Raw genomic sequence first — 126215 nt, forward strand, 5'->3', positions numbered from 1 at the left:
GCTTTGTCATACAGGTAAAATTTAATTTGAAAATATATATACTAAAATTAAAGCAGTTATTTTAAATTTGTAATATTTCACAATTTAAATTTTTTTTAAACTAATTTTTGACTAAACGAATGTAGCCTTGGTGAACATTCTCTCAAAACTAGAAATCATAGTGACTCCAAATTTTTTAATGATTATTATGTACTTATATACTACTAAAAACAAATAGGCAGGGGTCAGCGTTTACTACACTGTATGCAATTCTTCTATCTGAACTTTTTTGCCCCTTTACTCCCACAATGTGCAGGTAAGTAAACATAGCTACTAAGTGATACATGGAGGAAAATACTGCAAGAACATGTCAAAAAAGGACAACGATATAATTTCCTTCAAACTGATTTTATTTCATAGCAGTAAAAAAAACTTCTCAAACTAAAAATGCAAGATCTTCCAGAACCTTAAGCAGTTGTACAATCAACCCTGGGAAAACAAATGCATTCATCAAAAAAAAATCCCATCTCTGTAAAATAAAACCATAGCACATTATTTTAATACATCATCTTGAACACACTCTCAGTTTCAGGTTCAAGCTTCAAACTATGTCCTATTTCAGACCATCTGTATGTTCAGGAACAAATGAACACGGATATAGTAAATGTACCCAGAGACCCACTCTGACTGGTTTGCTGAAGTCATGACAGCGCTCACTTGCTCTTCATCAGACTGTGGCCACAGGAGCAACAATACATTCAAATGTAATTTACTAAGGCAAGATCTCTGGAAAGATTTCCTCTTCATTTAGTCAAAACCTTCACCTAGCTTAGCGCTAGCATCCCAGGCCACATGATCTGCCTAATGAATATGGATTTCTGGGGAAGAGCTATCAAAGGCAATTAACTCAATTAGCTCTAGTTGCTAACCAAATCTCCCTAAAGAATAAACAGCCCAGCTGTAGAGCAACAAATTCAGATACACATGTACAATTTCAGTCTCAACTCTCCACCACAACTGCGTTAGGAACAAAAACAACAGAAAAGGCAGGAAAGAAGATAAGAGTGGATTGTCTTCTCTTTCAAAACCCCAGAACATCTGATGATCTGATCCAGAGGACACGGCGCAGTTAACTGGACAGTCGCCGTCTCGTTGGAGTTTAACAAGCAGGGAAAGTTCATGCCCTGTGATGATGCTCACAAAACGTACTTGCAATTTTTCTCCACGGGAATCCCTGACATGCATATTAATACAAACCCACCATTTCACCTTCTTCCAGTGTATCCCCACATGTCCTACTTTCCCCAACAACTTTGTTGAGAAAATAAGGACACTGTCTGGGACAAAAAATGCTTTCCACCACTCTCTCAAGGCATATGCCCTACCTTTACTGTGAAACCGTGCTGTAAAGGCAAGGTAAAGAGAAAAGAGACGACAGGCAGAGGGAAGGTGGACATGGGGTTTAGTCCTCTGAGATTCTGCAATACTGCATAGACATGTCTTAACAAAGACGCCTTTCCAGGCGCTCATCCTGTTCCTCCATCAGGCTCCAGGGGTCCCTGCTGTCCCCATAAGCGGGTCGGCCCCCTCGACGGGCTCCTGAGTGGGGGTCTGGTTGTTGGGTTGAGCTGTGATGACGATGGTGTTCTCATCCACCAGCTCGCAGGTGGGGTTGGCAAAGGCTGAGAGAGGAAGAGTGATGCGATGCATCTCACGCTCGTAAACCCGCTGCTCGTGCTGTTTCTTGAGGTCACGACCCCTACGGGACAAAAAACAAAACCGTTTCACTTCAAACACTGCCAGGTTTAGTCATGTTTTTGTCACACATCAACTGAATGAATAGAATGGGGTATAAAAGTCAGACACCACAAGTGAAATTTTTCTTTTTTTCTTTTTAACATTGTCAAATTGTAAATCTCTTTTATTTTTATTTTTTTACATTTAAAATATTTTTTTCATTACAAATTCTTCAGCATTACAAATTTGAGTGAAAAGTTTCATAAACTTTGTGATTTTCAAATGTTTCTTAGAATCACAAATAACGAAGTTTATCATGTTTGTCTGGATTTTCGTAAATAAATATATGCATATTTTCAAAATGTACACTGTATGACTTTAGTAACTTAATATTTTGAATTGGATGAAGAAAATAAAGTGACTTGGTACTAGACAGGCTTTTGACCATCGAAATAATTAAAATCGTATTTAATCAAAAGCTTGACTAAAAGTGTAATGATTCTTAAGTTTGTGACCTGAAAAACAAAAAGTGAACTGTTACACTATAATTTTATGCATTCTCACATCAAATCCTTTGTGCCTGACCCCTGTGGAAATGAATGGAAATTATGTGTTATGTTTTCATGATCTTAGATGAAAGATGATAGTACTTTAACCATAAAGACCTAGTTTGTTAAACTCAACCAAAGTCCAACGTCCCCAATTAACTGTTCCAAAGAGAGTTTTCCAAATTCATTCTTTCTGTCTCGGAAACACAGACTCGAAGAACCACTCTGAATTACATAATCAAAAAGAACATGTTTCCACTTCATTTCCTCTGAATATTCTGAATATTATTTCCATTTCTAATATATCCATTCAAGCTAGACTGTAATATTTAACAGTGACGCACTACAGACAGAAGGAGTGATTTGTCTCCAGTATTGTCTATTTTTAGCGTTGAGATATAAATGCTTAGGTGGAGAGGACCCAGCTCTAATTCGTCACTCGCTGCCAAGCAAGAAACTGATCTCGATCACTATCCTTTACCGTTTCTTGAAAATGGGAGTTGAATGCTGGAGAAATCTCATATTACTAAACATACCCCTGTCTTATCCTTCCTTTCACTCCATCCCTAGACATTCAGACTGTGCATGGCATACTTGTTATGCAATCCTCCTACACTTACCCAGCACTTTCCTGCCTGTGTGTCTGCAGTGAGCCCTGCTTTATCACAACTGAACCGAGCACTACTGCTCTTGCAAGGACTAAAGTATTTGGTTGAAAAGTTTGCGATCCATGTGCTATAACATCATAACATGCTTCCTGTGGGTGACATTGTCCTAGTATTATAGGTTAACCCTCCTCTCAGCCCAACATCCTGCCCCTGCTTATTAATACTGAGCCAATTAATCGCTAGATAAACGATGACATGCACACATTATCAGCTGACACAGGAGTACATGCTGCCCAAGGCTACTGAGTGCCCCTCTAAACTCTTTACAAGATTTTTACTGTCATCTATTATCACATAAAACATATTGTCATATCACCAGAAATGGCAACTAATCTGAGTGATTGTAAATGTACAAAACAATTGATACCTCTATTGATATCAGCTTTCAGATTCCTTCTGGTCCTCCCCAAACTCAACACCCACTTCGAAATGTCAAAACAACCTCCTAAATATAGACAGCCAAGATGCCTCCAATATCTGCACCCACTCACCATCTCTCTCTCATGTGTCTAATGGCATTAAAATGGCAGTGTTATATGAACCTGCTATGTGTTTCCAGCTAAAGCCCGCGACATCCTTTAACTCTGTTCACGCGACTCGGAGTAGATCAAAACCAGCGTCTCCACAAGTCTCCTCAATCTGAAGAACTGAAGTGCCTGGATTTTGTCTGTTGTGCTTTTCTATTGATATCCATTCTTATGTGCACACTGTAATGGGACATTGTGTTGCAGGTTGTACTGACCGTTTGTAGAAGTATCCTATTGTGATGCCACCTCCAAGTAGGATGATAATGGCCATCATGAAGACGGCCAGAACATAACCTGCCAAGGTAGCAAAGACAACCAATATACCCATGAACTTCTCGGTTCTTGGATGTGGTTTGGTGTTTTAGACAACTCAACACTTACCGAGAGTCCCAAGGTCTTTCTTCTTCTTGGGTCCACTCCTGACCTGCTGTCGGACTCCCTTCACGGGCTGCACCGCCGCACCCTCCACCTGCGAGGGGAAGGAGTCAGTGTTTTCGAAGGTCTCCACCATCCTTGGGGTGAGTCCCTGAGTGGGGACCGACTCTTCTGAAGCAGTGGCTTCTGTGGAGTTTTGGTCTGTGGGGTGACAGGATATGATTGTTTTTTTTTCTCTCAATCTGTGTGCTAATGTGAACCAGCTTTGCACTCCCATCAATTAACAAATAATTTATACTAAGCAGTTTTGCTGTGGTCTGGGAGTGAGTGCTCTGAACGGACAATTGTTTTCTTGCGGTTGTTGATTGGATGGAGGCAGATCAGAATGTGAGCTTGCAGATTATAAGAAAGGGGTGATATGTAAGTGGATTAAATGACTGGAAAAGTAAGGCATACATCACCAGAAGTCTGTGAAGTTTAAAAATTAAGATTTAAAAAATAAAAAATGAAACATTTTCATGGATGAATCATTCAAATAACTAACATGCATTTAGAAAATTGATGGGGTGAATTTTAACTCATGCTGACTTCAAACAGCTAAAAAAAAAAAAATCGATTTTTTGGTCTGAAAACATGCTCCACCCAAGTATGTGAAAAGAAACAGACATTATAATTGCTCATTACATTCTGAAATGAGTCAGAACGCAATTCGCAAAACCCAGAAATAATAGTGTACTGTTATGCTTTTCCTAAAAAAGCTTTAGCTTTTACTAGACACACTAGGCGAATACTAGATAAATGAGATAAAGTTTGGCTATTTTGACCTAATGAGGTGGACCTGATATATTTCAGAGGCCCCATAGAAAGAATTCACAGCTGAGAACATTAACATTTACTTCTCTTGCTGGGGTCCAGGCCTTTTAAATTTTTCAACCACCCTCTACTCTGAAAAAGCTGTTTACACACTCCAGCAGAGTTAAAGAACATTAGTTCACAGCTCAGCTAGCCAATCAGAAGCTGTTGCCGTGGTGCGCATCTTTCTCACGGCCAATCATAATCCCAGAGGGCGGGGCCTACACCTTCTCTTGAACAGCCGCAGAACAAGTTTCCTGTTTGTTCCTTTGTCTGTCCCAACTGAAGAAACCTCAAGGCTGATGAGTCTAGACTCGTGTTGTTGTTCAACTTTATCTGTCCTTGCAGTGTGTTGAGTCAAAAGATAGTTTTGAGGAAACTGCATCAGGTTGAATTAAAACTGATCAAGTAGATTTTTTTTTTTTAAGTAGGATACATTCTGCTGTATTGTTTTTGTTGTTAATAAACCAAATAAAAGTAAATAAAAATTATTAATGGCAAAAGTAAAGTTTGGTTCAGTTCCAGTTTTTAGAGTAGGCTCTGAGGAAACTGAAATATTTGGTGCCGACCTTTTTCACTCCCTAGAGGATGTTTTCTTAAAGCTATTTGCTTTTTCCCACAAAAAAAGTAGATTGCACATTGCACATTTCTGCAATGTGCAAAAAAACTGCACATTTCTGCTTTACGTAAATATTTTTAAATTAGCTTCCTCCATGTTCTTGGAAGAAACAGTGTGCAGCTAAACGAATGAGATGCTGGAAACAGAGTAACACGTTAGTAAGACCCAGTTGTGAAATGCCTGAGAAAGACACGAGTTAAATAAATCACTTTCATATATCAAAATCCCATTTCATGCTGGAGTGTTCATCTCTTTTCTTCCCCCAAAAGTGCTCGGTGATATTCATTTTATTACAAAGGTTTAATGTGAAGAATTTGGAAAATTAACATTTATATGCCTATAAGCTGCAACCATTTATATATATATATATATATATATATATATATATATATATATATATATATATATATATAAAAGAGTGAACATGGCTACCTTGGCATGTCCTAATATCACATGCTTCTTTTCTGGTCGCTCCATCGGACCCGGAGACATAGCACCAGGGCTTCTCTGAAGCATCTGGGTTGCGGCAGAAATTGTGATCTCCAACATCTGGCGAGAAGAAAACAAAATGATGAACCTTTAAAATTTGATTTAATGGATACCTAACAGTTTCGAACCAATATATATGTGTTATGTTTTGTTTGTGTGAGCATGTGTTTTTGAATTGTAGTGAGTGTGTCCCACATGGACGTCCCCTCATCTGGATTATGGAAGAGTGAGTGCTCAGCTTTTTGAGTTGGGCTCTTAATATAATCTAGGCAGCATGCCCATAACCATAATTTACAAAAATCTATAATCAGCAACATTGACAGTTTGGAAACTGCACTCTCTTATTAAAGGATACAATCTGTAAATATGCTTGATTGTGTGTATCCTAGCTTAATTTCCTCAAATATGCTTACATTGTTTTGGGGTGCTGTTTTGAAAGAGCTTGATTTCAAATTTTATAATAAATGTGTACAAAACCATCATGAAAAGTAGAACCATACTTCACCTGTCTGTGAGTTCAGACTCTTCCAGTTGAGGCAGATATTCCCTGTGGATGTCTTCTGTTGAATTCCCCTATAGTGCTCTCCATTAGATGTAATACACTCTGAGGGAAATAATCACCTTCATGTGATTTGGAAAATTGGTTTCCGTTCCATTAATTTAGAATAAAGTGGTTACATTATAATGACTAAACATTTACTACACTAAAACAATAGTCAATACTTTTCCAGTATAAACGTGCTTTGTTTGTTATGAACAGATATGAAAGAATCATGTACAAACACTGATGTAAAATGCAAAAGCATGAAAACAAACCCTCATAAACTCAATCACTTGAACTACATCCTACAAATGTATTATTATTTTTTAGAAAGTTATCCCAACACACAAAAGGGATCTTACCTTCAACAACAGACCAACAGTCCACCAAACCAGAGCTCAGCAGAAACACAAAGTACAGCAGTTGAAACATTTTCATTCCGTGATGTTTTCAACAAGAAGAAGAATGATGATTTTTTATATATATTACGAAACGAAACGATCTGTTTAAATGGAAAAGCCTGTGGTAAGTCGAGCCACACTGCTCTCCAAACACACCTCAGTCGTGCTCTTGTTTTGAGCTGTGAGCTGGTAAACAGCCTGAGAGCAGAGGATCCCTGCAGTGACGCCGCGTCCTTCAGGTCCTAAACACAGCCGTTTCTCTCGTAATCATGTGTGGAACATGCGATTTTGGTAGAATAAAATGTCCGCCAGGACACCGGAATGTTCCAGCAGACGACTGATTATTTTTATTTGAATAATACCATTAACCCGTTTAATCCCACCGGTCACAATAGTGACCGTAAAAAAGGTTTCCATTTATAAAGCTCTGAAAACCTTACTGACTGATGTTTTAGTGCACTTCCTGCAAATATGGAAAAAATAAAGTGTCTCAATTAAATATGTGCAGTTTCACATGATTAGTGCAAATTGTAACATGACCAGAGCAGCTTATTTCCTGTTTGCACCTTGAGAAGAGGCTAGTAAAGTATGTCATCATAAAGAAATGACAAAGATTTTTGGTACACATGATCTTTAGGGTGTCTAGTATTAATATATGCATTCACATGAATTTAGTTTTGTTGAGTGTGGTCATAGAATGAGTAAACATGTTGATGGTCACAATAGCGACCGGTGGGATAACAGTGGATTTAGGTATACAATATAAATCCAATTGCAGTTGCTAGTGAAAATGACAATAAAATGTTGCATTGACAAAATAAATTTACTAAACTAAAAATTCAAATGTTACAAAAAAAAATTACAATAATGATGTTTTTATACTCAAAGCATTAATATAAAAATTTGATATTTCACAAAAAAGTAACAATTTTGAAATGCAGTGATAGTTTAATTTTTTTTTTTTTTTTATCTCAATGTTCCTATCAATGTTGCATAAGTTTTTTTGTATGCATAATAGTATCCCTAGAATGTGATCAAACAGTTTAAAATAGCTGGGCTAAGATATATAACCATTTTTATGACTGTGGAAATATGTTCATTCAGTACTCACCTTATCCCACCGGTCACATGGGTTAATATTAATAATAATAATAGTCACTATGTATATAAAATATTTTGATAAACACACACAAATGTTTTAATTTGACATAACCAGTGTTGGGGAGCAACTAACTTACCTGTAACCGAATTACGTTATTTAATTACAAAATAAATGTAACTGTAAACTGCGAATACAAAGTTGGTTGCATAGGCCTATGCATATTTTCACACACATACAGATATGATTGATTTCTTTACCAAACTGCATTGACTGCCTTTAATATGAGACACCAATGTTTCCGGAGTTTAGGACACAGAAGAGGACACATGCTTTTTCTGTTTTATTTCCTTTTTGGGTTTATGTATATGCTTTATTTTTTAAGTTGCTAGCCTAACAAGGCATTGTTAGATTCCAGTGTTTCCTGTCATAGCTATGCAAAGATTTGATTTTAAAAAACAGCATCATAGCTATTAAAGTGTTAGTTCACCCCAAAAGGAAAATTCTATCATTAATTACTCAGCCTCATGTCGTTCCAAACCAGTAAGACCCTTTGTTCATCTTCAGAACACAAATTAAGTTATTTCTGATGGAATCTGAGAGCTCTCAGACCCTCCATAGACAGCAACGCAACTGCAATGTTCCCAGACACAGAAACATAGCAAGGACTTCAGTAAAACAGTCCATGTGACATAAGTGACTCAACTTCATTTTTGCGAAGCTACGAAGCTACGAGAACAAAAATGATGACTTTATTCAACAATTCTTCTCCCCTGAGTTACGTCTTCTGCCATTTTGAAGAGTACCCAAGAACGTAATCAGCGTTGTTTACGTTGGGGAGAAAGCGCGCATGAACGTAATCAGCGTAATCTATCTATCTATCTTAAAAATGCTACTTTGTTAATAAAAATAAACTGAATGTTATTACATAATTATGTTAAAAATTATTATACATTTTACATACCAGAATTCGTTCATTAGAATGTATCGAGCTGTATTATTATTATACAATTATCATGATGATTATTAGTTATATTATTTCTAATTTTCTAATTTTTCATTATGCCATCTATGAAAATTATTATCTGTTTTGATTTTGTTTTCAGATGACACAACCTGACCTCTTTATGAGACACAATTCCTTGGCTTGGCAAATAACAATTTAAAGAAAATTCATATTATTAGCATCTTTTCTGATGAAAGCTATGTGACTGAATGGGCTTCCATGCAATATGGGTTTGCAAGGAATGAAACGGGCCAAACCCTGCACACAAATTCATCATCACAGCACTATCGATTCACTCCCGTCATCCATTCTTGTTAAGCAAATCTGACCGAGCAGAACTTCATTAGGAGATCAAGGAACAATGAGCGCCTTTATTATTTACAAGGAAACAGAGGGTCCCCTGAGGAGACACTATTAAAAGGAAGAAAACGCAGGGTTGATTAGTGATGTGACACAATTGGTGTAAGCTGTTCAGCTCTGAAACAGCTGTCCTCTCTGGTTTGTTCATAGTCATGCTATTTTTGTCGGTTTCTCAGTGGTGCATTCTGGAAAGCTCTAAACTGACATTCCCCTTTGTTTAAAGTGCATTGGCTTTGTTAAGTACTGCACATAACTATTGTAAATCTGTTTTGCACAGGTCAGCACAGGGTCACATTTTTCTTTTAAAACTTCACCATTAATCCCTAGGTGCCATCTCTTGATGTATCTGATAGGTATGAATTTTATGACATTTTGGAAATGATGATTTTTATGACATGTTAGAGCATGGAAGCAAGCAATCAGCTTTAATGAGACTAAATTGCCTGCTTCCTTCCCATGATACTGCTGCCAGGTTAACTGACCCACTTTAATTTTCCAAGAAATTACACAAAGTTTCCAACCCCAGTTGAGTTGGCAGCATTTCTTGTGAGTTGTGCACACAGGCAGATGAGTGGGAGAGAGCTCAGGCAATCAAATCTACAGCGTTTCTTTGTTTTAAAGTTCGTTCATTATGTCGTTGCTGTTTTTGACACCCAGCTGTTACTCCTGTTTGTTCCACATATTCTACCGGTTATGAAATGCTGTTTGACTGGTTTGTTTAAAAAGTGTTATTTGGAAAAAAAAGTGAACACATACTGAAAGCTTTTAGAATACAATACACATGCATAGTCTTAAACAATATAGTGAATACACATGATAAAAACATCCTATTTAATTCAAGATATAACAAAGGACAAACAATACTATACCATTACCACAAGTAGTATAATGTCCAAAGATTCCTTAAATTTAATTTAATTTATTAGTCTATTTGTCAGGGACAATGCAGCGCACATTATTACATACATAGTTTCATAGTCCGAGCCATAACAATATGTGTAGATGTGTTGCATAAAAGGTTTTAAGCCAATAGGCTAATTTGCAACCCCAGTCCCTGGTCAGACCTTTCTAAAAGATAATCCAAATATATGGTTTTTAAAAGAACTACATAGTGTGAGTTACACAATCATGCAGCAAATACATTATATACTAACATCAGCATTTCACAGAGTTGTGACCATCTTACACAATACAGCACATCACGTAACAAAACAAGCCCCAAGCACCCAGCCGTTCGCACCCGCTCACCCATACCCACCCCAATAGTGAGGGCCTGGGCCGCTACAAGATTATCTCCCATACTCCAGACCCCACCCCGTGGGGTGATCCTTGGCAGCCATGTGCAAACAACCAGGGATCCAGTACAGTACTATTAAATGTTTTCAGTTCGGTTTGTGTTTTTATTTCAGTTGGTAAATCATTCCAAAAATGGGTCCCTATCACTGAAAAACATGACTGGCTGAAAGTGGTTTTGCGCCCCTCTGCTATGCAGTTGCCACCCACTGCTCTCCTAGTGGCCACTCTCCTTGTGCTTGTTTTTGTCACACGAGGACAGAGTACGGCTGGAGCTAGATTATTTGTGCATTTAAAAGTCAGTTTAAGAAAAGAGAACGTAATAAAACTATCAAAATCTAAAAGCTTGTATTTCTGTACAATCAAACAGTGGTGCCACAAAGTTGGTTTCTGATCCATTATTTTCAATGCCTGTTTGTATAATGATATGAGGGGTTTGACTGTTGTCTGGGAGGCTTGGCCCCATACAGTAACACAATAAGATAAGTGAGAGAGTATCATGGCATGAAAAAACAGTAAAGCTGCCTTGACAGGTATATGAGACCTTATCATTCTAAAACAGTTCAAGTTTATCCGGATAGTCTTGCAGAGTTTGTTAATGTGTTTACTGAATTTGAGCTGTGAATTCAGAATAATACCTAAAAATTTAAATTCCTCAACTTCTTCTATGGCTTCTTGATCTATTTTGATTTTGTGCATTTAGCTTTCCCTCTAATAGAGAAGCAAATAGATACAGTCTTTTTGACGTTGAGCGTTAAAGGATTATCTTTAACCTGTCCCGTATACGGGACGCCTACGTTTACTTCACTTTATTACAATTAAATCTAATCTAATCATGACAAACTATATATCGTTGGAAAGGTCTAAGACTCCAAAATAGATATTTTACCAATGTTGTTTGTTAAAAATTATGTAGGAACAATAATAGATTAATTTATGACAAGAGTGCACCCTTAAAACAATCTACATCATAACAGGAGTTCTGACCTTTGTTAAAAAAAAGTCTTCTTTGTTACCTTTTTCCTCTATCACATTTTAGAAATCATCAGAAATTATATATCAACTGAAAACTTAAAACTCAAAATTCACCCATTTTAAAATCAGACATTGCATTAATATTATGTGTACAAAATGTTTTCATTCATGAATTATAAAAATTGAAGTTTGGATCGTGCACTATAAAGTCTATGTTCAAAAATTTTGGTCAGGGTCTCTGCAACTGCATTTGATGTCCTAGCTAATGCATAAATTACCCTATCGTCAGCATACATTTGACAGTTTGCTGACTGACAGCACGTAGGTAAATCGTTTATATATAAACTAAAGAGCAGAGGCCCCAAAATGGAGCCCTGTGGGATACCCATTGTTGGTGTTGAGAGTTCTGTGTTTATTTTATCACGTTGCTCTCTATGCTCCAGATATGATGCAAACCAGCCGATAGCATGTTCAGAGAAGTTGAAGGTGGTGAATTTATTCAAGAGTATCTTGTGGTTCACATTTTTTAGGTCTATAAACACAGCTCCCACAACATTACTCTTAATGTTCTCGGTAAGGTAGCAGTTAGCCATTTCTGTAGAGTAACCTGATTTCCATATACAGTATGTGACCCTGGACCACAAAACCTTGCAGTTGTGTTGCGGTCTATGGAGGGTCTAAGAGCTCTAAGATTCCATCAAGTCTTAATTTGCTGGGGTATATTTTTAGCAATAGCCAAAAATACACTGTATGGGTTAAAATTATCGATTTTTCTTTTATGCCAAAAATCATTAGGATATTAAGTAAAGATCATGTTCCATGAAGATATTTTGTAAATTTCCTACCGTAAATATATCAAAAGGTAATTTTTGATTAGTAATATGCATTGCTAAGAATTCATTTGAACAATTTCAAAGGCAATTTTCTCAGTATTTAGATTTTTTTGCACCCTCAGATTGCAGAATTTTAAACAGTTGTATCTCTCCCAAATATTGTCACGTCATAATAAACCATACATCAATGGAACGCTTATTTATTCAGCTTTCAGATGATGTATAGATCTCAATTTCGAAAAATTGACACTTAAGACATATTTAATTTGCACAAACAGATGTCTCACATTAAACAACTCTCTTTTAAAATTGTTTGAATTAATAGAGAAACAGATATAGCCCATTTGGAAGTTATGAGCTCTTGTTTTTTTTTTTATTTTCTCCAAATGCTTTTCTCATAATACTAAACCAATGTTTTAAATATTTCTAAAATTTATATAAAATGCTATTTTTGATCACTCCTGAGTGCCATTATTTATTTATTTTTTCATATTTTATACATTTTGAAATTACATCCACCCATGAAATCCACCTGAATGTCCTCTAGACTCTAAAATAATCAATATGTCATTTGTAACAAAATTGCAGCATTCATAGAGGAGTGCGAATCATTTTCTGCGTCTCCTGTAAACTCAGACCATCTGCTCCACTGATGGCTACTAGGATACCCAGCTGCGTCCCTAACACTGTGTCCTGTGACACGCAGGAGCATTGCACCGCAACTGAGTACATATTCCAACCATGAATCACAAACTAGCCCCGTGCTGAGGGCAAAAAATGGACACTTAACCTGGGAGGACAGCCTCTAATTTGGCATAAAGCAGACACTATTCCCCTGCTGTTATCATAGGGCAACTCTACTGTTGCCGCAAAAGCCATTACATCACTGTTTGATGCATTTACCCCTGCAGTGGAAACCTGAGTAGAAGTGGCTTACGCAAAGACACAAGGAGGATGAGAAAGGGGTACAGGGTGAGAAAGAAAAAGGATAAAATGATAAAAAAAAAAAAAACATACTGTATTGGGATTATAAGAAAGGATCAAGACAGAATGAATCACAGGAAAAGAGTGAGTTAATTGTGACTGTTTGTGTGTGAATCAGAAGATGCTTTGAGGTTGGTGTGAGGCGGCTCAAACCGGTTTGGGCTTTTGTGAAGTGTTATCACAGCAAACCATGAGCCACCACTCCACATAAAACTAATGAGCTTCTGAGGTCGCAGAGACTGGCTATTAAAAAAGCAGCACTTCATTTTCTAAAGGGAACAGAATACTGAATGTTTGTTTCTGGTATCATAGATCATGGTTAGCCCAAAAATGCTACAAATTATTCAGTCTTTATTTAATAAATGTAAAAATTCATCAGTTTACAAGCATGAATCTCATTCGGTTCCAAAGAGAGATTTGGCTAAAAATACATGAACCATCCTCAGACCCTTGCTGAGTCTTAGTGACGCCTCAGTCTGTTTGTCCCCGCCTGCAGTACGCTCTACTTCAGAAATCACCACCCATCCAGAAACAATGGCATCTTTCAGCCGTTTCAGATTTAGATGTGCTACACTTACAGAGCTGTTGCTCCACAACAAAAGACTGGTATTCTTCCTTTCGAATAGTTTCCACTCAATATGGTGATGAAGAGCCTGTAACAGCAATAATGCAACCCTGATCTGTGACAGCCCTGGATTAATCTGTGTTTAGTGCATCAATGAAGACCTGAGGGAGGAAGAGTCCACTTAGGACAAACCGTCTATGAATGTCCTGAAGGTTTTTAGATGAACTCAAAGGGTCAAGTAGGGGTCGTATGGAATCACACTCCTTGAGCAGCTGGAGTAGTACAATCGCCCTAGTGAACAGGCCTGAAAGAGCACCATGGAAACGGGGTTCTATTAGCAAACTCAGCCAATCTGGATTCAGGACATCACCTAGACAACAAATGAGCGATATAATGACATAATTGGCACATCAACATAAAACAACAACAACTACATGCAAACTATAAATAACTATTACAGTTCATGTTAATTATAAGGGTTTTGATTCAATTATAAAGGAACATCAGGAAGTTAATTAGTTATAATTAATGTGATAATAAAGAAAAACTGTCATTATGGAGATCTTATATACCTAATTGTAGCTGCATACAAATTGTGAGATTGTCTTTGACAATGGCTGCACTGTTTTGAGCCCAGCGCTCGAGGTTCTTGGCGAGAGTGGAGGATTTTGGGTAATGTTTAACCAGATTCAATAGGTGTGGCAACAGGCACTCTGAGATCACAGATGGCTCTGCAAACACATTTGCTTCATCTCGCTCATACAGACTGCGACATCTGACCGACACAAGAAAACAACAACCAACAATGTGAGAGACAAAAGAAAACAGGATGGTTGCATGTGTTTCTGTTCAGCCAAAATATAATAAAGGATATTAAGATTAAAGCCTATATAAGATTTTTAAAATCTAAACTACCATTCAAAAGTTTGGGGTCGGTAAGATTTTTAAATGTTGTTAAAAGAAGTCTCTTTTGCTCATTAAGGCTGCATTTACTCGATTAAACTTGATTACAGTTAAAACAACAATACTGTGAAATATTTTTGAAATGTAAAATAACAGCTTTCTGTTTTAAAATATTTTAAAATGTAATTTATTCCTGTGATGGCAACACCGAATTTTCAGTAACAGTGTCACATGCTCTTTAAGAAATCATTCTGATAATATAACACATATGTAAAATAATAATATCATTTAAAAAATGAAAATAATTGAAGGTAACTTTACAGGCACTTTTGATTACATTAAATGCATCCATGCTGTGTAAACATTATTAATTTCTTTCTTTTTATGCCGACCCCAAAGTTTTGAAACTCTAAAACTGAATGTCATCTTAAAACAAAGTAAAACTATGATAATAGTAATAATAATAATAAAAAAAAACATGATGCATAATTTTTTAAACATGCATAGCATTTCTATAATAATATGCACAAAAAACAAGTTAACGATTGTCATTTCTGTATGTGGATTGACGTACTGTGTCTCTTTGAGCTCCTTCAGTACAGCATTCAGATCACAGTCAGGTAAGTGGCACACTAAGGCCTCCAAAGCACAGCTTGCGCCCCAGAATTCCTCTAAGAGCAGGCTGAGCAGTGAGTGCAAAGCCCGGTTCGCCTGCATGTAGAAGCATTCCTGTGGCTCTTCCGGCCGTTGGACAGAACAGCAGAGCAGAGAGGCAAAGACAGCCGCCTTCGCTCTCACCTGTGGACTCTCATCCTGAAGCAGAGAGATACCTGTGCTGATCAAGCTTAAAAAAAAAACAGAGGGATGGAAATTTAGTTATACATCAAATACTTCCTGCATAATAATCAACCAATAATAAACAACAAACCAAAGCCTGAACCAGATGAAGCATCTAACCAGACAGAAATATAAAACATCCTGACAGCTCTACGAATTTTGTTTCTAGTCCTTCTCTGTCTAGCTCACTGCCCAAATGGAGTTATCAAGGCACACCTCTTAATTATACCTGGTACTGAGCTCTTTGAGCGTGAGGCCTCCTGTCAGGCTCCTGGTCACTACGTGGACGCCGCACAGACACAGAGCTTGTGCACATGCTGCTCTGAGGGCCTCAGGAGCTTCAGGACATCTGTGTTTCTCTAATAACTTACACCAGCGCTGGAGCAAAGACAAGTCCACACTGAGAGAACAGACAGGCAAACAGAGTAAAGAGTTTGAGCCCCGGTAAACCAATGAGCCATATCTCAAGTTAGTTAGTTGACATAAAACAGCACACACAACTCATTTTAGTTGCATAATGTGTTCTCTTTCTGAGTGGAACAAAGAGAGAAATCTAGAACTGACCGGAGCAGGGCCCTGACTGTGAATGATTCTAGAGGTCTACTCTCATTCAAAAACACTGTCAGACTCAGCACCTACTTCTGAAGGTTTTTGTTTTTGTTTTTTTTTTTTAAGAAATTGGAAGTTTTATTCAACAAGGATGCATTAAATCCTTCTATTCATAAAAAACATTGAAAAATATAGAAATACAGTTAAACATGCATCATAGTTTTCACAGAAAATATTTAATACAAACAGATATAAAGAACATGAAGAATATTTAATAACATCAAGCTGAACATAGTAAGATCTGGCTGCATGACAGGTGAGTTTACCTGTGACAAAGGAGCAGGCTGACTGCACACAGAGCCGTGGAGATCAGCACAGGTCCTCCTCTATCTGACTCCAGGTCAGTAAACAGAACCTCCACACACTCCTGCAGCCATGTCTCCTCGAACCCTGAAGGACAGGGACGGGGCAGAGCAAGACTGTCTTCGTCAGGGGTCATAACCTCAACTAATGCGGTCAAGAATGCTCCTCTGTACTCCACGTTCTGGTCCAACAGCGCCTTCTTCAGGTTGGCCTGCAGGAGAAAAACACTGTTATTCAAATAAGACCCTTTCCAGACATTACCAAAAAAAAAAACACCCACCCATCTATTATTCTTGCAATCATGATCTTTTAGTTCTTATGAGAAGGGAATTAAAAGCATTATAAGATTGTGGTATATTTAATTTCTCATGACCTGTAGAGCAGTTTAGTGTTTCTCTGACCTCACATGAGGGCTGGGTGGAAATCCTGGCTGAGTACAAACCCAGTGTGTTTTTAAAGATTACTGAATACAATGACTAACATGCCTAAGATCTAAATGCTGATTTCAGGGCAGTGTATAAAATGGATCTTGATTGTTTTAATTTCCTTCAGTTGTATTTGGTTGACATTTGCGAACGGCTCAAATTACCAGCCTATGATATTTGTGAAAAGTGAAGCTTTAGCAGTAGGTCTAGAAACAAACACTTGTAATTTTAATACGTTAAATCAAGACAATTAATTGAAAAATAAATAAATAAATACAAAAAAACACTGAAATAAATGCATGTTTTCATGCCTGAGCAGCACCGAATGAGTACAGTTGCATTAACAGAAGCATTAGTAAACAACCAGATTAACAAAGTGTCTCAAAATTTGAAGGTTTTTAATTTGATGCATTTTAAACAGCACACTGCTTATTGGCAGCAAGGCATGATGCAGCAGCCAAAGATGTCCATCTACCTCACTTTATATACAATTAAGCTAGATGGATGTTTTTGGCCACTGGACTGTGTCTTGCTGAAACAGAACACAAGAACATGCCCTGAGTGAAAAAGCCCAGAGTCGACCTCAACGGCTCAAACACAAATGGTTAGGTGCTTAAAAAAACAAAAACAAACCTTATTGCCCTCAAACCTTTAAATGGTACAGCAAATGCAACTTAGTTAAACATAAAAAGCTGTTTAGTTTATCTCAGTATAATTATTGCATCTTCGCATTAAAGTGTCGTAATACAATAAAGGCAACAAAATCAACTGACCATATACAGAGGCAAAAGTGTAGTGCTATAGTAACACTCACCTGCAGCGCTCTCTCCATAACCCGCTGGAGGACAGTTCCTCTCCAGCCACGCCCCTCTGTTGCAGACTTGACCAATGAGAGACGTACTACTGCATTGCCATTGGCCAGATGCTGCCATACCTGACACGCCCACTCAGGATCCCCACACAGGAAGTTCACTGCACTTTGGTGGAATGAAGCAGAGCCAACCTAAAGCACATAAACATTCACAATCAACATTTCTCTCACTGTGTATGTTCCTGACAGCACACTCAAAAGGACAGGAATAAGCACCTCTAGTATGCTTGGAGTCCTGTGAATCTCCTGCAGCAGTTGAGAAGAGAGCTGAGTGAGGAAAGCACTAGAGCAATGGCCTCTTATCAGACTCACTATATCCACATACGCCAGCCGCACCAGCGGGCACCGCTGCCTCACAGATGCCATCCACAGTCTGGACTCAAACTCACTCACAACCTCACTGAGAGATGACCGACTGCTAAACAAACAGAGTCAGATTGCAATTTGATAACGGAGTATGACTGCTGCAGCAAAACATAATGACAAACTAATGACAAAAAGTGTCATTTCCTTCATGAGATACACTCCTCTGCTCTTACATGCTAGTTTTCAGTGCCCGGGCCAGTATGGCTCCTATCTGTAGGAGCTGGCCATGCAGTCTGTTGTGACAGCACACAACGTCCGGTGATTCCGGCAGCTTTTCCACCAACTGCAGGACAGTTGCCAGATATTCATTTGGCGGTATCATAGCAACTAGGGCTCTTGATGACATCACTCGTACGCCATAGACCGGGCTGGCAGCTAGGAGGAAGAGCGGAGGCAGGAATTCCCACAGAGCCCTGAAGAAAACACAAAGACATCAAACAGATAAGAGACAAGTGAATATTAATCATTACTAAGGGGAAAAGGCATTTGACAGATTTGAATATCCAAAATAATAAAAATCTACTTGTATAATACCAAAATCATATGATTTTATACAAAATTTTGGGTATTCAAATTTGGCATAGTATAGTATAATATAATATAATATAATATAATATAATATAATATAATATAATATAATATAATATAATATCATAAAAATTGAAAGTGCTGTCAAATAATTAATCGTATCCTTGCATCTTGCATCTGTTATAATAGTTTTTGTTTGTGTAATGTGTGTATTTGTTATGTGTATATTTATTTTTTTTTTTTTGTTTTTCACATAATATATGTGTGTGTATATATATATATATATATATATACACACACACACACACATTCAGTATACATTTAGAAAATATTTACATGTATATATTTATATTTATATAATTTATATTATATATAAATATATTTAAAATGCAAACATAACTTTTAAAAATATATACATGCGTGTGTATTTATATATACATAACAAATATACACAGTACACACACATCTATTATTGAAAACAAAAACTTTTATTTTGGATGCAGCACTAAATATAATATAATATAATATAATATAATATAATATAATATATAGACAGATTTTAATAAATCCACTGTTTTATATATATATATATATATATATATATATATATATATATATATATATATATATATATATATATATATATCATATGATCATATAGCATACTATTATATGATTTAAAAAAAAATCTAAATATACATTATATTACATATTATATGGTATTAAACTTCTAATTATATTAAAATCTGGAAAATAATACAATAAAACAACACAATAACAAAATTATATAATACAACACAATAATACTATAATATACATTAAGATTTTATTTTACCTTAAAATCATATAATTTTGTATTATATAAAAATCTAAACACTGAACATAATACAACGTAATGTAATGTAATGTAATAATATCATTATAGAAAATTGTGGACATTTAAATCAGGCAGATAATATAATAAAATACTATAAAATGTAATATACAATATAATACATTTATGTTCATGTATTTGGATGTATGCACCATCATACCGTGTCTGTTCCTCAGCACCAGGCTGTAGTTTGGCGAGCAGGGTGAGGACAGGGTAGAGGGAAGGGTGCAGGAGAAGAGTGGAATCATGAAGGTCTGTAGCTGCGCTTTCCAGCGCCCCCTGGAGGAAGGGCTGTAGGGCTGGGTAGAGGTTAAAGAAGGAAGGAGAAGACATGCCGGAATGAGTGGAGCCCTCTTCACCGGTAGGCTGCTGACCCAACATTCTGGTGCACAGAGAACCTATGAGAAGTGAAAGGTCAACACGTGACTAATCCACAAGGGTTGAAATTAGAATAATTGTGAGTGTGACCGGCTCGTACTGTAGAGCTGCAGGGCTGCGTTCCTCATAGCCCAGCATGGAGAGCTGAGGAGTGTGAGTGACAGAATGGCCATCACAGGGGTGTACTGTAGAACAGCTACACCCAGACTGGAGCCCTTCACCAGAGCTTGAAGGGTGTGAACGGCACACACCTGTGAGAGATCAGTGAACAAACATCTTTTACGAACATAGCTACTTTTTTCTTTAACATATGTTTGATGCAGCAAAACTGTAGATTTATTTAATAGGTAGATCACTGACTCTACCTGTGGTAAGTCGAGAGTTTGGTCCCAGTCCCGGGGAAGAGGTGCTTTGGCTGTGTTGTGTTGTGGTGTTTTTGTTTTTTGTGAAAAGTGTGGGAGTGTTTTTATAGTGTTCTGAGGATATGAGACACAAAATATGAGTGTGGGGACCGGCAGCACGCCTCGTTACTGAGGTACTACGGGGCGACTGGAGAACAGAAAGGCCCTAGAGGGAGAGAGAGAGCATTATATGATTTTTTTAATAAAATAAAATAAAATTAAATGGCTGCTTAAAGGGATAGTTCACTCAAAAATTTTAATTCTATCAAAATTACACACCCTCATGTAGACCTTCGTTCATCTTCGGGACACAAATTGAGATATTTTTGATGAAATCCGAGAGCTTTCTGACTCTACATAGACAGCAATGGAACTACCATGTTCAAGGCTCAGAAACATAGTAAAGACATCCTTAAAAATAACAACTTTATTCAACAATTTCCTCTCTTCTGTGTCAGATTTCAATACTTGTCCACAACAGTAACACGACACATGCGTGTGCATTCCTCTTCTTGTAAACAAGTTGTTATTTTTGTCTTCTTTGCATACAAAAAGTATTCTCGTGGCTTTATAAAATGCTGAATAACTGATGTCACATGGACTATTTTAACAATGTCCTAACTACCTTTCTGGGTATTGAACGTGTCAGATGCATTGCTGTCTATGGACAGTCAGAAAGCTCTTGGATTTCATAAAAATATCCTAACTTGTGTTCCGAAGATGAACAAAGGTCTCACGGGTTACAGAATTTTCGTTTTTGTGTGAACTTTTCCTTTAAATAAACACAGGTCTTTTAACTTGAAATTGACATTTCTATTAGAATCCCATATAAAATCACTGATTGAGAATGAATGCTTTACTCTATTCTACCTGTTTTAATATGAGAAGCGGGATCTCTCTGATCTCCGGATCAGAGCTGCTCAGTAGAGCCCTGCAGAACTTAGTAAAGCCAATACAGCAGCCCTCTACTGCCCCCTAACGGAAGATGAGAGAAAAGGAGAGAACAGGACCACAAATGTAAGATGTTACTGTGAAACAAAGTGGATGGAAAAAGTGCTGAAAGAGCAAATCTGTCTTACCCAGTGTCTACATTTCAGAATGATGTCCTTAAATACTTTGGAAGCCTTCCTGAGTTCTTCCACACTCAAAGTCAGTTCTTTACAGTGCAGCGACAAGATTCTCTCCACCAGGGAGCCCAGAAAAATACCAATTTCCTACCAGGAAAGCAGATCATCCAGTCATACATAATACTTTTTGTAAACCACAGCTTAAAATGTAGGCTGATGTTCTGTCATCCTTCTAGCAGCCTTACCTTCAAGGAAACCCAGCAGCAAGTCAGCACTAGACTATGTTCCTCAGAGAGCAGCACATTCTCCTCTCCATCCTCATCAAGTCCCGCCCCCTCAACCCCACCCTGACCAATCAGAGAACTGATTGCATTCCCCATGTCACAGAATGATGGAGGCACATCTGTGACAAAAAGAAAAGTATATTCTTATAAGAGAAGCTCTTCAGACATATTGTTTACATCTGCAGATTCAGTGTACCTTTCTCCTGTGTGTCCTGGTCCCCATACAGCACACCTAACAGCAGCAGAGTGAGCTTTTCTACTAAAGACACAATGTCTCCTGCAACACTGTGAGTTATTGACTCCACTAGGACCCCTGGCACCTCCAGCAAGCCCCTCTGCAGAGCACTTACAACACCTGAAGTAATAAAACACACTCCGTTTGTGGATTATTTTTTAGCGTATTTTCAGATATATTAGTCGTGAAAACTCCACTTAGTGGTAAACAACTGTAGCAAGATTTATAAACTCAGCTCAGTTTTATACCATGAATAGGCGCTGTACGAGCTGCAAGCAGCATGTCATTCCTGGCAGTGAGATAATGCTGCTCCAGTTTGGTGAGAAGAAACGTGATCAGTTTAACTGACTCTTTCTCCCCATGTTCAAATGCCCCATCCACCCTATAATTCAGAAATGCACACACACATACACACACACGCGCAAGCATAATAATAAATATTCAAAATAAAGAAAATATTGTTCTCGTAAAAACAAGGACCCAACACATTTTAAATAAACTCAAATTAAATTACCCCCAGGCACAAACTCTGCTTATACACTTCCGTTCAAAAGTTTGGGTCAGAACAATTGTTTTTTTAATGAAAGAAATTAAAAAACTTTAATGCTTCGAGGATTAGATTGATCAAAAGAGACAAAAGTGACAAAAGAGAAAGACTGTTTTATATAAATGCTGTGTTTTTGAACTTTCTATTTATCAAAGAATCCAAAGTTTACATGGACATTCAGCTTTGTCATCATAGGAATATATTACATTTTAAAATACATAGCAAAATAGAAAACCGTTATTTGAAATTGTAATTATGTTTCACAATATTATTGTTCTTACTTTAATATCAAACATCAAACTTTTGAAAAGCAGTGTTGTGTATGTGTATCCTTTCATACTTCAAGACTAAAAGAGACAAAAGCGATGTTTGCTCACTTGTGCAGTAGAAGTTTGATGGTCAGTGCTCCCATCTGGGCTTCCTGGACCCGTGGGCTGTGGAGCAGCCGCTCTGCCCTCCTCAACAGCACAGCTGTGACATCATCCGGGACAGACGAGGGGAAAAATCTGAGAAGTAGCTCTGCAGACAGTTCACGGATCTACAGCACGGGGACAACATATGCCAGGCAAATACATCACATTACAGACAATTGGGGCAAGGGTTTCAACTGTGCATACACTTCAGTTCAAATGTCTGGGGTTGGTCATATCTTAATGTTATTTTTTAAGAATGCTCTAACGCTCACCAAGGCTGCATTTATTTGATCAGAAATACAGTATAAACAGTAATGTTGTGAAATATCATTACAATTTAAAAGAACTGTTTTCTATTTTCTATCTATCTTTTAGATTTTTTTCCTGTGGTGGCGTTATGGCCATTACTCCAGTCTTCAGTGTCACATGATCCTTCAGAAATCATTCAAATATGCTATTCTGGTGCTCAAGAAACCTTTCTTGATAAGATTATCTTACTAAATGTCTTTACTGACACCTTTTAATGCATTCTTGGTGAATAAATGATCAGTTTCTTTAAACAAATCTTACTGACCCCACGCTTTTGAACATTATTGTTGTCAATTCATTTAGTTTTACCTCATTGGTTGAATCCTCCAAACAGCCAATCAGGACAAGCATCTTTGACTTTGAGAAGAAATCCCACTTTCCCCTCTCTTTAGCCCAGTTTATAAGAGTAGACATATTGGCTAAAAAAAATAAATAAAAAAAATCAATCTCAGATATCATTGTATTATATTAAGCAAGGAACATAAAATAATCAAATCGACAATTCATAATATGTATTTTAAGGTACTTCAAAGGATACCATGGTACTACCACAGTACATGCCTGAAAACATAACCATGGTATGCTTTTGTAAGTGTTGTTTTATTACCAGGCGGTTGTCCCTTCTTTCTGTCTGGACTCCAGGTGTCTGTACATGTTTCCAGCACTGCAGACAGCAGGAGCAGAACAGTCTTCTTCCTCTGGTAGCTGCTGTCAGGACTCAAATAGACCAATGACAGCTGGAAGAGCCAGTCAACAAACTCTGAGGGAAAGTATCATGAAAAAACCCACATGATCTTACCAATAAAGCCATTTTATTATGTTCTTCTGATTAAAATGCTTCATATATTAAAATATGTTACAAAAATTTGGATTATTATTAATACACTTCAGTGTTTCCCACAGACTTACACTCTATGTGTGGCATCACCTCCCCTGGGGGAATATGCATGTATATAATGTAAATATAAAACAGAAGACAGGCTTATTGAAGTTGCAAATTCATTGTCTGCCAGCAGGAGGCGCTATTAGAGCGGCAGAAACAGAGGTTTCCCCAGTAACGTGTCATTGCATTTTAATGCTTTTGTTAGCCTATCCAGTTATATGTGGCGCTGCTACGTTACTTATTCAATATATTGCGGAAAACGAGAGCATCAGTGTGAAGAAGATGTTGTTTACATCAAAACTGAAACCAAGCCGTTCACACAGAACACATATTTATCACATTTTCTAGAGGGACAATAAATCACATTAAATAAAATCGCACAAGAGAGAGGCATGTTTAGAAGGCCATGTAAAATTTAAAAAAAAAGTTAAACTTTTAAAAAACATGTCTCTAAACTTTATAGCGGTTTTTCCCCATCTCACTGTATCTCATGTTTTTAAATGAAGAAAGTAGCCTACTCTTTGTGATTGTTTTTTTTTTTTTTTTTTTTTTATTGTTTAAACAACTTTATTAATTATATATGGTTTATAAACATCATTTTAAACATTTTGAACTTTTTTTTGCTAAGATAATCATGTTATTTTATTACGCTTTGAAGAAACGTGCATAATATTTTGCGCAATGCGCCCTCTTGTGGTCTCAGGAGAGAAGCCAAAAGCTTTTTCCACCTAACTAAAATTATGCCTTTAAATTCAAATATATTTCAAATTTTGATAATATTTAAGTAGAAAATTCAAATTTAGTTTTTCAGTCATTTTGACAGCCCTATCAGGCATTATAGGAAAGATTAAATGAAAATGACATCAAAACTTTTCTGAAGACAATCGGTTCCCTTCAAAAAAAGATACATTTATATAAAAACACTCGTGCCGCATTTTTATTTTGAAATGTGTAGTGCATTTTATAAAATCTATTTGTGGTGATCAGTGTTGATATTTTGTGGCGGGCCGCCAGATGTAAGTCAATGTATGGGAACCCCTGCACTTACAAACTTCAACAACGGCACTAAAAACTAAAAACTTGCACCCATGCCAATAGATGCCAGCAGTCAAAGACTATCATCATATTGGTCATTAAGACAGACAAGTGAGTGCCAGCAAAACATAATAAAAATAGTACTTGTGCACCTTTTAAATAATGTTGAAATCAACTGCAAAAATATAACATGTATTTTCATCAAATTTTAATTTCAAAACTCCTCACCGACTCCTTGTTTAAGCTCCGCCTCCTCTTCCTCCGTGAGCCCTTTTTTACCATTATGGCCTTTGACGCTTGCCATGCAGCTGTCTCTTATTCTCACCAAGAACTTCCTCAGTGCTGCCTGAAGGTGCTGGCGGAAAGGTGACGATTCGCTGTTGAGATTGAGCGGGAGGAAGTCTCTCAGAGCGCAATACTCCACTTGTGATGGGGCTTCTTTGGTCTTTGGACTGCAGCAGAGGAGGTTCAGAGCTGCAAGCCGGATGCTGTCATCCAAAGAGGAGAGGGCAATATGGAGAGTCTTAAGAGCATGGGGGCTGTCAGCTATCCAGAGGGAACGTCCACTTGTGCCCCGCTGGGCGCTCATGACACAGGCCCACGCGTGAAGGTGACCGGGAACTGCGGGGTCCAGAGCTGACAACAGAGTGTTAACAGCACCTGGAAATATTCGCAGTGTTGAGGGCAGAAGATGGCTAGAGGCGTTATTCTGAAGAAGAGTTAATTCTGAAGTCAAAGCCTCTAGAAGGACTGGTTGCCACCGCCGAGCCCAATGATTGGCTGAGTCTTGTTCAGTGGGTGGAGCTTCTTGGGATGCATTTATAATAAGCTCGCGTTTCTGTTCCTGAAGGAGCGATTTGTAGACTTCTGAGGCACATGGAGAAAGGTAATTGGTGGAGAGGCATTTTAGGATGTGAGAGGGAAGAGCTGGATACAGTTCCAAAACCTTTTAGGAGGAGAAACTATATTTTATTTTACATTTATTTAAAACTACTTTTATAATGAACCGATGCTAATAAGACTCTCAAAGTAAGCTAAAATAAAGCTTTCTTTATTTCCAAATCATGTAGTATTTACATAAAAATGTATTTCTGATGTCAATTATTTTATCGTTTTAAATTATTGCTTTTATTTTTACATTTATATTAAATAAAATATATGCTCTAATTTATATTAGAATAAATGTATACATTCTTAGAATTCTTAATAAAATTCTTTATACAACAAGTGTATTTATTAGTTATGCATACAATATTATTTATAATATTCATATTATATTATAACTAATAACATAGTAGATATAACATTTATTTTATAAATACATAAAACAAAAAAAGGAGGTAGAAAGTACAGTACAAGGGTGTCTGGTCACTCCTCTTACCTTGTCTGTTCCTGCATATGGCAGAATTGCAGTAAGCGGTAAATACTTTGCTTTGGATTCCCAAGGCAGTTCGGATATTCTGTTCAATAATTCTACATAAAGTCTTTTATCGGTGTTCTCAAAGTGCAGACAATCCTTGTCATAGATCTCCATAAACAGACAGAAAGCACTGCGTGCCACCTCTGCAACACCATCCAGCTACAATAAAAGTAATGAACACAGATATCAGCTGAGTGGATGTGTTCCTATAATTAACTTCATTTTATATTTAATATGGATTTTTACATTTTCTCTTAAAAGTATGAGTGGTTCTTGCATGTACAAAACTGCTAGGGAGTTCTGAGTGGTTTTAAAACACGGCTCAAGTAGAAAGAGCCCATCTTACTCCATACTTAGTGTTCAAACCCATATACCTTAAAATAAAGTATATTCTGTTTCCTAGTGTGCAAAAGGCTTACTGGGCTCTCTGCATTGCTCCAGATGATTTGTGTAAGGTGCTGCTGGAGGTCTGAATCTAAAGGAGCACCAGTAACTTCCCAAACCTCACGGAGGCACTCTCTCAGCCTCTTCAGCCAAATAGTAAACACTACAAAACACATATGCATACAACTTTAGTCACCTCAGTCATGCACAGACCCAGCAATCTACAGAATGACGCATGAGGATAGAGAGCTTGTACCTTGAAAAACATAGTAATGACAGTCAAGCTTTTCTTCACAAAGAGCTGAGATGAAGGGGAACAACCCATTCAGGAGAAGACAAGTCTGATAAAACAAAAGATAGAGTAAGTAATTATATGTTCCACTTTGGATCATTCTTAGAAAAAGCAGTCTATGCGCTGCTTGCGTACCCCTTGGTTGCTATGGTGACTGACAAGAATGTCATTTCTGCAGCAAGTTAACAACCCCCTGCATACAGCCAGTCTGTCCACTCCGTCCTGACGTCTGGGACGACAGTCCACCTGCAGCTCACCTACCGTCAATCTCCACGGTTCTGAGACATACAAGATTCACATTTTACAAAAGACAGGCAACTATCAAAGCAAACTAGTTAGTTCACTGTACATTATAGATAAAGAAAAGAAATTTATGTTTTTACAAAAAATGTATATTTCAAATGAAAGCTTTCTATTTATCAAAAGCAACACAAACATTTTCAACACTGATAATAAGAAATGTTTTTCAGCAACAAATCAGAATTTCAGAGATAAAATGTAAAATTTAAATACAAATAAATAAAATTACAATTTAAACTTTGCCTTTACAGGAATAAATTTCATTTTAAAATATATAAATAAGCATTACAATTTAAATAAAAAATAAATAAATAAATAAATAAATAAAAATATCTTTTTTTACTGTATCTTTTATCACATAATTTTTTTTTTTAAATCTTACCAACTGCAATATTTTAAACGCTAGTCATATGCATTTAAGCGGATAGTTCACCCCAAAAATTAATTACTCAGCCTCGTGTCGTTCCAAACATAGAAGACCCTTGCTCATCTTCAGAACACAAATTAAGATATTTTTGATGAAATCTGAGAGCTTTCTGACCCTCCATAGACAGCAATACATCTGACATGTTTAAGGCCCAGAAAGGTACTAAGGGCATCATTAAAATAGCAGCATTCTTACACCTTTTTTCAAATTCAAATTCAAGCACTTTTCAAGCACTTTCAAGGAGCATATTCAAGCTTTTCCAGCACTTTAAACTGTGCTAAATAATTACATGTTTACACACACAAATACAGGATTTCACAAATAGAAAGAGTTGTATAAAGTGACAAACCTCAAATTGACCAACCTCAGCCTTTAAAATATTTTTTAAAAATAAAGAAGGAACGAGTGAAAAGTATTAAGAATTTTCAGAGGATGAATTTGCATTGTCAATAAGCCTGTCTGCTGTTTTTGTTCAGAACAAAAAGCTAATGTGCCTTCAAAAATCTAAAAGATAAAGATGTGTGTGCTATAAATTAAAATAATTCTTTGCACATTTGACTCGTCCCATTTATTATTATTTTAAAGGCTAAAATATGAGGTTCTGTCTGCCACTAGGAGGCGCTTTTGGAACTGCATGATATAGCAGTTTCTCCTGTAATGGCAGTACACAAAGCAGCGCTGGCTCACAAACGCTGCTTTATCAGACTTTTATTTGTCTATGGCAAGCCATTTTAGCTTAAAATATTCCAAGCGTTACTCGTCGTAACTGCATTTTTACTAGTACAATTAAATTCTTACTAGTAACAGTGCCAAATAGAGAGCTCTCTAAATCTATTATAACTAGTTATATATACAATAAGAGAGCTCTCTAATTTAATTCTTACTAGTAAAAAAAAAAAAAAAAAGAGCTTGAAAGAGCTGACTCTCTCATAAAAAAATTTAACTTTACAGGAGACTTTACATTTTTTAACCATAATTTGTCATTTTCAAGCCAACACTTACTAAAGTAGCAACCTCCCGACACATTTTTATCTCCCGCTCCACTCCATCAGAGCATGCGTGTCAATAAGGACAGACAGATCACACAACAGCCACACATGTAAGTCGAGGACTCGAGTGGAGCGGTTTACATTTTATGCAAAAAGCATTTTGTCTAGAAAGTGAACGTACGTTATTCAGTAATAAAGCAAATTATTAAAAAAACAAATGCAATTGCGATTTCAAGCAGTTTCAAGCACTTTATTCAAAATTAAAATCAAACACTACATTATAATTCAAGCATTTTCAAGGATTTCAAGCACACGTACGAACCCTGAAATAGTCCACGTGACATCAGTGGTTCAACAGTAATGTAACAAAACTACGAGAATACTTTTTGTGAACGCACGCCGAAGACTGACATGGAAGAGAAGAAAATTGTTGAATTCTTTGTGCACAAAAAGTATTCTCGTAGCTTCATAAAATTACGTTTGAACCACTGATGTCACACACTATTTTAACAATGCCCTTACTATCTTTTTGGGTCTTGAACGTGGTAGTTGCATTGCTGTCTTTGCAGGGTCAGAAAGCTTTCGGATTTTATCAAAAATATCTTAATTTGTGTTCCAATGATGAACAAAGGTCTTATGGGTTTGGAACGACATGAGGGTGAGTAATTAATATTTTACATAATTTTTATTTTTGGGTGAACTATCCCTTTAAGTGCAATGAAATACTGTAGCTGACCTGTGCTGGTGGTTTGCAGCAGACTCCAGGCAGCTGATCCTGCACACTGACTGTCTGTCGCTGTGGTGAGCAGCATTGCAACCGCAGTGCCAGCCAACAAACGTGTATCTCTGCTGGAAACCTGAGAAACACCATTAGATGACACAAAATTAGACTGCTAGATACAATCATTTTAGTTTTTTTTTTTTCAAAGATACAGTTGCGACCACAAGCACCAACCTCTCCTAAGATAACGCTCATCAGGAACTCCAAAATATCTCTCAAACTCATATTTGCACTTCCCTTACTGTAGACCATCAGGGCCACCTGACCAGGCAGCAGCTGAAACACCTGCAAACAAACCTGAGAACAACACAACAAGAGCTGTGAGGATGCAGATTCACGTCAGCTGGTGTTTAATCAATAACTAGATTTCCACCTTCACAGTCTGATAGCACAGTGGCCCATTTCTGGTTGCTTCATCTGACAAAACAGCAGGAATCAGCTCAGCGACTTTATTAAGCAGAGTGCTGCATTCTGCTCTGAGAACCTCTCGTCCCGTAGTGCTGTCCTCCAAGAACATACAGACTGCCAAAAGACACACACCACAACTATTACAACACAACAGACATGACTACAGATGTCTGATGCACTGATGCACACTCACCTATCTGAAGATCTTTCAATGAAAACACCTGCAAAACAACAACAACAAAAAAACTAAATTAGAATTTTTTTTTTAATTGATCAAAATTAAAACATGGCCAGAAATACATTTGTATGCTTTAATATTTGTTATATTATATATATATATATATATATATATATATATATATATATATATATATATATATATATATATATATATATATATATATATATATATATATATAATAAAAATGTTATATATTAATATTACTACTATTATATAACATACAAAAGTTACTTTTTTACCTGTTTTTGGTGCAAAAGGTTCAGCAGATTTTGTTTAATTTCCTCAAAGACTATGGAGTAGTTTATTTCAGCCAAGACCTGCAGCATCTGTACAACAGAGTTAAGAAGGTGTTGTTTTAAGGGAAACCAACAATCAGGAACAAAAAATGATGGCAATGTTCAACTAAAGGTGAAAATTACTTGGTCTAATTTGCGGCAAGTGGATGAAGAGGTCACTGCCTCTAACTGTAAGCCCAAAACAAGCTGAACAAACTGATGAAGAGTAGAAGGCTGTAAGGAACCAAGTGCTTCTTTTGGGATCTTCTGCAGGATCTGTGAAGCCTCCTCCAGTGAGCGCTCCCGGCTCCGTTTCCCTGCACTCCTGTCAATAAAACACTAGCTCTCATTCACAAACAATAGAAGACTAGAAATAACCTCTTAAAATAGTTTTCACACTCTTTCTAGATTTGTTGACACTTGACATGTCCAAAATAATGCATTGTGTTAAATTACATTTTAATCATACATGTCTTGCTAGAGTTAATTTCATAAATAGCATTTCTTGTAATAACAGTATATTGCTTGTAGTATTTTCAGTTTTCAATTTCAAGTGCATTATTGGCAAGATTGCGTTTGCAAACACAAAAGAAGTAATGATAAGAAAACGAAATATACAATATAACAAATACAAAAGAATTAAAATAAGGTATACACATAATATAAATAAAGAATACAATACATATATAATTCACAAACATCACAAATTTAGAGCTTGCACAAAGAAATTCAAAGTAAGCTTGAAGGGCTACTCATCCCGAATCAAATTAAAGTGTACTTGGAAAAAAAGAATAAGAAAACAGCATGCATCAGTAACAGTAAAACGCATCTCTCTACACACTAAGTTACCTGGCATTTTCTGTCAGCTTCTGCAAGAATTTCCTTAGCGTGTCTTTGACATCACATGATATTTGATCTTCTGAAACGACAGATTTCAGAACTGCATCAGCTTGTCCCGAACAAAAATTTAAAATGGTCATAGTTGCGAGCTTCAGACTGGTCAGCTCCATGTGTAAACTCGATCTCATTCTACAGCGACACACAGTGTCACATACATGATAAGCGCACTCCAGCGCCCCTACCGGCGCGACTGTATGGTAATCTAACGTACGTGCTGTGGCTAATGCAAGTACACCCGGCTGCAGCCTGCAGATCGAGGCGGGGCTGCACTTGGGGCGGGGTTGCACGTGTCGCCCCGCCCCTTACCTACACTGATTGGTTCGATCGTCTTTCATAGACATACAGGCTAATGGCTAATGTATCAGACTGTAAACACAACAGTCTCTGATGCTGCAATACGTTTTTAAAATGAACAATCCTTGAATCCAAATGAACAATTACGTGCCATGTTTCCCCTCTGAATTGGGCTAAAGGTGTGAGCTAGAAAGCGGCAATAGTTTATTTAATGTTGCATTAGCTTTCAAGAAGTCAGTTTCAGTGCTGGTTTAGCTAGCAGAGCATGTACCTGTTATACAATATATTTTCCGCACTTTTGTGCTTCTTGATACTGAAATGGCTGAAACGGAGAAGGCATTGCATGGATGTGAAGAGGTTAGATGGAAAAACGGTTCTTATAACTGGTAAGTGAGTACATTTGGCTTCATATATCCGACTATGTAGGAGTAGCATCTTTAGAATATCATGATTGGCAGCTGCTGACTTACAAATAATTCTGATTGATTGTGTGTTTTCATTTGTATTAATACATATTAACTTGTATATGACTACAGGGCATGTTTATTGAATTTGTCTGTGAGGTTATTCTATGTTTATTTTGGTTTTTATTGCTTATTAGTAGCTAATTTGGTTGGAAATAAATCAGACTAACTGAAATAAGCCTGGATTATTTGGTAAACTTGTTTTATGAAACAGGACTCAGGTCATACAAATAATTCTGATTGATTATATGTGTTTTTTCATTTGTATTATTACATATTTCCTAAAAGTCAAACCTTCATCTAAAGTGAAATCACATTAGTTGAATGATGAGAATCGTGTGTTGTTCTGGAGTAACCTTTATAGGAAGGTCATTGCTACTGTGTGATAGAGAAGTGTAAAGCTCCGCTGCTTTTAACAGCCTCTTTTATTCTTGTACTTGTCATGTGGCACGGCAACTGTATGTTTCAGGTGGGAACACTGGGATCGGGAAGGAGACGGCCGTGTCGCTGGCTTTGCGAGGAGCTCGTGTGATCATCGCCTGCAGGGATGAGGAGAAAGCCAGGAAAGCCGTCCGAGAGATCAAAGCCAGGAGCCACAATGTGAATGTGCTGTATATGGAGCTCGACCTGGCCAACATGAGATCTATAAGAGAGTTCTGCAAAACCTTCTTACAAAAGGAGAAGCAGCTGGATATTCTGATCAATAACGCGGGTGAGGATTAATATCCGGGTGGCAATCGATGATCTAAACATGAGGTTTTCAAACTGGGGTCCAGGGACCTTCGAGGCACTGCTAGTTTGGTAACACTTCAGCTAAAGCCTTTAGAAATAACGCAGTTTTAATGCACAAATTATAACCACAGTTATAATACATTACACTTATCATATTTATTGCTTCACCTTTAGAAAGTATAATGCATTAAAACACACGACAAGCACACTTTCAAATATTGTAATGCATTTATTTTTGATTATAATTATGAAAATATATAATGCATTACAGCACGCATTATGAATACCTTTATCATGCATTATACGTAAAGGCTTTTAAGAAAAGTGTTTGCACTGTGTTACTTTTGTGTTACTATTAGTCACCTGGGCTGGGATGTCAGTGAATAAAAAGTTCACAAACTTCTTAAATTATAATATATTTTACAATATTGCTGATTTACTGTATTTTCATCAAATATGTTTTTTTTTTCAGGCATGCCCAGCGTCCTCGACTGGACAGATGATGATTTCTCCATGTGCTTTGGCGTGAACCACCTTGGCCACTTCTTACTGACCAACCTTCTTCTCCCGCGGCTGAAAGAGAGTTCACCGAGCAGAGTGATCAATCTCACCTGCTCCAGCTACAAGTACCAGAAGCTGGACTTCCAAGATCTCAACTACAACCTGTTTCCGTTCTTCACCTACTGCCGCAGCAAGCTGGCCAACATTTACTTCACACAGGAGCTCGCTCGCATGCTGGAGGGGAAAGGAGTGACCGCGTACGCCGTTCACCCTGGTGAGATAGAAAATATAGGCAGGCTTTCTCACTTTTACAACAGTGGAAAAGGCTGCTCTGCTGTTGCTTAAGTCTGAGCAGTAATAATAGTGATCTTTACCTTAGCAAGAACCTGTGATTGTCTGAACTGATTATTGTGAAGTTCATCTCATGTCTTTTGTCTCATTCAGGTTACGTTCAGAGTAACTGGATCTGTCATTACTCGGTTTTGTTCCGGATCCTTGTGCAGGTGGTGATGTTCATGTTTTTTGTTTCGTGTGAGGCTGGGGCGCAGACGGTGGTCTACTGCGCCGTATCAGACGAGGTGCTCGAGCACAATGGAGGATATTTCACTGACTGTCAGCCGGCTCACCTTAGAGCCTTCGCTAGAGATTCTGGAGTAGCAAAAAAACTTTGGGAGGCCAGCGAGAGACTAGTTAAACTGGCCTGAGTACAGTATACAGTGCTTTTTGTTTGCATGTTCGATAAGCAGACTAATTCTTATGTTATTCATAGAAAGCCATGTTAGTTTTTGGTTTGTAAGAATGTGATTTTTATGACACTGTTAAGAGGGTGGCTATTTATAAATGCAAACTAATCAACACCTGAAAGCGCACATCTAGCAGAACAAAGATTTATTAATGTATTTGGTATATGCTTTTATCCAAAGCGATTTACTTTTGCATTCATTCATTTGATCACTCCATGTCTTGATGAAAACATCTTTTCGTAAGATTAATGTATTTTGTACATTGTCCCTGACAAATAAACGAATTAAATAAATAAATGTCAAAGGTGAAGTTTTTCACAGAAAAAAAAGAGAAAAAAGGTATTAATTTTCCCTCAAGGTAGAATTTTTCATTAAAATCTGTTTTAAATGCTAATCAAAAATAAAGATAAAAAGTGATAAAGAAAGCAATTTTCGTTTGCATTATAGTTCATTTAGTAGTGTACAAATGTTTCCTCCAAAATCCTCAATGGATAGACTTGTACCAACATACTCGCTGACATGTTGATTTTTACTCCACAACACAAAAGATCAAAGCATGATAAAAAAAAAAAAATATGATTTTACTTATTTCCACGACTTCTGCAGGCCTGTTTTTAAACTGTTTTTAAAACTGACCTTCCAGTCAGGTTAAGGAAGTAAAAATCCCATTCATTATTTAATTAATTTTTAATTTGTTAAAATAGACCTTCTGTGAGCTACGAGGTTGTTGATTGATGGTATATGGTATAAGCCATCAGCCTGCATTATTTGAAGTAATTCCCAACTCTTTAGCAATAGAAAAATGAATGAGAAAAAGTGCAACACTTTAAAAAATATATTGCTTGACAATTTTGAATGCACATGCAGACAATTCTTCAGTATTTAAATCATCTCATTTATTTATATCTTTTGAACACATTTGTTTAAGTCAGGGAATACACAGCATGTTTGAGAATAGAGCAATAACAAGAGTAAGAATCATCAGAAATCAAAGAGAATATTATCTTATACAGAAAAAACAAAACTAACAGAGGGCTACTGTGAGAAAACTCAACTTCAGAGAAACTATTACTGTTTCCAATCAGAGAAATGATATGACGAGTGAAACGGAAACAGTCCTATGCTGAAAGACGGACGGTGCTGTTGGTGCAGGTAGAAATGCTCTGGATCTACCGAGCTGTAATTGTTAAGTAAGTCATAAAAGTCAGAAACAATCCACGGTTTTATTGGCCATTCAGTTTTGGTGAATATCCGCAAAGCACAAACAGCAGAACTGTGTCACTGCCGATCCAAATTTAGCTAAAAATGATTTTGAAAAACCCATGCATATTTAGCTAATATCGCAAGTGCTTCTCTGAAGTCAAGCAGTCTCATACTAATGAGTAATCTTATAGTCGTTAATATAAATATCAGTCACCCTGCATTGACAACAATGAGCTTAATACAAAAGCATGCCGTAGAAATATCACCATTTCCATAATCTTAATATCATCGACGTTTCGTAGCTATAGTCTTCGTCATTTACACTGCCATTGTCAGCATCATTTTGGGACAAAAATATTATATATATATATATATATATATATATATATATATATATATATATATATATATGCACTTAACAAAGCTGGTAAAACAGATAAGAGAAAGGTTTAGACCAGCATTCAATAGAAAAAATGAAATCAAAAAGATAAATAACACCAAACCTAGTGTTCAAGTGACTGTCATGCAAAGAAAGTAAACTGCAGTTTCAATACTGTGTGTCCTGTTTTAATAGTGATGTGCACTTTCACTCGTTAACATGTTTATTTCCGTTGCTAAACACATAGAGAACAGTACACTTTTTACATGCTGTTTTTTTTTGTGATTTTGTCTTTTTTTTTATTTTTCTTTATTAGGGAGCGGACAGGCGTGGAACTCTGATGACTCGTATAAACACAGGTGAAGTTTTGGATGAAATAAATCATCCAAGAATGAGACGCAACTGTAACAGAAGCAGAACACCGGAGCACAAACACAAACACCTGCCTCGCGGGGTCGCTTTGTTTGAGAGAAATATTTTGATTGGATTTTAAAAGATTACTGCTTTTTATCTGTATGAGGGGTGCTTCGGACACTTTCTTTCAAAATAATAACAATAAAAGATCAGTAGTCATCATCGATATGATGTGGCTCAAAGCTAGTGTGTTCAAACATCAACTTAAGAAGCACGTAACAACTTGCAATAATATAATCAAATAAATAAATACAACCTGAGGACACAATCAATATATAAGATCGATAAAATAAGTCACATGACCCGGTGATGATGTCACGCTGAAACCAGAATAAAGTTGCACAAGGTGTGACGTATAAACTACATCTCACCATCTTCTGAAATATAAAACTATTGCTGCCGATTTTAAACCTCTTCTTTCTTCGAAAGTTTTCACACACCTTGCACTTTGCCCATCCAAAGGGTAAACACACTTTAAAAAGGATCCAGGGTAACAAATTTTTCACTCTCCTTAAAAGTCTCACACACAGACGACAAACGAAATATATATAAACTCTCAAAAATAGAATGAGTAATAGTGATAAGTCAATACCATATGGTGCGAAAATATAAGAGCGAAAAAACGCAAAAGAAATTTCGAAAAATTCCAAAAAGAACGAATTTCACAAGTTACTCCAATCAGCTGCTCTTTAACGGCCTCCGATGATTTTAAATCTCCACTATGACTAGCGTAGAGATACAATAGTTTTTTTTTTTTTCGAACTACTCTAAAATCATTGGATGTCCACATTTAGTTTGATTCAGTCAGTCCAACTGTATGGGCACTTTCCGAACATGACTGGCTCAGCTGAGGAAGTAACGAAAAAAAAAAGCGCAACACTAATATCTAATACTAACGTTGCAACTGCTGTCACATATAAAGAACGACTGTGGCTTTCCAGAACAAGTTGTTCTTCATCCAACACAAAGTTCGCCAACTGACAGAAAATCTGAGTTTTTCCCCAATCTGCACTAATGATGCGAGAACTAACAATTAAAGCTGGAAGACCCCGAATGTCACATCGTCGTTCTTACTCAGGCTCTGGTAGAATCTGCCCCAAAACAGTCACACATACCAACATATGTCCACTAACGTTTAAACACATGGACAGACGCGACGGTTGGATGTGAATCACATTGAGAAGCCTGTACATGAACGGCGGCCATTATTTCTCTACATCACCGAGGCCGCTTTGGATATACTGTACAGAAAAAAATCATGCTCTCCAAAAATGTTTGGAAAAGAAAAGGCATAAATTAAAAATCATTGGCATCCAGAACGTGAATTGTGTAAGTGACACGTACAACTGCCTTTGTATTTAATACTAATAACAACAGTAAGAACAATATTAATCATAATAATAACAATAATATTGAAAATCTACACACTGTAAGTGAGGACGGCGAATCAAGTGTTAACATTATTCACACTGGGAAGGTGCGACGGAAAGCATGGCATTTCACAGACGACTCGCTGAGGCCTTATTATCCGTAATAATCAAAGACTGTCCAACTCCACACAGCACATGTGCACAACAAAGGGAGTCTCTGCACGGGTGTAAAGATACAGGGACGGTGTCTGGGAGGGAGGGAGGGAGGGGGTAAAGTTGAAGGTAAGACAAAAGACGATGCACAAAAGTGATTGGCAGGTGAGGTGATTGACAGGCGAGGGGGCCGGGCCCAGTGTGGGAGGGTCAGGTGCTGCAGACTCACAGCCACCCATCACTGGGCTCGCTCTCCAACTTCCCCCCTCCCTCACTCTCTCTCTTTCACTCTTGCACTCTCCATTTCTGGCTGGGCGCTCTTGTTAGATGTGGCTACAATGAGCTCAACCTGAGGGAAGAAAAGATTGTTAGCTGTGTGTCATCACTTTGTACAACAACAACGACAACGTTTGTTTAAGAATGTGCAATGGGCCAAAGCTACTCTGAAAAAAAAGGGTTTAGAAACAATTTTCATTTATGATGGAAAAGCTGAATTACTTCAGACTTCAGTGTCACATGATCCTTCAGAAATAATTTTAATATGCTGAATTGGTGCTTAGGGAAGATTTCTTATAAAGAAAAAGAAAAAACAGCTGCTTAATATTTTTGTTCAGGATTCTTAGAACATCTGACCGCAAACCTTGAAGATTTGGTTAAGGCACAAGGAGCATTTGTTAAAGACTCTAGCATTAAATAACATTATATCCGTCTGTACAAGGATGTACCTTCACTGTAGAGGGGCGGCTGGAGCTCCCGAACAGTGGAAATGCACATTCTGCCATTTGGAGTCACGACGATGCCACACCCTCGTCTCTTCTGATTGGCTGCTGCGCGGCCGGCCCTGCCCATCCACATACTGCGTGAGGCGGATGTAGGCGATGCAGGCGGCCTCCTCTCCAATCAGGTGCACGTGAGGGTTGAGGATGGTGGTGTGGATGGGCTTACTGTTCTTAGACAGCACTATGACAGAGTGAGAAACGGCCACACTTTAACGAACAGACGTCATGACCGACAGGATAGAAGTGAAGAGTAATCCCACTCAACTTACAGTTCTCAAAGTAAAATCTGTGGAAGTCCATCCCCTCCACCAGGTTTCCCAAGGCCTCAGGTTCAAAGCAGGTGAGTCCAGGGTCGCAGATTTTACTGGAAAGAATTAAAGTCATTGTTTCAGTGCCATCTCGTTTACGGTCAACTGTGGGTAAAGAAAGTTAAAAATACGCAAGTGACTTACGCATAGGCTTCGAAGTCGCCATTGTTGATGGCCTCAATAAGCTGCTCAGTGATTTTGATGATCTCCTGTTTGCGTGCTGTAGAAAGAGGAGGTCAAGGGTTAAAAGGAGCCAACTTATCTTGTACTAGTATGCGCAGGAGGAGCATTATGGGTAAGCAAAGTCATCTCCTTTAAAACACCGCAAAACATTCCACAGGTTCACTCTACTTTATTCAGCAGACTCATTTTTGATGTCTTAAACAAGACAGAAAAAAACAAAACAAAAAACAGGTTGTCTGAACATCCACTAACAGATTTCAGCCACCCACTCTACTGTCCATGCTCTCTCACACAGCATTTCCTTTCCAACTATGTTAGTCACAGGTTAAATTACAACTCAGTCTCTACAGGCAACACAATGCAATAATTCTCTGTAAGACCAGGTGGTCTAATCACAAATGGTTTGTTTAGATTATTTCAATATGTAATAATTATTATGTTAGATTTACATATTTTACATATCCAATAAGAAAACTGAATTGGCTGCTGAAAATTCAGCTTTGCCAATACAGGAAAAATGACTTTTTCCATTTTAAAATATATCAAATTAGAAATATTTTTTTAAATGTAATAATATTTCACAATATTACTGTTTTTACAATAATTTTGATCTAATAAATGCAGCCTTGAAAGCTAGGGGTGGGCCATATGACCAAAATCACTATACAAATTTTATTTCACGGTAATAGTAAATTCATAATTCTTGTCACCAGTCAATACCACAAAAAAATAATACTAGCCAAAAAAATTTTTTTTTAACATTTTTTTTTAATAAATAAATCAAACACATTGAAGACAAGTAAACAGTCAGCAATTAAATAAGAATAAGAAACTAATTAAAAGCAATAGTATAATATACAAAAAAAACTACAGTTGAACAAATAAATAAAAAATGCTTATTCTTCACTGTGTAAATTAAATATATATTTCTTCTTAATAAAGATACAAGAGTAATTTAGTCAAGAGCAGTGGGAGATTTTCTGTCTTTTATTGTTTGATTAACATGAATTACAGACAGCAGGAATATTAGACTGCTGTCACTTTAAGAGCTGCCTAAATCCAATATACTGTTGCACGTTTTCTGTCTCAGATGTTTGCTTTGACTTAACACTTTAATTACTGTGGATGGGGATTACGAGGATGCTTGCAAAGACCAGCATTTTGAAACATACAAGTGTGTGTATTTATCCATTCAAGGCCTAGAAAGCAGCAAAAATAACGGTCTCTCAGACAGCGCATGCATATAGTGAAACGAGTTCTCTTTTGCTGCTGACTGCATTTCATATGACAACAAAGTCATATGAGCATGTAACCGCAATTGAAACGATAGTCCGAAATCTATACCGGTTGACGAAATTCTACCACTTAATCATGTCTACTGGTATATCGCCCATCCCTACTGGAAGCCATGAGAGATGTATATACTGTATGTAAAACCCTCAACTCTGGGAATATAATTTTTTTTGTGTGTGTATGTGCTGTTAAAGCCTGCAATATAGACACTCTCCTCTTCATAATACAAAAGTGGTCACAGATGATGCATTTGAGACACAACACATGCTACTCCCAGGTGTACACAGCAATGTGATTAAATCACCTGAGAAATCCACACTGCATGCATGTTAGCCCAGTAGCATCACCGCTGCCTTTTTATACTCCCAGGAGATCAAAAACTCATGCTGCTGTGCCAGTAATGCCAGCACAGACACTGACACCACATACTCACAATGTGCTGACGGCAGGGGGCTGGAGGACGGTTGGGCAGGGGAAGGGGAGGGGTGTGATGGGGCAGATACTGGGGCAGATACTGGGGCAGTAAAGGGTCTGCTGGCTGCTGATGGCTCACTGTCTGTATGAGGGGCTGTAGGTCTGCGCACACTGCTCACTAGGTCAGTCAAACGTGACACTGGATGCATAATTGACAAAAGGCAGATGACAGAAAAAAAAAGAGAGAAAAACAACTAACTGCTAGGAGAAAACATGGCGAATCAAATATGCAGCGAGTGACAAGTTTGTCATAAACACGGAGTCAGCAACTTCTCCTGAATGACCTCTCTGCATACTGGTCCATCAGGGACTTACTCTGTATGGGAATGCTGGGGGTCTGGGGAGTGGAGGGGGCAGAAACTACAGCTGGAGTGATAGTGCTTCCACCCTCAACATCAGATGTGGGCACCGAGCCCCGACGTACCACACCCAATAGATCAGTGAACTTAGTGGCAGCTGTGGGCCCAGACAGGGCAGGACAGAAATAACAGAGTGGAGTTGAGCTTAGAAAAGGAGCGGAACAGGAATAGCAGTGGCATTAAAGGAACAGTTAACTCAAAAATGGGTATTTTATCATTGTATACAATTCAATGATTTTGGGGCATCTGAGCTACAGTAGTAGTAAGATTAATTATTAAATAATTTTAGCCTTTTTACACAAAGCTACCATAAGAACATAGCAAATAATTAAATGGACTTATATGGTATTTTTCTAAATATATAAATGAAATCTACATTACCGTTCAAAAGTTAAGGGTTAGTTCACCCAAAAATGAAAATTCTGTCATTAAAGGTTAACTCTATCCCAAAATAAATTTTGATATTATTCACTTACCCCCATGTTGTTCCAAACCCATAAAAGCTTTGTTCATCTTCGGAACACAATTTAAGATGGGAAAGGAAAGACCTTGACAGTGTTACTTACTTGGGACAGTTTATGGGACAGTCTCAAGCCTACCGGTTTTCATCCAAAATATCTTAAATTGGGTTCCGAAGACGAACGAAGCTTTTATGGGTTTGAAACGACATGGGGGTAAGTGAATAATGACAAAATTTTCATTTTGGGATGGAGTATCCATTTAATTACTCACCCTCATGTCGTTCTAAATCCTTAAGACCTTCGTTCATCTTCGGAACACAAATTAAAATATTTTTGATGAAATACGAGAGCTTTCCGTCCCTGCATAGATAGCAACAGCGTGGTACTCTCGTGAATGCGCGGCAGAGAATGACACGGAAGAAAATAAATTGTTGAATAAAGTTATTTTTATTTTCTTTAGACACACAAAAAAGTATTCTTCTCAGAAAGCTCTCGGATTTCATCAAAAATATCTTAATTTTTGTTCTGAAGATGAACAAACATCGTGTGGGTTTGGAACGACATGAGGGTGAGTAATCAATGACAGAATTTACACTTGTGGGTGAACTTTCCCTTTAAAGGTAATTTGGAATAAACGGTTTTCTATTTTCTATTCATCAGAGAATCCAGAATAATAAATGTTTCGTGAAACACCAATTCAGCTTATCAGAATGATCTCTAAAAAGATCATGTAACACTAAAGTAAATGCTGAAAATACAGTTTTCCATCACAGGAATAAATTACATTTTTAAGTACATTCAAATAGAAGATATTTGAAGTCATTTTAAATTATAATGTTATTTCACAATATTACTTAATTTCTGAAATTTTGATTAAATAATAGTCTCAGTGGGCATGCAATACTTTTAAAAAATCTTAGTGACTCCAGAATTTTGAATGATAATTTGCACATACATATATATATATATATATATTTATAATATCTAATTTCATTTTCAGGGTACGTTTTATACTACAAAGATAAGTTAAAAATGGAAAAGCTTTTCCTGTGTTTTTTTGTGCACAGACGATTCCTGAATCCACGACAACGGCTTACAGTGCTTTATTATGCATGCCAGGCCAGTAGTTGGCAATATCACTTTTTAAAGGAACACTATTCAAACATGTAATATGCATGCCCATGACATAAATGATATTAATATGATGATAATATTCAAGACTATCACAGAATAATTTCCCAAAACTTGCACTTTGAAACTTGTATGTAAATGAATGGCCAAAACACATTAAAGGTTTTCCGTTTTTAAGTTGAAAATGGCATTTTGTGTAGACACCCTCTTATAGGAAAAGAAACTCATACACGCTTGGAAGAACATGAGAGTAAGGCGAGTAAATGATGACAATTTTAATTTTTTTTTTTTTGTTGTATTTTTAATTTGATTAGATCCGGAAAAACACCTGAAAATGGTTAAACATTTAGGACACAGAAAACGATTAGATTAGATTGGATTAAAAACATTAAGGTATCTGTTTAATAATGAGAACACAAATTACAACCACAAATTACAATTTGATGGCACAACTCTACTAATCTTAGTGCTGATCTGCATTACACACATGCAAAAGGGGATTATGGGATGATGGATGAGGTCACGGCAGTCAGAAGGCACTTACTGAAGAGAGCGGGGGAGGGGCCTGGAGGTGTGTGGGCGGAGTCAGGCTGGGTGCTGGGGTTTGACTGAACTGACCTGTTATCTACAAGCTTTCCTGTGACACGCCCCCCAGCATCGCACAGAGAGAGAGATGGGACACAGAAAGCACACTAACGTCAACAGGGTTTTTGCAGCCATTCTCAAGCATAGAAAAGGCCGGAAGAGCGAGATGTCTTCATGTGAAGTGTGGTGGTTCCAGCTAAGTGTTACTGATATGCAATCCAAAAATTCTATTTTTAAATGAAAGATCCTTAATGGAATATGCCACCCAAAACCGAAAATTCTATGCCAGTAGAGTAGGTCTGACTTCATGAAGTTTGGTTACAAGATACTTTTTCATTTTCAGATGAAGTATTTCTTTAAAACAAGACAAGTATATGAGAAGCAAAACTGGACACATTATAAAGTCGTCCTTTCAGAGAATCTATCTACAATAGAACTATTTTTTGTCTTGTTCCACTGGCAGATTTTTTCATTAGTTTTAAGCATAAACATCTCTAAATGTTTTATTTCGTAAGTTCCATCAGCTATTTTCTGCAGCGCATGAAATCTGCTTGTATTACTAACAACAAGAACGAAGCAAAACAAAGACTGAGCAAAAGATGACAACCAAAAATCAAACAGTACAGTAAATATAATGAAACATAATACAATAAAACACAACAAAATAGAATGCTTTACCAAATCAAATCAATACTAGACTATTCAAACTAAACAGGACCATAAAAATCATGTTAGCAAGTTGCAGAAATCAACGTGATTGATTCAAAAGCATATTCAAAGCTTGAAAATATTCATTTACAGTTCTTATAAACTGCCTCTATTCAAGTGTGTTACAGTCAAGCTAGCATAGATATTATAAAGCTAACCTCTCACAGCTGCGCCATAATTCATCACTCAACTATTGCAGCCAGATATTTCCCAACACCACCTAGAAGTAACACACACACACACACACACCCTTCTCACCGTCTCTTTTGTGTGATCGCGAAAACAAGACATCACGCTCCTGTCATGCACGCTGTCTGCCCAGAAATTTGGCGGCAAGTTTTCTGCTCATACACACCCTCGCACACATGCTCTGAAATAGCCAGGGTCTCTGTTTCCCACTGAGCTTAATTATAGCACAAGGTGCCCTTGCCTTGTTCTGGGGCAGAGAGAGCTGACACAGACGCCAAAAGTAGGAGTGACACCAACCCAGAACACAGTTTTGAACCCAGAAGTGAGCTCAGGATAAAAACATCTCACTAAATTTCTCAGTTTAATATTAATGGACCATGACGTGAATATAAAATGTTTATAGACTTTTGTTTATACTCTGCATACACACTACCATTTAAAAAGTTTGAGGTCGGTAAGATCTTAAGTTTTTTTTTGTTGAATTCTCTAATGCTCTCCAAGGCTGCATTTATCTGATCAAAAATACAGATAAACCAGTAATATTGTGAAATGTTATTCCAATTTAAAAGAACTGTTTTCTATTTTAATACATTTCAAAATGCAATTTATTCTTGTGATGGCAAAGCTGAATTTTTAGCAGCCATTATGTCAGTCTTCAGTGTCACACGATCCTTCAGAAATCATTCTGATAATTTCTGTTCAATTAAAAAAAAAATCTTATCATCGACATTGAAAACAAATGGGCTGCTTAATATTTTTGAGAACACTTTTTTTCATTTTTTTTCTTAATATAAAGTTCAAAAGAACAGCATTCATTTAAAATAGAAAGCTTTTGTAATACTGAAAATGTTATTACTGTCACTTTTGATCAATTTAATTCATCATTCCTTAATAAAAATATATTTCCATAAAAAAAAAAAATAGATAACTTTTTTTTGGTTGTTAGTGAAAAAATATTGTTTTTTTTTTTTAATATTATTGTTGTTATTTAGGACTGACGGTTTGCTTTGTAACTATGAAAAATCAGATTTTGACAGTGTAGTCAACATCTCTCATCAACTATATATTGCTTGCCATAAAAAAAATACTTAAAGTGACAGTACACCCAAATATGAAGACTCTTTCATTTACTTGCCCTTGTGTCTTGCCAAGACTTCTGTGCAACACAAAAGAGATCCACAAGAATATTCCGAAGATTTTTTCTTTCTTTCTTTTGTCTATGCAGTGACAGTCAGTGGGGTTCAGTGTTGTTTTGGATCCCACTGACCTTCACTGCACAGAAAAAAACAATTAAAACATCCTTTAAAATCTCTTCTTTTGTGCTTTGGAGAAGAAAGTAATCATACAATAATACAACAACACAAAGATGAGTAAATAACTATTAATTTTAATTGTTTAATACAGAATTTCCATTTTTGGGTGAACAATCTCTTTCGATTCAGCTCAATGTGAAAAGACATACTGTAAGAGAGCAGATGTCATCCTGAATGTACTGCACAAAAATCAGATGTCAAACTACAAACAGTATTATATTATCAGATTACAAACTACTATCAGATTGTTGCAGCTTGTCTGAACAAAACCTTGTGGTAAAAATGCTGATAGTTGAGTCTTACCTTTCATTTCCTCGTCCTCCACTGTGGCATTACTGCTGTCCGATGACTCCTGTGATATTCAGACAGAGCGCCAGTTAGTTAGACAATACATTAACATTTTTCAGAAAGAATTACACCAGCTAGTGCCAAAGCCCTCTCTCTCATTGTCATACACACACCATAAATGAACATGTACACAGCAGAACTCTGGGGAATCACACGCACAATTAACCATTCAATGATGCATGGCCATGTCAGCACGACTGTTAGAAGAGGCTTGTTATGTTTGCTATAATCCCACTCACATACATAATGATATTAAACACAGGCCACACCTCCACCAGGAATGAACGTTATGAACTCAATTCTCTTTCTTTATTTCACAACATACTGTGCTGAAATCTGAGAGATGAGTACAAGAATACTGCAAACGAGAGAGTAATAGAAAACAACACATTCTTGGCCTTCTTAGGTGCGTACTGGATGCACATTTATTTTGCATCATGTGAATTCATGTTCACTTTCTTAGATGTGATTTGATGGGTTTTACTATGCAGCCTTAGAACTTCGGACTGAAAAGAAAAATAAAGTGTGGATTTGAAAATTGAGGTTATGTCCAGTTGAACTTTTGAATTTATTCTGGCATTAGAAGACGATCAAATTCTAATCCTAATCTTCAAAAAACTTGAACAAAATATACAAAAGAAAAAGTCCAAGTAAATAGGCATTACACACATTAAATCAGTGTTGTTTCTGTTACCTAAAACTATTTTTTAACCAACATTATTATTACCTAAATAATTTTTGGTAATTGGAAATACAAACAACCAAAAAAAAAAAAAAAAGTGAAATTTTGTCATGGCATCTAACTTTATTTTACTAAACATTGAAATAAAAAAGCATAATGCTAGATAAAAATGTATCTATATATAATTTTTTACAATTATATTTATTTCAATTTTTGTTGTTGTTGTTATTTCGGGAGATCAAGTTACATTAATTGAAATTTAATGGCTTAAAAAGTCCATTTTATTTAATTAATTAATCTTTTAATGGTTTTGGTTTTAGTTTGCTATAATAACCCTTATTTAAACATAAAAAAAAATTGCAAAAAAAGGTCCCACAGGTCCTGTGTTGGGTCACCACTTGATGTCTAATTTAAAGCAGAGTCCTGATGCAAAACCATTGCAATAAAATTCTTACTAAAATAAAGTTTGAACAAATATTTTGGATTTTTAAATTAGCCTTGCCTTATTGAGAAATCAGTCAAAGCTGAAGGGTCTGCAACAACACCTTATAGCTGTAAGTATTTACGCACCGCAGCGCTTTCTCTTGTTCGTTATTACCCAGTTGAATTCATCGACAGAATGATGTCTCAATAGGAAATGAGGAGGAGGAGGGCATGGTCACCTGAGAAACGGGACCGTGCACCTGTCACAGTGAAACCGTAGCGATCACCAAGGACACCAGCTCCTGCTGTAAATAGGCCATCAGTATGTGGGGCGATATTATTAGGTGCTCCTGAAAAGGCTTTTGTTCTCTCATTCCATCATCTACGCTGCGCTACAGACCTTGTTACACCTGTACAAAGAAAGTGTCAAACGTGGCGAAACGGACAGCTTCCCACGCAAGGGTCTAATAGCTCATTTTCAAGGGGGAGATTAAGCCCAATTCAGAATTCACACAAAACAGCAACCGCTGGCAGAACAACTCAGCCCAGATCTACACTTCACTACTGCCGCCTGGGAGAATCGACGTGTGATGTGAGACACTGTGGCCCTGTTTGCCTCTGCAAAATCTTTCTGCAGTAACGAGATAAATTCAATACAGCAGCCAAACAGTTTTTACTTTGCTTTCGAAACACATGCATGAATCTTTAACATTTACATTTTCATTGTACTGACAGATAGTTAAATTCATGGTTCTGTGCCTATTAATTCAAGTATTTTAATGAAGACATTGTTACTCTTCTCAGAACAAATGAGCCACTTTTCAGTTCTGTTTTATTTGAAAGTTGTTTGCATATAAAATTATGCACTGTAATCAGCAGGTGCAATCCCTAGTAAATTCACCGAAAACGTTAAAAATACAAATGAATTTAAATAATATAAAAATAAAGCATATATATAATATTTTCAGTTTTATTTATTTTTCAAAGGTGCATTAAATTCTATTTCAAAGAAATATTTTTATTTGAATGTATTCCATTTAATTTCTATTCTATGTTTTATTTTTAAAGATGAATTCTGTAATTTCTCTTACACTAGAAATACAAAATGCAAAAAAAAGACATCAGGAATAATTTTTTTTAAAGTCGAGGGAGCTTGTTTCGCAAGTGGCACTTTCAGCGACCACCACAAGAGGTCTCTCTGTCACACAGTCAGAAGCAGAGAGACCCGAGACAGCAGGTTTAATATTCTTATCATGACACAGATTTCCAACTGTTGCTCTTCAGCCTCATACTGCAAACATCTGATGTGTCAAGAGTCTTTTCCCATCATAATCATTCATAAACCTCACTATTACAATTTATCTCGAAACAATTAGAAAGGAGCAGTACACAAACCACTTGATACATCGACACCACATGCGTTTCATTAGAATACTCGTTTGCATGTTTTGTTTAGGCACAGTTTGTTAATAGTAATGAGTTATTGAAACAGTTTCAACGAGCACGAGTGCAAGTACACATTAAACGTCAAAAGAGTCATGCATGCAGCCAACAGGCATGATGTCATAATCTGTAGTCACATTAGCAGAAATGCATTGTGGGGATGCAGATCAAACAGAGGACGGATGGTGGGAAAGATAGAACGAGTGGTGGTGGGGTACCTTAATCCCATCCACTGCATTATGGATGACAGTGGTCTGTGCCTCCTACAGAGCGACAGGAGAGGAGGGGGTGGAAAAACATGAGGAGAAAAAAGAACAAGAGAGAGAGAGAGAGAGAGAGGGCGTGTGGGTGGATGGGTGTTTGTGATTGCCAACCCAGTAAAAAAAAATGAACAAACAAAACATGCACAAAAACCACCAGAGGTTCAACAGCAAAGAGCTTCAGAAAACTAATGATTGCACGCTAGGCTCTAATATTTCAAAACCACCGACTATGAACGCACAGCAGCGTATCGCTGAAAGTGAAATAGAGTGATTTCGACGGACACTATGGCAGCTGCTAAACGAACATGTTTATTTTATGCCATCTCCATTGTGTACGTGTTAACCCCAGAAACCTGCTAGCTAGACGCACATCACAGCGCATTAATCTGTAATGCCCAATTCTCTCTTGCAGGAAGTAACATTCCCTCACTGGCCAATCAGCAGCCTGTGCTATTGCTCATCATTATGGGGTATTCATTGCCATGACAACCGTTGCCCCGTGCAACAGGCAGCAGTCACATACTAAGGTTACTCAGTCTATAAGAATCTGGAAATGCTGACAAAAAATTATGCACCCTCATGTTGTTCCAAACCTGTATGAATTTCTTTGTTCTGTTGAACACAGAAGATATTTTAGATGAATGTTGGTAACCAAACAGTTGACGGTAGCCATTGACTTCCATAGAATGAATAATAAATAATGACAGGATTTTCATTTTTGGATGAAATATACCTTAAATTATTTTTTATTGTCATATATATATATATATATATATATATTAGGGCTGTCAAATGATTAATCACGATTAATCACATACAAAATAAAAGGTTTTGTGTAAATAATATATGTGTGTGTGCTGTGTATATTTATTATGTATATATAAATACACACACATGCATGTATATATTTAAGAAAATATGTTATGTTTATATATTAAATGTATTTATATATAATATAAAATATAAGAATATAAATATATAAATGTATATACATGTAAAATATTTTCTAAATATATAATTTATGTGTGTGTGTATTTATATATACATAATAAATATACCCTGTACACATACATATATTATGTAAACAAAACTTTATTTTGGATGTGATTAATCGTGATTAATCATTGACAGCCCTAAAATATATATATATATATATATATATATATATATATATAAAAATTGTTTTACGACATATGCATTACGACAGATGTTTTAATGCTTTCTTTAAATAAAACAGTGTTAGCATTGATAGAATTCAAACTGTCCTGTTCAAACTCAACACTTCATTTGTCATTGTTAAATGACCATTTTTCCAAATACTAAAACATTTTAGTAAAATATTCAAAATATAGAAAATACATGTGGATAAATATTGGTGTATACTACCGTGCATTGTTATACTGGCACATGGAAATTACTTAGAGCAGTTAAAAAAGAAAAAAGAAAAAAAGATCTAATTAATTTTTTTTTTTCTTACAATATTTTAAGTATCCTTGGCTTTTTGGTTTAAATAGTGGTTCCTCTTATTGGGGAAGGCAAAGCAAATTTTAAATACAAAAACATAATATGGATATATATCAAAAATCATAATATTTGATATATATCAAATAAAGGTACAAAATAAAAATATCACCCAGTCCTACATAACCGTACAGTTAATAGTAAAGCTGGAAGGGAAGCCATGAAACAAAGCACTAAAGCACTAAGTCTTTACTGACCATAAACACCTCTTCCCTTCAATTCAAGGTTGAGTAACTATATCTGCACCATAAAACGCACCGTGTACACACACACAAACACACACACAAGCAGCAAACAAACTCCACAGTGGCAGCATTAAAGGCCAACTATGAGAGATCCTAAAATATTCTGATGTATTGGGCCACGTGTTGCAATAGCTGTGTGTTGAAACGCATGTCATGTTTCCATTAGGAGCCTCCTTCCTTAATGCTTGGAGCTCACTCTAAAGCCTCTTCACAGAGCTTTTACAGACCACAGAAATCTACAGAACTCCCCTCAGAACATAGACTATCCATCTATATCCCCCAAGCATATCATTAAACATTAAACAATCACATCATCCATGTACCCACCACCCTGGCATAATGACATTTATTAAATTCCCTGCCAACTCCAAGCAACCTTCTTCATCCACCGGATCAAAGCAGACACTGAAAGGCAAACAGGCATTATGCAATCAAATAAACAACCCCATAAATGTGTGACTAGAGTGTATTGTAATATATCAGAATGTCAGAGAGCAACTGAATAAGCAGTTGAATAAACAGCTTAACTGGGTCCATGGACAGAGATATAAAGCATAAGGCTTAATTCAAAAAACAACTGTGCCACTTTAAGACTGGGCCATTTAAAAAACCTTGTTCAAAACTTCCTACTTTGGAATAGTGCTTAAATTTAAATACTATTTTTATTTTCAGTTCAGAAAAAACTCATTTCTTTTGGTGATATTGGGTGTGATTAGAACTGAGATGTTTATATAAGAGATGCTTGCAAAATAAAAGAAACTGTGAATTCATAAAGTATGAAACCAGCAGGCACAATTCCTAGAGAATTCACAGAACTCTCCAGTATAAAATAAATAGTAAATATATACACACAAACACACACATATTTGTCAATAGGAATTTTTTTAAATAAATTGATCGCATTAATCAAAAATGAAATTAAAGTAATTTAGAATGTTACAAAAAAGAATCATTCCATTCTTCAAACTTTCTGAGACACACACACACAAACACACACACACACACACACACACACACACACACACACACACACACACACACACACAGATTATAACACACACACACACACACACACAGATAACACACCTGCACTGCTCAGGGCTGTAAACATTCAACTCAATTGACAACTACAGTACACTAGACCCAGTGGATTTAAGCGAGGAACACCATTAAGGATCTCAGTGAACCAAACAGCCTCTTCTCAGCACTGCAGCCAGGAAACTGTAAAAACAGTTTAAGGGCTGACTCTAAGAGCTCCAGGAGGAGTTTCTATCCCCAAACCAATCCAGATCTTAATGATGATGCTGCAGACGCCCTGAACACTGCTCACCGAATATACTGAAATATAACAGCCCCAAAAGTATCTGGTCACTTTAGACACTTAAAAATGCAAGAATGCCACTGCATTAGATAACTAATCATCAAACCAAGTGTCTTTGTGTTTCAGAAAAGATATCAAAAGCACTTTTTGTTAGGTTTGAAATTGACATATTGTTAAAAATTAATGCATATGGCCACATTGTGGTTCTCAAACCATAGTGGAACATGTTCATCATTAATATGATGAACAGTTACTCTTTTAAGACACCTTTGAGAACTTGAGAAATAGAGAACATCCTCTAAAATCACCTTGAGACCAGCTGGTTAAAAGTAATAGTCAAAATGGCTGCATGAAAGTTAGTCCTTAATATCAAATGCCATTGGTTTGATTATAACTTACTCACTGAACTTCATACATTTTAGGGCAGCTACAGTGCACAAATATAATTAGAGGCCACTGTATCTATATACAGTTCATCCATTTTATTATCTGCTCTAAACACCAGATCTTTGCATTTCACGTCTACATTATAATATGCATAATGTTTATATTATTTCCATTTAATAGCACTTTTTTTTTTTTCACAAGGTTTGCACTCAAATATGCAATACAAAAAGTTGGCAAAACCGCTCAAAAGAAAACAGATTGCAAGTACAGTCACAGGCAGAAGGGAAAAAAGGATGGAGTGGAAGAAAAGAAAAGGATTAGAGAGATAAATACCAGTGCAGGTGAGGGGAGGTTTCCCTTGGGACTGGTGACTATGCTGTTTTTGGTGCTGTTTGTCTGGGGCTGTGCAGGGAAACACAACATACATTCTGTTAAGAAAAGGTCAGGTTAAGAAGGAACGAGGGAGAGATCGGCATGCACATGCACACAGTCACACTCACACAAACACATGCAGTAGGGTACAGTCATTATCTGTTTTAAGGTAACTGACTGATGTAGTGCCAACTACCTATTTACATAAAAACAACATTATTCATTGAGACACGATGTTCTCTAGCAACAAGAGGGACGGGAGGGTCATTATTAAAGTCCAGAAAATGCTTTTCGCCTATTAGGCTTCCTAAACTAATCCATTATACCAATTAGCCACATTACATGCAGAGGCGGATTAGCTATGGGTGTTTATTTGTACTCAGGGTCCCTCAGCGGGGATTTCGAGGTAGCTAAAGTCCGTTTCCCCTTGTACGGCTCCGGCACTCGTGTGAGAGGAGTCGTTATTATGTGTCTATGTGCGGAAGGCACGGTCAAGGGAGATAAATGAACTGCAGATCACGACTACTGCATCCTCACAATCATGAAATGAACCCACATCACAAAATGACTTTGGCACTATGGGCACACATTCAAATACATATTGTTCCTAACTGGACCACATTATGGTTAGCAGAATTAACAATGTAAACATTAACAATTCCCAAAAACTTATTGCAGATGGTCATGGATCTCTATGGAAATCCAACTTTATCCAAGTATACAGGGATATCGTCAGGAATGGCCAAACAGCAATGCAAACCTCTTATGGGAACCACAAGAAAAAAATCTTGATCATAGAGAATATAAGTGTCAAACCTGCAAAGTACGCAAGCAGATTTGGTGCCTTAGTCAGAACCCTGGGGTGTGCATAAATAGGGAAAAACACGGTCTTATTCTGTGTGTCTTTTCCATTGCCTACCTGTGTATGAGCAGAAAGGACTCTCCTACACCTGCTTTAGGAAGCTTCTGGAGTGGTCAGTATCAACCAAAATACATCTGATTACCAGCATGCAGAATGAGACCCAGGAGGTCTGTGGTGTCAATATGGAGCTGGTCAAAATGATTCAAACAAGGTAAAGAACAGAAAGTAAGAGGAACCCAGAAAATACTAAAGAAAGCGGGACACATTTACTGGGTCCAAGTGGTCTCACAAAGCCAGATCTTTGACTGAGCTCCAAAAAGTCTAGTCCACAGTGTGTTCTGGCCAAGAACTGCCCACTTAGACATTCAGATCAAAGTGACGTGACATGTAAAGCAATCAGTCTGTTCATTTAGTTATGTGCCATGCATCTAATATACATACTTAAAACTTTATAAATCGTAATCTCTAGCTTCTGCTAACTGTCGTACGCATGTTCACGAGAGAGTGGCGTATCCGTAAATATGGATACATATGGAGATCCATAAATATGGGTACTTTTCTTACACAAATGCATCAATTTACTTCAGGAGGTCCAACCCACCCCCACCCCCCAGAGCCGTGTGGAGCAGTTTTCATGACAGATGAATGCACTTTATTGGATTTCTTTTGGACTACTGAATCTCAACACCCATTCACTGGCATTATAAAGCTTGGGAGAGCCAGGACATTTTTTTTTAATTTAACTCAGATTGTATTACTCTATATGAAGAAAGTCATATACTGTACACCTAGGATAGCTTGAGGGCAAGTGAATCATGGGGTAATTTTCATTCTTGGGTGAACTATTCCTTTAACTATATAGTTTTAGGACTTGTTCTAATTCTATGAATGTTATCTTCCATAAGTGTGGAAACTAACATAGGTACTGTTATAATTCTTGATGTGAAAAGGCCTCCACTGTGGAAAAACTAGGATAAAGTCAGTCAATCAGAAAATATGAATCAGGTGCTCAGTGGATAGTGTCTGGGTGGCCTGTGAGGCTGAGACTAAGAGCCAAGGTTAGTCGACTAGTAAAAAAAAACACACAATTTGACTGATATATTTATTTATTTAAACAGAACCAGTCTGAGTAGCTTTAATAATAGCCATCAGTTCATTAGGTCCCACCGAAATGCAGGAAGTACGACTTTAGAGGAAAGTGTTGCACAATAGGCTGATACAGTAGGTGGAGGTACAAGAAGATGAAGATGAAAGAAAACAGAAGGGTGTAAATTAAACAAGATTCTCACCATGTACTGAATGGTAGAGCTCGACTTCCGCTTCTACAGAGAGAATGAAAAGGAGACGAGTGAAAAAAAAAATGGAGGAACCTGTGAGACGATTAAATACATAAAGTAGCTGTTGGTTTTTTTAATAACCATGTTAATTTGGGGCAAAGAGCTGGAAGGAGATCTCAAATGCAGCATAGCTGTGTGTGTATCAGTCAAAGAAAATGACTGGAAGAATAATTTTAGGATGCATGTGAAGGTTTGGGTTCAGAGCAAGACAACTTGAAAGTTCTTCTGCACAAGAGGACATTTGGAGGAAGAGAAACTAGGCTAGTGGGTCAGGTGAAGGAGCCATACAAGTGGAAAAAGGAAAGAGAAACATGCTACTAGCAGAAGAATAGTTAAAGTGCACCTGAGGAATGAGCAGTGTACGCAAAGTTACCTGATCTGGGGTCAGCTGTTCGTGACACAGGACAGTTACCGTTCAGAGAAGTCTGACCCTGAACCTGGAGCAGGGAAAACAACTAGGAGCTACACTAAGTGGGGATGATGTGCAAGGACAGGCAGGGATGCTGAGAGAGGAAGCAAGCACAGTCTGTGTGGTTCAGTGATACTTTTTTGTCCTAAAAAAAAAGGGCAGCCAAGAACGAGTTATATTAAGCACAGAATGTTCTCAGAAGCGCTTTGGTTCAAAACGCAGCAGCGCAACTTCCAATCGCTGCAACTGCCGTATTAAAAAATAAATAAATAAAAACGCCTCCAATTCTAAAGCAGAATTACATAACCAGCAGTTGTGCAAAGATTTCAACACAAAGTAAGGAAGTCAGCTTCAGTTAATTTGAGAAGTAGTGATAGAGACTAAATAAAGAGCAGCTCAGCTGGAACTTTGAAGACGGAGCATAAAGGTGAAGGAAGGAGAGAGAGCACAAAGTAATCGTGAAAAGGACAGAGGAAATGTTTTGAAATGGCTGGAGAGGACGTGGGGGAGCCTGTTGCTAGGAGATGAGAGGAGCGCTGTGCTGCTATTTTCGTCTCAGAGTTTCAGACTTGCGGCTATTCTTGGATCCAGTGTCACATTCCCCCCTGAACTATTTCTCTGCTCAAACACACTCACACACACATGAAGAGAGCAGGTGGGAGTCACAGAGGTGGGTTGTGGGGTGACGACAAAGTAGAAACAGGTAGGAATGTGTTTGAGTGTGTGCTAAGTGCAGTTCATCTCTGAAAATCCCATTTTGTGAATCAGATTACTCTGGCTCTTGTGGAAGATTCCATAGATTCCTCAACGGCATCACAGCCGTCGTCGTTATATCATTCTCTTAAACGTCTCCCACATGCGCTGACGGAAATAAAACCTTCATTCCGTCTCATCTTTCAGTGCTATCGCTGGCTCTGTGACCGGATAGAGCTTGTTACAGTGTTTGGTAACACCTTATATTTCCACGCTCTTATGTCTGCTAGAGAGCCCGGCAAATTCACTGAAATACTTCACTACATAATCCAAACTCACTTTTTGCACTAATGTGTGATGGATTTAAATAAGGTGTTTAAGGTTTTATTGGTGGCTAAATAACCATATATGTGACCCTGGACCACAAAACCAGTCTTAAGTCACTGGGGTATATTTTTAGCAATAGCCAAAAAAAACATTGTATGGGTCAAAATTATCAATTTTACTTTTATGCCAAAAATCATTAGGATATTAAGTAAAGATCATGTTCCATTAAGATATTTAGTAAATTTCCTACGGTACTGTAAATATATCAAAACGTAATACTAATACGCATTGCTAAGAATTAATCTGGACAACTTTAAAGGCGATTTTCTCGGTATTTTGAAGGATTTTTTTTTTGCACCCTCAGATTCCAGATTTTCAACAAATATTGTCATATCATAACAAACAATACATCAATGGAAAGCTTATTTATTCAGCTTTCAGATGATGTATAAATCTCAATTTCGAAAAATTGACACTTAAGACTGGTTTTGTGGTCCATGGTCACATATTTCTATGCTCACTGACTGCTAGAGTCCGGAAAATTCACTGTAATGCTCATCGCGGGGTTCATATTTTTAAATTTTCACGCTCATGTGTGGAATCCTGGGAGATGGATTTAAATATGGTCTTATTGGTAGATTAATAAGGAATTTAGCAGAAGATTTTCACATGATCACGTTTTTAGACTTTCATGTCCTAAAACACACACACTCATAACCACAATATGAACTAACTACATTTATGTATAAAAACAACACCATCATGCAATAAAGAAGAGACTCTAAACACACACAGCAAGCACTGACAGATTAGCCAGGGCAGAGACACAGAGTAGTGAAAAGAGAGAAGGTACTAAGAAGCCTTAGGGTCACGTCTGGGTCACAGAGATCAGAAGTTCAACAGATCTTCTTACCTTAACGTCTGCTTTTTTGTTCAACAAGCTCTTGGCTGCTACAATGGGAGGAAATAAGAAAGAGACGTTAAATCAGCAACACCGTGATACAAAATGTCCATTAACCCACCGGACAGGCAGTTTACCCAAGGCTATATTTCCTAAAATGAAACATAACACTGTAGATAGTAATCATACCTATAATTTTGTAAACCATAACTAGGCCCAAACAGGATTCTGCACTCAATTTGGGGAAGAATTGTATGGAATGGATTTCAATGTAGTAAAATATGTTAAAGATGGTTGAGAGCTCTAGGCTCTTTCCGGTAAATAATTTAATGATCAAGAAAGCTCAAAAGAGGAAGGAGATTCAATTCAAATTAAGCAATAATATCCAGAACATGCTGCAAGGACAGATTCTGTGTTGGCCTACTTATACACATGATACAGCCAGATTACTACCAATGACACTTTATAATAAACTTCATTAATGAGTCATTGACATAATACATTATATAATACTTATTAGATCAGCAGTCAATGTAGATATGAATATAGACTACTATTCGAAATGTTGGGAGTTAGTACATTTTTTTAAATGCTGTTATTTTGAACTTTCTATACATTAAAGAATCCTGAAAAAAATATCACTTGTATGACTTCCACAAAAAATATTAAGCAGCACAACTGTTTTCAGCAGTGAAAACAGTTACTTGAGCACCAAATTAGCATATTAAGATAATATCTGAAACATCATCTGACACTAAAGACTGAAGTAATGGCTGCTCTCAACCAAGAAATAAATTACATTTTTAACAATATTACATAATTATTTAACATTTCATAATACTACTGTTTTTACTGTATTTTCAATAAATGCATCAAATAAATGCAGCATTGGTGAGCCTTAGAGACTTCTTTAAAAACCATAAAAATACTAAAAAACCAACTCTACTTTTGAATGGTAGTGTGTATGAAATTAAATATATATTTCAATGTTTCGTGATATCTAACTATTTGATTGTTCGAGAGATAATGACCTATTAGGTATTATATAAAAGTAATAATAAACATTAAGATTTATTATAAAGTGTTACTCATGGCCTCTAAGATTGAATAGTTCCTCATTGTCGAATTAAAAAATAATAAATAAATAAACAAATTAAATAAAATACAATAAAATGTCTTGTGGGAAAAATTTTCGTAAAAAACCCCACTAAGCTATAAATATTTATCTGCTTCCTTATCACAGAAACAATGTTGCCACAGATGTCTCATTACTCTGTGTACATTTTTTAAATGAAAGTGAGATTTTTTTTTTTAAAGTGAGATATCATCTACTTTTTGATTTTGTAAATGCTTGTTTTCAGGTTTAGCCAAACAGTTTCCAGACAGTGAAGCTGACCGAGGAACTTTTCAATCCAAGAAATATTAGGATTGATAATTATATAATAAATAAACAGCATTTTTTACAGCATCATGGTTATCATCACTTTTTAAATCAATATAAAACAATCATTCATGAGTAAAAAGAAGCCTCTGACACAATCACTGTCTGTCATTGTAGGTTTGTGTACCATTTTATATTCACAATGCATATGCAAACAAATGCACACACACCATCTCAAGCACCTTTGAAGCAGTTCATTCAAATACTTCTTTTTTTAGCATTAAATCACAGTAACGCCATCACATTCACATCAAACTCATTCAGCAAGTTTGTTTGCTCAAAGACTTTTACAGCCAGAGTTAGTTAGTCTATTAATAAAGCACAGAAGAGATTTTCAGCTTTATCCTTCAGGTTATACATGGAGATAGGCATTCATACTGCAAATATGACACTAAGTAATCCCAAAACAAATTTTTTATGTGTTTACAACTGTCACTGGATTTTTAATAAAAAGAGTTACAGCTGTCACCAGTAAGATGGCGTGAGCTGGCATTATGCATAAAACACACGCGCACAAACACACACACACACACACACACACACACACACACACACACACACACACACACACAGCAAGAGGTTGCACAAGAAATTAAGCCTAATACATGTGCTGTACTTATGGTCATAAACTGAAAAACAGGGTCACTCAAGGTTGGTATTTGATACAGATCCTCCTAGAACTGTATCTGGGCCACCAATCCATCCATCTGGTGGCCCAAAGAGATCAGTGAGAAGAAATGAGCATGCGTCCCTGTTGAAAGAGGAGTAGTGAAGTAACATCTAATACTCTAGAGTGAGTGGAGCTCCTTACCTTGCCATTAACACAGAGAGCAAGAGAAAGAGAGCAAGAGAGAACGGAGAGAAAAAGAGAGAGCAATGGAGAAGAGGTCAAAATACCAGAGTGCTGTCTCTATGAACGCTGAAGCTAAACGACTATCGATGGAGCTGTATATGGGGCTCAAGAACAAAAAAAAAAGTGTCAACTTTTCAGTACAGTCATCATTTTTCTCAGAGTTGATCTACTTTGCAGAGAGTCTGCACAAACAAGGTTTAGCAAAAAATAGCAGGCAAATACGTTTGTGCCAGGCTTTGTATAAGCAGTTTCACTACTCTAAAACCTAGTCCTCAATTGTTCTCTAAGGCTTTAAAAACACATTACATATGAAAATATTATTATTTACATTAAGTTAATTGCAATATATTTATATCTTGACAATTTTAATGCATCTTGTGCAATGTGTAGTAGTTGCACAAACAAAACTGAGCATTATAGTCTAATGATAATGCAGCTTTTCACTGCATGACAAAAAGTATGTGAACTCCTTACCTATTTTTACACCTTTTGAACCTTGATTTCAAAACTATGGGCAAAAGTAGGGAGTTGAATCCCCTTTTGCTGTTATAACAGCTTCCACTGTAACAGCCAAATGTAAGGGTGTCCACATACTTGTTTATAACCTAAATCATATTTTAGAAATATATTCTCTTATATGCACTATATAAAAGTCAAACATGAGGATTTGGAATGATCCAGATGTCAGTCCCATATGTAGTGTAACTGCCTATAGTGCAGTAGTCTGGTTGCTCAGGCTGGGGGTAGTAGAAGAACGACAGAGAGAGGCAGCACTACATAAATATTTGATTGCAGGCATGTGGAGGGAGCATCAAATATGAAGCACAGCCTTCACATTGAGCCTTCACAGCACATGCTCAATGTACCAGCTCAACCCTTCTACCATGATGCACTGAAAAACATTTAAACCTGAATCATTTTTGCCCTCTAAGAAAGGTAACCGACAAAACAATGCCACTAGCTTCTCCTCCAGAGCAGCTGTTAAGATAAATCAAGAAATACTAAATAATCATGTTTACTTTTAAGCTTAAATGCCAATGATGCTTTCACTGACAGAAAAACATAATTCCAAGCCATTTTAGAACAAATAAATACATATTAAGATATTAAATATAATTAAAAAGCTGAAAAATATCTACAATTTGGACCACACATTTCAGAATAAAGGCCTGTTCATATCAAGGATGATAACTATAAAGACGACTATATTTGTGTCCACACAGCAATGGACAATGATTATTATTAATATTAAACAGAATTTTAAAACTATGAAACAACTGTAAGCATGGGAATAACATAGTGACCGAGAAAATGTTCAACAAATCAAAACTGATCTTGTACTTTGTCTTCTGCTTTTCTTTTCCTATCTGGTCAAAATAAAAACAATCTGAATAAAAAAATAATAATTTGAGCAGCTTGCTTGGGCATTGATTTGTTTTGTGACAAATCAGCAAAGATTGATTTTCTTTGTATCAGCTCTGGAGGAGAAGATGCAAGAAACAAAGAGTCACTGAAGTAAGGGGCAAAAAAAGTTTTCAAATGCAATGTTCTTGATCAAACTGAAACTACAATGTTTAATTACAGGCATGTAGGCCCAAGATTAACTTTGACCAATTGCATACTTAGTGTAGTGCTCTAGGTTAAACCCTGTAAAATAAAACAAATGTACTGCAACTGTAGATTCAATAGTCTATGGAACAAAAAGAGATACTATGGAATCCAGTATCTTTAAGTACTGTTAATTCAAATTCTACAGAATTCTACATCCTGTCCATGTCCATTAAATAAGAAAAAAGTACAGTTGTCATGAAGCTTTGACCATGCACAAGTGCACCAGATCCGTTCAGCCCATCTCACCCCCAAGTTAGTGAACATGCATTAGTCCAACCTCCCATGCAGCATTCAGCACAACAGCAGGCAGACTGTTCCACCCCCAGAAAGAGGGGTGAACTTCAACTTCACAGACCATATTAAAGACAGAGTAAAGGAAGGAAGAATACAGAGGATGAAAGTGAAGATGGCTTATGGGTGTCAGATAAAAATGGCAAAGAAAAGTGATGAGGAGGAGGAGGATAAGAATAAACCACAGAAAAAGGAAGAGGCAGTGATTTATGGCACATAATGTATGAAAGAAAGAAATGATGGAGAGAACAGGACTCAAAAAAGAGAGTGGGAAGGGACAATACATTCATCATGTAGGGATCTTGGTGTAGATCCTCTGTAAAATAAATAAAAGATGAATGAAATGGTGATGACAGTGATGATGACAGACAGCTGAGGGAACCAATAAGCGAATACATATGATATCAGACATGAAGTGCAAGAGAAATGAGATGAAAAATGACAAAAAAGTTTGGAGGACAAGAAAGGAAAGGAAGAAACAGCAGGTAGAGGTAAAGGGTGAGTCATCGTGCATGCTTTAGCCCCATGCAGAGACAATCATGGACTAGTGAGAGACAGAGAGGATGATGGGAGAGGATGAAATACAAACATGTTTCTTTCATAGAAGACAGGAAAGAAACTAAAAAAAAGGTGAAAAATGAAATTAGACAGACATGAAAAAAAGGACACCAAACAGGAAATAAGAAAGGAAATTAATAGAGAAGTAAACAGGAAAATGGGAAAAGAAAAGTGGTAAGGAAAAGGAAAGAGGAAAGCAAAATGGAAAGAAAGGGGAAAAGCAAAGAAAAAATGAATAGGGAAGTAAAAGGGAAATTGCAAAGGAAAGGGAAAAGGGAAAAGAAAGAAAGGGAAAAGGGAAGAGGAAAGGACACAGAAGCAAAGAAATAGGAAAGAAAAAGGAAATGAAGAGGGAAGTAAAAGGGAAATTGCAGAGGAAAGCGAAAAGGAAATGGGGAAAGAAAGGAAAAGGGCAAAGGACGTAGAAGGGGGGAGACAGGGAAAATGGAAAGAAAGGGGAAAAGCAAAGAAATAGGAAAGAAAAAATGAATAGGGAAGTAAAAGGGAAATTGCAAAGGAAAGTAAAAAGAAAGGAAAGGGAAAAGGAAAAGGGAAAAGAAAGGAAAGGGAAAAGGGAAGAGGAAAGGAAAAAGACAGGACGTAGAAGGGGAGAGACAGGGGAAATGGAAAGATGGGGAAAAGCAAAGAAATAGGAAAGAAAAAGGAAATGAACAGGGAAGTAAAAGGAAAGGAAAGGAAAGGAAAGGAAAGGAAAGGAAAGGAAAGGAAAGGAAAGGAAAGGAAAGGAAAGGAAAGGAAAGGAAAGGAAAGGAAAGGAAAGGAAAGGGGGAAAGAAAAATGGAAAGAAATGTAAACAAAAACGAAGGAATAGGAATGGAAAGGAAAATTAATTAATTAAATGAAAAAGAAAAGAAAAGAACAAAAAGGAAAGGAAGGGGAATAGGGAAATGAAAAGAAAGGAAGAAGAAAATGGCAAAGATAATAGGAAATGGAGAAAGGAAACAGAAAAGGGCAAATGAAAAAGGAAACTATATGGGAAGTGAAAAGGGAAAAAGAGAGAAAAAGTAAAAGAACAAACTAGAATTTCAAAGGAAAACAAAGTAAATGGAAAACAGAAATGGGAACAAAAGAAAGAATGGGAGGAATATGCAGAGAGGAGAGTACAGACAGAAAGGGGCAGAGGAATTGGGCCCTATAGGGCGGTGCTACCTTGTTCCACCAGCCCTGCTGTGGTGCCTGCAGCCGCGGCTACTGCAGCCGCAGCCGCAGTGACCGAGGCGGGAGCCGTGGTCTGCCTGCTTAGCAGTAGCGTACACACACACACACACACACACACACACACACAAACAAACAAAATGAGAGGGAGGAACAAAAAGAGAGAGAGAGGGAAGAGGAAAGGGGGCAGAGTGAAAGAGAACCATTCGTTAGTCTGTGGGAGAAGAAACTGTCAGTTATAAAAACATGTCAAACCAATTTTCTTTTTTATTTCTTTGAGACAGGTGGCTTGTAACAAAACAATCCCCACTCAAACAAGAGCCATATTTTCATTACAACGAAGACAAGACTCTGACCCAGAGGGAATCATCCCTCCTAACATTCAAAAGCACACACGTTTATCAACGTTCTCTGCTGGACCACCATCTAGAGGTTACAAGCAGAGCCCTGACATCACAGATGAGATCAAAAGACAGAAAATGCTACTATAACCATTTGAATTCCCATTAAGGATGCAGTTCAATAAAGGAGAACTGACAGAGAGAGAGTGAAATTACATGTGCGGTGAGAATGTGTGTTATTTTGTATTATGCATGATATCTGTGAGGTCAGAGCATGGAAACTGCAACTGTGAGATGGAGAGGAAAAGGTTGTACGTAAGTGCTAGGCTAAGAGTAGAGTGGTCCCAGAAAGTATGTGGACACTTAAACATGTATGAACATCACAACAGGTTTTGACACAAGTGGGATTTTAGAAGTGGTCATTTGTTAAAAATTATTTAAACCACTCAAAAGTAAAATGTTAGGAATAGTTCACCCAAAAATTAAATTTCCATCATAATTTACTAACCCTTGTATTGTTGTATGTCTGAGAAACACTCTAAATGTAATTGGCAAACGTAATGGGCCATGGTTCTAAGAAACACTCTAGCCAGTTCCACAAGCTCATAATATTTATTTTCCTTCTTTTTTGTGATTTTTGCATTTAAAATGACTGATTTTTTGGCAGTTATTTCTCGCATTTTATTTTATTTTTTACGATATTTAGCATATTATGCGTGACACTACATGTACTATGTACATGACAGAAAAAAAATATTCTTATCCACTTCTGATACAAAACTTTTAGGAAAAAAAGAACAAAGAACCAAATTACAAACAATACGAATAAGACTACTTAACATTTTTCATTTACAAAATACTACAGAAATTAAATAATCAAATGTAATTTTTTTTAAACTTTACTTTTTCATTTTCATGCATTTCATGCATATTTGTTTATCACATTTCTGCATCAATAATTTTACGTAGTATTGCACTTTTTGTGATATTTTGCTTTATTTAGCTTATTTTTATTGGCTTATTTAAATGCTACATTTTATTGATGCTGCAATAATAGAAATGTGAAAAACTGAAGGGATTGTCTAGCATTATTTGTTTTTGGGTGCCATTTGGTTTGATATCTACAACTTAAGTCTCTAAATACTTATCAGGGCCACAAAATCTGTGCATAATTATATAAACCCTGTACAGCATGGAAAATCTTGCCCATGAGTTACTTTTATTTAAACACAAAACAAGTTTATCTTTGACACACGACAGACAACAAAGCACATCAAGATGGAGTGGGGATGTAAAAGACACACAGACGGTTCCCTGGAGAGTCGTAAGAACATACACAGAACAGACAGATCAGAAAACACACACACATCTGTCAACTCAGCTGTCAATCAAAACCATTCAGAAGTTTATTTCCATCTGCATCATACCCGAGTAACTTACCAGAGAAGTTCCGTGACACAAGCATGGTGGTGAGGATGGCCCCCTGTGAGGAGAGAGAGGAAATATAACCTCTGTGTGCGTATAATTAGATTTGAGTGAGTATGTGTGTGTGTGACCATGAAACACACCTTGAGTTTCCTCCTGGCGTTGAACTTCTTCAGGCATTCCACAGTCTCTTGTCTGTGCATCATGGAAGCCACAGTAGAGCGTTGCTATGGAAACAAACAGGGAAAAGATTTTTACTGTCCATCTAGACCTGTGTTTTGCTGTTTTTGTGTTTATATGTCTGCATGTGCGGGTCGCTGAATACGTACGCAGACCCATGGGTGTTTAAGAGCTTCCTGTGCGGTGATTCTCTTGGCAGGGTTTATGGTTAGCATTTGATTGATGAGATTTTTGGCTTCAGGAGTAACTGTGTCCCATTCTGGAGATGGAAACTATTAAATAAAGAATAAAAAAGATTATGATTCTACAACTATAAGTTTGCTCTGTCAACAAGCACTCCAATGCATCAAATAAAACACCTGTTGGAATTTGCAGTTTCTGTAACTTTTGATTCAAAGTCATGCCTCTCCTAGAAAAATAAAATCACCTGTCAAAGTACCAATTCCTTATTTTCCTGAACTGGTACTATGTAGATATATAAGTCAATTCTGGTTCAGCCAAAATGACGAAATTGGGCAACAGTGAGTATTAATTCACATATTTGAACCTTTTCAAACACATTTATGAACCATGTAAAATGATACCGAAATTACTTCATATATAAAATATTATCAAAATCACACACTCATGCAGCATTTATCAAATAAATCAGTCATTCTAAGAAATAACCAACTTTTGGAAAGTTTTTGTTCTATTAGACAAACAATGTCTTTAAGAGATAAAAACGCATTTTGTTATCTTGTGTTAATGTAATTCTCAATGTGATAGAACCTTTATTTGAAATACAGTATTTTAGCAACAAACAAAAAAAAACTGAAAAGATGTTAAACTCACATCATAAGCTCCTGCTTTGATCTGTTGGTAAAGTTTATGCTGATCCTCGTCCCAGAAAGGTGGATATCCAACCAGCAGAATGTACAAAATCACACCTATAAAGAGAATGGAAAAAAAATAATCAAAATAATCATTGTGTTGTTATTAACATTTTTGAGGCTGCTGCATACAGCCACCCTATGTCATCATTTATTTACAATACATTTATTTCATACCAAGCATACCATACTTCAAATCCAGTATATTTGCAATAGTTGCACTTTAGCACAATCAAATATACTGAAGTATATCTTTAGATGGACTTCAGCACTGTTTCTGCATAATTAAAGCACATTAAGCACAAAACTAATTGTTCCAATTAAGCAGACTTTAAGTAAACCAGTTTAGTATACCAAACGTACAATTACAGGGTATTTAATTAAGCACATGCATATGTAAAACCCTCTAAAAGCAGACAACCAGACCAGTTTAACCAAGGCAGGAGTCCAGCTTTAGGAGACCTTTTTTTCAGCACAGTGAAGGCGGCGGCAAGACAGCTTAGTTTTGATGGACAGCACAGAAAACTATTTCTTCGGAATGAGCATTTGCTTGTCACTGTATTTGAGTTTATTTACCGCAAGCCCAGATGTCCACAGGTTTGCCATATGCTTCCTTCCTCAGCACCTCAGGGGACAGGTAACCTGGTGTCCCTGCAAATCCTGAAAATGCACAGTGAAATATGACAATATGACAATATTAATACAATCATGTTCTAAAGTGTTTGTGATGAGTCACATGGGCATCTCTCTATATCAGCCTACAGGTTTGCAGTGTTTACATACCAAACCACGCCTGCTGGTCTCCCTGCACCTCAATGGCCAGTCCAAAGTCGGCCAGTTTCACAGCGGCGTTCTTGCACTTACTGGCCAAGAGCAGATTCTCTGGCTGAGGGAAGAATGAAGACATTTCTCCTGCCTTAACACACAACTTTACTGCCTCAAACACACACACTCACAGGAACAAACACACTGTGCATGCTGACACACACTTCACAACAAAAATATATAGTTAGATAGCTACCACATGGTCTTAACATAAAACCAGTGCATATTTAACACAGTGTATAATCAACCTCCCAAATCTGATTCTGTGATATTAGATGAAGAACTTTCTGACTGCAGATTGTTTCTAAATGAAGAATGCAGGAAAAAAAAGATGTTTGTCTTCACTGGCAATAAGAGAGTGTGCGTGTGTGTGTGTTTTCCTCCCAACTGACCCAGATTATCTAGCCTCATTATTCTCTGTCACTGATGGATGCTAATAATGTGATATCCCCTCTAGTGCCTCCCGATGCTTCCGCTAGCACACATGACACGATCTTATAAATCATAGTGCTAGCAACACTGATCTATAAGAGCTGTCTAACAAACCAAATACACACAGTCACACACACCTTAAGCACTGCACCAGTGAAATCTCGAACAGCTTTTCCTGCATTGCAGGGTCTGCTGGATCTAACATTCACATCAGCTTTTCCAACACAGGAATAAATTACACTTTAAAATAGATTAATAATATTTTAATAATTTTTCACAATATTATTATATCCTGTATTTTTTAACGAATGAATGCAGCCTTGTTGAACAGAAGAGACATTCGAAAACATTACAAAATCAGCTTTTGAAGGGTTTATATTAGAGCTGCACGATTCTGGATAAATTGAGAATTTTTTTTTTTTTTTTTAATGTTTTTGTTTTTAAATAGAGATCACGATTCTCCCACGATTCTGAACTAAGCAAAATAGCATGTAATTTACGAGAGGCCGTGACAAAATGTTAATTGCCCCATTCTATTGAAAAATGCTTAATTAATTTGAATTAATTATTTTAAAAAAAATTGATTAATAATTCAATGACTCATAAATAGTCTACTTTACTTGTTCCATTACTGAATGAATAAGCAGTGTTGAACAAATCTCTTGAATGAATGATTCAATGAATAATGCATATTTTAACAGTCACTAGTCACCACCTAGTGGTGATGCAATGTAATCAACAAATGTTATTTCTCAAAGGTTTAATAGACACAGGGATCGTCATTTAGAAATAAGATCGCATGGGTGTTTGAATCGAGATTGCGATCTTTTAACAATTAATCGTTCAGCTCTAGTTTTTTTATATATATATATATATATATATATATATATATATATATATATATATATATATATTCGTTCATATATAATTAGTTCACTGCTTTCATTAGAAATTAATAGCAAATTGACAATAGGGTTCTCTGATTATAATTAATATTTAAAAGAACATCAACCAATATTTTTTTTAGTATAAGCAGTATTATCTAACATTTATAATCATACCCTAAGTCCTTTGAAAATCATCTACATATTAATACATGCAAGTAACTATGGTTGCAGATGTAGTCAACTTGCTCTCAAGTGCTCACAGAGCAGCTTTGACCATTTCAATTTGGTAGGCGTCTTACAGCGGCCTATCGAAACGAGGCATTTACATATACATATCTATGCAGCAAATTTGGCTCCTAAATATTTCATTTTGAGCCCGGGGGTATTTACTACTTTTCTACATTCTTATCCCTGTTCCATAATTCTCATTATCGCAATCACCTCACCACCATCCCCTCATTAAAATTTCCTAGATTGGTCTCCATCCTCAGCAGCACTCATATAGCATAGCTAATGCAGAGTGCTTCCAAAAAAAAAAAAAAAAAAAAAAAAACCTGCGCTCTGCTGAGGGCTGGAACACCAGCAGCTAATCCCAGCCTTAAAGCTCAGCAGTGGGAGGAATTTTGATGAACAGCACCCTCTGAGAACAAATCTAGCAAAGAAGGTCTGCCAAAATCTCTCTCCAACGCTCCTTCACAAGCGTATAACCTCTGCAGTGAAATCCATGACTTGACTTCCTAGCAAAAATCTCATCAGCATGGGGACAGTTATGAATCAAAGTACATATACAGTACATGCATACACTGACAAACACAGCTGGATGCACTGCTTAAACTGGCTTGAGTTGGTTTAGTTTACTTGCTTCGCTCAGTAAAATCCAAAAAAGCATGGGTGTTGATAGACGTGTTGTGTGCTATTGTGTCTGTGTGTGTGTGTGTATGTGCAAGATCGCTGCTCTTTTCTGCAGTGGTATTGCTGTCATGCCCACTCAGATTTCGCTGTGGAAGAGCGCGTGCCCCAGGCTTCCATTCAAAAGGGCACTCCAGTGTGGGCAGACACTGATAGCGTGAAACCAAAGTGAGTATGGAGCTGACCGCAGCAATGCTGTTTTTAGCATTTACCTGGTTTCTTTTTCTGGATACTGCTACTGTGAAAATGAAGCTTGAATCTAAATGGATTACATCTAGCGATGCACCAAAATTTCACTAACTTTTTTGGCAGGATGGATTCTGATTGGCTGTCAATGTTTGTATTGTTCATCAGCTGAAAAAAAATCATTCTAAAAAAAAATGATTCCAACAATATAGTTTCTCTGTGCCTTTATCGTTATAGTTGTGGTGTGGACTCTGCTTTTCTTTAATACTGAGAACGATTTTAAGAACTATATTTTTATCGTTATCTTTATACCGTGCTTGGTGTGAACGGGCCTTAATGATTGTAAAGAGTGACATATTTTATCCACAAAACTTAGATAAGCTACAACAGGTAAACATTCCAGCATTATGGACACACTAAACCATGATGAAAAATTATGCTAAAATAGCAATATTCAAAAGTAGTTCAGCTGAATGATTGAGAGACGCTTGTTGCTGAAGAACTTTACTACGGCTGGTTTAAATCACCCGAGAATTTGGGGTTTGATTTCTGGTTTTGGTTTTCTAACATTAATTCTAACCTTACTTCTCTGAAAATCATCTGCTGAAGTCAATCGCAGATCTAGACATTAATACATGTAAATAACTAAGGTTGCAGCTGAACTAGGGAGGTATGTCAAGCATTCATGGTCCAATATTTGGCTAAAACAGCAAAATAATTGGTTGAAATACTGAGAGGTGACGTTCCAAAGATGATTAATTTATCATCTGAGCTTATCATGCTGTTAATTGTCATTTAACAGCATAAATGACAACTTAAATTTTGGTTTCATATTTCTATGCTAATTAAATCATATTGAAGCACCTGATTTATTGATATACATCTGGATGTAATTTTGCACTTGACATGTCAATAAAAGCCACAATCCAAAGTGCACCGTTTTCAAAAGGATCTGAGCATTTTGAAGAAATTTACCTGCAGATAAATGTGTATTTATAAAGTGACATTACATATATACAAGTCACAATCAAAGCACTTACACATGCATATGAGACAAACAAACCAGACAAACCACATTAAGGACCATTTACAAGATTGCTATCAACAGATAAACATGCGGCATGCATTCCCAAGCAGCTTCTCTTAACAGACAAACCGCAAAGCGCTAACTATGTTTTCGTAAAGAAGGCATGGGAGATTTTTGGCAGTTATGATAAGCATCCTAGGCTAATTTCTGGCTGGTTCACACTGTAATCTGTCCGCCAGGTACTGTAGCGTGACAGACTGACAGTAGTTGAATTACATCTAGGAAAAACATTTCCCAGAAGCACACTGCATTTTAAAAAAAGGTCAAAGGTCAGAAGGGAGCAGTCAAATGCCATTGCAGTGCACTCAAACCTGGACATGACGACTGGTTTGGGACTGGGACCATGATGTCTACACTGACTCTCTGGTCAATAAAAGCAATCTAGATAAGAGCTGCATTCATAGTTAATTAAATTTGGTCTATTTTTATTTCTACTTTATCACAGACATTTTAGTGGGAGTACATCTGAAGTTCAAAAGAGACCTTTATCTTGATTGATGCACTAAAATCAATGTCGCTCTTCGGGTCGGTCCAATTAGCGCAGTCCTACCTGAACATTCAGGAAAGTGAATTTATCACCAGCAGCGGCCAAACACAGCAACACACAAGCATGTACGCCATGCACTATCACTGTGTGAAATCGGACTGACCTCCCATGCATTTCTCAATCTTTTTTTCCCCCCGGTTTTCGCAGGGAGACCAAAAGTGCCTATCAGCAACTACGTCAGTCAGATCGACACAGCGGTAGGCACGGATTCTACATACCAACTTTTATGAGCACATACACAAGTTCACACACTCGAAGGACAGCGATGACATCACAACCGTCACTTACCTTCAGGTCTCGGTGCACCACGCCCATTTGATGGCAGTGAAGCACCGCCTCCAGGATCTGCTGGATGCAGTGACTGCATGCAAACAGCAGGGGGCGCATGTTAGTCTGAGCAGCGCTACAGTCCCGTGCACAGGCCAGGGGTGAGGGGTATTTGGGGCAGGTAAAAATGTAAAAAGGAAGGGGCAGGGCATCTCTCTCTAGACTCAAGCCTTGCCTCCACGTAGCTAAATATTAGCATACAATAATAGCTGAAATAAAAACCACTTAAACAGCTGAAAAACCGCCGGTGGATTTTAGCACTAATAGTTAGAAAGCAAAACTTATTTAATAAGCAAAACTTGTTTAATATAATTTGATTCAATTGCGAGATATCTAAAATCGGTTACAATAGTAACATTATGGAGGCAATGCTTTGCGTCTTTTTAGAGTTTTATTTTATTTTCTAATGTCAACATATGTAGGACCTGTCCCATATCATAGATAAAAAAATGTATAAATCAAGTGTAAATTTCCTATTGCTTTTCCACTGGCCTATTATTATGTTCTTTGAACCGCTTTAGATTTTAGTTTAAAATAATGATAATAAAAACCATAAGCCTCATATTTTATCTTCTTCTCATGAACTGCTCATGTAATGGATCGGAGGTCTTAAAAGCCAAGAATGCAACAAAACGGCATTTACATACACCACCATTCAAAAGTTTAAAGTCAGTAAGGACATTATTTACTATCTTTTGAAATAAATACTTTTATTCAGCAAGGACACATTACAAGTGACAGTGAAGACAGAAAAAGATTTCCATTTTAAATAAATTTGCCATTTGTTTACTTGCTATTCATCAAAGAATCCAGAAAGAAATGTATCTCATTTGACAACTGTTGTAAACAGATTTTTTAAGTATTATGTGGCACTGAAGACTGGATTAATGGCTGCTAAAAAAAAATCAGCTTTACATTAATGTAGAAAACAGTTATTTTTAAATTGTAACATTATTTCACAATATTGCTGATTTTACTGTATTTTGGTTCAAATAAATGAAGCACTGGTGGGATAATAAGACTTTTTCTAAAAGAAAAAAAAAAGAAAAATCTTACTGACCCCAAAAGTTTGAACAGTAGTGTATTTCACTTTCTTTTCCAAAAACGTTGATATGCACCATTATTTACAAGACCTAGACATAGGTAAATGAGCATAATCAGTGGAATATCATACATTTAAAGCTGTTTAATTCTGCACTGCAACACTGTAATATTTAAATTACAAAGACATGCCACTAGGTCCATTTCATCTACAACATTACGGCAGCTTCCTATACCCTCTGGATTCTGCTAATTGCTGCTTGCAGCTCTCCTCCTCTCCTCCTCCCTAGGGCAGTAAAAGAGGGTTTTGGAAATTAAATCTTAAAGTAATTCATACAGAGTAAGTGTGTGTGTGAAGGTCATGTGATATGGTGTAACTGTGGATGACATTAACTGTATGGAAATCTGTAAAGCTACAATCTGACTTGCACTACCATTCAAAAGCTCAGCGAGATTATCTTTTAGAAAGAAGTTAATACTTTGATTCCGCAAGGACACAAAATGTATCAAAAGTGACTGTAACAATACTGATAATGTTACAAAATAGTTCTATTTCAAATTCTGCTCTTTTGAACTTTCTATTCATCAAAGAATCCTGAAAGAAATGCATCATGGTTTTAACAGAAATATTAAGCAGCACAAGTGTTTTCATTTTTTGAGATGATTTTTGAAGAATGATTTCTGAAGGATCGTGTGACACACTGATGACTATAAAAATGGCTGCTGAATATGCAGCTTTGCATCACACAAATAAATTACATTTGAAATTGTAATATATTTCACAATATTAGTGTTTTTATAGCAGCCTTTGTGAGTAAAAGAGAATTAGTTAAAAAACAATTAAAAAATGTGACCCAAATTTTTTTGGATTGTAGTGTATTACCAAGCATCAATACATAAAACGGCAATCATTTCATTAGAATTAATAATTAAGTAAGTTTTATTCTGAACAGATTAGATTGGTTTTTAACTAAACTTTATTAATATTCTTGGGAGAAGCAAATTTAGGTAAATTATTATTATTTAGGAATAATTGCTATATTAGGATTTTGTGCCATTTGAAGACATAAAAGTTTTAAGAATAATACGCACAGGATCAATGTTTAGAATTTTATTTTTATTTTTTTTTGGATTTAAGCTTTGATTCTGACACTGTCAACCTTGAAGTCAATGTAGTAATTTCAATTAGCATTAACTTGTTATTTCCAAGACTCTTATCCAAAACGAACTGCACATCAAATTTAAAAAGACTGCATTTCATTCAAATTACATCCATTTTAATCTGAAAAAAAAAAAACCTTCTTTCACACATACTGGAGGATGATTCTGTCATTCTCTCCCTACAAAGGCAAAACGGTATAAATTATTAGATTTACATAAATCTACATAAAAGCTATTTAAAGCAATCTAGCCTTAATGACCATATTTAAGTTTTAATGAACATTACTGATAGGAACAGTGCTGCATAAATAACATTATAGCTGTGATTATTATTATCCATCTGGAGTGTGCACCGCATGAGTTTACTGCCATGTGTGTAAAGTTCTGGCATGGCAGTAAAGTTCAGGGCTGTAAATTAAAGTGCTGCTTTGCTTTCTAAATGTCTCCCATTAAAAGACCACGGAGCATGACATATGGTCACAGCAAATGTAAGACAGACCATCTCAGAATAAACCCATTTCTCTGACTGCATCTGTCTATTTACTCTGCCTTTAAATGTATGAATGCATAGAGGGATATTTAGATATTAACAGCACGTAAGGTTTTGTGCATTCATCATAGTGTATGTGTGTGTGTGTTTCTTCACACCTCCCACAGTGTCAGCTGCTGATCATGGCTGGACTGCAAGAGAAGATGCGTGTAAGGCTGTGTGATTTTGTGTGCATGTGTAGGGGTGAGACAGGAAGTGTCACTGTATTTCAGCACAAAATCTCCACTTGAAAGAATTGCTGTGGACATTAAAATGTACTGAAACTCACTGTGCTGCCTCTAATATTAGCTTTATTCCCTGTACCAACGTCACTAAATATTACAGTATTTGAGTCTCTTCTCCAACCCTTCATGAGATAGAGAGCAATTTAAGCACTAACTTTTGCAAGAATCTTCACTGAGAAGTAAAACTGCAGTTCTACTTTATTTTAAGGTGTTCTTGTTACAGTGTAACTATACATTTATGTACCGAGTAATATTTATTAACTACGTGTACTTACTATATGGTTAGGTTTTGGAATTAGGGTTTGGCTTAGGGTTACTTGCATGTCATTATGCATAATTTATTGTTATTACGATAGTAAATACATGTAACGTGTAACAAGCACAGCTTAAAATAAAGAGTTACCATAATTACAAATCTACAAATATCATAACTGCAGAAAAAAGACAGTAAAACCTACTACTGTTTAAAGCAAGAGAATGAATGGTAGTTCATAATACTGTTGATACTATTCATTCAAATACTGAAAAAAGCTAAAACTAATAAAACAAGATTATTGCTATTAAATCTCCTTTGCTGACTACCTTAGGGCCCTATGATATCCGTGATGCCGGAATCACCGAATCCAGTCATAAAAATGGAATTTACAATAAAATGCGGAATGCCACAGAGTTTGTCAATATTTGAATGAATAAATCAAAAATAGAGAAATAAATTTATTTTGATAAAAAATATTGCTAGATACACACAGGAAGTCAGAGGTCTACATTATAACCCGCCAAAATAAAAGCTTGGCTTGACTTTTAAAAATGTTGACATTATAAAATATATTACTATGGTACTTCTAATGTACTTCTCAATGTAAAAACAATAATATAGTTTATTTTTAAAGAATATCGCATAATATCACACAATTTATCTACCATGTTTTAATAAACAGTAAACCATTTTTCTGCAGCACTTTGTTTGCCAAAAAATGAGAGGACTTGTTCAAATGTCATGACATTTTAATAGATTGATTAAATTGATAAAGTTTCATGCATTCGTTTGATTACTACTGTTTTTCATAAGAAATTTGTGTTAAAACATAGAATCCAGAAAAATTTATACAGACAACACAGTTTCAGGAAATAATTAAAATTTCATAGCGCCCTATTATTGTTAAAAAAAAAAATTTGTTAAAGTTGTATGAATTAAATTTGCTTTTAGATTAAAATTGACCTCAAACAGTTTGCCCAGTATTTCTGACAAAGACAACATGATACATAATGAACACTCTAACACAAAGTAATTTAGGAATGTTTATACAAAGAACCACTGTATTCTAACCGTAAATAATTTAATTTTGATTTAAGGGATCGTTATCATTATTTTATCACCCTCATGTCATTCCAAACCTGTTTGGCTTACTTTCTTCTGTGGACATGCAAGAACATGCAAACAGCTTTGTAACAACGTGAGGATGAGTAAACGATGACAGAATTTTCATTTTTGGGTGATCTGTCCCTTTAAACATAATAGTAATAGAAAGTAAGAACTAAAAACCTCACAAGTAAAAATTCTTATAACACCTTGATAGTTCTGATCATCTGCACAATGACGTCAAGTTAAAGATCAAGCACAGGAAGTAAGGAATCGGGAATTTTGGGACGGCAGTCAATGGATTAGGGGAAGCCCATGATGCCATACAAAGACGGACAGACAGACAGATAGGCTACAGCTACAGACACACAGACAGGAGCAAGCAGGGGCAAACAGACAGGCCACAGACAGGCAGTGTGTGAGCTACATACTGACCTTCAGGTCCCTGTGCACTATGTCATGTTGGTGAATATGATGAACACTGTCTAGAATCTGATGGATACAGTGACTGTGAAGACAAAACGGAAAAAAGAAAAAGGAGGGGGAGGAAGGGAGCGAGAGGTGAAGGGGGAGATGTGAGGATGGATACAGTGAAATCAAACGATTGATGGAGTGATGGCAGTGCATTGAACGAAAGGAGCGGAGATGATCGAGAAAACAAGGTGACGGGTTGAATCGATGCACGGGAGATGTGAGGAGTGACGCAGACAGTGAGGGAAGAGAGGGAGATGGAGGGAGGGATTAAAAAAGAGAGGAAAGTGAATGGTGGAAGTGAAGAGACGGAACCATTTAGACATAAAACACACCACTGTCAACAACAAGAACAACATCAGAGAGAGAAAGAAAGAGAGAGAGTAGGTGAGGAGAAACAGGTGTAGTGAGTGTAGTTTGTGTGTTAAATCTGAGGATGTGAGAATAAAAGCTGGTGTGGTGTGGGGAGATTTACTATATACATATCAGTGGTCGACCGATATATCGCCAAGGCCGATATATCGGCCGATATTTGGCATTTTGCAAATATCGGCATCTGCCGATAAGTTTTTCTGCTTGGCCGATGTGTTCGAGTAATTGCTTTATGCATTTGTCCACTGTCATATTACCCTGGCTTTATTTGAAAAATATGATTCCCAATGCACACAAACTTCCCAAAATACTGAGTGCCCTGTTGGTTACAGTGTTTTCTTCCTTTTTAATTATATTTTTATTAAACATTCATTTATTTGTGAAAAATGCTTTGTCATCTAAAGTATAAGTATGTTTATTTTACATATTTATTTTTTAATCCATTGTCAAATAATTTCAAATTTCTTAAATATAAAAATATTAATTAATTTTTTTCATATATTTATCGGATATCGGCCCCCCTGCTTTCCAAGATATCGGCATCGGCTGTCAAAAAACCACTATCGGTCGACCACTAATACATATACTGTCTTTGAGGGGGCAATCTGTCACACACACACACACACACACACACACACACACACGACAACATGTTGTTTTATCTATATAGTTTGGGGGTGAAGATGTTTTTAAAGTAAGTCTTTAATGCTCACCAAGGCTGCATTTAAAAATACAATAAAAATAGTAATATTATTAGAATTTAAAATAACCATTTTCTGTTTTAATAGATTTCAAAATGTAATTGATTCCTGTGATGGCAAAGCTGAATTTTCAGCATCATTACTCAAGACTTCTTTGTAACACGATCCTTCAGAAATCAGAAATATGCTGATATTGCTCAAGAAACATTTTTATCTGATCAATATTTTTTTCCAGGATTCTTTGATGAATAAAAATATCAAAAGAATGGCATTTCTTTGAAACAGAAATCTTTTGTAACATTATAAATGCCTTTACTTTCACTTGTTTAATAAAAGTAAAAAAAAAAAAAAAAAAAAAAAAAAAAAAAAAAAAAAAAACTTAAAAATGACTTGAAAGTGACATAAGAATACAAACGTTCTCATTTGTTCAATAATTGATTTGTATGTTTTTGTTTACCTGCTCTATTAACTTTAACATTTCAACCTACTCTAGTAGATTTTAACATTTTGAGGCAAAACTTACCTAAAACTACGTCCTAACCAGGCACAATATGGCAAGTTTTCAGCGACTGTTTTTGTCCACACTGAATACAAAACTGCTCCATGATATGGTATTAATTTATGGTTATGACAGGACTTCAGACCAGTGAGATGTCACAGTGGGCGGGGCTAAACAGCACAAAGCTACAGAAATATATCAACAGAAAGACCTGACACTTCACCTTTCAATCACATTATGTTATCATTTATTTTTCTAAACCTTAAGGGTGTACACCTCTATGTGGTAAAACTAATAACTATAAACAAATAATAATAATAATAATAATAAGAGATTGACAAACAAAAAAAGACAGATGATTAGTAAAGTGCTTTTCACTGATTTAAATCACTGATGTTTGGGCCTGTTTCCATTCACAGTAGCGTCATACCCTGCTTCTTTCACACGTCCAACAACAAGAGCCACAACACAGCGGAGTAGGTGCCAGTGACACTATCACACACAGAATGAGAGAGCTAAAATATCTGAATAAAAGAGAGAAGGAAGACAAAGAGAGAGAGAGACAGGTGGAGAATGGGAGGAGGGGAGAAAGATGAAGCCCTAATTACGTGTGTTAATTGGAGCCCTAGTTTCTCCCTCTCTCTGAGGAGGCAGGGGGCAGCGCACGGCTGCAGGGCTTCACCAGAAGAGAGACATTTAGAGTGAAAGAGAAAACAACAGAGATGGAGAGGAGGGAGAGAGAGAGAGAGAGAGAGAGAGAGAGAGAGAGAGAGAGAGAGAGAGAGAGAGAGAGAGAGAGAGAGAGAGAGGAGGGACAAACAGCAGGTGGCTAGAAGCAGGTCAGCAGGAGAAGAGCACAAGGGAAGAAGCAGAGATGTTTCCTTGCATCTATTCCTGCAAAAGAAACGGGCGAACATTTGATTTCTCAGTCACATTTAAACTTTCTAAAGATATCAAGAAAGCAGTGTGGCTGTGGAAACCCGTTTCCACCACTGAATAAAAAAATAAAACAAGGTAATTGCGACTTTTTAACTCACAATTCTGACTTTATAACACGCAATTGCGAGAAATAAAGTCAGAATTTTGAGATATAAAGTCGCAATTACCTTGTTTTATTTTTTATTTAGTGGCGGAAACGGGCTTCCATGGTGTGGTAACTGATAATTCACTTCTAACTAATATTTCTAATATTCCCTTCTAACTAATAATTTTTATTCTGAGAGTTTTTTTCTCGCAATTGCAAGTTTATATCTCGCAATTCTGACTTTATAAGTTGCGATTCTGATTTTATAACTCACAATTGCGAGTTTATATCACGCAATTCTGACTTTATAACTCGCAATTCTGAGAAAAAAAAAGTCAGGATTGTGAGATAAAAAGTCGCAATTACCTATTTTTTTTTATTATATAGTGGCAGAAATGGGCTTCAATAGTGTGATAACTGATAATTTTTGTAAAAATCAATTTAGATTTTCCTGTAACAAATTACACTTAAAAAAAGAAAATACATATAATAAATATGTGGGATTTTTTTTTATATATAATTTTACATGATTGTCATGACTATTTTATATAATAACAACAATACTATTATTAAAATATATTATTAACAATAAAATACTATAAAATAAACTATTATCATTATTATTATGACTGTTATTATCATTTTTTATTTATCTATTATTATTGTTGTTGTGTCTGAAATGCAAGTTGCATCAAATAAATTTCAGTAACACTTTACTTAAAGCCCATAATGTGCGTTGTAATACATTATTATCTTGCCATAATAATTCTAACAAAATATAAAATGCAGTGTTACAATGAACTGATAAGTGTTATAATGTATTAACCGAGCGGCAACCTCCTGCTCATGAAGCCAACAAGGAAGTGACTAAAACTGCAATTCATCGACTGGCCGCTTGAGGCTGGCTGCAGAAGGGAGTCAGTCCCATAGACTCCCCATGTTAAAATGCTCAACTTTACAGCAGAAAAAAACATGTTTACAGCCTGGTGCAAAAAATGATTTTGGTCTATATAGTTAATTTTGCCCTTCATGACAACTGTGAGGGGGGTGAATTTTTTAATAACTCATCCATTTAAATTATATTAAGCCTTAAAGTTCTGCATAATTAAGGGCGTGGCCACTTGAGTGACAGGTGGATTGCCGCTGCTGACACTTTCGTTGAGTTAAGTGGGCGTGGCTTCAGTAACCAGCTCCCGCCTTGAGCTAGGTGAAGCTCAATATATACCTATTATAAGAGCCCCTGTGCAATATACTACATGTAATTGCAGTAATTCAGTGTAAAAGCATCTTGCAAGAGCACGACAAGATCATAAACTGCCCTTTAGCAAATGCTCGGCTAAAGTGTAACATCGTAACTAACAGCTGGGACATGAGAACAAGAGCATATTGCTCTACTTTAATAAAAACCAAGACACTGAGGCTCAGTATCTGTGGTTTATACACTTGAGATTGAACCTGCAAATCAAGATCATCATGCAATCCAATCAGACACTAGTATTAGACACGTGCACAAGTAATCGACTAGTCAAGTACTTGTTTGCACCAAACAGTTGACAAAATGCAGTACTTACATTACAAAAAGATTTCTTCTAGCTTTTACCTAAACTGTCATTTAAGTAGTTATGTTATACAATTATTTATTTATTTATTTTATTTGTGATATATTCACACCTCAATAAATAAACAGCAATTTAAAAATAATTGTATGGGGTTTTTTTAACGATGTTTACACTACCGTTCAAAATTTGGGTTCAGTTAATTTAAGAAATTAATACTTTTATTAGCAAAGATGCATTAAATTGATCAAAAATGACAAAGATTTCACACTGATGCAAAAATTACTTTAAATTTCTACTCATTTTTCAAAGAATCCTGTAAAATTTGGCTTTCTCAAAAATACTAAGCAGCAAAAATACAGTTTTCAATAATGATATTTAGTAAGAAATCTTTTTTGAGCAACAAATCCGCATATTAGAATGATTTCTGAAGGATCATGTGACACTGAAGACTGGCGTAATGATGCTGAAAATGCAACATTGGCATCATAGAAATAAACTGCACTTTTAAAAACAATTAAAAATAAAACAGTCATTTTAAATAGTAAAAATACTTCAAAATATTTCAATTTTTACATTTTTTCTTTACATCAAAGAAATGCAGCCTTGAAGAGACTATTATACACACACACACATAAAAACAATTTGATTGTATTTATTATTGATAGATATACTGAGATTTATATACTATATAGATATACTACATACTGAGATAAACTATACTTCTTATTAATTTAGCCGAATGACACACATACACTTACCTAAAAGAAAAAAATAGGTTAAATGTCAAGAGCAAAATCGTGTTTCTGGATCGTCTCATCTCTAACTTTCAGTTAGCAGACCAGACCTTTAACTACTAAACCACAGCTCCCCACACGAACGATACCACGGAACAAGCACTGGGTCAAAAAAAAACACAAGAGAGACGGTCAAAGCGAACGTGTTGCACACACCCACAGGAAGTTAGCTCGAGTCATTATGTGGAATTGCATATTTGGGCTGGACCGCGGGGTGATAATGCTTAGGACTAACACCTTCGACTGCATACTGTAAACCCTGGTAACAAGCACACAAGCACACACTCATACAATGTGAAAAGGGATCTGTACACGATGGTCAAAAAATTGCCTATAAGGAGGCTGTCTGTGTATATGAGAGGGAAAGAGACAATGCATGATAGATCAGTGGAAAAAACAAAACAAGAGAAGACATATACATAGACAGAGAGACTAAAGACACAACAGCATCACTCTAGAATTGTATATTGGTGCACAAAGCACCTAAACTACACACAACAGCATACAGTTCATTTCCTCAAACGATCTAGTGTCCAGTTCTGTCGTGCCACCTTTTTAGGCCAGGTTTCACCCTAGTGTGTGTGATGGGCGAAGGGTGAGATTTGCGTGTTGCACTGTGGGAGATCTCCAAATGCAAAACAAACTCACAGTGAACGTGTATGTGATGGTGACGGGTGCAACAAGCTAGGGCCAATGAGAGAGGAGAAGAAAGGGCAGAAGAGAGGCACGGAGAAATGTTAAACATTAGGAAAAGCATTCTTACCTGGCATCTGCTTCGCTGTAGTACTCTCTGGCTACAATGTCTTCAAACAGTTCACCTCCAGTCACCCTAAAACACAGGAAGTTCAGCCTTGCTATTTGCTAACTCAAACAGAATTCCTGTTCTAGTGCACGTCCCTTCCAAGAGCTCAGTTTCCATGGAGACGAGAATCCAACGTAAAAAAAAAAATATAATAATTATCCGGAAAGCTAGAAGTGTGAAAACCGAGGGGAAGGTTTTTAAGATGGCATGCTTCTGGGATGGCATTGAATGTTTTTGGTTACTGCCCATCTGACAGCAATGAGTTTATAATATATCATCAACATGTAATAGTTCAGTTTTTATGAATTATAACTCATGAAGCCCACGTATTCTTAAAAGGATGGTTTGGGAAAATAATTAAAATACATTACATGGCTTTTGAAGACTCTGAATGCAGCACAGCAGTGTTGGTATTCTTAGCTAAAAATAAAACTATATAAAAAAAGGCAATTAAAATTAACTTTTAAAAGGTCTAAAACTTAAATAAAAATAAGAAAAATTTAAACTAAAAAAAAAAAAATACTAAAACTAAAATTAAATTGAAAACTAAAAATATAAAAATTAAATCTAATTTAAAATATTAGTAAATAACCTAATAGCATATAATATTCACTTTCATCAGAAAACAGCAGCCTGTATGACAGCTAGATGTTTTAAAGTCATCTTGGTCATTTCCTACTTAGAGTATAAGTTTGAAAAATCCTTATTATCATGTGATGTGTGTTCAAGTAATTCTGGTCGGAATAAAATAAATGTGTTGGTCAATTTTATTATTTACATTGCTTTCTGTCAAAGATATGAGCTTTATTATCTCTAGTACAACAAAATTAAGAACAAAGGAAATGGAGCTGTAGGTGTGGAATGGACACTTTATCAGCGTATTTTATCATGCTTGTGCTGCCAAATTCAGTTTTGCTATACAAGCCTGTCACGGCATAAACAGACAGTATTTTCTGGCAAATTTGATCACTGGTCTTCATCACCAGCACACAAAACTATATTATAAAATTAACAATACCAATAACATATTATGATCAATAACAATTTGTGCACTCATAAAAACAATCATTCAAACATGACTTGAATGCAACATTACTCCTTCTGCATTTATACAGTGTTGTGAGAGTGAGCAGATGATGACAGCATTTTTTATTTTTGTGTGAACTATTCGTTTAACAGTTCAGAAAAACAGAATGCTGATAAAAGGCTTCAGAGGCACATACTGTAGCATAGGAAGGATGAATCATTTTAGGCTACGCTGTTCCTCACGTCAAAGCTAATTTGACAGAAAATGGAGGAACATTCTGACAGGAAGTTCACTGACACTTACAAATCAAACAGTAGGTAGTGGAAGCCCTCCTCTGATATACTGTCATGCAGACGAACTAAAAGAAAAACAGAGAATTGAGATAAGATTTTATTGAGGCTGTAGGGACAAAAATCACACAACATTCTCCTGAGCTGAAAGTATGAGAATAACTGAATGTGAACAATCCATTCAGAGTTTAATTACTTAAAATACACTTTACTAATATATATTATTTCTGATTATAATTGGCGGAGGTTAATAGCTCACCGATATTGGGGTGTTTCAGTAGACGACAGATTCGAGCTTCTCGTTCGAGCTTCTGATGGTCTGAGGGTCAAACACAGAAACACAGAAAGTGTTAAAAGTACAAATTATAAAACACTGAATGGTGGGATATAAGCTGCAGAAAAAAAAAAAAAAAAAACAGCCCAACAGTATGGATGGACTAATATTAAAATGCTGGCCAATATTGCTAAGCCTTCTTTTATACTTGCTTAAAAAAAAAAAAAAAAAGGAAATCAGTATTTGTAAATCATATTTTTTTTTATTTTGGTAATGTGAATTTAAGAAACACAAATTTACAATTTCAATTATGAAACACAGATAATAATTTTGAGATCTGCTAAATCTGATCTAAATATACAAACAAGCAAATATAAACATGCCTAAAATAAAATAAAATAAAATAAAATAAAATAAAATAAAATAAAATAAAATAAAATAAAATAAAATAAAATAAAATAAAATATCAGCTTTTAAATGAATTGGTAATATCAGCTTTTAATTAACAACCAGAAACACAGAAAGTGTTAAGCAAAAATTCTAAATCATTTTGTCATTTGTTACAATATAAATCATTATAAATAATAATTTTAAGATCAGCTAAATCTGATTTAAATATAAAAATAAGTAAAAAATGAACATGCATAAAATAAAATAAAATAAAATAAAATAAAATAAAATAAAATAAAATAAAATAAAATAATAAAATAAAATAAAATAAAATAAAATAAAATAAAATAAAATAAAATAAAATAAAATAAAATAAAATAAATTAAATATCGGCTTTTAAAGGAAATGGTAATATCAGCTTTTAATTAACAACAGGGCATTTCAAGTAGTGGGGAAAAAAAAGTAACAAAAGTAGTCAAAAGTAAAATTTTGGGTAGACTATGAATAAACCATGTTCAAAATAAACATCATATCACATTAGCCATCATACTGGTCATAGCTCCAGTGTAGAGTTACAGGCCTTGTTTCCATTGGCAATGACATCACAAACCTGATATCCCATTATGCCTTTTAATTACGCTATCATTATTTCCTTTGGCTAGTGTTGAGCATTTGGCACAAAAACATGAGAGGAGGCAGCAATCACAAACCATAAGCTTGTCACAGTTGCGCTAAATCAACGTCCTAGATCTCATTCAGTCTTAATAAGAGGGTCAGTGCGGCCCAGAATTAGGGGCTGGCTAGATAGAGACTCAACACAATGTTTAGATGTATACCTCCACTTTTACTCCAGATTAGATTTAAGGTTCAGATGGTGAAAACCATACTAATATCTAACCTAAATTTCTTCTGAAAAGTCATCTCAGCCTGATCTCAGCCCTCTATGTGTTTATATCTACGTCTTATACATCTATATCTACACCAACAGACCTCTCAATATACTGTAGGACATGGTTATATAAGAGCACCCAACTGGTCCATCTGGACAGAGAACACACTACCTAGGCTGTTAATTACAATAATAATGATGATGATCCTAATGATGATGAGCTACTATAAGAGTGGAATAAATGCTCCCTTCTTGAAAATCAACAGAGACAGCTCTAAAACCCCATCAAGCCCAAGATGGATTAGGGCGATACAAAACATGTTTCTTAAGCTTATGATTCATGCTCTTGAAGGGCATCTAATGTTTCATCAAACTGATAGCAACACAGATAACGCCTCAGGACGTATCAGAAAAATTAAATCCAACAGCAACACATGCAATTAAAAATCAGCTTTCATTAATGACAGACACAGCTGAAGGCGACATCAACGATTTAAGAAGAGAGCACACAATTATCAACACAACTGGAAGTTCAGCTGATGTGAGTAAATTCACTACAATCACCTAATGTAGATGCAAAAATAATCATAAACGCTGGAAAACTGCAATGCCGAACATTTAGGCTTGCAATATTTCACCACTATGTTTTGTAAGTGAACAGTGAAAGTTTGAATTCACAAGAATTCACAACACAATCCAAGCAGTAAGGATACAGTCATGAAAACATGTTCCACTGTTTGACCATTCAAATGCCATAATAATTATTCATATTTAATGTGCTCATTTTAATATCACTTTTATATATAAATATAAATATATGACCAAGTGGAAAACAAATGATGACTGAAATGATGAAATCAAATAAAATAATACCAAATAAAAAACAAATGACTTTTCCACGAATTAATTTCACTTTACTAAATCATTTTTCTGATGATGTTTCCACTGTTTGACAACCACAAATATACAGTAGCTATTGATTTATCTATACAAACTTCTTTTCGCTTGACTGTCTTTAAGGTTAATCACACTTAGTTTGATCTTTTGTTATGTAATGCAAAGACATTACAAAAATACAGTAAAGAATAAGCATAACTTAAATGTCCAAATACTTTTTTGGGGAGTCACTGTATAATGCATAACCTCCACTGCATCAGTAGTTAAACACAACACTGTACGAAAGCAAACCCAAACATAAATCGCCATCTGACCTGAGTAAAACAACATTTATTTCAGCTGACACTCAAGGTCACCAAGTCACACAGTGGAGTTCCATGTGAAGAGCCAATTAGCCTGCATTCAAAAGTTGTTGTTTTTCAATTTGATCATGTCCCACCTCTACCTACTGTTCAATATTTTATTGTCCCTATTCTCAGCCTTGCCATATTTTAAGATTTAATGGCTTGGCGCTGCTTCGTCTTACTACTACTAACCCTAACACAGAGACAGGCTTCTTGATTGGCTGTTGGCCGGGTCTGGAATCCCGCCTCGCTGACGCTGGCGTGCGTTGACCTTAAGCTCAGCTGCTGGGCATTCTCTGAGTTATACACATGCTCCTGAAGCTGTCGCAGCACTAGAGCGCCAACGAGCTCCGCTCTAGCTAATGAGTTCCCTGCCTATACCACATTTAAATAATAATACCCTTAAACCACCACACTATTCATTTCCAAGACAAGATATCGATTTCAAGTCGAAAACCATGCATTGCTAGTTAAAGGTTTTGGTGGTTTATGGTTGTCCAAATCTACATATTTTCAAAATGAACAAAAACGAATTGTTCATGAAATGGAAATTTTCTAGATGCATGTTATTGATCTTCCTTTGAATGATTTAGCCAATCATTGAGTCTGCTTAAACTCCACCCACTTTTACAATCCAGCCATTCTGCCTCCATTCAGTCAAGAACTGATGGGCTGAACTAATTCATTGTCTAATTTTTCTTTTCATAATAATTTTCAGTTTTGTACATTACAATCTGGAAGAAAATATCTGTTATTACTTGTGTCACATCGCTACTTTAAAGACCCATAGGACACGTCTGTAAGACACACTCTTGCATTAAAAAAAATTTGGACAGAGCACAGCAGAAGTACTTTTAAATAACAGCATTTTTATAATGCAATGCTAGTGCCAATATCCTAAAAATAAACAATGCGATCACAACATCTGAATTCGTAATGATGATGCTTGAAAAGACACAACTATTTCCGAGATGACTGCACAACTAAACTGTAGCATGCTAAAAAAAACATAAAAGCTGAAAATTATTAGTGCAAAAATCTAGATAAACTAGACTAATTAAAGGTCAGATGACAAGACTAGGGCCCTATGATTTCAGGGATGCAGAAAACACGGACTGAATCACGGAATCTACGGAGAATGTCACGGAATTTCTCAAAGTTTGGAAAAATTAATGAAAAGTAGGTCATTACACTTTAATCAAATTGTGATGTGGACTAATGTCTAAATATTAAGCCTCAAAAAGACTATTTAAATATAAATCCTGCATTTTCTGTAGGTCTGTGTGATGGATGGCGCAGAGTTTCATTCACTATAAATAACATAATACATGAACAACATCTCCAAAACTGTTCTGAGAGTCACTTCCTGAGCATTTTACCATTTCATTTGCGTAAAACTAGTGTCATATCATGTACACGCAGAAATTTAAAAGTATTTGCAGCAACTCGTCAAAATTAAAGTTCTGCTTGATGTTAAGACATTGTGCCAGAAATATATTACTATTCATAATCAATTATATCATAATATTAATATTATAATCACATTATACTGCATTCAAATAATTGTATGTTGAAACACAAAACACATGCTAAAACAGAGAAATTGGTAACAAAAAAACGAATTTAAAAAAAAGGTTAATTTTTTTTTTCTAATTTTGTAAAATTGTATAGGTTTCATGATTTAAATTAATTCAACTTGCTTTCTGATTAACACAATTTAAATGAACCATTAAACAAGAGCCCAGAAAAATTAAAACAGAAAAAAATTGAATGTAGCAAAATTAAAACTGAAAAAAATAAAATGGAATTCATAGGGCCCTACTAGACCAACATTGTGACACATCGCTAATGGGTTACAACCATGTGTGTCTCACACGTCCTGAAAAGTGAAGCTGCGGGCTCGTTGATCGCCCCCTGGTGGCTGGCTGCAGTACAGGTCATAAACCCCGCCCTCTACATGTAAACAAATGGGACTTTAGTCCAAATAAAAAAATTAATTACACTTCCAATACAATTTTCCGAAAGACGGTTCTGGTCATTTAAGGTAGCAGTTATTACACCGATATATGTTCAATTGTTCGTTTTTGTGATACGTTTGATTTTAGCTAGTAATTTGATGCTATAAAATATATACATCTTTATGGTTGATTGGGTCTGCGGGAGTTTGGGCGGGAGTTTGATACTGCGGCTCCACCTCACGACACTACTGCGCAGACTCGGGCTCCAAACGAATCTCTACTGCGCAGACTCGGGCTCCAAACGAATCTCTACTGCTCAGACTCGGGCTCCAAACGAATCTCTACTGCGCAGACTCGGGCTCCAAACGAATCTCTACTGCGCAGACCCTGGCTCCAAACGAATCTCTACTGCGCAGACTCGGGCTCCAAACGAATCTCTACTGTGAAGACTCGGGCTCCAAATGAATCTCTACTGCGCAGACTCAGGCTCCAAATGACATCATTTACTCAAGATGGCAGCGGCCATACTAAGATGCTTTGGCTTCATTTTTCTATAATGGAAGGAAGTGGAGACACATCGTCCATCTTTTTTTTTACATTCTATGGTTACTACAAATCACGTCTCATTAACTTATTTGTGCATTCTGCCAGGGTCAATACCATCTCTCTGGGTCAGATGAGAGTCCCGTGCTTCAGGCATGTAACTATGCTTGTTCTCTGCCTCTCTTTCACATGCATACGCACACACACACACACAGCTGCTAAGTGCCAAAGGTGCCTTCACTGTCAGCCCTCCCTTTATGTGTCTTTCTCTCAAACAGTCATTCATGTTGATTCCTTCTCTCTCTCTCTCTCTCTCTCTCTCTCTCTCTCTCTCTCTCTCTCTCCCACTCTTTCCCTTTCTGTATATCTAGGTCACATTCCCTCTCTCATGCCCACCCTCCTTCTAACCCCTTGACAGATCATATTGTTTCTCTCTCCTCAGAGTAACTCTCACCCTAAAGACAGTCACTCCTAATCTACACGACCCACCGCAACGCTAGATTGTGCCAAATAAATGTCAATTTGAACACTGTAAACATTGATCATCCTATATTTGCTTTTCATGACAAAATGGTACAATAACACAAAGCTACAATAAAAGAAAAATGCTGGGGTGAAGCTCACGAAACCCATCAAGAATGTGTCAACACTGAAAATAATTGTTTTTTAACACCAAATCAGCATATGAAAATGATTTCTGAAGGAGCATGTGACACTGAAGACTGGAGTAATGGCTGCTGAAAATTCAGCTTTGCATTACAGGAATTATTATTATTTTATATATATATATATATATATATACACATACACGCACACACACACACCCACACCCACACACATATATATATGCCTATATATTAAAATAGCTATACTATTGTACTATTGCTAATACTGTTTTTACTGTATTTTTAATCAAGTATCAGCAGCCTTCAAAAGCATTAAAAATAATCATATTAACCCTTTCGGATGGTAGTGTTTATGAATTCATGTCAAAGTGTATTTAAAAAAAAAAAAAAAGCACACACACACAAAAGAAAATCTGACCAGGACTTAATCTTTACAGGTTTTTAATGGCCAGACTTGTCTGCATCAAGGAGGTTAACAACTAAAAGACTAATCTTACAACTCTACATTCCCAACCTTAATTTGATTTCCTCTGAGCACGCAATCAGAAAGCAACGTGTCTTTCCACACAGGCTGTATTTAGAGGGCTGTTGGGCCTATTTTAAAATGGTTTTCCTGCGCCTGTGGAATCAAATACATGTCAAGTGCTTGTTCTCCACATTACACATTCTCACCACAATAACCACACAGCCGAGGGGACATGATGAGGATGACACTTTAGCAAAGCAACTGCTGGCTTCAAGTTTCAGGAGGGAGGACAGAAGGGCATAAAAAGATTTACACCCCTCAACAGCGGGATGCCGTAAAAACTGAAAATCTCTTTCTGCCATTTCATTGGTGCCATGGTGCTTGGATCTGCTATTGGCGCTGACAGTAACCATGGAAGCAGATTTAAATATAGTTATGAGCATTTTGTGGAACTTTGAGTGTTCCGTTATTGTTTTTTTAAGCATTTACAAAGGAATCCTAACATGTTTTTTGGAAATGGTACCATGGTATCCTTTGACTTAAATACTTCAGTACATGAAAATGGTCATTTTTCAGTACCATACTACATATAAAAGTACCATGTAGGCCTAGTGTTAATTTTGTAAACCATTTTTTTAATTTAGTCTTAGTTGTAGTCTTTTCAAATTAGTCTTGCGTCAAATATACGCAAGTTATCATCATGTTTAGTCGACTTTGTCCTGTTTTTGTTTGGTCAAATTTTAGTCTAGTTTTAATCAATGAAATCTTAGTTATATTCTCCTCATGCTTTATAATGTTTAAACTGATAAAAATGATTTTTGCCTAAATTGATTGTCATCATTTGAGAAATTTATTTTTGCATTTCAGTAATTGAACTTTCACCAATTAGCACAAATCAACAGAATTTTGATTCGTACACATGGTTTATTTTACCTCATCTATTGTGCTGATTTATAATAGGCTATTTATTATATAAGTTCATATCAAAGACTTATGCACTCTCTCTGTCTACATTTTGAAAACTGTTAAAACAAACAAAAATATATTATAACAGTGAAATTCCTAATAGTAATTCTAATAATTCCAAATTAAGTGCATTTATTCAGCAATCACAATTTTTTTAATCGCAATGTCACAACCAATGGATAGAACCAAGTTCCCAAAATATTTTTTTTTATTTTTAAATAATCCGTCTCACTCGGAAGTGTGTCACAATAAAGAAGAAACGATCTTTCGTTACTTCGGTAACATTGCAACATTAAATGACTATGTTTCACATGTTCACGTTGTATGAAGTTTTAAAATTGTTCCTAGAAATTAAAACCCCTCCGTTATACTGTTACGAAAAAAAAAAAAACGTTGAACGTTTCAGAACATCTTCAGGAATTGACTAACCTCTCGCGGAGAGTTTTTTGGTGTTGATGATTTTGGCGGCGTATTCTTGGCCCGTGCTCAACTTCACACATCGTCGCACCACTGAAAACGCTCCCCTGGGAAAAACACAAATTAATTGAGACTTCAAGTATAAAGTCATGATAGTATAATAGCAACATAGCCATAATAGTTCTACATGTTGACAGTGAAGCTTCTGTTGTATGGAAATTTTAATTTAAAACATTAAACACCCTGGCAGCGTGTTTGGTGTTTGTTTTTAACATTTCAGGAGGAAATCAAGAGAAGCAAAGAGAGTAAGATAATGCACCCCCCAACCATGTTAAACACAGCGTATTACTTATTCATCGCAAACATCCCTACATCACACTGTCGGACTCTTTAGCAGTAGTGGCTGTTCGACTGTGAAGGCTGATGCCACTAAAACAAGAGCTAATTCTGGAGGCCTGAATTAATAAATTATACTCAACTGGGTTTGTGTTATATGAATAAAACAGTAGAGTAGGTTTGTCATGTGTAATAGGTTTTCACAACTTATGCAGAGTCAGAAAGCCATATGGTGAGAAAGACGCCCGGGCCTAAAACAACATCTTTGCAAAATCTACTTTTACGCAATAATACAAACACTGTGATGTAGATGACGTTTGCCTGTTTTTACACTCATCTTATGTTTATCACACATGAGTTTTGATAAAACTCAAATAGGCAGTATTGCACAAATAAGCTGAAACTCTTCTATGAAGGATTTGTAAGGAATACAACTAATTGCAATTTTTTTTTTCTGATAATAACTGGGATTGCAATTTCCATATTAATAACAATAAGAATTAATAAAAAAAATAGATTACAATAATAATATTAGAATATTACAATAGTAATTTTCTTTATTTTTTTAATATTTCTTATTATTTTAAGTTAGTAAAAAATAGTAGCAGTAGTAAATTAAATATTAATTAAAATTAGAATTATTACTATTATGTTTAACGGTATAGTTAAAATCTAGTATTTAAGAAAAAAAATTATTTACAGTACTAATATTTAATGTTTATTTTCAAATGTGAAACCATCAGGCATACATTTTTGGCAGAAAACTCCATTAAAGCTTCTCTTTTGTTGACAACAGCCATTATAAGTGCTTCTCATTACAAATCAGTTTAAAGCAGCTGCAGAGAAGGAGCAGAATTTGTTGGGAAGCAAGCTGCTCTGAGACACTGAAAACACTGGATCATGGGCTGTTAGCGAGTAAATGAACACAGTGCTGCCTGCCACAGTGCTTGACTTTCTAAAAACATCCCTGTTCTTAGTGTGGACAATAGATTGGTGGCATCAAAAAATACCTAAATCAACAAAACCACTGCCAATCATGGCAAGGGTCGTCTCTAGGCAGTATTTAACAAAACACAGTCAACCGTAAGTGCTCTTCAATAGGGCCTATTTTTTGTCAGGCCAGTTAAAGCCCCTGATGTCTATTAAAATGATTTATAAGAACCGTGTGCGTGTGTGTGTGTGTGTGTGTGTGTGTAAGAGAGAGACACAAAGACTCCAGCTCCTCCTCTAAAACCACCTCTCCCTGCATTACTGGGACGACTGGAGCTACTGGCTAAAAGAGACACAAACACACAGGTCACATGCGATTCTGGACTACAATGTGCTGTCACAGGTCACATAATATCTGCATATTTCTGCTGGTTTGAGCAGCAATGTGCAATTTGTATGATTCTGCTAGACCTAAGGCCTGAGGGGTGATGAGACTCCTGCCCTGCTGCCCTTTTAGATCCGTGAAAGCATCACTATGTTTCCTCACCCAAATCCTTGCTCTTCATTTCTCTTCTGCATTGTCTCACCATTCACTCATTGCCAGAGGGAATTTACATGACCTCTACATTTAATCCCAGTTCTAAAAACTTAAACTAAAGAGATGGTCAAAACCAGACAGCTATGCACTTACATGCATATAAAGCACTGACTAAACAAACTCAGATTAAATGTCTCATGGTTATCAAGGCATTAATTTGGTTGTTACAAATAATTATTTTCTGGGTAAATGTTATATGCGATAATAATTAAGAATATGAAATAGGCCATCATAATAGTAGAAGTTTTTATAGTAGTAGTCTTTTTCGACTCCTTTACACGAATATTTTTTTTCCAAACAGTTCATTTCAAAGAACCGATTCAAAATAACAATTCAATGATTCAATTAGGCCATGACAGAGCAAAATATTAAGAGCTCGAAAACGTTTAACATCTCACCACTTCCTAAAATCAAAGTGTTTTATCTCTTAAAAATTACTTAAAGCCTAAATATTATTTGCATTTGCAATACAAAAATTTAAATTCATTTACACCACAACTTTTTTCCCTCCCATTTGAATCAAATGCAGTTTTCCAATCTGAGATAAACCTGTCTTACAGTCAAGACGCAAGCATAGTTCCAGTACGTCTTATTTGCTAATATCCCTGCTACTCAAATAAAGTTATCCTAAAAATTGCAAATATTTTATCGGTTCAGCCCAAATGCATACAACATTTGAGAGTTCATTCGAGAGCCTCTCGCACCGATTCAGACTCGTGAACAAACAGTACGGAAGGGTTTTGTGAACCGGATCAACCGAGTCCGTTAAAGGATCCGAATCAACGATTAGTTCACATTTCGGACATCGCTATATCATACGTGACATCCTGGAGCACAAAACCAGTCATAAGTAGCTGGGGTATATTTGTAGCAAAAGCCAAAAATACATAGTATGTGTCAAAATGATTGATTTTTCTTTTATGCCAAAAATCATTAGGATATTAAGTAAAGATCATGTTCCATGAAAACATGTTGTACATTTCCTACCTTAAATTTTTGATTTGTAATTTGCTAAAAACTTAATTTGGACAACTTTAAAGGCGATTTTCTCAATATTTAGATTTTTTTGCACTTTCAGATTGCAGATTTTCAAATTATTGTATCTGGGCCAAATATTGTCCTAACAAACCATATACCAATGGAAAGCTTATTTTTTCAGCATTCAGATAATGTATACATCTCACTATCCAAAAATTGCCCCTTATGACTAGTTTTGTGAAAATGCCAAACGCACACTGAATTTTGCACGTGCATGTTTACGTTTACATCCGAGCATGAAATAGCAGCTCAAGGGGCGTTGCACTGATCAATATTTGTTGCATCTGCGGTAAGTGGGTTGTTTTGAAATCATATTAGCAGGACTGAGTGCTGGTCAGCGGATCTTGGCAGGACTTGAGCGTGTCTATCTCCTCCCTCAGTGACAGCACGCTTATCGGGGCACCACCACACCTCGCGGTGGCTGTCAGTTCGCTTCCCCTGCCCAAATATCATCATGCAATCTCCATGCAGGACAGTTCCACACATGCACAACCGACAACCTCGTGATACTCACTTGCCCAGCTCCTCGTACAGCTGATATTCGTCCGTGAAGCGCGTACATGTAGTCGTGGCCATGTCTTCCCCTCTCGGACTCGGACTCGGACACCCTTCTTTAAGAATTAAAAATCGTCCTCAGTTCGGCGAGCAAGAGCGTCCTGGATATTCACCTCGATTTTGCGCTCAAAAAAGCCTGCTATGTCTTGAAATGACAGGTTAATGGTTGAGTAGGGCAGCGTGTATGCTGACGGCGGGCGTCCTCACCCCCGCGCTGTGCTCCAATAGCCTGCCTTCAAAATAGACTGCGCGAGCGCCACCTATCGGCGGCAGGCGTGCGTGCGTGGGCGCGCTGCTGGGGTACTGTTATTGTAACTCCAAATAGGGACAAACCACGAGGGGGGCTATTTGTATTTCGATGAGCTCTTATTTCGTAATCGTGATAGAGTCGTGTAAACCAAAAGAAATATAAATAAAGCATCGATGGTAGATGGACATAAAATATTTTGAATGCATGCATAACAAACATCGTGAGTTTAGCATTTCGAAAACTATACAATATACTTTTTACGTTTTAATTGTATTCATTTTATTCCATTTTAAGTGCGTATTTCTGTTTTTTATTTATTCTGTTTTATGCTCCCTTATGCACTTTGTGCTCCATTATAAGCAAGGCTCCATACAAATAAAGTGTTATTATATGCATGACAGGAACATAATGTTGTCTTTTGCATTCACAAGGATACATGGTAATATGGTTTTTTCCACGGAGGGGACTGATGACTGACATGGCTTTTGTTGGCTTCCACTGACCTTTCACAAGCATATGCAATACACAAAGTGTTACCTTGTGAAAACAAGTATGAGAAAACTGGTTATTTTTTATTTTTAAATTGATTTTTTTTTTAGGTAATAGGTTCCATCATGTTTACATTGCTAATTTAGTTCTGTGTGTGTGTGTGTGTGTGTGTGTGTGTGTGGGTGGGTGTTTTCAACCATTATATAATGAACATAGACGCCCACTCGGATATTTCATATTCAGCTCAATGTCAACATCATTAACCCCAATTACACTAATTAGACTTGGTATGACTCATTAGGAGTGTTTCTCGCTGTCTTTCGGTTCTCTCTGGAGCAGGGGCAGAAATTCACAAGAACATACATTGGAAAGAAGATCAACGCTAAAGAGATTCGGCCGAGAAGGATTCAGAGCCAGTCACACGTTTACAGTTATTTATTCATTATTTTGGAGAGAAAAGTATCTTCTTCATACAAAAGAAATGTTATGTAAGTGATTAAAACCGTAAAGTGTTAGGTCCACATCCTGATGGCCCTTTGAAAAATATCTGGGGTTTTATCAAGACATTAAATATTGAGGTGTAATGAGACCGAAAAATCAATGAATATATTATTGCTTGAAAAATATTAACATGCACACTCGAACTCACCACTGCCAGTTGGGCAAATTCATGAATTCAATTCAGAGTCCAATATTCATGACACAAGAGCAAATGTTAAATCAAACCCGTGTCTAGACCCACCCACCCACACACACACACACACACACACACACACACACACACACACACACAAACACACTTCAAATAGAGAATCATTAATCACTGAGTCTTTGATGGGAGTTCAAACAGTATTCAGTCATTCTGAGCCCTTGAAAATTAAAGGACTGATCTTAGTATTCAGCATGGCTCTTAAAACAAGCTGGTCACATCGAGTTTGCATTTACTTAAGTTGTAAAATGTAAAAATTTCAGAGGTAAATGTATGGTAAATCCAGACAGAATTCTTTTTCCTCATAGATTTAAGAACAGCAGCAATGGGAATCGAGGAAACCAAAGGTAAACTACACTGGGACTATCACAAAGGACTTTACAAATATTCCACAGCCTTGTCAATGAGAAGTGACTGTCACACGACAAGACGCAATGCATTGACATGAAGGTGAAAAAGGAAGTCAGCGTATGAAGCTCCACCGTTAGGACTCTTGTCCTCCACCAAGAGGCGCTGCAGAGACTCCTCACAGCTGTCACCCTCCCGCACCAGTTTTAACTGAACAAAAAGAAACACACATTCAAATTACTTTTCAAATTAAACTATTAAACATGTTTTCCTGCCACAACTGAGTTTGAAAGGAAACCTGTCAAATCTAATACTGTGGTTTGATTCTGTGTCCACATCCTGTCAGTTCCTAAATTAAACATTGTGCAAATGAAGGGTATGAGTCATTCACCTGGAGAGTAACAGCTGCTGAGGACTGCAGAGAGCATATGAGAGCTCTGGTGCCGATGGAGAGGGAGTTCTCAAGCACTGGGAGTTTGATCTACAGAGAACATACAACACACATGATATGAACGAGGCTAAAGAGAAGTCAAATCACTAAAATACAAGAAGTGCAAAACACATTATGAAGAAAATGCCTTGAATGGGAACTTCGACATGAAAAGTGTTTCTCTCTCTCTCTCTCTCTCTCTCTCTCTCTCTCACACACACACACACACACACACACACACATTTATAATGTTACAAAAAAATTACTATTTCAAATAAATGCTGTTTCTATTTATTAAAACTTTCTATTTACCAAAGAATCCTAGATAAAAAAAAGGTATCAATTTCCACAAAAATATTAAGCAGCAACTGTTTTCAACATTGATAGTAAAAAGTAATGTTTTTAAGCACTAAATAATCATATCAGAATGATTTCTGAAGGATCATATGACATCAGTGGAGTAATGACTGCCGGAAATTCAGCTTTCCCTTTATAGAAACAAATGACACTTTAAAATACATCGCACAGTTATTTCAAAGTGTAACATTATTTTACAATATTACTATATTTTTGATCAAATAAATGCAGCCTTAGTGAGTTTAACTTCTTAATAAAGAAGTGTAATTAATATACAATACTGAAATAGTGTTTTGATCATCAAATTAGATGGATGATTAAATAACCAATAACAGACAAATCAGATTGGATTCAGAATCCCAGTAAAAGAGATTCATCTGAAAGGTAAATTTATTCTATGACTATCTATATCTAATCCTATATATAGTTCATGAACCCACTATTTCTCAATTACCCATTATCTAGTAGTCTATTATGGTAGAAATCTGCAGATTAAATTGTATATGTATACGCCCCTCAGATTCTCTCTTAGATGAACTGCTTCTATGAAATGTTCTCGTTTGTCAGTCACTTCAGATAAAGTCTGCTAAATGCTAATGTAAACGCCAACTCAGTGTGTCCCCGTCTCACCTCTCCAGATGTGAGGTAGGAGAAGGAGTTGGTGTTGAAAAGCTGTAGAAGAGTGTGAGGAGGCACACAGCTGCCCACCCAAAGGAGCAGTGCCAGTGGGCAGTAGATCAGATACAGACCCCCTGGATCCAGACTGGAGACAGTACAGCGCACGGCTTCCCCTAATGATGGCATGTTGGCATTATCAGCAGAGACAGACTGCAGGGGTGAGAAGGGTAAATACAGAGACAGTGGCGTCATCATCCAGTCAGGAGAGAAAGCATCAATATTTTAGGGAGTTTGCATTGTATTAAAATGCGACATGGATTTTTCTTGCTCTTTTTTTTAGTTTGGTGTGCTTCCATTGCTTTAAGCTCCCATTCAAGTCAAAAAAGACACAAAAAGCTACTTTTAAAAGTACTGTACTGTAGTACCTTAAAGGTACAGTTTTTATCAGTTTTGACACTATAGGTTTCAATTTTGTCTATTTTAAGACACTTTTTGGATTTATTTCTTTTAATTATTATTATTTTTTATTATTTTTTTTTATATATAATTACCAGCCAATTAGCTTTTTTTTATTTTTGCTATGGTCAATAAATGGCTAAATAAACGAGGAATACAACATTAAAGCTAAAATCAACTATTTTAAATGCTGTTAATTTAAATGAAAGCTTGATTAACTTTAGGTAATAATGACAATAAAAAGGAAAAAAAATATTGATCACACATTGATAAATTAAAAAAGAAAGGACTTTCTAATATCAGCCAGCATTCAATGTGGTAATAATATACTGTGCATTCCTAATTATAACCGTCTTTGGTGCCAAAAATCTTGAAATAGTAAGTAAAAAACACAATGCTATAAATAGAGAGTGAGAGTACAGTAGATGCATTTATTGCTAGAGTAGTGAAGAATGTGGCATCTCTAAATTCTGCCATGTGCATAACAATCCAACTGAGAATTATGAATTCTTACAGACAAGGAAACTGTCTCGTTTCAGTGACTAATTTGGATGAACAGAATGTTCTAGATGTCTGTCTCTCACCAGAGGCAGAATAAGTGGGTAGAACTGAGAAGCAGTGCTCAGCGTGTCCATGGAGACAATGAGGCTACGCAGCTGTAGACGCTGATGTACAGAGCTCCGCAGCCCAGGCAGCAGCACTTCGCTTTTGCGCAGGCTGTTAATGTAGACAGGCACGGCTTTCAGAAACTGAGGCAGCACCAGCTGACAACACCAAGAAAGAGACAAAGAGGAGAATGACATTCAAGACTCTATTATCCAAATGAAATAGGAATCTCTTAGAATGGCTTCTTAGTATTGTTATCTGTGCCTGCATCATTAATAGGCTAACGAATCGTAAAATTAATTGAGTGTATTAGACTGTATGTCATCTCCTAAAAATACTTTTTCCCCTAAATACTAGAAGACTTCACGGGCCTAAAATATCTGATTACGCTCTAATTACACAATTTGCTAATAACTGTCTAGGGCTTTTTGCACAAAAAAAGGCAATGTGACAAAAAGGTGACTATTTATTTAAGCAATTAAAAATTAATTGGACTGAAAATGGTAGGACCTTACTTTTTAATTGGTATCAGCAAATCATGGTTTAATATTTCTAAATTATAACGTCATCTGAAACTGTATGATACAACTCTAGAGTATCCGAATATTCAAAAGCGTGTGCTGGTCCAGTACCTTATGAAGCTTAAGAGAGAGATCTATATGAAGAACGCACCTGTCCTGGGGACACAGAGGTAGTGCAGCTTTGTTTCCTGAAGCAAGCCAACATCTCAGTAACCTCCGTCTGTAAGTCCTCACGCAGGGACTGCAGCGGACTCTCCAGTGCTAATGAATACACTGACTCACACACACACACACACACACACACACACAGATAAAATAAAGTTAAAAATATTATAACGGCAAAATAGTCAAACTGAAGTAAAACAAGGAAGACTGGGCTCAGTGCAATAAAACAACTGATTATGCACTGCTAATTATGATAAGTTATTACATAAGCAAATTCCTGTAAAAATATTATTGTATTTATATTACATATTATATGTACACTACCGTTCAAAAGTTTGGGGTTCACCAAGGCTGTATCCATTTGATCAAAAATTCAATAAAAACAGTAATATTGTGAAATATAACCACAATTTTCAAAAATGTTTTGCATATTAATATATTTTAAAATGCAATTTATTCCTATGATGGCAAAGCTGAATTTTCAGTGTCACATGATCCTTCAGAAATCATTCTGATATCCTGATTTGGTGCTCAACATTTTTTTTAATCAATATCAGTGTTGCAATATCAGTGTTGCTTAATATTTTTATAGAAACTTTTAAACAAGTCAGTGCATCCTTACTGAATAAAAGTAATATTTCTCTAAAAAATGACCCGGAACTTTTAAACAGTAGTGAATATATTACATATTTTATATAAAGAAATAAATAAGGTCAAATTTGATTTCATATTGGTATTTGATTCATATTTTTGAATACATTTCTTGCAGTAGAATGTGAGGAGCGTCTCGGCCTGGCTGCTTCTAAAGGTGTCTAGTGGATGCCGGGAAGCGGACAGAATAACAGTGTGTATCCGTGTCCTGTTCTCTCCGGAGGAGCTACTGTATGACAGCACAAACTACACAAGCAGATGAGAAGACAATCAAACCAATATATTAAATGAACAACACATCAAATTATTTATAATATCCATTAATCTCAGACAAGTGTCATTTATCAAAATTTGAGACTGACTAATATGATAATTTATGATTTTATATCATCACATCAATACTACCTGTATGGCTACACCCCTCGTTTCATCCAAAGACTTGTTGTGAGTGAACTCAAATGCCAGAGCTGTGCGCCAATCAAGCGCTGCCATGGCAACACAGCAGGAGTCAGGACCGGCGATGAAGGAGCCATAGCAACCAGATATGTGCATCTCTGCAGAAACACAGCGATTGAGCTGTTAATATACCCACCAGCTATTTACAAATAACATCTGGCACTCGTGCATCCAATTCAAGTTACAAACAAGTGACTATTCATTCAAGTACTCAAATGATTTGATACTTGACTGATTGTTTTATATAGACTTTGACCTATATATGTACACTCTGTGTCTAATTTGATTACATTTCAAAAAACGAATTCAAAGCTAAACTACAGTCTTAACATTTAGTTGGTAATAACCTTTAAGATTCTTTTATACGCCCCTTTGATTACCTTTACTGACAAAAACTCTGAGCTGAACTTTGAAGGCCATCTGCATATTCACACATCTGCTCAGATCAGCTCGGAAGCGTTCCTGTTCCATCTCCGACTGCAAAGAAAAGTACATGGAAAGATTTAGTATGAAATGACATTAAATACGGTTGTCAATCTTCGAGTGCTTAATCCGGTTCTCTTCACACAGCAGGAAGTGCACAGAATAAAGTGTGTATCTGTGTCCAAGTTTAGTTATTTATAGAAGTGACAACCACATTCTGAAAACATCACTCCTGAAAAATTCATTCTGATTCCAATAAATCCACATAGTGTACAGAACCAAGCTAAATGACTAGTTGCTAATGCTGTAATGTCGCTTTCTTTAAGACATTGACAGTTTGTTACTAGAAAGTCAATGAAAAACCTAAAAATTATGATTGCTTATGAGAAAAAAGAAAAACATAAACAAAGATAGAAATAAAAGAATATGTGACAATCGCATTACACAAAACAAGACATCTGACAGGTCGCTAGTCGTATTATACTGAACATGAGAGTATAATACTTAGGGCCCTATGAAATCTGTTTTATTTTTGCCAAAATTCTGTTTTATTATTTTCCAAATTCCATTTTTTCCGTTTACATTTTTCTGGATTCCATTTTTTGTTTTTGTTTCGGTTTAATTTACCTAGACTCTGTTTAAATAATAAAAAATTTTTAATAATAAAATAGCATGTGTAATAAATTGAAATCATGATTTACATAAGTTCAGTAATTTATTAAACATTCAACGAAAAATTATTTTTAAGGCCCTGTTTTTTTTCAAATTCAGTTTTATTTTTACCAAATTCTGTTTTTCATTTGTTTTGCTGGATTCCATTTTCATTAAATTTTAATAATCAAAAGTATCCCTAATTAATTAATTTTATTTTAAGAAATATTATTTTATTTATTTATTTTCCAGAAATACCTGTATTTGAATTCATTTAAATTCTGGTAAATTTTCCTGGAAAACATTCCTTAAAAAATAATGTTTTAATAATAATTGTATTATTTGTAGTAGCACTATCATTTAATTAATTAATATATTTCTGTTACAGTTTCTTCAAGTTAAACTGAACTTTTATTTTGACAGGTTGCAGTGAAGACCTTTAGTTTCTGTTAGTATATGATATGACAATAGTTTTTTCTCAAAAGAAATGGTAAAATGATCATAAAGTGACTCTCAGAGCAGTTCTAGAGATAAAGTTATGTGTTCATGTATGTGTTCATGTACTCATACTCATATCAGAGGTTGGAAAATCATACTTCAGTATGTAGTAAATTAACCTGCATGTCTACGCCGTTCTTTCACACAAACACGCAGAGCAAGCAGGATTCATATTTAAACAGTCTTTTGCAGGTTTATATTCACAGACCTTAGTCTATATTGCGTTTTGATTTAAGTTTACTGACTTACTTTTTATCTATTCGTCCAAAATTTGGCAAATTCCATGACATTCCGTGTTACACAGTAAATTCCATTTTTATGGAAATTATGTCCACGTTTAGGGCCCTAAATATACTACACACTACATATAGTACAACATGAAAAATATAATAAAAGAATGCCACCATGGCAACACAGCAGAAATCAGGACCGGCGATGAAGGAGCCATAGCAACCAGATAAACAGCTTGATTCTACACATTTCCAGTAAATCTGAGTCTTTGTTATCTCGTTACATGGTATCATGGTCATGTTATCATTTAACAGACATTTTTCATCCATTACTTCAGTGCTCTAATTGCAGGGACGGTCCTCTTTGAAAAGGCAAGTGGCTTGCTCAGGGGGACTATGATGATAGAGCAGGAAGACAACCTTTGTAACACTTCTGGTTAACAGGATGTCTACAAAAGCCTTGTATTAGCAGCAGAGATTTTTAACAAGTACAAACCATTATGACATTCCAGGCTAATTCTCGAGACCGCCATAGGGTTGTTTTGAATTTTCAAATTTGTGCAGCAGTTTTAAAGTAATTGGGTTCTAAGGTTTTCTTCGTCTGACATAATAGGACATGAGGGTGTAACTGATGTCGACTGAGTGCAGATGGCATTTATTACCTGTAGACTGTTATAGCAGATGACCCCACCCCCTGTGAGAAAGGGGATGTGCCCTGGCCAAGCCCCGCCTACTTCTTGATGGCAGAACACAAAGATGTGCACGCTGCAGCCTTGACTGACACATTCTTTAGCCAATGAGATCGAAGAATCTGGTCCTTGGAAGATGGACTAATATGAAACCAAGAGGAAGCAGATAAATAAAACACTTTTAGATAATTAAAATGATGGACAATATTGTGGAAAAACTGCATGTTCTTTAATTCACCTTCACTTTGCTAGAGCCGAAGAAACCTGAGGCGCTTTTCTGATTTGAGCCTTCAGAAACAGGTGAGGAATGGAATATCAATAATTTTCCTGGAGATGCTGCATCCTTGAAATGAGACGCAGGAGATTTATAAATCAACATTTGCAGCACACACACTGAATTTTTCAGCAAGTACATGCGCATGTTTAAGACTCATATTAACGCTCTTGCCTGAAGAATCTTCAGCCCTGCAGAAACAGAAAGCTCTTGTGAGCCAGATCTATCCGGCTCAGGGTTGAAAAGTGAAATTTCCTGTAGAACTCTGCCCAAGAAGAAAGGAATAGTTAACAATATTGTTGACTATTTTGCTCGTTTTAAATAATTATATTAGCAGAACAAACGCAGTTTCAAAACCTCTCAAGAATGTGTCTGCAGTCTTTCAGTGGCACCAGAAGGCCCTCCACCACAGGAAGTTCCAGCTCCTCACAGTCAGTGATGACCATCATGTGAGGGCGGGACAGAGCTGGACTCAGGTTATACAGATGGATCCGGCTGTCATAGGTCATCAAACCCACTCGAAGATCTGATCGGTCAGTTTCTCCAGGCCTAAAACAAAGAAAGAAGCCATTCACAAGTCAAGATTTCAAACATTAGGAATGGACATGATTGTGAAAATAATTGTAAACGTTAACGTCCCTTACCCATTTAAAGCTTGCAGTTGAGAACTAATCTGCTTACAGATGTGGTCTAGCTGCCCCGCTCTCATCGCACTGGCAGACACATCTATCGCCAGCAGCAACACAGCAGCTTTACCCTGTTAAGTAGATCATAGTGGAAGTCAGGGCTATTCAACAATTTAGATAAAACTGGGATCAGTATAAAAGCTGACTACTGTATGCACATTACTATTCAAAAGTTTAGAGTCTGTAAGATATTTTACGAATATTTTTAAATAAGTCTCCTATGCTCACACAGGCTGCACTTATTTCATTAAGAATTACAGTAAAACAGTAATATTGTTAAACGTTATTACAATTTAAAATAACTGCTTTCTCTTTTAATGTACGTTAAAATGAAATTATTCCTGTGATGCAAAGCTGAATTTCCAGTCATCAGTGTCACACATTCCTTCAGAAATCATTCTGATATGCTGATTTGATGCACATTTATTATTATTATCAGTGTTGAAAATGATTGTGCTGCTTAATATTTTCGTGAAAACCATGATACTTTCTTTTCTGGATTAACGAATACAAAATTCAAAACAACGGCATTTATGTGAAATAGAAATCTTTTGTAATAATATTCTAAATGTTTTACTATCACTTTTCAACTGAATGTGTCCTTGCCAATAAAAAATAAGTAAATAAATAAAACCTTACTGACCTCAACATTTTGAATGGTAGTGTATATTTAAAAAAAAACATGATCATGCTTTGAACTAGCTGTTTATATTAACCCTACAGTCAATTTTTTATTAAATACTGATGTATAATCAAATTTAATACAGTTACATACAGTATAAAAAAAGAGAAAAATTAAGTTCAAAACCGTCTGTTTTTCCAGGATCTCATATGAGCCAAGACTGAGCTCAGGTTTTTTTTCGCAGTCGACACGGCGTCCCTGATTAGTGGGCTGATAGGACTGCCATGGCACTATGAAAAACAAATACATACTTGAGTAAAGATGGAAGGACATATGTGCACAGCTTTAACCGAAAATTGAGAATGACTGCAGGCCGAGCAACACTTACCTTCATTGAGTTTGTGGCAGAAAGGGCAGTAGAATCTTTGCCCGCAGTCCTGCCAGCTCATAGCAGGGCTCATGAAGGCCCCGCAGTGTGCACAGCCCTTAACACAATCTCCCGCCTCACAAACTGGCACATCACACTGTGGAAAACATTCACATAGCATGTTTACAAGAGCAGGCCACAGTGAAACACTGAAGAGTACGTGAAGGTGATTGAGATTTCTCAAGATGACAGAATGACTCACAAATAACATCCTAGCAAAGAAGACAAATAAAAGTGACGTTTTTGAGGATATCGTAATCATTCTAAACTTTACTGTTTTTTCCAAACATACTTCTCCTTTTTCCGGCCTGGCCAGCGGACACACGATTGCACCCAGCGGGAGATGACTCTTCTGAGCTGACTGAGCCTCCACAGGGAAGCTGTAGGACGTGCAGCGGATAAAACGAGGTGTTGCATTACCTGTGAAGCACAGGGAACAACAAAAAAAAGTGATTATGCATTGTGTCGCACAATATTATAATCTTGTTTTCACTTATAACAACCGAAGGTTTTGCTAGATTCCGCAACTAACTACAACATCTCAGACCAGAAAGCAACACTCTCTAATGACTGGTGATTAAAAAGTAAGAATTAGAAAAAGAAAACCATAAGGACCAAACTGCACTAAATGTTTTAAATTTAAAGAGGTGATAAGATTGGCTTTTAATAAAACTTGGCTGCAGAAATTATGCAGTAGAAAGACAAATTTATTTTTTAAATTGCTACGTGACTAGAAAAAATTGAAAAAATAAACTGTGGTGTTACCTTTTCCAAAAAGGTAGGGAAACTTCAACACCCATAATGCACTGGGTTCGATCTGACTATTTATGGTTAGAGATACAAAAATGCAGAAGTAAGATCTGTAGTTTTACATTTTGATGATAAACAAGGATATTTGTACACGTTGTTCTTTTTCAAATACTACTGACATTATAACAATACAAAAGCATTAAAATGTTAACCTTTAAATTATTATTATTAATTTTTAATGCTCATCAATTGATAATTATGTTTTTGGTGCCAGGTCATGTTGTATTTGGCCAAAGAGCATTTAAATCATAATTATTAGCTGTAGTAGTAATAATAGTATTTATTATATTATTATTATTAATAATAAAAAATATCATATTATTACTTTAAAAACAGCCTAATTAAAGAAAGAACGGTAACACTTTAGAATAAGGTTCCATTAGTTAATATTAGTTGATGTATTAATTAACATGAGCAATACATTTATTACTGTATTTATTAATCTTTGTTAATGTTAGTTATTCATTGTTAGTTCATGCTAATTCACAGTGCATTAACTAATGTTAACAAGCACAACTTTTGATTTGAATAATGCATTAGTAAATGTTGAAATTAACATTAACTACGATTTATAAATGCTGTAGAAGGATTGTTCTTGCTTAGTTCATGTTAACTAAAGTAGTTAACTAACATAACTAATGGACCTTGTTACCGAAAGAACATTGAAGCTGTAATGGAAATGCAAAGCATACTGTGTGTTTGTCCTAGTGTCAGCAGGACTCCACCGCTAATGTGCTGCTGTATTTATGAGACTGAAAAACAGCAGCTGTGTTTGAGGTTATCATGATGTCTCATTATAAGAACAACACCTGCCAATATTTCATTACCTTTGTGTGTCTGGCTCCATCACTGTCTGAAAGTCAGTTAAGCTCAAAATAATTTCAACAAAAGTACAACAAACGCTGTTGTGATAAGAAAACCAGGTGCATCACATTTATTTTTCATGTGAATTTGGGAACGAAGTCAAAAGATAACGCGGGCTGAACCAGGCCGCAGAGACAGTACCTCTGTCCTCCAGGGTGCATTGTGTTGAGGAGAGAGGGGGAACTGAAGATCTGCATTCTGAAACAAACACTTTCCCCTCCCACTGGATCCTGTCCTCTTTAATCACCTGGACCTGAACAGTTAAGAGACATTTAGACACTGAGAAACCATACAGATACCTGAGCTGTCCTGATGGAAACATTACAGAATAAGAGGGCCGGTTCATTTACCACACTGGGTAGAATCTGAGGATCCAGGCCGTACCGAGACTCTGTCTTAGAATTTGACACTGGACTCGTCTGACAAAAGAGAGGAAAAGAAAGTGATCCTTCAGTAAATTTAGTACAGATCATGTGGGCCACATGCTTGTATAAGACTGCAAATGTAACACTAAATTTCTATCACATCCTAGCTTTTCATCAATTACATTCAAGCCATACTGATGACACTTAAAGAGAGCACTTACTATTAAAGTTCACTCTGTCTGGGAAAAAGAAGTGTGATTGTTACAACTTTTTAATTGAGATATTTCTGAATTCCCAGAACTTTTCTTATGTTATGTCTTTAATTGTTTTATATAATGACTATTTTGTTTTATTTTTTTTTAGTTTTTATTAAATCACTAAATTAGTGATAAAAGTTCACCATAATGACAGATGCTTACACTGTCACTAGTAGAAACTATTTTTTTTTCTTATTTTAAAATATATTTTATTGTATTTTACTTTAAAAAAGATTTAATAATTTTTTGTTATAATGTAGTATTACAGTGAGAATTTTGGTTTCAATGCATATTAATCTGGGACAGCTAAATGATTTAATATCAGATAAAGGTGAGAAAAATGTCATATATAAAATATAATATTTATAAAATTTTATGAGAATAGGATTTTAATTAGTTTGGAAAAAAAGAAAATGTACCCTGAAATACGACTTAAAAAAGAAAAAAAAAAGCTGGTACAATATCCCCCGATCTCCCCTGCACTGTCATGCACTCACTGGTAATGACAAGCTCCTTTGTGGCATTCCTTGATTCGTCATATTTGTCATCTCAGGAACGGGCTTTAACACTCCTGCGACAAGACAGGATCAAAAACATTAGCATTTTCTTCCATAAGACAGCAATAGATTGAGATGTTCAAAGATCTTACCCTGGTAGCTTTGCTGTGAGGGGTCCCAGGACAGTGACTGAGGCCGATGGCCTGCTGTGGTTTCCGTCGTGTGGGTCATGGGGGTCACACTCTGCTGATCTGGGTTCAGGTTTGGATAGTGATGTGAAGGAAATGGACAGCTGGGTGGAGGCATGGTCTGGGTCCTGGGACTCTGTCCGGCCCATGGCTGTGGTGGTGGATGTGTATAGCTGTGGTTTACTGCAGGAAACTCCATTCTATGACCAATTCAATCTACCTTTATAAAAGACAACATTACAGAGAAAAGTCATTCCTTTTCATTTGTCACCCTGGAGCACAAAACCAGTCATAAGTAGCATGGGTATATTTGTAGCAATAGCCAAAAATTTAAGAAAAATATAATATATAAAACTATAATATTTATAAAATTGTATAAGATTAAATATAATGAGAATAGGATTTTAATTAAGTTAGAAAAAAGAAAATTTACCCTAAAATACGATCAAGGAATGCCACAGAGAAGCTTCTCATTACCAGTGAGTGCATGACAGTGCAGGGGAGATATTGTACCAGCTTTTTTTTATTTTTTTTTAAATGTCGTATTGTAGGGTAAATTTTCTTTTTTTCTAACTTAATAAAAATGCTATTCTCATTATATTTAATCTTATAAAATTTTATAAATATTATAGTTTTATATTTACATTTACATTTAATATAATATTTTTCTTAAATTTTTGGCTATTGCTACAAATATACCCATGCTACTTATGACTGGATGTGTAAAAATTATTAAAAAAATAATTATGCCAAGAATCATTGAAATAGTAAAGATATGTTCCATGAAGATATTTTGTAAATTTCCTATCGTAAATAGATCAAAACTTAATTTTTTATTAGTAATATGCATGGCTAAGAACTTCATTTGGACAAGTTTAAAGGCGATTTTCTCTATATTTTGCACCCTCAGATTACAGATTTTTTTAAAAAGGCTAGTTGTATCTCAGCCAAATATTGTCCTATCCTAACAAACCATACATCAATGGAAAGCTTATTTATTCAGCTTTCAGATGATGTTTAAATATCAATTAAAAAATCACCCTTATGACTGGTTTTGTGGTCCAGGGACCAGGGTCATATTTCATAAAACGGAACGATAATCCCAGATTAAGCCCAAAATACCAGTATGTAAACTGTAACCTTTCTGGCATGCATGATGTAATTCAAATTTGTATTAAAAAGCTTCTTTATATACATAAATATTCGGTCTATTTATATGTCAGTCATACTGTCAGACAGTGATCAGCTGATCGTGCATCACGTCACTCCGGTATAAATGCGCGCATCCGTCTCAATGTATTTGATTCCACGGTACTGAGAAAATGAATTTTTACCATGCGATGCTTCATGTTAGGAGATTTCAGCACGAGTCGCCCTGAAATTGAGAGAGATAGCTGGTATTAGTGCGGAAATACGGGTGTTGATGCAGAAAGCGGTCGCCTGGTTACCGTCAGATCACATTTTTAATGTGTCAGTCTTCAGCTCCGTCACTGCTCAGATGGTACAAACCTCAAAACGCATAGAAAAACCATATATATTTTTTTCAAAAGCCCTCCGTCTTCCGGACTAAAAGCGAAGTCTGTACGGTGCGCACAGTGAATACGTCTCACCCAAATTGTAGTTGCAATATCATCATTATGACCTCAAGGTGGCAGAACTGCGTCACCAAACACTTCCGCCCTACACGGGCCAGTGACAAATAAGGACTCAAAATACGTATGAATAGGTGTGTACGCTATGTAAAATGTATTGTATATGTTACAAAATATTTGCTAAAATGAATTTGACCAACATCAATTCAATTTACCATTGAATTTAAATTGAGTTTTGTTGTTTATTTATTTAGAAACACCCAGTGCTCAGTTCAGTTACAAACATAGGCTTACAAACGTTTTATATATTTTTTTATTTTAAATCTCATGCATGGGTAAATACTTCCAGATTAATTTAAATCCTCTAAATCTTACACTACACAATCACTGTGCTTAGATGATACCTTATTTATTTAGGATAAATACACTTCTTAATACAGCATATTTTATGCACAAATACTGTATTAAACCTTAAGTGAATACCACACTTTATCTCATCCACTTTTTTTTTTTTTTTTTTTGGCCCTACCACTTAAGCTTTCCATAACTTTTCTATGATGAATTGTCTAAGAAGAAATTCTGAAAATTGTATAAATAACATTGATCGTGTCATGTTAGTGTGCAAGTAAACCAATGACTGGTGCAAAATAAGTGAACCATGTGCAATTTCCTATGTACAGCATTCTTCTATGTAGCCACCTTATTTTTCGTGCAAGAATGGCAGCAGTCATTTGTAAATTTAATGTGTCTGGCTTGCAAAACATGCATGCTTTTAAGGGTTAATGTGCACATAAAAGCCAGCTATTTACACAGTGGTTCATCATAGTAAGAACAAACACTTGCCTAAAACAAGAATGGAGGTGGAAGTGGTAGTAAATATTTCATCTACTCTTCTGCATGCCCTCAGTCCACTGATGTAATATTCATGAGGTCAAGAGGGCTGAAGACTACACTCTAAAAAAAAAAGGTGCTAAATAGCACTAAAGGTGGTTCTTTGGCTCGTAATCATAGGGGAACCACTTTAAGTGCCATATAGCACTTATCTTTTAAGGTGCTGTACAGCGCCTTTGTCAAATGGTGCTATGTAGAACCATAAGAGGTGCCATAAAGCACCTTGATTGTTTACAATTTCTTCAACAAAAATGGTGCTCAACAGTGATTCTTTGGCTCGTTATAGGGGAACCTCTTTTGGCATTAATGGGACTTAAGCTTTATAGCACATTTGTCAAATGGTGCTTTATAGAACCTTTTTTTTTAGGTAGTAGGCCATTATCATGCCATATACTACAATGTTTGAGTCAATATGCTTCTAAATGACGCTTTTATACCAAATCGTGGATTGAAAGATTCAAAATCCTGTACTAAAAGCTTACTGATAAACAAAATACATTAAACTTTTAAAATAGTTTAATTCATTTCTTTTAGTTGCAAATATAATCCGTGCTTTTTAACATTAACAACACTGGCTAAAGGAGTTAGAAAAAAATAGAAGGAAAAAAAATAGAAATTGGAATAGGCCCCAGAAAGAGAAAAAGAGAGAGAGAGAGAGAGAGAGAGGGAGAGAGAGAGAGAGAGAGAGAGAGAGACTCTATGAACAGATTGAGTTGTACACTCTTTTAATTGTGACAGGAAGTCCGGCTGCATCCTTCATTTTTAAGACAACGCACTCCAGGAAAATCAGTGTCTTTTTCAGTCCTTTAGGATATTGGATCCCAAACAGAAAATATATACAAAGGATGAGGCCCAGTGCCACTGAGATGTCCTCACTCTCCTCAGTAATGAACCTCAACTTCAAACAGCAACCCCGGGTCCTCCTTAAACAGTGCAGGCAAGAGCAGAATAGCTGCTTCCAACTGTAGTCCTTTAAACAAAACAAGAATTAGGTTAACATAACATGGTGGATGCTTTTATCTAATAAGTTTTCTTTGTTTTTCAATTAATTACTAAGACAGTAATTATTACTACCTTTAATAAACTAGAAATTAGTCTTTATTATTACACAAGACAGATACATGCAGAAATGTATGATCTCAGGCAGATATGGGTGTCAGTCAGTGATACACAGAAAATCTAAGTAGTGCAGATTTAATTACCTTTTTTCAGTCTGCCATCTTCACAGTCATCAACCACACGACTGAACTTCTCCATCAGGGGACTCTGTGAAACTTGAAGGACTTTAGATGCCATTACCGAGAGCTGAGAGAGAATCTGTTGGTCCACATCAACGTTGGTACGGTCTCTCAGATCCCAAAGGAGTTATGTTAAGATGAAGGAAAAGTAAAAAAGACATAGTCATAACTCGTTAGTCATAAGTCATAACTAAGGAGGCAATTAATACACTACTGTACTTACCATTTTGGCCAGTCTGAAACATGGAAACTCAGAGATAATCTCCTCTGTGCTGTGGTTAGACACAAAATTTCTCTGGTAGATTTTTATCATCGCCATCCTTTCACAGAATTCCCCCAAGTCAATATCTTTCAACCACTGGCAAACTTGGACAGAAGTCCAACCCGTGAAGTCTGTCATAACCTGAAGAAAGAAAGAAAATAACAAAACAAACAAATTACAACACTAGGATGAATGTAAGCTTATAGAGTAACTTATAGACCTATCAACAGCAGCCTAGTGATGACAAACATTAATTATTTAAATATTTTGTGCATGTTGACAGTATTTTATGATTTGACACGGACATTTGAACCTTATTTGAACATTGGGATAGTTGGTTGCCATTAAAGTCTGAATGTGTATCCCTCAATTTTTTTTTTATTTGTTTTGCACTGAAGAAATAAAGACATGGATATCTTGAATGACATCGGGGTTAGTAAATTATCAGGACATTTTCATTTTGAGGTGAACTAACTTAATCCTTTAAATGTACTCAACACTAGCAGGCGAGACACTAACGTTACATGTGAATAGGGTAAGACTACACAGTATCCATGGTAACGATGCAGCTAGCTATAAAGCCCGCCACTGGGGGAATTAGACCATCGCTATTAAGTTAGTGATTTGAAAAGATATTAAACGGTAGTGTTATATCTGGAGAAAGTCAAGAAAAGTACGACCCCAGTTAACTTACACTTAAGTTACTTAACATACAGTCCAGTGTTTGTGAAACAACATATTTATTAGCCAACACGGTTGGTCAGGCTCCTCAGTCAGCTAACATTAGATTGATACTAAACTTAGCATTAATGTCACAAAACACGGTAAAACTTTTGCAAAATACAATGAAAAGTTTCCCCTGACAAGTAACGTAACGTTAATTGTATATTTCAGTCGCAGTATGCGCTATGACACTCACCTCGAAAGATATCTTCTGTCTCTTTTTAGAAATGTGTTCGTCACGTTCGTCGTCGTCCTGGTTTTGATTGACGTCGAGTCCAACGGTCCAGTTTGAGGAATGCGGCGCTCGCCCTCGCTCACGTGCACCTGAACTGCACAGTGCACACTATTCGGCGCATACTCGCATAGGTTTATATACAGTCTTATGGTTTATATTATATATTATATACAGTTTATGGTTTATATTATATATGATTTTTTATTATTTCTTTTATTGAACTTAAAAAATTCTTGACACATTTTCACATTTTGTAAGTAGAAATTGAAACACGTTTTTAAACATAACTTCTCTCCTCACTCATAACAAAAAGCAATTGATGAATATGAATATACGTTTTATTGAAGTTTGTGACATAATTTCGGTATATATCTGACTTCACATCCACACCAAAAAAATTTCTGTGGTCAAAAAGTCTTGTGTGGAGGCCTTGGATATGTGCCTTGTGTTCAGGAAAATCACTGTATTTTAATGTCATTTTTCTAATCCTATCACTAAAGCTAAGACACTTAGGATATTAGAGAACTAATATCACTTAGAATTAGGGGCTTAACAGGTTATTTGCATGGCAGTGGTGCCATATAGCACCATATCCACCGCAAAGAACCCCTGAAGAACCGCTGAAGAACCAAACTGGGCTTAACAGGTTCTTTAAATGGTAGTGGTGCTATATAGCACCATATCCACCGTAAAGAACCCCTGAAGAACCGCTGAAGAACCATTATTTTTTAGTGTGTAATCCCTGGATATCCGCTGTATAGCACTTTTTTATATGCGCTGAAGAACAATTATTTACACGTGCATATGAAATTACACCATTAAGCATAAATATATACACTTTTTACAGGGGCTGGCTTATACTTTAAACATTTGGCTAATAACAGCCTTGAGTTGTCTTTCTTCTGTGAAATTATACACCCAGTGGTAAATGCTGAAGCCTGGCAGCACACAACAAAAAGGCCACAAGAAGAGTGACCGCCATGGTCCTTGTAGTTTTATTATAGCACTTAACCTCCCACCTGCTATTAGAGGACACATGTCTCAGAGTAAAGCTATTGACTCCGTGCTGTCCTCTTCACACACACTCTTTAGAGAGAAGAGGAGGACTCAGGCATAAATGGCACATGATTTACAGCCATTATAAAAATAAATGGTGTACAGTAATACCTTGGCCATTACTCCTGAATCTTTCAACAACTGTAAATCTTTGTAGTATACCAGGCCATATCCTTAAAAGGAATGAGCAATTGACTTGCGTACTCGGAGCTCTCTTCCTGTCTTCATCATCTTACTATTTCTATATTAGCACTAAAATTGTTTTCAGTGTTACAACAAAAAATGATAGCAGAGGTGACACGGTCAGTCTTATGTTCACCTCTACAAAATCCAAAGGCTTTAGCTCTCTTTAGGTTTCGATACCTTGTTTACTACTGTCTACATAGGCAGCTATCTAAGTTAGCATCCTTATCATGCAAGGATTTCATCAGTTACTAAAACAAAATAAAATTTTAGGTTAAAAAATGTAACCTAAAAAAATTATTAAAATGAAAGATGTTGCTTTGGCAGTTAAGTGAAATATAATAAGTGCCAAAATTACTAAAACTAAAATTGAAATAAAAATACATTTTAGCTAAATAGGAATACTAAAAATTATAAAAACATGTAAATAATAATAATAATAATAATAATAATAATAATAATAATAATAATAATAATAAAACACTAAAATTCATAAGGGAAACTGACAACCTAAAAGTATGTAGTCTGAAAACACTACTCATTTAGCCCAATGCAACTTTGACTAAAACAAGGTATCTTTATAGGCAGCATTATTACGTATAAATCCTCCTTTGCTCTATATGGAAAATCATACTGCAAATATGCAAAGCTATTCATACGATTCCTAGTATTCTTACAAAATAAAGAGGGACAAAATGGACGGAGAACAATGAAAAGCCACTTCACATCAAACCATTATGGTAAATCTCTCAAATGAAACTGAATAATTCATTAGTGTGCGTTTAGGTACAAAGGGAGTTCTAAACAAAGGCCACCACAGATTTCCTGCAGTAACACCAGGCGATAATGCTGCTTTTGGGATGACAGTGTTCTCAAAACACTTTTGCAGCATTAACCGTGAACTGAAGTGATTAGGCTTTTATAAAATGATTAAAGTGCGCTAGTCTAGAAAACTAGGTTTCAAGTACACACTATGTGACTAAGAACCCACTTCACAATTAGTGTCAAGGGTGTCTTCTTTTTTTAAAAGCCGAGGTCATCAAATGTTAAACTACACAGCGTTCAAACATTTGCGGTCAATAACTTTTTTATGTATTTATTTATTTAAAGCCTCTTATTCTCACCAAGACTCCATTTGATCAAAAGTAAAACAGCATTGTGAAATATAACTACAATTTTAAATAACTGTTTTCTATTTAAATATATTTCAATAAATTCCTGTGATGGCAAAGCTGAATTTCCAGAAGCCATTATTTCAGTCATCTGATCCTTCAAAAATCATTCTAATATGCTCCAGAAACATTTCTTATTATTGTCAATGTTGAAAACAGCCTGCTGCTTAATATATTTGTGGAAATCATGTTACACGTTTTAGGATTCTAAAGAAAATTCAACAGAACAGCACTTATTTGGAATAGAAATCTTAATAAAAATACCTTGCTAAATCGACGTATTAATAAAAATGTACACCAAGCTTTTGAATTTCTATTAATATTTATATTGTATGTTGTGAAAAGAAATGATGTTTAAACTGAAATGTAAACAATAATTACATGATATAATATTATAATATAGGCTAACTAATACCCTTTCAAAAGCACAGTGAATTACAATTTTTATAGTGATGCTACTTCTATATCATTTACTGTATATATATTCTTGCAGCAGGTGGTTTCAGAAGTGGTGGAACAAAATCAGCCATATGGAAAAAAGTGAGAACCGCATGATGTTATGACGTCAGATGAAATAATGGTCTTTAACTGTATAGAGGATAGAGTTTGTCACTCTGAAGCTGCACTGTTTGTTTGAAGGTAACCGAGAGCTATCGAGTTGTGAGAGTTGTCTGGAGAGACATACTGTACAGCACGACAGATGCACCAAGCAAACAACAGCTTTTACCACGAGGGACCAGGCCACCATCCAGGACCTGACAATTAGATGAACCGGAAAACAGACACAAAGCATGATGACACACACACAGTGACGTGCACTTTCAGTTAGATCACATATAAACGCACAGAAAACACAAACAGAATATGCAAATGGAAATGTATAACACACAGAGGTGCACACAAGCATAATCAAACACAAACATGCAAACACATTGTCAAACGGTTCATGCTCCACACATGTACATATGATGACAGAGACAGACTCCCTGCTGAATGGGGCACCTGACAACGGCTCCAAGCTCAATCCCAGAAGACTTTAATCTGCATGTAACCTGCTGCTCTCTGAACTCACTCTTTACTCTAACAGAGCAGGGGAGCACACCGGTCTAATAGCTCAGCTGAGAGCCTCTACCCTAAATAAGCCCTAAAAAGAGCTTTAAGAGAGTAACATGCCCTCTTGGTTGCTTTTAGTAAGCAAAACATGTCAAATGAGCAATATTGGCAGTATTTTAGTAATGTGCTTGTTCACTAGCTAATGGCATATTCCAAATCATAGTGAAGTTATTGATTGAAATTAATTTAATTAGTAAATATTCAACAAAGTAGATGACAAATATTGGCAGTTCCTTTCAGGAGCCTCATAAACAATGATTCTCTGCAGGATAATGGTATGAGGGGTGAGTGAGGTAAACCCCTTTCATGACTAAATATTAAAAACTTTTTTTTACAAAATGTAATATAAGTCTCATGTGTCCCCAGAATGTGTCTGTGAAATTTAAACTCAAAATACCCCACAGATCATTTATAATATCGTTTTGAAAATGGCTATTTTGAGTGGAAGCAGAAAAATGCTGTTTTTGTGCATGTCTCTTTAAATGCAATGAGCTGCCTCTCCCCACCCCCTTTTCAAGAATAGAGCTGTACCTTTACAGCTCGTACCTCAGGTACTCTGACAAAAAACATCTGTTTGGTTTTGATTATCATGTCTATCATGCTGAAATCATGAGTTTTAAACCATATTAGTTTAAACTTTCCGAAGCACACACACAGAAAGCGGCTGTCACATGGCATGAGAGTACTAAACTAAGTTCTGTGCTTGTCAGTGCAGCCAAAGACAGAGCAGTTAGCATGCTTTGCCCAAACTTTCACCATAGCGTTAAAACTGGTACACCGTTGTTGCCTGCGTGGTGCTGTGGGTGGAAACTCGCAGATTACGGGGGCAGTAATATTATAATAAGATCCCCTTTGATGTCATGGGGGGAACATAATCTGAGCTGCTCTTTTTTTTCACATGATTAAAGAGAACAGCATACCAAAAAAATGACTGGGTTGTTCTTTTTCACATTTTCTGGGTTGGTAGATGCACCAGGGACCCGATTATAGCACTTAAACATGGAACAGTCCAGATTTTCAAGGTATGTCGCATTTAAGAAAATCCTATACCACTGCCTGTGACTGAGAGATACACATGAGAAAAGTGATTTTGTGCTAAAAACTTATGTCAAACAAAAATTCCAGGTCTAGATATGTATTGGAGGGGTCATATGATGCTGCTAAAAAGAACATTATTTTGTGTGTTTGGTGTAATGAAATGTGTTTATGCGGTTTAAGGTTAAAAAAAACACATTATTTTTCACATACTGTACATTATTGTTTCTCCTCTATGCCCCGCCTTCTGAAACGCATCGATTTTCACAAGGCTCATCTCTCTGAAATGCGAGGTGTGCTGTGATTGGTCAGCTATCCAGCGCGTTGAGATTGGCTGAATGCCTCAAGCGTATGACAGAAATGTTACGCCTCTTAACATATTGTGATGCCTTGTCCGGCCGGAGCGGCGAGACAAAAACATAAAAAACCCATTATAAACGTGATATATACATGATTTCTAGTCGTGTTTTCTTTTGGAAGGCCAAACAAAGTAGTTTGACTTTCTTAACAAAACAGCGTCACACACCGCAGCCTTGAGTGAGCAGAGGCCGGAGGCCTAGAGTGAACCGCAACCAGCTTGAGTGAGCAGAGGCGGGCGGCTTGAGGTGGATTCTACGTTGCTTGTGGCAACTACACGTGACGACCCCGGGCTGGACTCCATTCTGCAATCTACAGTGCAAAGTTGATGTATTTCCTCAGCGACCAGCACGGAACAGCTCCAGGCATGACGAAGTGGATATCGTCCTCTTTTGGAAGGCCAAACAAAGTAGTTTTGCTTTCACAGTGAAACACACAGCGTCTATACGACATGGCGGCAGTGGTAACAACAATACTACAACGAGAATAAAAGGTACGCCTTCTTTCTTTGCGTGAACATCTGGGCAGTGTTATGCAAATCTTCCCACATACTGACGTAGAGATGTGGGGGCGTGTTAGAACGAGCCGTTTCAGGGGGGCGTGGATGAGTCTCAACTTTTATAAAGAATATCTCTTTGGATTTGAGACTTTATTCTTTGCAACTTTACAGATCTTCTTTATTCACCAAGAGCTTGTAACACTCCAAAGAGAAAGGAAATAAAAATTTTGGAATGAGATGGAAAAATTATCTGGATGCCATTAGGTAAAAAATCAGATTAACTGGTACTGATATTGTATTTAAGTAAAACATATTTATTGAATTACATTAGGGTACAACAAAGTCATTTTTGAGTGTCAGCTCACAGCACTTTCACAGTGTTAAAACCCAGGCACAAAGTTTTAGTTTCAGTCACTCAACTATGAACAGGTGAAAATGCAATGTGAAATATGGTGGAGTTAGTAACCGCTTTCCAAAATGAATGAATGAGTCATTGTGCCAGTTCCCACAGAGACAGTGTTGTGAAATGCACGCTTGAGACGTGCACACTGGCTAATCCAGGCTGAAATATCCATTTTTTGATGCTATTTGAGCAAAGAAACAACATTTACAGGACAGATTATGTCAAATTTTGTTGCTGATTTGAAATATGTTGCTTAAATATGAGTTTTGAAATGATTTCCTCATCCAAGTAGATACTGTGGGTATTGCTACTTGGAGGTGTTGAAAATATGGCCGCCAAGTGAACTGACTTTCCTTGAAAGGGACAAATAAACACTTTGACTTAGCTTGACTGCCCTAAATCACTAGACTGTGACATGTGAGAGTTTTACATTAAATGGATGTATGGTTTCACCTGTGGGGAGATTTGAGTAATGGCACATCTAGGCCAAGGACAAATCTATTGTTCTAAAAGTGAGCACTTCAGCAGTACATTTGTTCTCCCTCTTTCTCTCCTCCAGAGAACACAGGCACCTGTATACTGGTCTACACAATGCAATTCTTGGTTAGTTCATGCAGAGTCCCTATGAATCACTCAAGGTCAAGAACTCAATCCTAGAGTGTTTGCCAGAAGACTGATATATGGTTGCTAACATTCTGAGACATTGTAAGCACATAGCTATGCATTTGTTAGCATGTTCTAGATGGTTGCTACTGGTACACAGGTGACTGTGTACCAGAGCAAACCCCAAAGTCTCTATTCTGGCCCCTATATGGAAGCGCTATTTTATTATTATCCACCCTAATTTTTAACATAAGTGTGGATGACCATTATGCTGCTTGATATTGCAAAGCGGTTTTTCTTATAATGTTATTTAAATTTCTTATCGTAACCATAAACACACTGGTTTGTAGCACAAATAGTTTTACCGTTTTTATTTATTTACCTAGAGCAGCTTATGGAAATAGTTTACTTCCACTTTGCGACTGTTAAGTGTTATTAATGAAGGGATTCTTAGGTCAGTCGTAGCGTCTGTCTCATTCCGAATCTGGGACTCTCTCTCTCTTTCATTCCCTGTAAAGTCTCATGTTGAAAAAATGCATGGCTTACACCCCGTGCCCCTAATCTTCAAGGGAAGGGTGGTGTATGTGACACATGCCTATGTTCCCTTATCAAAAGCAGACTCTCTCTCATTCTCTCTCTCTCTTCATCTGTCTGTCTGTCTGTCTTTATTATACACATGCATAACCACACACATCCACACAAGCTGTGGGTTGTTTATGTGGTTGCCAGGGATTTCTGAAAACCTTTGATGGTTGGGAGAGAGAATTTATGATTCAGTGACTTGGGGATTGCATTAGCATTTATTGCTACAACAACAGTTGTTTTGAGCAGTTGTGTAGCTTCTTCTCAATAATAATAAAAAAAGATCCAATACTATATGGTAAATGGACATGCAGTGTGCTGTATTGAAATGCCTCATAAATACACATGCACAAATATATACACACACACGGACAACCTGAACCTTCTAACCGGATTGTAATATGATGGAACTAATCCCGCCTTTTCCACTGCACACACACACACACACACACACACACACAGATACACATTCACACAGACACACACACGGCCTGTTCCAGTGTGGGCCCATGTCCTTGTAGGGGCTCCAAAATGACGTCCATGAGAGGTCTAGAGGCTTCAGTGTGAAGAAACCAGAGAAACAGAGGAGGACTGAGAACACAAACACTCACAGTCTCCTTATCAAATCTCCTAAATGAAGCAATAAATGAGATGATTGATGAAAACTCATTAGATATCAGCTGTAAGGGGAACCGTGCCCATTAGCATTAAACAGTGATGCTCTTGACAATTCTCTCGCTTTCATTATTCCTCTCGCACGGTTTCTTTTTCCACATGCACAACAACTCACACTTCCTTTCTCTTTCTTTCTTACAAAGGCACTGTGACATTATAGTTTGTTGTCATCAGTGTTGTTACTGTTAACTAAAACCTTTTTCTTTAATTGAAAAAAATCAAAAAATAATATAAATATTAGATGAAAATTGAAACTGAAAAAATGTTGCCTTGGTGATAATATTAAATAAAAAGTACTAGTTTAAGTACTAAAACTCTAAAAGTAACTATACATAAATAGAAATATTAAACACTGGGGGGGGGGGGGTCTCCTATACCATGATGCTAAATGAACAACACATACAAGTTCAATTACATTTATGTGTTATTTTAAAGAAATTCAATGTGCTACCCTGATACACTTCCAAACAACGATGGAACATTTTAGCACTTCTATGCTTTTGCTTTCTGCACATATATGTATCTGGCAGAAAAGATGTAACTGATAGGACGTTGCATGTATCACCTATTACTGCACCATCCCAGAAATAGAGCCACGGGAAAGTGCGCCGCTCCAGGCCACTTCTGATTGAGGTGATGCCGTGTGACTTGTGGTAATTGTCCAGCGCCCCTGCAGTGCCCCTCGCACCGGCCCCACACGCGCTTCTCATCGTCCAAATGGCTTTTTTTCTCCTGAGGAAGAAACCACAGACTCTCACACATACAAGGTAATTAGTCACATCTGCACACAGGTGTGCAAGTCTGCCCCCTTCCCTCAGCACAACCTGTTCATTTCTAAACATAAATGTCCACCGATGTGTAGCAGCATGTGTCTGGTACAGATGGGAAAAGCTACACTGCAACAAAACTTCTATAACATTTTCACTTCTTTAACCGTAAACAAAACCCTTGCTATTTGATGTCTTTAGGCAGAAACTATTAGCCTAGTGCTATTAGCTTCCTATTATCTTATTGTCCATTGATTGCCCTGGGGCTTGTTCATCTGAGGACTAGCCCTGGGCACTTGTCTGCAACTTGATGCAATAACAAGCTCAGCATGTCGTTCTCCAGAGAAGAGATCATTTTAGGTTTACAAACACTGCCACAGTCTTCCTCACCATATATATATATATATATATATATATATATATATATGAATTTCTTACTATTATCAATGCTGAAAACAGATGTGCTGCTTTAAGATTTGTGTGGAAACATTATTTCTTACTATTATCAATGCTGAAAATATATGTGTTTATTTATGTTTATATATATAGTTAATGAAAACTCACTCAACTGGCATGAAACAATTATACTTGGATGCTAAAACATGTAAACTGGAATGGAATCAAAATTAAAATGTCAACGTAGCTATAGACATAGAGATTTAATTTATCAGTCCCTCAGGGGAAATTGTGCAAAAATACATTGTGCAAGAAACAACACATTACACCAGTTGAAAAATCAGTGCTGAACACAATTTGTGGTCAGTTCCCTGTCATGCAGGTCATTTATAAGTGCTTGTTTGTTCAGGATGCAGCAGACTATCCTGATCTGTACTGTACAGCGTCACTGCACCTCTGCAGCCCAGACACCTGAATCAGCTCTTTGATACACCAAAACGTCCGCTTGTCTACACTGTGTGCCTGGTTATGAAACTCTTCCATCTTTTGATGAATTGCTGCTGCTATGATCAATAGAAAGCATACACAGACACCTCTTTGAAATGAAATTAGGTTTACTGCCTGTTTTCCATAGCCAGTATTAGTGGATGGTTAATTGCATCATGTAAATTGTGCAATAGTGCTGACTTTTTATAGAGAAAGAATACATATTTAAAATCAAAGATTATTTACAAACACTCAGCTTTTTACTTCACAAGACATTAACTGACAGTGGTGTGGACTCTTATTCTGATGGCACCCATTCACTGTATAGGATCCTCCGGTGAGCAAGTGATATAAAGCTAAAATCTGTTCCGATGAAGAAGCAAACTCACCTACATCTTGGATGTCCTACTATAAAAAATTAGTGCAATTTTAACTGTAAACTGTGTGAACTATTCCTTTAACAGAACCGAACATAAACTGCATAACCTAATTAAACTACATTTAAAGTGCTGAATCCAGCTTATATCAAAAGAACAGTATTTTATTCGGTATATTATCACAATAAATAACTACATGCATTAATGTTTGCTGTTTAACCCCTCTGAATGAATTAGTCAAATGCCGGGGGATTATTTGAGGAACAATGTAGCATTAGCTAGCTTTTACATTATAGAACATTTTTAGCAAATCCTTTTAGAAAGTCTTATAATACCACATTGTTGTGTTAGTGTGTGCCTATGTTATGCTAATATTACATTACTGGCATCCACTGGTCCCTTTGGAACAATCAGTGCACTAGAGTGAGCAGAAATGGTCCTTACTGAGTCAGCGATGCAGACATTATTGTCCCATTTCTGATACTTCCTTTGAAAAAGAAATTTAAGCACGTCTGCAAGTTTGTTCAGTCATGTTATTTATGAGGCCCACTGTCTCGGAGGAAAGTAAACCGTACCGCATTGAGATTTTTTTTTTTTTTTTTTTTTTTTTTTTATTGTTGGCCTGCACATTTGGTCTGCAGTGCAATGCAAGCAGAGATTTTACGACTGTCTTGCTAATGCACATACAGCAGGCTGTAAAAAAGCAGCACATCCTTTTAAAAACAAGCAGATACCAGAAATCTCAGAGTGCTTTGCTATGTATAATGTATGTATGGTAATCATCACAATGCAAGAGTGAAGAAATACCTTTTTACTGTTCCCTTTTGAAGCTTTTATTTTCATATGCCATAAATTGATGTTTTCTTGACACTGAAAGGAATCATACATCTCAAAGAGCTGCTCAACAACACATTAACCATTCATCACACATTCACAATGACACCGTGAACTTCAAAACAGTTGATTTTTATTGATACAAAAAATGCCTCATGTGTAAAATGTGATTTTCTTTTATAACTTTTTTTTCTTGCATGCCACCTTAATATCTAGATAATTAATTTATACCATAAACACCTCTAATGCCTTTAAGAAGAAAAAAAAAAAAAACAGCACCTATTCAGCTCCTCCTTAAATATGTGCTTATATATCTGCTCTTAAAAGCTTAAAAGCTACAAGCTGGATGCAAACATATTTCCATTTCACTTCCATTATGTATTTAAAAAATTGTCATTATGAGATGTTCTTTTTAAAAAGAAAAAAGAAAAAAAAATGTTATGTTTTTCAGGATCTTATTATTTGATAGTCCATGTCTTAAAGCATTTAATGGTAACACATGGACTTGTGAGGTTTTATCTGTGTTTGAATGGTGAACTTGTAGTACTTTTCTTGGTTATGTGGGCGATGAAGAAGACATGTTGTCTGGAGGTTGTATCCTGACTTGCATTATTAATTGCTTATTTTCTTACAGGCAACCTGATGTTGACACTTCTACACTGTCTGGGACCTTGAAATTACATTCATGCCTATTTAAATATGAAACGTCAAGAGGTATCATACCAGATCTGACGTCATTTTTATACAAAAAAAAGAGATTCTCATGTTCTCATCATGTGCCACAACAGGCCAAAATTCAATAAACAACAACTTAAGTCTTGAAATTTAAATTTAGACTTGAAATATAGTGGCATGTGTCATATGGGCTACTGCTCTGATGCTTTTTTTGGAGCTTGACAGCCTTTGGTCACCATTCACTTACAATGACAGAACAAAATAACATCCTACATCTCCTACAGTGCTCGATGGAAGCAAGAAAATCATACGGTTTTGGAACGTACTGAGGGTGAATAAATGAATTTAAGAATTTTCATTTTTGGGTGAACAGTCCATCATTTCATGGAAAGCTTTTATTTGCAAAATAAGATCGCTTATTTATATTTCTGAGAATGTTCTGCAGGAAAGTGACCTCAATAGCATCAAAAACTTGCGCTCTGCTATCATCATTGTATTGGCCAAATGAATCAAGAGAACTGAATGAAAAGAATAAAACAGACTAAATAGAGTGAAAACTGAGCTGACAGCCATGTGATGCTATTTTTAGAACTCAGGCCTGCCTTTTAATCTTCAGCCAGCCAGGCCAAGATGAATGTAAAAAAGATTCATAAGAGGAACATTGTGGAACTCCACAAACAACGCTCTGTTTGAAGGACGAATGTGAAGAACGGCCACCCTCTGTGAGTCTATGGTCTGACCCCCCTCTGATTCCTCCAAATCCAACCTACGGAGGAGAAAAAAAAAGAAACTTTAATGAAGGAAGAGGAATTCAGAATTAATGGAAGATAAGCATCTTGCTTAAAGGGAGAAATGGCAAGGATGAAGATCATGAAGCCAGAGAGAGAGACAGAATTCAACACGGTGTTCTCTGTATAGCGAGAAAGACAGATAAAAATGTGAAAAAAATATATACATACTGTATATATATATGAAAGATGACTGTGATCACAGCTGATGCTAGGTTCTATAGAGTTGCACTGGAAGTGCAAGGAAAATGTGTGAGACACACAGTGAAAGGGCCAAATCAGACATGCTCACTAACAAGGCTGGGGGTTTGAGGAGCTCTGGATGTCTCAAAGGAGGAAGAGGAGAACGGGAGACAAACACACCCCCCTCATGGTGTGACATCACACGATACTGCCCCCCCCCCAACTACCTCCCCCCTTCAGGTCTGGAAGCAGAGATGCAGGAACCCAAATGTGGGGATTGAGGGAGGAGGGGGTGTGCATTCTGAGATCTTAACCAGCAGGAGCCCTTCATTTAAACTCTCAACCCCTTCCCTTCACCCTACATTACTGCTCATATGGGTGAGAGAGATAATAACTAAGACTCAGTAGTAATCCATAATCCGACTGACACCTCAGCGAAAGTGAAGGAAGGTGAAGTCAGACCCGGGCAGAGAGCTACTGCAGTCATTTCAGAGAAAGAATTTTAATCTAGATTCATATTCATGTTCTTTGCGAACTCTTAGCATCACATACTAGGTCAATTAACCCTTTACTGTTACTAATTAAGTAGGACATTCTTAAAGGAAAAATTATATACAAAAGATTTCATTCTGACCTTTAGTGAAAAATCTCAACAAGTTTAGAATATTATGTAATATGTTATTGAAAATATATGATTGAAACTGTAAATTTAATATTACAGCTCCTCCTCCCTCTTGATATAAAAGTTCAAAAGACCCAAACCAAACCAACTAGATTCCTGCTAGAGAAGCTAGAAAAGCTATCCATTATTAGACTGAAAATTGTATATATGTATAATATTCTTATTCTTTTCAAATTTTATAAATGTACATTTAAAAAAACAATAACACCTGATACACATTTAGTAAATTATATTTATCAATTATTAACTGATTTTATATATTAGTATTATTATTATATTAGTATTATTTCATTTATTACATTAAAAAAACAAGTGTGTATATGTATATAAACTTTTAAAACCATTAAAAGTCAAGCGGAAAAAAATACATATATATATATATATATATATATATATATACACACACACACTACAAGTCATGATGACCAGTCACAAAACTTATTATAAATAGCTTATTTATACATTCATATGACTATAAATTTAAAATCTTTATGTCCAGCAAAAGCTTGTTGAAATTCATGGTAAAAGACATGGTAAAAGTATGCATGTACTGTACTACCGAAATGTTTTCTGCTGCACAAGTTTATAGACTCGTCAAAAATCCTTTTATGTTTTATTCACTACAGATGCAGAGAAAAAGGCAAAAAATAAATAAATAAATAAAATTCCAAAAGTACTTTCTGCATCACACACAATTATTATTCCAGCGTGGGTA

At 36.3% G+C, this 126215-nt stretch overlaps 5 protein-coding genes across 32 annotated transcripts; 1 reads left to right on the top strand and 4 right to left on the bottom strand.

The window, feature by feature from the left end:
• Positions 1–368: 368 nt before the first annotated feature.
• Positions 369–6950, bottom strand: pik3ip1 (phosphoinositide-3-kinase interacting protein 1). Its single transcript, XM_042723660.1, has 6 exons — positions 6698–6950; positions 6300–6398; positions 5738–5854; positions 3841–4035; positions 3675–3753; positions 369–1738 (listed from the first exon to the last, which is right to left on the bottom strand). The coding sequence occupies exons 1-6, from the start codon at positions 6771–6773 to the stop codon at positions 1522–1524; spliced, it is 783 nt and encodes a 260-aa protein (XP_042579594.1). The 5' UTR covers positions 6774–6950; the 3' UTR covers positions 369–1521.
• Positions 6951–13617: 6667 nt separating this feature from the next.
• On the bottom strand, positions 13618–31718 carry LOC109113478 (thyroid adenoma-associated protein homolog). The gene is given in 32 exon segments (XM_042723661.1): positions 13618–14221; positions 14424–14626; positions 15329–15598; positions 15821–15991; positions 16467–16714; positions 17743–17931; positions 18016–18217; positions 18339–18578; positions 19728–19965; positions 20046–20196; positions 20311–20367; positions 20369–20512; positions 21217–21321; positions 21426–21560; positions 21659–21816; positions 21894–22052; positions 22181–22314; positions 22857–23017; positions 23511–23620; positions 23809–23961; positions 25348–26065; positions 26501–26698; positions 26959–27086; positions 27180–27264; positions 27351–27493; positions 29668–29788; positions 29887–30009; positions 30086–30234; positions 30314–30341; positions 30601–30687; positions 30781–30961; positions 31486–31718. Coding segments are annotated over 32 exon segments (5607 nt in total). The 5' UTR covers positions 31665–31718; the 3' UTR covers positions 13618–13982.
• A 140-nt stretch (positions 31719–31858) lies between these two features.
• Positions 31859–34628, top strand: si:dkey-174n20.1 (uncharacterized protein LOC796174 homolog). The gene is made up of 4 exons (XM_042723694.1): positions 31859–32216; positions 32764–33006; positions 33499–33801; positions 33972–34628. The coding sequence occupies exons 1-4, from the start codon at positions 32096–32098 to the stop codon at positions 34229–34231; spliced, it is 927 nt and encodes a 308-aa protein (XP_042579628.1). The 5' UTR covers positions 31859–32095; the 3' UTR covers positions 34232–34628.
• A 516-nt stretch (positions 34629–35144) lies between these two features.
• On the bottom strand, positions 35145–94393 carry camk2b1 (calcium/calmodulin-dependent protein kinase (CaM kinase) II beta 1). 26 transcript variants are annotated; one of them, XM_042723667.1, is made up of 24 exons: positions 94116–94393; positions 90712–90806; positions 83189–83248; positions 82943–82997; positions 81574–81639; positions 71016–71088; positions 66638–66740; positions 66431–66514; positions 65817–65911; positions 65132–65254; positions 64946–65029; positions 64818–64860; positions 57119–57153; positions 54729–54761; positions 52539–52607; positions 48687–48731; positions 45876–45924; positions 43322–43414; positions 41142–41282; positions 40786–40965; positions 39021–39096; positions 38838–38932; positions 38515–38749; positions 35145–38138 (listed from the first exon to the last, which is right to left on the bottom strand). In XM_042723667.1, the coding sequence occupies exons 1-23, from the start codon at positions 94175–94177 to the stop codon at positions 38517–38519; spliced, it is 1992 nt and encodes a 663-aa protein (XP_042579601.1). In that variant the 5' UTR covers positions 94178–94393; the 3' UTR covers positions 35145–38138; positions 38515–38516. The 26 variants fall into 26 exon arrangements, with proteins under 26 accessions (XP_042579601.1, XP_042579600.1, XP_042579599.1 ...); XM_042723666.1 differs by lacking the exon at positions 71016–71088 and adding an exon at positions 75826–75898 and having other exon boundaries at positions 57119–57156; XM_042723665.1 differs by having other exon boundaries at positions 57119–57156; positions 94116–94392.
• Positions 94394–95315: 922 nt separating this feature from the next.
• On the bottom strand, positions 95316–109327 carry LOC109102204 (protein transport protein Sec24C-like). 3 transcript variants are annotated; one of them, XM_042723663.1, is made up of 22 exons: positions 109203–109320; positions 109028–109068; positions 107658–107913; positions 107506–107579; positions 106737–106805; positions 106528–106639; positions 105005–105132; positions 104674–104809; positions 104472–104575; positions 103622–103734; positions 103335–103526; positions 103152–103242; positions 102942–103046; positions 102677–102844; positions 100593–100689; positions 100162–100310; positions 99864–100002; positions 99092–99213; positions 98398–98577; positions 97370–97567; positions 96344–96433; positions 95316–96162 (listed from the first exon to the last, which is right to left on the bottom strand). In XM_042723663.1, the coding sequence occupies exons 3-22, from the start codon at positions 107890–107892 to the stop codon at positions 96022–96024; spliced, it is 2643 nt and encodes an 880-aa protein (XP_042579597.1). In that variant the 5' UTR covers positions 107893–107913; positions 109028–109068; positions 109203–109320; the 3' UTR covers positions 95316–96021. The 3 variants fall into 3 exon arrangements, with proteins under 3 accessions (XP_042579597.1, XP_042579596.1, XP_042579598.1); XM_042723662.1 differs by having other exon boundaries at positions 109028–109327; XM_042723664.1 differs by having other exon boundaries at positions 99092–99201; positions 109028–109321.
• Between the last annotated feature and the right edge of the window lie 16888 nt (positions 109328–126215).

The sequence above is a fragment of the Cyprinus carpio genome, chromosome B5 (genome assembly GCF_018340385.1).
Source record: "Cyprinus carpio isolate SPL01 chromosome B5, ASM1834038v1, whole genome shotgun sequence".
NCBI lineage: Eukaryota > Metazoa > Chordata > Actinopteri > Cypriniformes > Cyprinidae > Cyprinus > Cyprinus carpio.

What these genes read in the sequence shown, in the direction of transcription:
- LOC109102204 (XM_042723662.1), bottom strand. Translation starts at nt 107,892, where the DNA reads ATGGAGTTTCCTGCAGTAAACCACAGCTATACACATCCACCACCACAG. An exon ending in CACATTCTACTGCAAGAAAT is followed by an intron (nt 99,214 to 99,863) that starts GTATTCAAAAAT and finishes TGTGTGAGTCAG; the next exon opens with TGTATTCATTAGCACTGGAG. An exon ending in CCTACCTCACATCTGGAGAG is followed by an intron (nt 96,434 to 97,369) that starts GTGAGACGGGGA and finishes TGTTCTCTGTAG; the next exon opens with ATCAAACTCCCAGTGCTTGA.
- camk2b1 (XM_042723666.1), bottom strand. Translation starts at nt 94,177, where the DNA reads ATGGCCACGACTACATGTACGCGCTTCACGGACGAATATCAGCTGTAC. An exon ending in GGAGGACGAGGAAATGAAAG is followed by an intron (nt 43,415 to 45,875) that starts GTAAGACTCAAC and finishes GGCGTGTCACAG; the next exon opens with GAAAGCTTGTAGATAACAGG. An exon ending in GGCGACTTCGAAGCCTATGC is followed by an intron (nt 38,933 to 39,020) that starts GTAAGTCACTTG and finishes AATTCTTTCCAG; the next exon opens with TAAAATCTGCGACCCTGGAC.
- si:dkey-174n20.1 (XM_042723694.1), top strand. Translation starts at nt 32,096, where the DNA reads ATGTACCTGTTATACAATATATTTTCCGCACTTTTGTGCTTCTTGATA. An exon ending in TATTCTGATCAATAACGCGG is followed by an intron (nt 33,007 to 33,498) that starts GTGAGGATTAAT and finishes TTTTTTTTTCAG; the next exon opens with GCATGCCCAGCGTCCTCGAC. An exon ending in CGCGTACGCCGTTCACCCTG is followed by an intron (nt 33,802 to 33,971) that starts GTGAGATAGAAA and finishes TGTCTCATTCAG; the next exon opens with GTTACGTTCAGAGTAACTGG.
- pik3ip1 (XM_042723660.1), bottom strand. Translation starts at nt 6,773, where the DNA reads ATGAAAATGTTTCAACTGCTGTACTTTGTGTTTCTGCTGAGCTCTGGT. An exon ending in CTGTTGGTCTGTTGTTGAAG is followed by an intron (nt 6,399 to 6,697) that starts GTAAGATCCCTT and finishes TATTTCCCTCAG; the next exon opens with AGTGTATTACATCTAATGGA. An exon ending in GAGTCTGAACTCACAGACAG is followed by an intron (nt 5,855 to 6,299) that starts GTGAAGTATGGT and finishes TCTTCTCGCCAG; the next exon opens with ATGTTGGAGATCACAATTTC.